Below are 121,896 nucleotides of genomic sequence, written 5' to 3'. Positions count from 1 at the left end.
CACACACAATCATTTTATAAGCTGCTGCTGCTCCTTTTAATTTATCCTGATGCCAAGTCACTTTAGCCCTATACATATTTAATCCTATCATTCCAGTATCCCAGCATATTGTAAATATGGTATTGGCACTGACCCTGTATATACTGTACTTTACTTACTGTACTTTTTCTTGTTCTTATTTCTATTTCTCGTGTATTTTTGTTCTTTTCTTTTTTATTTTATGTTTTATAGTAGTACTGATATTGATTACTGCATTGTTCGCCAGGTCGCAATTGTAAATGAGAACTTGTTCTCAACTTGCTTACCTGGTTAAATAAAGGTGAAATAAAAAATAAATAAATTGTTAGGAAAGAGCAAGCAAGAAAGGCATTTCACTGTATTTGTGCACGTGAAAACAAAAGCCTGAAACTTCCGCAGCTGGCTACCCGCTAATTAATTACAGCGAAACACACACACACACACACACATTTCCCTCAATCTCCCACTCTATCTACCCTGCTCATGAAAACTTGTTGCAGACTATACTTTTTCTCCCTGACACCAGGCAACATTTTGGGATAGGCATACTTTGGAGAGTTCTCAGTTGTCATAAAAATGATTATTTTTCTTCTGGTTGGATTTTTGGAATGGTTTTACTCTTGGTCCCAGTAGTGGAGTTAACTTTCCGGGACAGTTTGTTTCACTTCGTGAGACTCCAGCGATGGTGCGAGGACAGCGGCTAGGCGGAGGGACTCTCCACGCACCCCTCTGACATCCCTCACCGGTTATTTAGGGAATCCGTCAGGTTGGTCTGCTGCTGTGTTTCGTCGCTTCTCAGATACCTCTGTTCATATGATTGATGCGGTATTATCGTGAGGAGGAATCATAGCCCTTTAACGCCGAAATTAGCTGCTATTCTGAGGATGCTATTTATGAGGATCGTGTTATTGCTATTTCAAAATACCGACACAGATGTGTTAATACAATAACGATTGATTAAGATGTGCGTTAAATGACATATTTTGAAAATTAAAAGTGATTTAAAATGTTTTTCATGATAACCTATGATAAACCAGTGCATGTGAAATAAAGTAGACACGGCCATTCATTGAGTTAGCAGGCCTTTGAGAGTGAAAGTTAGGACTTGAACCCTGTAGGTTATAGTCAAGTTCAATTTGATCTTTTGATTCATTGTTTTTAGTTGAGCTTTAAATATGTTTTGGCAAGAAAGACAAAGCAGTCAGTTTGAAAACATGCTGATGTTCAAGCAGTTTAAACTACAACACATTTAGGCTTTTATTTAAAGTTTAATAGGGGAGACAAGGGATGAATGTAACACAAGACAGCTGTAACACATTCAATATCTCCAAGCAGAAACAAGCTAGAGTGAGGTAACTCACTCTGCACATGCATGTCAAGAAGGAAAGTTATAAACCAATGACGGGCAAAAATCTCATAGAAGAGGAAGTTATAGGGATAGTTCTTAAGAGCCTCATATGGAGTGTGAACCATGTGGCTAGTATACTATGTCTAGCCACTGGCTTGAGGCAAGGGCAAGCTATGCCAATAACTGCATTCTTACACTTGATTTGAGTATCTTAGAATAAATTGCTAAACGGATTACAGTGTGAGGTGGAATGTTTCAATATTGCTCCTGCAGAACACTGGTCGTGCTTTGTTCAGCCTTGCTGACCGCTTGCAGTTCACCCGTTGCTCCCCACACCACCCCTCTAATCTTAAAAGGGAAAGAGGGGATTGGGCCAGGCAAACTGACAGGGACAATGAATGGATCCAAAACAATTCAATGTGGTACTGGGTGGACAACAGGAGGGTCAAAGCCACAGGGTTACACCTATCCATGGCAGTCCTACTGGTAATTGGTCCCTGACTGATCTTGATACCACATAATCTCTCAGGTGAACGGAGTAGATAGTGAGGCCACAAGTGAAAGTTGTCAGAAAATAGGCTAACTATAAGCTTTTACAGTAAAGTTGTCTTCTCCGCCTAAGGGCACAGGTAGCTCAGGAATGACTTGTGGTTAAGGCCACATGAGTTTAGAGGACACATGTAGAGACAAACACACATTATAACCATCATGCACTGTGGCTAAGTGTTGACTGACCTTTGTTGGCACACGTTTCAATGTGATTGAAACCGGTGGAGAGGATTTTTAAAAAACTGTGTAAAAGCCTTTCTAGTCTGGTTGAGCCTGCAGGAATCCATGAAGCTGGGATCTAAACTGGGACAATTACGAAAGGATACGAGGAAGGAAACTACAGACATTTCCCAGACCCCCAGAAAAGAAACGGAAGAAGTCATTGTTCATTTTGACAAGACAATTACAACTTGTGTCATCCTAACAGGCCTACGTCCAACTTAATTAAATAGCTATTACTGAAGATTTTCTCCTGAAAAGATACATATGCTGTTTGATATAAGGTATGGGTGTTTGTAGGCCTGCAGGCTTCAGTAGCATTATAGTAACTTGTGTCTTAAACTGGTAGCTTCTCAGAGTTGTTGACTAGCGAGGAAGCATCTAAATGCTGATCATTCTTGTTCTACTCAATAACTTATTTAACCACTGAGATTGAAAAACAAAGACCTAGGATTAAGACCAATCAAAGGCACACCGTAGTGAAAGTGCTCTGTCATCAGCCTGCGACTTCTGATACTGTGAGATGGTTACAGCCCTGGGCATATCTTAGTCAACCCACAGACAGTGACATGGTGTGACACACACGCACGCACGCACGCACACACACACACGTAAGCTCTCTATACACAAAATATGACAGACAGATAGACGTACATATACATGTAGCTCATGAGTCAGTGTGGTTGTTAAAATGGTAACGTAGAAGACAGATCGAAACATTGTATGATGTCATGGTCGATTGTACATAATTATATCAGCGACATGTCAGTGCAACTCATTGCCTAACGACTCAAACAGAACTTTTCCACTGCTCTATCGTTCGCTACATACTTCAGTCTGAGACTGCCATCATTGAAGTCATTTGTGGTGAGGTCAAAATGAGGGGTGTTGTACAAAACGATTGGATCATCTCTAACCAATCAGAGTATCAAAGCCAATGACACATTTTCAAAAAACACCGCTTTACCCACGTGTTTCTGGCTCGGCCCAACCCACAGGTTTATGGGACCGATCAGACGGTCTAAAATGGATTTTCATTCTAGTACTCAGATCCAGACTTATTGTGGAGAAGAAACTAACGGACGTGTGTCTGTTGCGTAGCGGTGACCGTAGCAAGGAGTTTGGGTAGCCAGGCAATGCAACCCAGATGCAACCTCTTAAAAATGCCCAATATAAACCTATAGTGCTTCTAGGTGCTGTACATTGTGATTTATGAATGTATTTGTTGTTTATTTGTCAGGGACTAGACAGCTCATTTATATGCAGAACCACTGACTTACCCTGTAATTACCTGTCAAGGTCATTAACATTTGTGGTTTCCAGGCAGGTCACAAAAGCTCTGATCAACTCAACATTCTATGCAATACCTATAATCTCACTCAGATTGTCAACAGTGTAACTATGTTGAATATAAAATATCCTCTGAAATCCTCTTTGATTGATTTGATCTTAACCAATACTCCTCATCATTTTAATGCTTCTGGTATTTTTGCAAATGACATAAGTGATCACTGTGCTATTGCCTGTGTGAGAGATGGTAAAAATCCTAAGAAATCTCACCGTGTCATTACGAAAAGAAACTGGAAGAGGTTTGATATTCAAGGTTTTTTACATGATGTATCTAGCATTGAATGGAATATAATGGAATTAATCCCTGATGTTGAACTAGCCTTTTCTTACTTCCACAACGCATTCCAGGATGTATGCAATAGGCATGCCCCTTTACAAATCAGGATTAAGGGCAGAGAGAACCCTTGGTTTACTAAGGAACTTACAAAAATCATAAGGGAACAAAATGCTATGTGGGCTAAAGCAAGAGGGACTGGTTTGGCAGATGATTGGATGGCTGTTAAAACGTCTTCGAAATATGGGTGTGGCTATGATCCGTAAATTGAAAGCAGACCACTGCTTGAAATCTACTTCACCTAATTTAAATAATCCACCCAAAATAGGGCAAGTAGTGAAAGGTTTGGAGTGCAAAAAAGATACACAGCTTCCCAAACAATTGTTGGTAGACACAGATTGTAACTGAGAGAACCTTCATTCTGAAAGCCTTGAATCAGCTTTTTATTTAGATGCAGGCAGTTTATTGGAAAAGGTCAAAGGTATAATTGAGCCCCCTATGAATTTACCTGACACCCCTGTGCACTCCTTCACCAGGTTCTTCTTTTCAACCTTCTCTGTTTCAGAAGTGTGTAAAGCCCTGAAAGAAATTGATGGGGAAAAAATCCTCTGGCCCTGATGATCTAGACCTCGCTTCCTACACCTAGCTGCAGACATTATTGCTCCCCCTTAACATGTATTTTTAACCTTACGCTTGATGTTCAGGAAATTCCCAAGTTATGGAAATCTGCTTTTGTACTGCCTCTCCTGAAAGGTGGAGACCCTTCGCTACTTGACAACTATCGGCCCATATCAAAATGATCTGTACTGTCTAAGGTACTGGAGTCCTTAGTTAGTAGGCAGCTAAAGGCCTACTTCCAAAAAACAACATCTTAAATGGAATGCAATCAGCAACATTGAAGGTTTTAAATGACATCCACTGTGCTCTTGATAAGAAGTTACATTGTGTGTCTGTCTTTATTGATTTGTTGAAGGCTTTTGACACTGTGGACCATGCTGTGTTAGTGCAAAGGTTAAAATGTTGTGGAATTACTGGTCATGCTCTAGATTGGTTTATAAATTACCTATCAAATCGTTCACAATGTGTAATGGCGGATGGTTGTAAATCTGAGTCTATAGAGTGCTCAGATGTTCCGCAAGGTTCTATTTTGGGCCCACTCTTGTTCATTTTGTATATCAACAACATTGGGGATCTTATTGAAACAGTAGATGTTCATTTTTATGCAGATGATACTGTTCTTTATTCAAGTGGTAGTAGTTTATCTTTAGCTTTTTCAAATGCCAGGCACGTTACTAATCATGTCATTGCTACATTGACTGGACATACTATAGAGCAAGTTAAAGTGTACAAATAGTTGGGTGTGTGGGTTGATGGTTAGCTGAGCTTCACTGTGCATGTAGAGAACTTGATAAGGAAGCTCAAGCTGAGAATAGGTTTTAATTACCGGCGTAAGGCTTGTTTTTCTTTGGAGGCCGGGAAGGAGCTGGTACGATGTACATTACTGGCGCTTTTAGATTGTAGTGATGTTATATATATGCAGGCCTCAACCACTACCCTGAGAGCACTTGATTCAGTGTATCATGCAGTCAGGTTCATTACAAATCAAAATCATCTAACACATCATTGTGATCTCTACAGCGCTGTTGGCTGGTCGTCATTGACTTTGCTTAGGCTTAAACACTGGTATACACTGATTTATCTCTGTTATTTTTTAGTCAGGTCGGTAAATAAATATCAGTTACGGTCCCATTCTCATTTTCTTCTAACAGTACCAAAAGTTTTAGTTTAAGTTACTTAGCTCCTTGGTCCTGGAATTCTCTCTTGAACATTTTAAAATTTGATGATCTAGTTTTGTTGGTGGAGTTTAAACACTTGATCGATGTATATATCATAGAAGATTGTAATTGTCTTTAGGACAGCTGTTTTTAGTCAAGACTTTAGTGTTTTTTACGTAAAATGTTTTTGTTGTACTGTATGTGTGTTTCAAGTTTTGCTTAATGTTGTGTTAGTGTATGTAAGTTGTTTTGTCTAAAACGTTCCCCCAGCTGCTATTGGACCAGGTCTCTCTTGGAAAATAGATGTTCTCATCTCAATGAGAAAAACCTGTATGAAAAAAAACACAAAAAAAACAAAGAACATTATGATATTACCGTGAAATTAGTACACAATAAATACACTCAATATACTCCCTAACTTTAATAATAACCCTAACTGTAAACCTAACCTCTTACCCTAACCCTAATTATAACCCTAAACTTAAAATATTCTTTGTCCTCATGGAGGAAGACTTTTTCTTGTTTTACTACCTTTGTGGGGACTTGGGGGATTTTAGGTTCCCACAAGCATAGAAGAACCAACCAACCCACCCACACACACGCACACACACACACACACACACACACACACACACACACACACACACACACACACACACACACACACACACACACACAAAATCTAGATGATTTGGTCTAAAGTGTGGTCATGTATTGTGTTGTTCAGCTCTGTGCTGTCTTGTGGAGACTGAGGACAAGCAGAAGCTTGCAAGCTTCCTCTCAAATTGGCCAGATCCTGCGCTCTTTTGGGTTTGGTCAGACCTCGCTGTAGCCTTCTAAGCATTGTCTTTCCCTGTAGCTTTCTTGCAGTTTCTGTGGGAATTGTTTGTCCAATCTGCCCTTGTTAACCTTAGTCACGAGACTGGAATAGTTGTGTCATTTTTCTGTCACACTGATATATGAATCTTATGTTTTTATATTTTCCCCACTCCAAGTTCACTGTCTGTTTTTCATGAGCAGTGTCACAGGCCCCTGCTAAAACCACTTCTGTTCACTGGGAATATTCATAATGGCGCCACCCTGTGGTGAGTGCTGAGCAGTGATCCTGTGCTCTGTGGAGTGAATAGGAGAGACTTGGGTATAGTTGTTCTATCTAGACTTCTGCATTCCTGTATATTGAAACAATGTGGTGTTGGTGGGAGAATGGGAATGGAGAAAGAGAGTTTGTGTGTAATAATACACATGTAAGCGTGGTATTAAAGATATGTCTGTATTTCTCCCCTCAGTGTATGTATAAGTATCTGTAGGTAGTATTGTAGTGTGCTGAGAGTTCATGACAACTGTATCTTATTCTTCAGGATGTGTGTGTGAGGTCTGACGGTATGGGTCCAGCCATGGAGCCAGAGTTGAACTGCAGCTCTCACTGTGACTACGGACTCTGCCTCATCCACCCTGGAGTCAATACACAGGAGGACCTGGAGATACTGCAGAGACTATGTACCCTCAGCACGGTAAAGTAAACATGCACACACATGCACGCAGGTTCAGGGTCAGGTTTTGCATCGTCCCGCAACGAGCCATTGTTTTTAAAGACAGATGGCTCGTTGCAGAAGCTTCCGTAGCCTGGCATCCTTTATCAACTTGGGGGGACCGAGTGGCACAACGGTCTAAATCCGTGACTGGGAGTCTCATAGGGCGGCGCACAATTGGCCCAGCTTCGTCCCGGTTACGAGAGGGTTTGGCCGGGGTAGGCCGTCATTGTAAATAATAATTTCTTCTTAACTGACTTGCCTAGTTAAATAAAGGTAAAACATTTTTTTTTTTAAATAAACCTAAACTATTTGTTTTCAACAAAATAACATTTCCTGCCACCAGAAGCATATCCATTACCTCTAGGAACAATACTTACTATTCATCGGGTTGAACATGTCCTTAAAACACGTTCTTATCCCGGGCCTGCTATTTTCTACCTGCGGCCTGCTATTTTCTACCTGCGGCCTGCTATTTTCTACCTGCGGCCTGCTATTTTCTACCTGCGGCCTGCAATTGTAGTCCATTCTAGACCACGCAGTTACGCTAGAGTAAGCTACCACGTAATCTCTCGTATCAATCAGTAACTTTCCACACACCTAGTTCCTCTTCACCCTTCCTTGACCCCGAACATACATATTCCTTGTACATGTAATCAATATCAGTCCCTCTTTTTTGAATAGTAGCTCCATACTGTTCAAAAGGATATAAACTTTGAAATGACTTATAAATGAACAGAAGAGAAAACATGATTAATATTCTCAATGGATTTGTATGTTTACACCTCCAAGACTTATGGCCTCTGACTATGTAATATTCCTCCATGGCTTAAGGCCCTGGTCTCAAACTTATAATCACACTATACACACTCTTACCCCCCACCCCCCTATCTGCCATTACCCTTCCTGTTGTACAACTGATAATGAATTTCAGCTGGAGCTTGTGACTTTCTCTTCCTCCTTCGGGTTCCTAAGAGAGTTATAGCAAAAGTCTTGAAATGAACAAGAAAACACAAAATATGACAAGTATTAGTAATGCGTTAAGATATGCATAATAATTTATGGCAATAACCAAAGTTTGATAACATGATGATTTCCACTCTCCCTTAGCCTGACTCTAGACCTTTGGGATACTATTCTGCTGGCGTCCACAAAAATGAAGGCTCTATACACCTCCTCATGCTTATAGGCAGACTTTCACCGTCAGGCTGCAGGTTTTCAGGAGGTGTTCCCACGCGATGTCATCCTCACTTCGCCCTCTATTTGCGTGCTATGTGCAGTCGACTAATATAATACTAATACAAACTCTTCCCCCTCCTGAGTCTAGTATCTACAATGAATCTCTGTGGCTAGGCAGGTGGTGTTCGTCCCATCCCGAGTCCTGAACTCCTCACACATCTCCCGGTCTTCTTATCAGTAGGGAGTATACATTCTTGCACCTAGCCTCAGTCCACTGTAAGTTTTCCGGACTCATACACAAAGAGTTATTTGAGAATAAGCAACCCATTCATACTCAAGTGAATATCATGATGCAAAACATAGAGAGAATACAATAATTTAAAACAGGGAAGCTATAAGACCTGTTAAAAGCAATAGTTCACAATCTATAGTATTAGCTCTATCATATGACTCCTATCTCACCCGTATGGAAACATTCTGTCTCAGAGACAGGCCCCCTTTGTACTTTCCTCCGGCCACAAATACATTTGCACATAGATCAATCCATCTAACCCATAACACGTTGATCACTACTGCTATGCCACTTATATAGTTATAAACATACTAAAACGTGCTCAAGTCAATTAGTCAGTTTCCAACAGTCCCTCATCTGGAACAGTGATCACTCCCCTCCATCCCGGCTCTCATTCGTCTGGCGTCTCTTCATTTTCTTCTTTGGATAGCTTTACAGTTCATCCTCCCAATGGCACACATGTAACTCATGCCTGTCAAAGTGGATGGCCCTTGATAATGTCCCCGATTTCAATATCTGGGGAATAATCTGATTTTCCCAAGCAGACAAAGCACACAAATTTCTCACCACCAACCTTTACGGTCCATTTCTGTATTGTCCATTTCTGTCTTGTCCATTTTCCAACCAGCAACATGAGATAAGTTTTGACATGATCTCTCTCCATGCTCACTCCACGTGGATGGTCTCAGGACTCATGCTGCGCTCCAGAGAGAAAAGGCATTGATAGCTTCGACTGGATGCTGTACACCGTTTGCTGGCTCGGACTCATGTCTCAGGTAGAAGTGGTGGAGGACAGGGTCATAGTGAACACCATTGTCGCAATTTCTTCTGCCGGTTAGAGGGGGTAAGGCTCACACTGTTCTCGGTCGAATAATCCCTTCCATGCATCTAGATACGGTCTGGGGTCGCTATTGCCATAACCTTGAGAGAGGACAGACCAAAACAACAGTTTAGGGCATTTCTCATTCAGGAAATCCAGACAAACTATTCACTGCATGACTAATTATTACATTCCAAATATCCTTAATACAAATGTCTAAGACAAATGTCAATGAGAACAACAACACACTGTTGTTAACAACACACTGGCTTATTACTCCCCTATCATCTTGGCGATCTCACCGCAGAGTTACAGGGTCAGGGAGTTAGTGGGGTAACCTTTAGAGAGAATTCCTGACCATACAGCAGACTCAATCTGGTGAGATTTGTGTTGAAGCAAAGACAAAAACAAAACAAACAAAACAACAGCAAATACACTTCTTCATATTTACCAGCATTTACATATTATACTGTACTTAAATCTCAGGGTGATCACGCCTCACCAGAAAGTCAGAACAGAGGTCATTAAGTGAGTCTGTTCTTTCCCTGTATTTCAGACGAATTATATAATATATATAATGTTCAAACATTCTGTGTACCAGGTTTGCATTGGGTTTTTCAGTACGTTTCTAATGTACTCGCCACCGAGTCTAACAATTTACTTCAGTACATGACTGGTCTCTCTTTTACCCCATGATTTTGCGTAACCATCTCACTGCAATGCCCTTCTTGCTCATGAACTAACATTTAAAAGGTCATTTTAGATTTGGTAACCCCAATGCTGGCGCTTAACACAATTGCTTTTTTTTAAACTCTACAATTACAATTGTTTCCAATATTAACGACACTCTAATTTCTCGTGAGGACCCCTCCTCCCTTTTGTCAATTCTGTAAAGCTATTTCAGAATAAGATGGAATTAAGTGTCTCACGAAATTAAAACCCCAATGTTTTTCTGAGCTTGCGAGGACTGTTTGGCCGTGCCAATTGTAATTTGTTATCTTTTATAGTCCATTGCCCTTGCATTTTTCAAAGATTATCCAAACCCAAAATCGGTTCTACCCCAGCTACCATAAAGACTGAGCCCGGTATTGTTACTGGACCCATTGTACACAACATGGGTAGTAATTGCATAGTTTTAGATTCTGTCCCTGTTAATCCACTGAACATAATGGTTTTCCGCCATACATTTAGCCAATTTGAGGACCTCACAGAGGCCAAATAAACCTATGCGTTACTCCCAACTCCGGCCGCTTTCAGGAGTGCTTGTTGTTGCTCACTAGTCAGTGAATAAAATGTCTGCGCAGTCGCACTTACCCTGCAATAGCCGTTTTGATGGTGGGTTTCAACCCTGCCAGCAAAGCGGAGGTACATATTCCCGCATCTTCAAATGATCTGCTAGTGCCAGATTACTGCCCAATACATCTTCCATCCTATCAATGTACTCATGTACCCAGTCCTTTTGATGCTGAGTACATCTGCTAGTTTTGTTTCTATCGGTTTTGCTTTTCTGTTGATAGAACGCTAACATCAAAACGCCAGTTTATTGAGATTTTTATTTTGTATTTTATGTCATTGTGCCAACTCACAATAGCATCTCAGAATTCTTTATTAGATTTAAATTTTCCGTCAACGGGGAAGCTGACCAATTTGATAAATTTGGCAAAAAATGCCCCATATTCAAGCCAAATTGGTAGATTGCTCATGCGTCTCTTTCAGCTCCTCTATGGCTTTGTTAAACTTTTTTTCCGCTAGCCCCCCCTTTAAAGGGAGGATCGGGGCCGTCGGTCGCCATTTCAATAGTTATTATTCTGACGCTGTTATGCGGAGTGGAACAGGGAAACCCAAGAGCAGACTCAGATGAGGAGACTAGGATCAAGTAACCAAGATATTTATTGAAACACAGGGGGAAGATGGAGTGCAGGCCAGGGGAAGCTCGGGCGGGTTGCAGGAAACCAGGTGTGGAGGCTGAGGCTGGAGCGAGAGGTGTTGGGACAGGGTAAGCAGGTCCTGAGGGGAATCCAGGGGAGCAGTAGAGTGGGTAATCCAGGGTAGAGTAGCAGGATGAGGAGACATGAAGATTGGAGACAGGAACCTGAGTCAGAGCGGGCAGAACTGTAGCAGAGCGGAAAACCGTGTCAGGCAAGGAAAACAGGCACAACAGGATAACAGGATCTAAATAGTGACAAACAGCTACAAACGTAGACTGGCTGAGCAGAAATTACGATCTGGCAGTGGAAGTGGCAGGACTGAGTATTTGTAGAGGTCTTGATTATGGAACAGGTTGCAGCTGGTGGGGATCTGCTCTGACGCCAGCACACCTGTCTCCTCCCACACAATCACACACACAGAGGGAGAGGGAGAGGGAGAAGGAGAGGGAGAGAGCACTGGGGGAGTGGCGGCAGGTCAAGGAGACACAGGATGAGCAGTAGAGGGCATGGCAGGAGCAGATGTAACAGACGCTTCTCCCGACGGTGTCTAGGGTGTTTAGATTTCCTCACCCACGGCTCTAATACACAACAATTTAAACTATTTTTCCAGGTAGTGATACCCACTTCCCGGAGAATACTTACAGTATAGGTGCTTAATAATTTGGACACCGAACCTGATACCTTGTTTTAAAAAACGATACTGAAGCATCTGACAATTTACTACTGGAGAATACAGGAGACCTAATGCCTTATACCAGTGTCACGCCTCAAATATCACTGTTGTTGACAACACACGTTACCAAATTTACTCAGTTGTCCTCCTATTTCAACATAATCTGTCACGGTTCCCCGCCCCAGTAAGACCAACACCTCCAAACCAACACCTCTCCTTATTGTTACTGCTAATACACACAAATCACTTTAAAACAACGTTCTAATATCCTTTTGCTTTTCCAACCATGGATGAGGCTACAGGCAACCTTCTATCACCATCCACATTCCCTCTCACTGACAATGTTTCATCTTGAAGCACAGATATCCTCGGATACCTCCTATTCTCCACCGAATGCACTTCCTGCCTTTGTTCTTCTACATGGACTACTTTTCTACAATCTATCGTAATAGTACACAAGCATGCCAATTTCTCCATACACTATGCAGGTAATAACGAAGGATTAAACAGACATGTTTAATGACTGTTGCTCTTTGCCTCCCTCCTTAGGAACATTCATATTCAACAGTAACATATACGAACAGAATATGAACTTTATGCACTTCCCCTTTTCTCACTCAGTAACTTTCCACATCACTCAGTAACTTTCCACATACCTAGTTCCTCTTCACCCTTCCTTGACCCCTAACATACACATTCCTTACACGTGTAAAGTCATCAATAAGTTCTAGTATGGTAACATGAATAAGTATATTTCAAGCTAGAATCCAACAGAATGTTCTTAATGTCTTGTACACTCAGTGTAGGAAGATCTGCTCCTTTAAGAGATGGAGAAGAAAGCTCAAAGTCTTTCAATATGGTGTTGGGAGGAGCCTGTTGATGAAATGAAACTAAACAGCAGAGCTGAATGTTGAGGACCTGAAGACACTTTCTCCTTATACATTTTTCTGAACACTTGCCAGTCCCCTGAACTCACTCTTACTTTGGGATTCAAGAGGGAAAAAAAGATAATTCAACAACACACATCATCTCAGGTAAGAAGAGATAGAGAAAATCTTTGAATTTTTGTATTTTATTGTAGCTTCTCTTCTATGTAGTGTGTTTGACGTTTATTTTTGTAAAAGAGTATGTTTAGAAACGATAGCATTCAAGAATTGAAAAGAATTGAACATACATAAGCATACATAAGCATAATAAATACATAAGCATAATTCTGGTGTGAATGCCAAGATAACACAGATTGTTGATTCATTCAGGAAAGTTGATTTCACTTTCTGTTTGTTCCCAGGCATGGCATCAGCTAACAATCCACAGTCTGAAATGCAGTTAATATGCAGTATCTGTGAGGAGGTGCTCAAGAAACCAGTCACAACCCCATGTGGGCACAACTTCTGCATGGATTGTATCAGAGAATACTGGAAAAACAATGTCCTGTGCCAGTGTCCACAGTGCAAGGAGAAATTCCCTAACATATCTGAGCTACAAGTCAATACTCAATTATCTAAAATGGTTGATGAGTTCTGGAATCCATTTGTGGTAAATAACACAAGCCCCCAGGACCAATGCCTGGACCATCCTAGAGAGGTGTCCCATGATATCTGTGTTGGGAGGGAGGTCAAGGCTGTGAATTCTTCTTTTGAGGCCTCTTACTGTGAGACTCCCCTGGAGCTCAATCAGAGAGTCACAACCTTGAGGAGACAACAGCATGTAGAGAATCCTGAAGAACATATGTGTGAGAGGCATGGGAGATGTCTGGAGTTCAAGACCGACTACAATACCCACAACACTCTCCCTCTTGAAGTGGAAACCAGAAAGAATAATGTACAGTTAGGAAAGGCTGAAGTGCAGCAGATGATTCAGGGCAGACAGCAGAAGGTTATTGAGATCAGAAATAGTCTACAATCTAGCGGAATAAATGCAGAGCAAGAGGTAGAGAACAGTTGTCAGATCTTTAGAGCTTTAATGCGCTCCATTGAAAGAAGCCAGGCTGAACTCATTGAGGTGATTTCGGAAAAGCAAAAGGAAACTAAAAGGCTGGCTGAAGGGCTCATTAAAGAGCTGGAGCAGGAAATCACTGACCTAAAACTCCTCCAGAGCTCACCATCCCTGTGCACCTCTCCACCCACCAAGGACTGGTCTGAGATCAGGATTCAGAGTATTGAGAATGTCGGCATGGTGAGGAAAGCTGTGAAGAGAGCTGGCTCTCAGTTTGAAGACGCACTGAAGAGTGAATTGAAGAGGTTGTGTGAGGCTGAGCTCAAGGTTATTCAGCAGTGGTCAGTGGATGTAACTCTGGACCCTGATACAGCTCATCCCAATCTCACTCTCTCTGAAGATGTGAAACAACTTAGACATCCCGGTAGACGACAAAACTACCCTGGCAATCCAGAGAGGTTCTTCTATATTGCCAGCATCCTGGGAAAGGAAGGCTACTCCTCAGGAAGATTCTACTACGAGGTGCAGGTGAAGGGAAATACTCTCTGGAGTGTAGGAGTGGCCAGAGAGTCCATTAAAAGAACGATTTATGCAGCAAAGCCTGAGAATGGACTCTGGACTATCCAGCAGGGGAAAGGGAATGTCTACAGGGCCTGCACCACTGACCCTACACCCCTCTCCCTGAGTGAGAAGCCCCAGAAGGTGGGGGTCTATGTGGACTATGAAAATGGTGAGGTCTCCTTTTACAATGCCCAGGCCAAGTCTCATATCTACTCATTTACCGATTGTTCCTTCACTGAGAAACTTTACCCGTACTTCAACCTTGGGGTTTGTGGCATTGACAAAATGTCAGCACCGTTGATCATCTCTCATGTGAGCCAATCAGATTGAGATTTAACTCGTATCGATTAAATTCTAAAGTAAACTGAACATTCCATGCAGTGATTTATATTGAATATTTAGAGAGGTATATATTGTATCTTACCAGGAAATCTAGAATCACATTTGCTGGACTGTATTGTGATGTCCTTTACGATTGTATGATGACATACTGAAAATGCAGCTCATTACTAATCCTGCCCCAATATGTCTCTGTATCTAATTTATGTGCATACTTTTTTCAATGGCTTTGGTATTTGGGCAGGTCCTCAAATAATCTTCTGGGCTACAGCACAATAAAAGCTTTGTGAACTCCTACATAATATGAACAGGAAGTGTGAATGTATTAGATACATGGCAACCATAATACATGGTTCAGCTGAGAGAGTCCTGTCATGTGAAGGGTTAATTCAGCCATGTACTGTACCTTTAAAAGCAGCTGCATTTCAGCTTAGCAGTAAGGGACCAGGACAAGCCATGGTAATGTCACCTTCTAAAATGAGACTCGACTAGAGAACTTTGTGTTTTAGCATGACAAAATCCCCTCACAAATCTCTCTACACAGCCCAGTACAAAATAAATCGTCTTTGACTTGCTGTTCTTCTGAAGACAGAGGTGAGTGGAGGTTCTTTTATTTGTGCTGTGTTGTCTGTTGTGTTAGGTTGTTTATTCAAGTTTCAACACGTGTCCCTCCCAGCCCAGTTATAAATATAATCAAGGGGAAGAATACAGTTATATATTTTATTTTATTGTATTGTATTACATTACATGTATTGTGTTATACAGTAGGCTTGATTTGACAGGTGAGGATGTCATCACTGTCTCTTTTAATTTCTTTATCTGTTGGGCTGTATTAGACTTCTCATCATATGTTTATAAATGCATATTTCTGAATGAAATATAAAATCATGTGATTGGTACCATTGGCTACATGTATTGAGAAAGCTATTTGGGTGTCCTGTAACTGCATAGAGCTCGGTGGTCTACTGTAAGCTAGAACAAAACATTCCAGTAAAGAAATTCCAAGGTCGAGAGCCAACTGATTCCATGAAGTCCCATGTGGTTTATTTTTGGATGTCTTCCCAGACCCAGACATGGCTTCCGCCAGCAGCCTGCTGTCCGAGGATCAGTTCCTGTGCCCCATCTGTCTAGACGTGTTCACCAGCCCAATCACCACCCCGTGTGGACACAACTTCTGCAAGGACTGCATACATGGCTACTGGCATATCACCAGCCCGTGCCAGTGTCCCATGTGTAAGCAGAAATTCAGCAGAAGACCTGAGCTCAAAGTCAATACTTTCATAGCTGAGATGGCCGATCAGTTCAGAAGGTCAGTTGAAATTAGGGCTACTGCTACTAGTACACAGTACCAACCCCAAGCAGCCCAACCTGGAGAAGTGCCCTGTGACGTCTGCACTGGGAGGAAAATCAAGGCCTTGAAGTCCTGCCTGGAGTGTCTGGCCTCTTACTGTGAGACTCACCTAGATCCTCACCATATACTGGCCACCTTCAAGAAACACAATCTGATTGAGCCTGTGATTAACATAGAGCACAGAGTGTGTAAGCGGCACCACAAAATTGTGGAGCTGTTCTGTAGAAGTGACCAGACGTACATGTGTCAGGTTTGCACTGAGAAAAGACATAAGAAACACAATGTTGTCCCTTTGGAGGAAGAAAGCAGAGAGAGGAGGGCTCAGCTGGGGAATATGGAAGATGTCATGCAGCAGATGATTCAGGGTCGACTGCAGAAAGTGAAGGAGATCAAACACACAGTACAATCAGGCAAAATAAATGCAGAGAGAGAGATTAGGGAGAGCTTGCAGGTCTTCACTGCTCTGGTGCGCTCCATTCAGAGAAGCCAGGCTGAGCTCATTGAGGTGATTGAAGAGAAGCAGAAGGCAGCAGAGAGTCGGGCTGAAGGGCTCATTAAAGAGCTGGAGCAGGAAATCACAGAGCTAAAGAGGAGAAGCACTGGGGTGAAGCAGCTCTCACTCACTGAGGACCACCTCCACCTCATCCATAGCTTCCCATTCCTGTGCACCCCTCCACCCGCCAAGGACTGGTCCGACATCAGAGTTCAAAGTGTTGTGTACGTAGGAACAGTGAGGAGAGCTGTCAGGAGAGCTGGATCCCAGTTTGAGGAGACACTGAAGAATGAAGTGAAAAGATTATGTGAAACAGAACTTACAAGAACTCAGCAGTGTGCCGTGGATGTGACGCTTGACCCTGATACAGCTCACCCTAAACTTATCCTCTCTGACAACGGTAAACAAGTGGCCCACGGCAATACAGCGCTGAACCTTCCTGACAACCCCGAGAGGTTTTACCCTGGTATCAGTGTCCTGGGGAGGGAGGGCTTCTCCTCAGGGAGGTTCTACTACGAGGTGCAGGTGAAGGGGAAGACAGAGTGGGACATAGGAGTGGGGAGAGAATCTGTCAACAAGAAAGGAGGAAATACCCTAAACCCTGAACATGGCTACTGGACAGTAGGCCTGAGGAACAGGACTGAATACTGGGCTCTGACGACCCCTCCTGTCCCCCTGCCATTGGTCGATAAGCCCCAGAGGGTGGGGGTGTACGTGGACTGGGAAGGGGGGCAGGTGTCCTTTTACGATGTGGATTCCAGATCTCATATCTACTCGTTCACCGGTTACATCTTCGCAGAGAGACTCTATGCATACTTCAACCCCCGAAAGAATAACGGTGGGGTCAACTCAGCGCCGTTGGTGATCTCTCCTGTCAGTGACGTTACCTCCTCACCTTAACCATTCACCTATCACCTCTTCTTAGAATAGGACACTGAGTGTTGTGTCAGTTTTATTTGTTAAAGAAGCTTGTGCCACAATATATTTTCTCTATATCTTGTATTGTGTGGTTGATTTAATAAAGATATAATTCATATTAATAAAGGTTCATAAAAGTTGTCTGTTTCTGTGCCTTGGGCTTGCAAATTAGTATGCAATATATTTATGAGGCGATACAAAAAAAAAGAAGGTTTTGGGCATACTCCAATCATTCCAGAATGCAAATGATAGCAACTGAACCACATACAATACTCTTAACATGATCAACACATACACATAAACACAAAGTTACTGTATTTACTCAAGTGTTTCCCATTAGTGTAGATATTCTAATTGAAATGTGATTGACATCTACTGTAGATGGGAGTGGAGCTGCAGAGGCAGTCTCTCTCCCCGGTGCTCTGTGCAGTGGTCTGGACTATTCTCTCCTGTGGCATCCTGCTGGCATTCTGCTTCCTGCTCTTTACCCTGCGCTTCAAGAACAACAGGTATACACATAAACACACTAAAGTGCCTTCAGAAAGTATTCAACTCCCTTGACTTTTTCCACATTTTGTTGCGTTACAAAGTGTGATTATAATAGATTTAATTGGATTTAACAACTAAAACTATATAAAAAAAAAGCATATGTACATGCTCAAATCGATACACAGACGTGAACATTCTAACTTTTGTGTATGTTCCTCTCTCTGTCTCAGGATAGTGAAGATGTCTAGTCCTAACCTCAATGTGCTGACTCTGTGTGGGAGTGTCCTCACCTACAGCAGTGGATTCCTATTCGCTTTTGAGGAACGCACCCACCTACAAGGGGGAGGAGTGAGAGCTATACTACAGGTAAGAACACACACACATTGGTCTAATGGTGCCGTGCCGTGTGATATTATGGGATGTCCTGATGTTATTGTGGTGTATCCTAGGCCAGGATCTGGATGTTTTGTATCGGCAGCACTCTGGTATTTGGGCCCATCCTGGGGAAAACATGGCGGCTGTACAGAGTATTCACCCAACGCGTGCCTGACAAGAGAGTGGTAAGCAGGCTGCTGCTCTCACTGTCTCTCTGGTTGAAGTGAGTAGTAGAGTGGGTGTGTTGCATGGTGTATTACTGAACTCTGTGTGCATGTTTCAGATCATCAGAGACATCCAGTTGATGGGCTTGGTAGCTCTGTTGATTCTGCTGGACCTGCTGGTTCTGACCGCCTGGAGTCTAACCGACCCGGTTAAATGTGCTCGGTCCATTGGGGCTATGGTCAAGGTGGTGGAGAGAGAATTGTCCTACTCTCTGTCTCAGCTGGACTCCTGCTCCTCTCTCTATTCAGACCTGTGGGTTATCCTCCTCGCTATGATGAAGGTAGAGCATACAACTGGGAGAAAGGCTCAGATAAACATGAGAGCACATTATAGCTGTTTCCTCTGAGTTTGTGTTGGTTTGTCATGGTAAACATGTCATGAACGTTATGTGGTTGTGTTGCGCTCTCTCCAGGGTAGCCTGCTCCTATATGGGACCTACCTGGCCGGTCTGACCAGCAACGTCAGCCTCCCTCCGGTCAACCAGTCCCCCACCATCATGACCGCTGTCAGCCTGGTCACCCTTTCCACGGTGGTTGCAGTCCCAGTGTCGCAGTTCCTGCAGGCCTGGCCTAACGTGGTCTATAGCGTGGTAGCTGGAGCCATCTTCATCTGTACCCTCGCCACCAACTGTATGCTGTTTGTACCTCAGGTGAGAGAGACAGTTGGCACACATCACAAAAAGACAGACAGATCCTGTCATTTATGACAGGCCCAATTCAAGTGGCTACATGAGTGTTTCCCATACCTCACCGTAGTGTGTGCGTGTTAACAAGGCTGTGTGACTCATACAAACACACACATTGATCCATGAGTCAACACGCTACAGCCTCCGCCAACAAGTTAATGACTCCCCGTAAGTAACTGGTGGTGAGCTGATGCTATGATACAGGAATGCATCCTGGACGGAAAGAAAGGAAGTACTTGAACAATGAGCAACACACGCACCTGGAGATTCAAGGGTATGCTCAAAGACTGGCACATTTGTCTGACAGTTATCTGACTATCCATCACAATCCCCTTCTTCCTCTCCCCTCCCTCTTTCCTCTTTCCACCCCTCTTGGTCCCCTCTTCCCAGTTAACCCAGTGGCGTCGGTTTGAGGAGGAGCAAAACAGCCTTAGCCAGATGGCGAAGTACTTCAGCAGCCCCAGTAAGAGTGTCCACTCTGTTTACAGCCAGGATGAAGTCTACTATCTCCTGGGAGAGAACAACTCTATGAAGAGGCTCCTCAATGAGGTAGTCAGTGTGTAGGCTATGTATTACTTTAACCCTCACTCGACCCCTAACGGTTATAAAAGGTAGTGAAATACTCTCCTTACTGACTAAAATGGTCCCTACATGGTCCTGTACTCAGAATAATCTCTGTGACCCCTCAACACTACAGTATATACCTAAACGTGTTTACTTTGTATTCTGAATACCCTTCTACTCATCACCAACTTCACCTATTGCCTTTAACCCGACACCAATCTTTAGGTTAGCCTTTAACCTGACTCTTGTTGTTGATGTTTTTTGTTTTGAAGGGGATTTAAAAGTTTGTTGTTGTCATTTGGCAGAAGAATGCTGTAATTGACAGTCTGCAGGAGCAGGTGAACAACGCCAAAGACAAGCTATTGCGCCTCATGTCCAATACCCACTCTCCCGAGGATCAGGAAATGGACTCTTCCACCACCAACCTCCACTCCTCCTCCACCCAGACCACAGTGGTGCCGTCCGACTGCTTTCCAACTCCCCTGCCACAGAGAGACGTAGCAGAACCTACCCTCTCTTCTCCTCCTTTCTCTCTACCTCATCTCTCTTCTCCTCCCCCTCCTGCCCTCTCTTTTCCCCCAGGGGATTGTGTGAGTGTTAAACCATGCAGTGTAGAGTTTGGCCCATACATCCAGGGTTCAGAGATGGAGACAGAGGCAGGGGGTTGTAAGGTTGAGGGGACTGTGTCCCAGCAGCAGTGTGGAGCGGAAAGGTCTCACCTCCCAGTCTCCCCTCAGCCCTCTGTTTCTTCCAAGACAGGAGTCAGAACACCAGGGGAGATGGGAGGGACACAAACCACACCCTCCTGTCAGTCAAACTATGTCACTTCCTCATCCACTCTCCCCCTGGTGGGTTTGGCCCCTGCTCAGTCGGAACCGTCAGGTTGCCATGGCGATACCACATCTCCGTGGATGGCAGGTGTCAGGCAGGCAGGGTTTGTGAGCAGTGTGCAGCTGCAGGAGATACTCCAGGAACTGAGCGTGGACACTGTTATGGAAACGGCCCTCCGCTCACCAAATCACAGCAGGGGGTTCAGGAGACCCTCTCAGCCCTCCTCGACCAATCCCTCTGTCCTCTCTCCTCTCTCCTTCTGCACTCCTCATTCCCCCAATCACCCTATCCTCTTCCACTACCCCAGTATCTCCCCCTACGTAATGAGGAAACGCAGACCTCCGTTCCATTCCCCCAGAGGGGGGCCTCCGCCCTGTTACTACCCAGGCTCCAAGCCTCCTGGTTGGGGAAGGAGGAGGGGCACGGGGCTCTCTCAACCAGACAAGCACCCCTCAAAAACACAACCTCTGCTCAATCCTGTCGCCACAGAGACTAATCTTCTCCGCCCCGACGACAGTGATGGAGAAGAAGGCATAGAGGCGTGGCATAGGATAAGAAACAGCTGCGGGAGGCGCGGCTCAAGGCGGGAGCACCGGCCACCACCCCTTCGAAAATGCCCTCCAGATGGTGATGGGGGAGGTGAGGGAGGGCCAGACAGAGACCATGGCAGGGACTCGTATGGTTACTGGGACTCAGACTCCAGCAGCTTGGCTGACTACTCCTACTACCATCGTCCCTACTGCGACGCCTGCCTGCAACACGGCTCATACCCCTCCAGCGACAGCTCCTCCTCAGACTCCTCGGACAGTGAGTATGGCGGCTTCACCAGCCTCTGCCGCTCCACACATCCGGTGGTCAACTTCAAGGAGGACCTCAAACCGACCTTCGTATGAGCCTGCCTGGAACCTAGACTGAACCGGTGCTGCGGAAGAATCATTCAAGTCAAACTGTGTTGTAATTTACTTTCAATGGCCAGTTCACGGCAGAACAATTGAGTTTACACACTGTTGTAACACTATTTAGAAGTGGTAAATTGAGCAGGAACTAATGCTAGAAAAGCTTGCCTGATTTTGAATTCAACAATTTATCTTCCTTATGTATGTGTGGAGTACGAGTACCCTAGCAACACATTACCTCACAGCAATCACATTAAAGGCTTTTTAATTGGTTGCAAGTGCTTTAGAAATGGGACCAAGATGGAGAAAGTCAATCAATGGGTTGAGTTTGCTGTATGATGATTGGGATCTGATTTTAATTTATTGACTTTGTCTTTAACTTATTGCACTGACTGCCATTGTCTCTAGGTCATGTTAAAGAACATGTATATTTGTAGCTAAACAAGATACAATATTTAGATCATATAGATTGTTGCATGTTACAAAAAAAACACTGGATTTTATTGATCTGTTACCACCTCTTTTAATCCCCCCTACCTTGAATAGAGCCCACCAGGGATGTATGCAGTCACCATTGTAAAGAATACTATTATAACCATTTTGTCTGAGTTTTTATGATCTTTATGCTTTGGTTTACCTTTTTATACATCAAAACCCCTCAATGCACTACGTTGGTAATGTTATTGATTTGAGTGTTATGTGTGTGTGAGTGCGTGCGTCCGTGCGTGCGTACATGTGTGTGGCGTGCATGTGTGTGTGCACAATGTACTGTATTCATTGCATTTTATTTGGAGGCTCTGCCTCCAATTCTATCAATTGTAATTCTCTGTGAGCTGATTGATTATTAAATTACCTATTGACCTTTGCCTTCCGGTTTCCTCTGGTCCCAATTCACCCAGTCTGCCTGTAGATTACTTCTGTCTCCCTCTTCTGGCTCTCAATGATTCTCATAAGAGGATGCAACTCTATTCATTTTCAGAATGAATGAGTTTACATAATTCCATTTTTCTCTCTGGTGTTAATGATACAGTATGTACCGAAGACGCCGGGAGTCAGGAAGCAGGTGCAGTCGGTGAGTTTAATAGGAACGAACAAAAAGAAGAGTAGCGTCTAAACATGAAAACAAACAATACTGCCTGATGGGTGATACAACGGGGGAGCGGGAGTAGACGTGACACAGTAACTGCATAGTATAAAAGCTGATTTGCTACTGTGTGCTGTACCTTATAGACTTTTCTAAGTGCTCTAAACTCATAAATCGAATGCTAAACAGTGAAAATGCCACCATAAGACTGTTCCCTGTTGGATTATTTGGCACTGAACTAGCTCATTAGACCATTAAGAATTCATAAATAACATTCTTTATGTTGCATAATTCCCTTATAACACCAACCTGAGACAGACAAAAGAGCAAAACATTTTGAGAAGTAGTGCTTTTTCTCTCCCATTCAATCATCTCTCTCTGTTCTTTCCTTAAGGCTCTTTCATCCCAGTTTGTCTTTAATACACTGATTTGTGTGTGTGTGTGTGTGTGTGTGTGTGCGCTCCCGTGCCCCGAGAAGTGTTTGCTTAAAGAGAAAGCAGCATCTCCCATTATTTCTGCACCACTGCCTCTGTTTCTGATGCTGGTCTTCTTTATCCTGCGTCATCACTGCTGAAAGACCACCCCGGGAAAAAATCTCCCTTTGATACAGCATCCTCAGACATAAAATACATAAAAGAGTACAAATAAACAGCACACAAGCCCCTTTAACTTCTTAGACAGTAGATGACTTGGGTAGGGTTCTCCTGTGGAGCAACCATCAAGGATGACTCATTTCTATCCTTCAAGACGGTTTTATGTTCAAGATCACATACTGTGTATAACAGTGTACCAATCACGGTGACCTGGGCTCTACAGCCTTAATGACGATAAGCATAATGTGTGTGTGTGGCTTCACATACTGTAGGCCTACTAATGTAATGCCATTGTAATGACATTACATTACAATGATCCCTTACCCTCCGACTACACACACACACAAACAATGACAAACATCATGTGTGGAAATCAATACCCACAGCTGGAAAATCTGCACACCCAGTCAGAGTGAGATGCAGAGAGGGAGGGAGATACAGTGTGTGTGTGTGTGTGTGTGTGTGTGTGTGTGTGTGTGTGTGTGTGTGTGTGTGTGTGTGTGTGTGTCTGCAGGTGGCCCAGTCAGACACAGAGCAGGTCTAATTGCTGTGTGTGAGTGTTGTCTTTAATTGGCATAATTACTGCTGTTTAATCTTTACTCTGGCTGGCATGCACACGCGCTCACGCACACACACACACACATATTAGATTGCAATTTTCGCCTACCTCATGCTATTGGGTAGATTACAAGAGTTGACATAGCAACAGTGAGGGAGATATTTTACGTTGGCTCAACCCGGCACGTCATCGTGCAAAAACGGGGAGGAAGGAGTGCCCTTCTCAAATCCAACAGTAATCTGCACCTGCTCCGTCATTTTGTCAACAATGCAGCATGGTGCATCCTCCAGAAACATAAAACATGTGTTTTCCATCAAATAATGTTAGCATTTTCTATCTAGTTTTCATTGGGAAGGAAGATAAAGCGCTTTTATCAAAAGCATGGGAAAAGCATGGGAAAACACACAATCCTACTCATTACTTTGCTTGTGCTTCAGCACTTTTGTTTTGACCCGAATTCGCTGTTCGCTCACGCCCGGGAGGTTACAAATAAAATACAATCAACTTTTAACGGTGCACATCTTCTCGGGCGTCTGAGTGAGATTAATCGAATCCCCGCATTGCAACTTTGCTACCGGTGCACTGTCGGTAGCAGCTGTTCAACCATTGGTGCAACTAGTGTGTCCCTGAGTTGGATTGGCTAAGACTGCTATCAATCCCTCTGATTACCCTGCCCATTTCCCCAGTGCCCATAACGCACGGACACGAGCCTCTGAACACCAGGGGCGGTGTCAGGGACATTATGCCATGTGTTTTACAAGAACAGCGTCCTTATTGGTCTACAGTACGGGCTATCTGCCCATCGCCAAGGGATACGCTTCGGATTGGCTGAATCGGCTACCCCAGAATCACCCTTGCGCATGCACAATTCTCAGATTCTCTACAGTGGTTTATTTGCGTAACCCTGTCGCCACGCGCATCTACACATAAAACCAAGGCTCACAATTTACGCAAATAGCGTTACAAAGGTCCGTAGTGACAAAGACAGCGAGCTGAGGAGGAAGGAATAAAGAAGAATTTCAGGCTTGGACTGCCACTTCCCGAAGAACGAAACGCACAGAGTTTCCTCAAGACCCGATACTAGAAGACCCGTATTTGGACGTCGCGGTGTATGGAGTTGGGACAAATTTGAAGGGCCGTAGAAATCGTTCACGTATTGATTGGGCAACTGGCAGATTTTTCCGTTTGAATCGTCCGCAGGGTAGGAGAGCGAGCAGCCATGGCGGTCGGGTCATTGAGTCTTCACATCGGAATATAAAGAGGAACTGCATGGCCCTGCATCTATAGGAATATACAGCAACCATTCCCCATGTCTGACCGTCTCACTTTTGTCATTTTGTGTTCAACTAGAGAAATCAAACCAGCAGTGCAGTGGGTTTATTCGGAGGCCAGCTTCATGATTATTTTATTTGGAAGACGTGTCTCCAAGGCCTAGCAACTGAAGGAAAACGAGGGCTCAAAGGGAAATAGGATGCTTTGAATTACTGTTAGTGGACGAAAAAGGGTGATTGATAGACTAAATAACGGCTGTCAAGGCTCGTGGACAGAGGAGTTGATTTAAAAAAAAGCATATTGTGAATAATCAAACATTCATATTAAGGAACTGTTATTTTTTGGATGCGAAGGTTTAGAAAGATAAACCTACCAAGACATCTACACTCACGTAGTCTACAGTATTTGATTCGGGGATTGGATCATGTCTGGTCGGCCCAGAACCACCTCCTTCGCAGAGAGCTGCAAACCAGTGCCGCAGCCCTCGGCTTTTGGCTCTATGAAAGTCAGCAGTAAGTCTACCATTTTTAATCATCCAACTAACTTCCCAGCCTTTTGAATAAGACCAATTTAAACTAACCTAGCAGTCTCATTGTTAAGCACATTGACTCGATGCTAGGTCTGAAAGGACAGGCAGGCTTTTCCTTCTGTGTGTCCTTGCTGAGATTCTCAGGCATAGAGTGACACCCTGGTTTCTGTGGGGAGGGATCACTGTGATGTGGGGGAGAGGGGCAGGGCTGGCAGTCACCCACACCAGCATTGTGGCAAGTGGGTCAATCTGATTTGCCTCATCATTTGCAGATTTTTCAAAGTGTCTAGTCCATCAGATCACCAGATTTATGCTAACCGATTACTGATCTCTCCAGATCGATCCAGCGCCAGGATAAAGTGACTGAGGGGGCAGTTGAAATTGCAAGGGCGTTTCTAGGATTTGAAGATATTTGGGGCTTAGCCCAAAGCCAGTAGGGGGGTCCGGGGGCAATCTCCCCCGTCAAAAAAATAAAAGGGAATTTCATCAGTAAAATGCATGAATGTGGTGCACTTTGAGATTAACATTGGGAAGAGAAATTACAACAATGAGAGAAGATGTTTTTCAGGTAACTTGCACCTTCCCACCTGCCACAGCAGACACTGCCAGTACTCATTTATAATAGCTACTGTGGATCTCTCTTCTCTGGAACACATACATGTAATACATGTAATACATGTAATATACAGTGTATTACCAAAAACCACTCAACAACTTCAAACAGACTCTGACCTGTCCCTCTGAGCCAAACTGATTAAATAATCCCACCATACCCAAACACCCTCTCTCACACACACTGTGCAGTAATTAGAATCCATAGAGCAGATTTAAGTAATGGTCTACTGTGTGCTCACCCCTCCTCTGTCTCTCTCATCACTTTCTCTGTGTTGTCTGTTGCTGTCTCTTGTCTACCCTCCTCTCTCATCTTGACCTTGTAAAAGTAAATAATTGTTTTAATAGTGATTTCACAGGCCTTTTCACCTCAAATTCTTTGTAATCCATGTTTGATATTTTTACAGTCTGTATTTCACCTGTTATAAATTGTACAAATAAATACAACTAATTTAGAATATATAGAGCAGCTTGAAGTGATAGTCTGTGTCCCGTTCACTCTTCATCTGACCCCCCACTTTTTCTGTGTCTTGGCTGTTGTTGTTTCAGGTTCTTGTTTGCTACTGTCTCCTTTGTCTATCCTCTTGTTTGTTATGGCCTGTTCTGTTCTTCTGGAGTTCCTCCATCATCCTATTCATCTGTTGCGGTCTCTGTCTTGTCTGGTGTCTCTCCATCTACTCTTCTGTTGCTGTGTCTGTGTCTTGTATCTCTTTAGTTTTGCAATCCTAAATGTTCAAGGGGATACTGGGGTAGCTTAACTTGTTTTGGGCCTGTGTCTGGGTCACCTAAATCATCCTCTTCCCTACCAGTTGCCCCTGGCTGATTTTTATTTATTTATTTCACCTTTCTTTAACTTCTTATGGCTGCCATCCCGTTAACGGAATAATTGTCATCAACAACCGCTGAATTGCATAGCGCCACATTCAAATAATATTACAAAAAATATTTATATTCATGAAATCACAAGTGCAGTATAGCAAAACACAGCTTAGCCTTTTGTTAATCCACCTGTCGTGTCAAATTTTGAAAATATGCTTTACAGCGAAAGCAATCCAAGCGTTTGTAAGTTTATCGATCGCTCGACAAAACATTATGTACACCTAGCATCAAGTAGCTTGGTCACGAAAATCAGAAAAGCAATCAAATTAGTCGTTTACCTTTGATCTTCGGATGTTTTCACTCACGAGACTCCCAGTTACACACTAAATGTTCCTTTTGTTCCATAAAGATTATTTTTATATCCAAAATACCTCCGTTTGTTTGGCGTGTTATGTTCAGAAATCCACAGGAAAGAGCGGTCACGCCAACGCAGACAAATTCCAAATAGTATCCGTAATGTCCACAGAAACATGTCAAATGTTTTTTATAATCAATCCTCAGGTTGTTTTTAAAATATATAATCGATAATATATCAACCGCAACTGTCTTTTTCAGTCGGAGAGGGAAAGGCAATGACTGCCCAAACTCTGTTACACATACAAAACGCTGCTGGCACCCGCCCATACAATGACGCGATGTTATCTTTCTCGCTCATTTTTCAAAATAAAAGCCTGAAACTATGTCTGAAGACTGACACCTTGAGGAAGCGATAGGAAAAGGAATCTGGTTGATATCCCTTTAAATTGAGTAAAGGCAGGCTATGGAACATGGCGTTTTCAAAATAGAAGCCACTTCTAGGTTTGATTTTCCTCAGGGTTTTGCCTGCAATATCAGTTCTGTTATACTCACAGACAATATTTTGACAGTTTTGGAAACTTTATATATTTATATATATATATTTTCCTTTATTTAATCTTTATTTAACTTGGCAAGTCAGTTAAGAACACATTCTTATTTTCAATGAAGGCCTAGAAACGGTGGGTTAACTGCCTCGTCCATGGGCAGAATGACAGATTTTCACCTTGTCAGCTTACAGTTAACTAGTCCAACGCAATAACGACCTGCCTCTCTCGTTGCACTCCACAAGGAGACTGCCTGTTACGCAAATGCAGTAAGCCAAGGTAAGTTGCTAGCATTAAACTTCTCTTATAAAAAACAATCAATCATAATCACTAGTTAACTACACATGGTTGATGATATTACTACATATTATCTAGCGTGTCCTGCGTTGCATATAATCTGACTGAGCATACAAGTATCTAAGTATCTGACTGAGCGGTGGTAGGCAGAAGCAGGCGCGTAAACATTCATTCAAACAGCACTCTCGTGCGTTTTGCCAGCAGCTCTTCGTTGTGCGTCAAGCATTGCGCTGTTTATGACTTCAAGCCTATCAACTCCCGAGATGAGGCTGGTGTAACCGAAGTGAAATGGCTGGCTAGTTAGCGCGCGCTAATAGCGTTTCAAACTTCACTCGCTCTGAGCCTTGGGGTGGTTGTTTCCCTTGCTCTGCATGGGTAACGCTGCTTCGATGTGGTGGCTGTTGTCGTTGTGTTGCTGGTTCGAGCCCAGGGAGGAGCGAGGAGAGGGACTGAAGCTATACTGTTACACTAGTGACCATAACAATATCCAATAGTCAACGGTTAATTAAATACAAATGGTATAGAGGGAAATAGTCCTATAATTTCTATAACTACAACCTAAAACTTCTTACCTGGGAATATTGAAAACTCATGTTAAAAGGAACCACCAGCTTTCTTATGTTCTCATGTTCTGAGCAAGGAACTGAAACGTTAGCTTTCTTACATAGCACATATTGCACTTTTACTTTCTTCTCCAACACTTTGTTTTTGCATTATTTAAACCAAATTGAACATATTTCATTATTTACTTGAGGCTAAATTGATTTTTTTAAATGTATTATATTAAGTTAAAATAAGTGTTAATTCAGTATTGTTGTAATTGTCATTATTACAAATACATAAAAATTTTAAAAAAATAATCGGCCAATTAATCGTTATTGGCTTTTTTGGTCCTCCAATAATCGGTATCGGCGTTGAAAAATCATAATAGGTCGACCTCTAATCCAGACACCTAGGTATTTGTAGTTGTCCACATATTCTATGTCAGAACCGTCCAGAGTTGTGATGCTAGTCGGGCGGGCGGGTGCGATCGGTTGAAAAGCATGCATTTAGTTTTACTAGCGTTCAAGAGCAGTTGTAGACCACGTAAGGAGTGTTGTATGGCATTGAAGCTCATTTGGAGGTTTAACACAGTGTCCAAAGAAGGGCCAGATGTATACAGAATGGTGTCGTCTGCGTAGAGGCGGCTCAGGGAATCACCCGCAGCAAGAGCAACATTGTTGATATATACAGAGAAAAGAGTCAGCCTGAGAATTTAACCCTGTGGCACCCCCATAGAGACTGTTAGAGGTCCGGACAACAGGTCCTCCGATTTGACACACTGAACTCTATCCGAGAAGTAGCTGGTGAACCAGACGAGGCAGTCATTTGAGAAACCAAGGCAGTTGAGACTGCCAATAAGAATATGGTGATTGATAGAGTCGAAGTCCTTGGCCAGGTCGATGAAGACGGCTGCACAGTACTGTCTTTTATCAATGGTGGTTATGATATCGTTTAGTACCTTGAGCGTGGCTGAGGTGCACCCGTGACCAGCTCGGAAACCAGATTGCACAGCAGAGAAGGTACGGTGGGATTTGAAATGGTCAGTGATCTGTTTGTTAACTTGGCTTTCAAAGACTTTAGAAAGTTAGGGCAGGATGGATATAGGTACAGTTTGGGTCTAGAGCAGGGGTGTCAAAGTCAAATGGACGGAGGGCCAAATAAAAAAATCAGCTACAAGACGAGGGCCGGACTGTTCGAATGTTCATTGAAAAATTTTTAAATGACGCATATAGTCTAGTGAACCTAATTGAACCTACTGAAAACCTAACAAATATATTACAATATGATCAGATAAATAAAGCAATATTTTCTTATGGCTCTGTCAGTAATCTTTAATTTTCAACAGACACAAAAGACAAATTTCCTTTATATAAATATCCCCATAACATGAACATTAAATGAAAGAAACCGGTATTCAAGGCACCATCAGTAGACTATATTTTCTATTTTAGCAAAAGTGGGCTAAATTTACTTCAAAGAAAAAACAATAATAGCAATTTTCTATCATCCACTCAACTGAAATATTTTTAAAATATAATTGGATTGAAATACAAAAAAATAAAGTGCAAAAATCTATTAATCAAAAACAACACTTTGTTTAAGGAGAAGTAACATGCAGTGAAAACAAATATTAAATTTTAACTTTTAAACTTGAACTGAGTAAAAACTCTAAATATGTGATTGCACAGTAATGTTCACTTGTTTGAGGTTGAGGGTGATACTTGGTGGTGTCCCATCTTTTCCACAAGTTCATCAATGTTCGGGGTAAGGCTCTGAGCTGAAGAAATCCTCAGAATTGAGTGGAGGTGTTCAGCAGTAAGTCGACTTCTGTGTGATGTTTTGTTCAGGTTCATCAAAGAAAACAGTTGTTCACACAGGTATGTGCTGCCAAACATAGACAACGTTTGAGCAGCCTGGATGCGCAGCTGGGGCATTGTGCCGGGAGGAAACGGGCGAACTCCGCAGCACCCACTGCCGCATATTTTGCCCTCAGTGCATCATTGCATTGGAGGTCAATCAACTCCATTTGGAGGTTTGGTGGTGAGCTTTCCACGTCAACAGCAAATGGGTTACCGAGCAGTTCCAACCTGCTTTTTGTGCTTCAAAGTCAGCAAATCGGCGTCGAAAGTCAGCGGCAAGCATACCTATTTTATCAGCCAACTGTGTGCTCGGGAACGCACTGGTAGAGAGCTTCTCTTTCATGGTCTGGCAGCTGGGAAAGTGGCTCAAATTTTCTTTCCGCATCTGCGTCTCCCACAGAGTCAGTTTGGTTTTAAATGCCTTCACTGTACTGTACATATCAGAGATGACACGATCCCGACCCTGCAGCTGCAAGTTTATTGCATTCAGATGACTCGTAATGTCACACAGAAAAGCCATTTCACACAGAAACATTTCGTCTCGGAGTTGTGTTGTGTCTTTCCCTTTGCTGTCCAAGAACAGACAAATCTCCTCACGAAGCTCGAAACATCTTTGAAGCACCTTTCCCTGGCTTAGCCATCGCACCTCTGTGTGATAAGGCAAATCACCATGCTCCGTTTCTAACTCCGTCAGAAATGCCTTGAACTGGCGGTGATTCAAACCTTTGGCTCTGATAAAGTTAACTGTGCGCGTGATGATGCTCATTACATGCTCCATTTTCAAGGCTTTACCGCACAACGCTTCCTGGTGTATGATACAATGATAAGCTGTCAGCTCACCTGTCGCGTTTTCCTCTTGCATCTTTTCCCGTATCTTCGCCACCAGTCCGCTCCTGTGTCCACACATCGCAGGTGCTCCGTCGGTTGTCAAACCCACGAGTTTTTCCCAAGGCAGCTCCATCTCATTTACACATCTTGACACCTCTTCATACAAATCATGCCCCGTAGTTGTGCCATGCATAGGACGTAAAGCCAAAAACTCCTCTGTCACGCTTAGGTTGGAGTCCACTCCGCGGATGAAAATTGACAACTGGGCAATGTCAGAAATGTCGGTGCTCTCATCCACAGCCAAGGAATATGCAATAAAATCTTTTCCCTTTTTCACAAGCTGCTCTTTTAGATTGATGGACAACTGGTCTACTCTCTCGGCAATGGTGTTTCTGCTCAGACTCACATTTAAAAAGAGTTGCCTTTTTCTGGGCAAACTTCGTCACAAACTTTAATCATGCAGTTTTTGATGAAATCCCCTCCGTAAATGGCCGGGCTGATTTAGCGATCTCTTCTGCCAAAATAAAACTGGCCTTGACAGCAGCCTGGCCTTGTGATTTGGCTTTTTTGAACAGAGCCTGTCGAGATTTGAGGCCTCGTTTTAATTCCTCTGCCTTTTGTAGCCTTTGTTCCATGTCCATATTCTTGTTTTTGTCCGCGTGTTTCGTTTCATAATGTCGTCTCAGATTATACTCTTTCAGTACCGCCACACTTTCTCCACACAGAAGACACACAGGTTTTCCAGCTACCTTCGTGAACATATACTCCGACTCCCACCTTGTTTGAAACCCCCGGTTCTCAGTATCCACCTTCCGTTTTGCCATTTTTGATGGGTATCTGAAAGTTAATTTTACTGTGATGCTGACGACTGCTGTGCCAATAAATATTGAAATGAAGCAGCCTACTGCTCGGTGCGTCACCTTTGCATTGTGGGAAATGTAGTATTGGTGCGTGTAAAAGATCTGCGGGCTGCCGGCTTGCTGCGGGCCGGTTCTAATAATAAATCAAGATCATCCCAGGGGCCGTAAAAAACCTTCTTGCGGGCGGATGTGGCCCGCGGGCCTTGACTCTGACATATGTGGTCTAGAGTGTCACCCCCTTTGAAGAGGGGAATGACCGATGCAGCTTTCCAATCTTTAAAAGATCTCAGACGATACTAAAGAGAGGTTGAACAGACTAGTAATAGGGGTTGCAACAATGGCGGCGGATACTTTTAGAAAGAGGGGGTTCAGATTGTCAAGCCCAGCTGATTTGTATGGGCCCAGGTTTTGCAGCTCTTTCAGAACATCTGCTATTTGGGTGAAGGAGAAGCTGGGGAGGCTTCGGCAAGTAGCTGCAGGGGGTAAGGAGCTGTTGGCCGGGGTTGGGGTAGCCAGGAGGAAAGTATGGCCAGCCTTAGAGAAATGCTTCTTGAAATTCTTGATTTATCTTGGATTAATTGGTGGTGACAGTGTTTCCTAGCCTCAGTGCAGTGGGCAGCTGGGAGGAGGTGCTCTTATTCTCAATGGACTTTAGTGTCCCAAACCTTTTTGGAGTTAGAGCTACAGGATGCAAATTTCTGTTTGAAAAAGTTAGCCTTTGCTTTCCTAACTGACTGCGTGTATTGGTTCCTGACTTCCCTGAAAAGTTTAATATCGCGGGACTATTCGATGCTAGTGCATTCCGCCACAGGATGTTTTTGTGCTGTTCAAGGGCAGTCAGGTCTGGAGTGAACCAAGGGCTATATCTGTTCTTAGTGCTACATTTTTTGAAAGAGGCATGCTTATTTAAGATGGTGAGGAAATTACTTTTAAAGAACGACAAGGCATCCTTTACTGACGGGATGAGGTCTATATCCTTCCAGGATACCCGGGCCAGGTTGATTAGAAAGGCCTGCTCGCAGAAGTGTTTTAGGGAGCGTTAGACAATGATGAGGAGTGTTTGTTTGACCGCGGACCCATAGCGGATGCAGGCAATGAGGCAGTGATCGCTGAGATTCTGATTGAAAACAGCAGAGGTATATTTGGAGGGCAAGTTGGTTAGGATAATATCTATGAGGGTGCCCATGTTTAAGGATTTAGGGTTGTACCTGGTGGGTTCCTTGATAATTTGTGTGAGATTGAGGGCATCTAGTTTAGATTGTTGGACTGCCGGGGTGTTAACCATACCCCAGTTTAGGTCACCTAACAGAACGAACTCTGAAGATAGATGGGGGGAAATCAATTCACATATGGTGTCCAGGGCACAGCTGGGAGCTGAGGGGGGTCTATAACAGGCGCTAACAGTGAGAGACTTATTTCTGGAGAGATTAATTTTTTAAATTAGAAGCTCGAACTGTTTGGGAATAGAACTTTGCAGGCTATCTCTGCAGGATATTGCAACTCCTCCCCCTTTGGCAGTTCTATCTTGACGGAAAATGTATTTGGGGATGGAAATCTCCGAATTTTTGGTGGCCTTTCTAAACCAGGATTCAGACACGGCAAGGACTTCAGGGCTGGCGGAGTGTGGTAAAGCAGTGAGTAAAATAAACTTAGGGAGGAGGCTTCTGATGTTACATGCATGAAACCAAGGCTTTTATGGTTACAGAAGTCAACAAATGAGAGCGCCTGGGTACACACAGGGCCTGGGTTAACCTCCACTTCACCCGAGGAACAGAGGAGGAGTAGGATGAGGGTACGGCTAAAGGATATCAAAACTGGTGATCTAAGGCATTGGGGACAGAGAATAAAAGGAGCCGATTTCTGGGCGTGGTAGGATAGATTCAGGGCATAATGTACAGACAGGGTAGGGTGCGGGTACAGTGGAGGTAAACGTAGGCATTGAGTGACGATAAGAGAGGTTGCATCTCTGAACGCACTAGTTATGCTGGGTGAGGTCACTGCATGTGTGGAAGGTGGGACAAAAGAGGTATCTGAGGCATGTTGAGTGGGACTAGGGGTGCCGCAGTGAACTAAAACAATGATAACTATCCTTAACAACAGTATACAAGGCATATTGACATTAGAGACATAAAGCAATCACAGGTGTTGATTGGGAGAGCTAGATAAGACAACGGGTAAGACAACAACAGCTAATCAGCTAAGACAACAACAACAGGTAAAATGGCGATGAATGGGCAGAGAAGGTCAGTTAACTACACACAGGGCCTGAGTTCGAGGCTGGGGCCGACAGATAAACTAAATGGAGTACCGTGATTAATGAACAGTCCAGCGAACAGCAAGAGATGAAACAGGGAAGCCGCTAGGTAGTCGTTACTACGCTAGCAAGCGGGAGACACAGCGTTCAGAATTTGCTGTTCTAAGTGCTCTATTGTCCTGCTGTTCACATGCGGCCTCCTCCTGGCTCATTTTAAAGGTAGCACGTTGGAGGTGCAACATGTCATTAGTTTGTCTTTAATGGGCAACTGCACTTCCTGATATGGCCTCGTTTTAGGTTTGGTTCATTACGAAATGCTAGCGGCCATGACTGACGTGAGTTGGTTTTGGAGTGTGGTTTGATGTGCGTGTCTCGTGTGTGTTCGCAGTTGGGAAGTGTTAGCCAAATGATTTTGCAAATTTCCTTCAGTCTGTTGGCGTGCGACCTGACATTGACTTTGGATAGCCTATCTCTGGGGCTAGTTAGGGACCGTCAATAAATTACACAATGTAAATGAGACAATATTTTCATGTTGCATGCTTTCAATATTTGTATATGAATTTCTACAGTTTATATTTGGTTTGGAGCTATAGTATTTTAACATATTGTCCCATGTACATTGTGTAATTTACAGATGGTCCCTATCCACAGGGATATCCAAAGTCAACACAAATTTACGACACGCATTGCGATCAGGTCGTATGTAGCTGCGCTCCGAATTGATGGTTACTTGTGTTTTGTGGGCAGGATTGACAAGACCAGGGCAAAAATTCAAGTGTCCGTATAACAGCTCAAAACAACTCCAAACATGAGAGATAAGAAGCAACATAACCCCTAGGCTATATGAATATAAAGAGATATGAGGAATAAAATGTACCTGTATAATGGAATAAGTTATTAAACCTCTTCATTTAATCAGTTCTACCAGCTGTGAGATTTTTGGATTACGAAACATTTGAGGACAAATCATTCAGGGCCTATGTATTTTCAATGTTAGTTCACATACAATCTAACCACAAAGCTGGCCATATTTTACCCCTTATTCCTGGCTGCCCTCCCCCTTTCCTGGCTGCCCTGCCCCTTTCCTGACTGCCCTCCCCCTTCCCTTCTAAGTTCAAGTTTGTTTATTTGTCATATAAATGTAGTAAACTGTTTTAATGAAACGCATACTTGCAGGTTAAACTCTCGACAATTCAACAACAATAGAAAAAGTAAGTAGCTAAGTGAATAAAATGATAAAATAAGAGTGTGCAAAGCTGTCATCAAGGCCAAGGGTGGCTACTTGAAAGAATCTCAAATATAAAATATATTTTGATTTGTTTAACACTTTTTTTGTTGGTTACTACATGTTTCCATATGTGTTATTTCATAGTTTTGATATCTTCTATTATTCTACAATGTAGAAAATAATACAAATAAAGAAAAAACCCTTGAATGAGTAGGTGTGTCCAAACTTTTGACTGGTACTATATATATACACACACACACACACACAGTTCTGATTTCAAAATGTCAGCATTCAAAAGAAAAATCCTCTCATCAAGCAAGACCTGTCTCAACCAATAATGCACAGGTGGGCTCTACCATGCTCAGTTTTCTAACCACCCCCCTTACACGCACACACTACCCAAATTAATGGACATGACAGCAAGGCAGAATGGCACATTCCAGACGAGCACTGGGTCATGATACATACAGATGAAGTCGGAAGTTTACATACACTTAGGTTGAAGTCATTAAAACTCATTTTTCTACCACTCTACAAATTTCTTGTTAACAAATTATAGTTTTGGCAAGGCGGTTAGGATCTACTTTGTGCATGACACAAGTGCATGACGCGTTCTGTCTCCTAGAGATGAATGTACTTTGGTGCGAAAAGTGCAAATCAATCCCAGAACAACAGCAAAGGACTTTGTGAAGATGCTGGAGGAAACAGATACAAAAGTATCTATATCCACAGTAAAACGAGTCTTATATCGACATAACCTGAAAGGCCGCTCAGCAAGGAAGAAGCCACTGCTCCAAAACTTCCATAAAAAAGCCAGACTACAGTTTGCAACTGCATATGGGGACAAAGATTGTACTTTTTGGAGAAATGTCCTCTGGTCTGATGAAACAAAAATAGAACTGTTTGGCCATAATAACCATTGTTATGTTTGGAGGAAAAGGGGGGGATGCTTGCAAGCCGAAGAACACCATCCCAACTGTGAAGCACGGGGGGAGGCATCATCATGTTGTGGGGGTGCTTTGCTGCAGGAGGGACTGGTGCACTTCACAAAATAGATGGCGTCATGAGAATGGGAAATGAGGTGGATATTTTGAAGCAACATCTCAAGACATCAAGTTAAAGCTTGGTCGCAAATGGGTCTTCCAAATGGACAGTGACCCCAAGCATACTTCCAAAGTTGTGGCAAAATGTCTTAAGGACACAAAGTCAAGGTATTGGAGTGGCCATCACAAAGCCTTGACGTCAATCCTATAGAAAATTTGTGGGCAGAACTGAAAAAGCGTGTGTGGGCAAGGAGGCCTACAAACCTGACTCAGTTACACTAGCTCTGTCAGAAGGAATGGGCCAGAATTCACCCAACTTATTGTGGGAAGCTTGTGGAAGGCTACCCGAAACGTTTGACAGAAGTTAAACAATTTAAAGGCAATGCTACCAAATACTAATTGAGTGTATGTAAACTTCTGACCCACTTGGAATGTGATGAAAGAAATAAAAACTGAAATAAATGATTCTCTCTACTATTATTCTGGCATTTCACATTCTTAAAATTAAGTGGTGATCCTAACTGACCTAAGACAGGGAATTTGTACAAGGATTAAATCAGGAGTTGTGAAAAACTGAGTTTAAATGTATTTGGCTAAGGTGTATGTAAACTTCCGACTTCAACTGTATTGACCAACATGGTATGTCCATTTTGGTGAATATATAGATTGGCGGAGAAAATAAAGAAACATCATAGCAGTTGCCCCGAGGCAGATCAACACTTTGCCCCTAAACACTGTCCACTAACCTTTTGGCGATGCAGAGGCACAAACTTCCCCGCGTGGGCCTTTGTTGAAGCAGGTAAGGGAGCATTCTTTCCCCTGAACAATGCAGTGGACACTGGGGTTGTATCCAGAACCCCAGCAGTGACACAAGTTCTGTGCTACATCCAGGAACATTTAGCTGTGCAGTCATTTTCTCTCCAAGTCCGGGGAAAGTGTCAGAGCACATCCTCCACAGGCTCCGGAGAGAGCTCGGTCATAATCAATTCAGTGTCAGTCAATGTAACTGTAGGAGGTTTGCACAGATGCGTACAGCCTTGAGCCTCCAGCCAACGAGCTACACTTCCACTACACTTCCTCCCCAGTTACACTAACACACAGGTGTTGGAGCATGCTAGATAGAGGCGACCACCTGTGCTAATTAGTTGTCTTCCATCGCAAACGATGTGTGTTACGAGCCTTGGGGCACTAAACAAAACTCCTACAGCCAGACGATACCTTCATGAAATTACATTTAAGTCATTTAGCAGACGCTCTTATCCAGAGCGACTTACAAATTGGTGCGTTCACCTTAAGACATCCAGTGGAACAGCCACTTTACAATAGTGCATCTAAATCTTTTAAGGGGGGGGTGAGAAGGATTACTTTATCCTATCCTAGGTATTCCTGAAAGAGGTGGGGTTTCAGGTGTCTCCGGAAGGTGGTGATTGACTCCGCTGTCCTGGCGTCGTGAGGGAGTTTGTTCCACCATTGGGGGCCAGAGCAGCGAACAGTTTTGACTGGGCTGCGCGGGAACTGTACTTCCTCAGTGGTAGGGAGGCGAGCAGGCCAGAGGTGGATGATCGCAGTGCCCTTGTTTGGGTGTAGGGCCTGATCAGAGCCTGGAGGTACTGAGGTGCCGTTCCCCTCACAGCTCCGTAGGCAAGCACCATGGTCTTGTAGCGGATGCGAGCTTCAACTGGAAGCCAGTGGAGGAGCAGGGTGACGTGAGAGAACTTGGGAAGGTTGAACACCAGACGGGCTGCGGCGTTCTGGATGACTTGTAGGGGTTTAATGGCACAGGCAGGGAGCCCAGCCAACAGCGAGTTGCAGTAATCCAGACGGGAGATGACAAGTGCCTGGATTAGGACCTGCGCTGCTTCCTGTGTGAGGCAGGGTCGTACTCTGCGGATGTTGTAGAGCATGAACCTACAAGAACGGGCCACCGCCTTGATGTTAGTTGAGAACGACAGGGTGTTGTCCAGGATCACGCCAAGGTTCTTAGCGCTCTGGGAGGAGGACACAATGGAGTTGTCAACCGTGATGGCGAGATCATGGAATGGGCAGTCCTTCCCCGGGAGGAAGAGCAGCTCCGTCTTGCCGAGGTTCAGCTTGAGGTGGTGATCCGTCATCCACACTGATATGTCTGCCAGACATGCAGAGATGCGATTCGCCACCTGGTCATCAGAAGGCGGAAAGGAGAAGATTAATTGTGTGTCGTCTGCATAGCAATGATAGGAGAGACCATGTGAGGTTATGACAGAGCCAAGTGACTTGGTGTATAGCGAGAATAGGAGAGGGCCTAGAACAGAGCCCTGGGGGACGCCAGTGGTGAGAGCGCGTGGTGAGGAGACAGATTCTCGCCACGCCACCTGGTAGGAGCGACCTGTCAGGTAGGACGCAATCCAAGCGTGGGCCGCGCCGGAGATGCCCAACTCGGAGAGGGTGGAGAGGAGGATCTGATGGTTCACAGTATCGAAGGCAGCCGATAGGTCTAGAAGGATGAGAGCAGAGGAGAGAGAGTTAGCTTTAGCAGTGCGGAGGGCCTCCGTGATACAGAGAAGAGCAGTCTCAGTTGAATGACTAGTCTTGAAACCTGACTGATTTGGATCAAGAAGGTCATTCTGAGAGAGATAGCGGGAGAGCTGGCCAAGGACGGCACGTTCAAGAGTTTTGGAGAGAAAAGAAAGAAGGGATACTGGTCTGTAGTTGTTGACATCGGAGGGATCGAGTGTAGGTTTTTTCAGAAGGGGTGCAACTCTCGCTCTCTTGAAGACAGAAGGGACGTATGAAATGACACTAAAGGTAGTTTGCCTCTATGAATGGGCTCAGTTGGAGTAGGCCTATGTGTCACAATGTATAAGACTGAAGATGCTGCGATACATAGTTCAACCCCAGCCTTGCTCTACATACAGTACCATTAGGCCTGTCACCTTCTGCACTTCTGTAAGTCTGTGTGTGGGCAACTCAGAGAGAGGTGGGGGGCTCGTGCTGTTGCAGTGGTGACGGATCTCAGATACTGTTTCACGATGCAAGTTTCCCTTTCACTGGATGATTGACCCTATTAGTGTATGGTTGAGAGCGTGTGTGTGCATGCAGATGGGAGTTGGGATTAGAAAGCATTATTTATCACTTACAGTGTTGCAGAATAATGCCTTTTCCTCCCCTCCCCCCATCTCACGCTCCCTCTTTGTACACCCACACCTGTGTTATAAATAGTGATGTGTGTTGTTGGGGCGAGGCTGCAGGCTGAAATCACCCACCAGACCATCAGGATTACACACAGCCAGACACCAGGCCTCTCTCGCCCCCAGGCACGTGTGCCAGTGTGTGTGACTAACTTGGCCGATGTTCTGAAGCAGCTGTAGCCAGAGTGTATGGTCCTTGAGTGAACGTTGCCCCCCCAGCAGCTGGCCAAGAAAAATGAGCAGCTTGTTTAGCATTTCAAAGCTCTTTCTTTTTCTCTTTCTCATTCTCTCTTACTCTATTTCCTTCGGTCTCAATGAAGACCTGAACAAAATGAACAAATTGAACATGATGTTCAGTTTAAATTGCCGGTTAACATGCAAAAAAGGACAGAGCGTGTTAAACCAACTGAAGAACAAACAGAAAGAAACCGACAGACTTGAGCATCAGAGAGAACTGAGAAGAAAGAGTGAAAGGGAGAGAGGGATGTTAAATATTGGGTCTGAGTTATTACTAATGTAATAGTTATTGCCTACACACTGACAACCCTTCTCCTCCTCCCATTAAGGCCTGTGGTAGGTGATGACTGATTAACATGGTGATATCTAGGGTTGGGCTGATTAATTAAAATGATTAAATCGAATATTGTGATATTTGACATTGATGAAATTTCGTGACGTTCAATATGATATATTGTGAAGACTATTTGAACTTTTACAAATCAAAACGACTCAGTTTTATCAGTTAGGCTGTATCAATATGTTGAAAATTAAGTCAAAATGTATTAACTAAACCTTATTTTTTTTCTCCATACTAAGATTATTTAATGAGAATGTGACTATAATATCGTAAATAAGCACAAAAGTTGCACAGGCTGGATTTATCTAGTCAATAACAGCACAAAATTATTATTTGGGATATCGCGATATTTGGAGTAGCATATCGTAGAAGAGACCCGAGTATTGCCCAACCCTAATTGCCCAACCCTAATTGCCCAACCCTAATTGCCCAACCCTAATTGCCCAACCCTAATTGCCCAACCCTAGTGATACCCAGATGTCAGATGTCTTTGCCTTAGGCCGCAGAGAGAGAGATTTGGATCTCTGCCTCTAAGTACCAAGTCTTAGTGTGAAAGACCAAAATATCATGATCTGATGATCCCATATATCCAGTGGAAACATCATAAAATAACTAAACATTTTTCCTTTGTGCAAAAACAGCTGTCTGTCCCGTGCTCACTGATGCAGGAAACTCTGAGGGCCCAGAATAGGCTAGATACAATGTTACAAGCACACTAGTGACAGCTTCGGGCCGGACCCACACTGAAAATATATATATTGGATTTAATATTGTGTGTTTTAATTAACTACATTTTAATAATATTTATTGTGGGTAATTCAACACTTTCAGACTTTCTACTACTTGTACACAACATTTTCTGCAAGTATATTTATATATTAGTATTAAGTAGTTTGTTGTGCTATGAGGTATAATGGATCATAATGAACGGATATCAAAATTGTCATTCAACGATGAGACCACCCATTCCCACCATCAACAAGGTCACGTGCACAACTGCTCGCAACCCTTAATGCTAGAGGCACATGCAGCATCATACAATGCTTGCAGTTCTACCTCCACTGACTGCTAGTGGAAGGAGCACTGTGTTCAGCAATGCCTGCTAAAGTGGGTTAAAATGGCAAAGAATAGAAGACATATTTTTTTGGGGAACATTAAGACATGATCACACAAAGTAACTGATCAAGGATATTATAATAACAGTTTTGGAATTGATACAATTCAGTTGGATCTAAGCCGTCTTTTAGATTTTGGACTTAATATGTTGTGCTCCAACCCTGTTCCTGGAGACCTTCCGTCCTGTAGGTTTTGGCTCCAACCCGAATCTAGCTCACCTGATTAAAATAATTAGCTGAATCAGGTTAGTTACAACTGGGGTTGGAGTGAAAACCTTCAGGAGGGTAGTTCTCCAGGATCAGGGGTGTAGAGCCCAGTATTACTGTATGTGAAACACAAGTTCCTCTTAAGGAGCCACCCCTTTTTTTTAATTTTCACCTAAAATGACATACCCAAATCTAACTGCTTGTAGCTCAGGACCTGATGCAAGGATATGCATATTCTTGATACCATTTGAAAGGAAACACTTTGAAGTTGGTGGAAATGTGAATGGAATGTAGGAGAATATAACACACCGCCTATGAAGTCTTTATGAAAGAATTGCCTCCACGTTTCTATATTGCCTAGGCTACTTTGAAGCAAGGTAAGGCATGCTTCATAATATGTTTTCAAACAATTAGGCCTAAGTATGTTTTCAAAATGCATAGCTCACATTGTAAAGTGGTGGGTGATGTGCTGATAGACTGCCTATCGTTGCCTTCACTTGAATGGGAGGCGTGCTTCAATTACCAAATAAAAACAGCTATTTTTAATTGTGGCCATCAAAACCGTTTTTCACACTTGATTGCATTTAGAATTGTTGGGCGATGACTGGGCTTATAACAGCACATGTTTCACCCAGCAGCAACCAGCTGAGGAGCTGCAGCAGAAACCCCCCCTCAAAATAGTCTCTGTAGGCCTATGCTGTGTGCGTGGGATAGTTGTATTGGATAAATGATTCATGACGACTAACAAAAATACACATGCCAATTTAATTCCATGGAATTATGCAAATTACCCAGTAGACCGATAAGCATGATGGTCAAACGTATGTGTGATTTGTCTCGTCTGTGTGAAAGCCTTCTCTGTGTAGTCTGTCATTTCCTGCTCTTGAATGTGTGTGTGTGTGTGTGTGTGCTGCACTGTGATCATATTCCTACTTGCCACTAACACTATCTGCATTGATGGAGGTAGTGTGCTGAGTCGTACATTGTCCAAGTGAACGTTGGGTCAACATGGCATCCCTCTTTAGTAGAAATAGGACATATGGGGAAAAGGGAGGATACCTAGTCAGTTGAACAATTGAATGCATTCAACTCAGATGTGTCTTCCGCATTTAACCCAACCCCTCTGAATCAGATAGGTGCGGAGGCTGCCTTAATCAACATCCATGTCATCGGTTACCGGCCCAACGCTCCTACCTGCCAGGCTACCTACCCGCCCCTAAGGGCTAAGGTCATGTGTTTGTGTGGCTGATGTGTACGTTTCTCACGGTTTCAGGAAGTGAAGAGGCATGAAACGATCCTGCTGGATTGTGTAGACAGTTCTATTTTCTCGCTCTCTGAGGGAGGGAGATACAGCGTGCATTAGTGTGTGTTTCTGCAGGTCTAGTTGCTAAGTGTGTGAGACTGCATCAAGGCTGCTGGAATAATTACTGCTGTTTAACCTTTTCTCTGACACACAAACAATTGACCAAGTGAGTGTACTCCTTTTTCAGCATAGCATTCATCCACTGTCTCATTTTGACAGGTTCAGAACCAGCAGGCGTTTGGTATCGAGAGTCTGTCTGTTAGTGTTGGCTCAGCAGCATTAACACACCACAGACTCATCCAGCTGATCTTTTCATTGCCCGCCTGCCTTTCAGCACTGCAGCTACACTTCCCACAGAAGCAGCTGACGGTAGTCAGCAGTAGAGTGAATTCTGCTGTGATAGTTAGAACAACTCTGTCATGTACTGTCTCCCAAGCAGGTTGGACAATGATCCAGACTAATATGGAAGAGTTATTTTTATTTTTTATTTTATTTAATCTTTATTTAACTAGGCAAGTCCGTTAATAACAAATTCTTATTGACAATGACGTCCTATCCCAGCCAAACCCTAACCCGGACGACGCTGGGCCAATTGTGCACCGCCCTATGGGATACAGCCTGGAATCAAACCAGGTTACACATTTAGCAAATGTATAACCTAGTTTCCCTGGGTCTTGTGTAAGGGATGGGTCATGTTAATGGCATCTGACTGTCTGTGAGGGAACTATAGGCTATAGGAACCAAGGGTTTAGGTGGCTAGGGAGTCAATCGGTTTATGGATGTGAGTGGGATCGAGATTCAGTATCTGTGTCATTGTAAGTGTGAGTGAGAGTCAGGAAATTGGACTGATTTTGGATTTTTTACTTAAATGTATTATCTTGGCTTTGACACCCATGGATGATAATAATATGAACAGGTTTCACTCCTAGCTAAATGTGTGCTTGGTTGCAGGGGCTGAGGGTGGTGGTATGGCTACGACACCCACCACAGCACGCGACACACACCACGGCACGCGACACCCACCACGGCACGCTAGGCAGGTCTGGTTATCCTTTAACAAGGAGTTAACACAGACTTTAACCCTGACACACACACACACACACACTCCAGCGCACTTCAGTTTAAACCCACTTAAACAGGAGTAGGCCTCCCAATAATCCCAAGGCAATGGGCTGCTGTGCAATTTACTGTAGAGGAAGGAAAGGGAGGAGAGTTATATGTGAACCTGTCTCTATTCCAGTTTATGGATCCTGACTGTACCAATCGTCTTGAATAATCTAATTCATGGAAGTCACTGGCCGAGATTCAAACCCAGTCCCACGGATGTTTAGTCATGTATGACTGTTAAAATGTGTGTATCATATCTTAGTAATATGATCATGTAATAACGTGTGTGTCAGGCTTAGTAAAATGACCCTAACAGTGTGATCATCTGAGTGTGTCGTAGCTAGTCTCATTTACTGATTTCCCCTACGGTCACTGCACTATCTTTTTTTTGTACCTTTATTTAACTAGGCAAGTCAGTTAAGAACAAATTCTTATTTTCAATGACGGCCTAGGAACAGTGGATTAACTGCCTGTTCAGGGGCAGAATGACAGATTTGTACCTTGTCAGCTCAGGGATTTGAACTTGAAACTTTTCGGTTACTAGTCCAACGCACTAACCACTAGGCTACCCTGCCGCCCCAATCTCACCCCTTCTCTCCCCTCCTCCTCTCTCTGTCCTCCCTCCAGGGGACAAGGATGGCAGTAAGGTGACGACGGTGGTGGCCACCCCAGGCCAAGGGCCCGACAGGCCCCAAGAGGTCAGCTATACAGACACCAAGGTGATTGGGAATGGCTCCTTCGGAGTGGTCTACCAGGCCAAGCTGTGTGACTCTGGAGAACTGCTGGCGATCAAGAAGGTTCTGCAGGACAAGCGGTTTAAGGTGAGCGAAACTGCAGTCACAGACACACACACACAGTTTCTCTGATCTCTCATGAAACTAACATCCTTCAATCATCTTTCAATCTTTTTCTTCTACCTTTTCTTTGTAACGGATGACTTTCATTCAGAGAGTGTGTGAGTGTGTTCATCTGTGAAGCATGACTCCATCCGTTCACACTACTGTTGTCTTGCCTTTTGTGAATGGATCACAGGCACCATGTTAGTAGAGCAGAGCGAGACAAACACACACACTAAGTGTCAGTCAGTTCACCACCACTCTCACTGACTACTACAGAAACAAACTCCTAAATCCAAAGCTGTTCATATCTGCTCAGTTGTATCAGTGAATGCAACGATGGCTGCTCTGTGTGTGTGTGTGTGTGTGTGTGTGTGTGTGTGTGTGTGTGTGTGTGTGTGTGTGTGTGTGAGTTCAGGATTGTCGCCATAGTAACCGGATTTCTCCTGGGCCTCAGGATACCATCACTATCCCCATGTAGGTCTGTGAATAGGATTGACTGATGTGTTGTTGTTGTCCCTTAGAGGAGGGAACATGTCCCAGCTCCTTGTTGTGTTGACAGCCAGGCCTGTTGGTGATGTCACCATTAGAATGCTGGCACTGGCCAGTGTCCTGCTGCTAGCTGAGAGCCTGAGGACAAAGACACAGACAGACAGTCCTAGAGAGAGAGAGAGAGAGAGTCTTCTTTTCTCTATTTACATTAGCATTAGTTACTAGCTTGGGATTTTCATTAATGTCACTAGCTTTGGAGTGTCATTTGTCAGGTCATTAGCTTTGGCTTTGGAGCAGTAGATGTACTGAACAGTTGGACAGAAGTGATATGTTGGTTTGAGGTATTGTCTTTTTCAGAGTTCAACATAGGCTAAGATTAGCAGCCTAGCTAGCAGTCTCTGCCAGACAGGCTAAGATTAGCAGCCTAGCTAGCAGTCTCTGCCAGACAGGCTCGTAAGGCAATAGCAGACTTAGCTTCTAACACATTGTTTCTTACTCTTTAGGTGTTGTTTTCCCTTTATAGCAGCCAACCCCCATCTTTTTCTCTCTCTCCCTATGTAGGGGCTGTTAGGAAGAGTGAACTCGATGACTGTTGAGCGCTAAGTCTCCTCACATGACTGCTACACACACACACACACGCCTTCATTTTTTCCACATTTTGTTAAGTTACAGCCTTAATTCGAAAATGGATTAAGAAAATTTTTATTTAATCAATCTACACATAATACCCCATAATGAAAAAGCAAAAACTGTTTTTTTTTTATGTTTGCTAACTTATTAAAAATAAAAACAACAGAATACCTTAATTACATAAGTATTCAGACCCTTTGCTATGAGACTCGAAATTGAGCCCAGGTGCATCCTGTTTCTATTGCTCATCCTTGATGATTCTACAACTTGATATATGAGTCCACCTGTGGTAAATTCAATTGATTGGACATGATTTGGAAAGGTGCACACTTGTCTATATATGTTCCCACAGCTGACAGACAGTGCATGTCAGAGCAAAACCCAAGCCACGAGGTCGAAGGAATTGTCCTTAGAGCTCCGAGACAGGATTGTGTTGAGGCACAGATCTGGGGAAAGATACAAAAAAATGTCTGCAGCATTGAAGGTCTCCAATAACACAGTGTCCTCCATGATTCTTAAATGGAAGAAGTTTAAAACCACCAAGACTCTTCCTAGCGCTGGCCGCCCGGCCAAACTGAGCAATCGGCGGAGAAGGGCCTTGGTCAGGGAGGTGACTAAGATCCCACTCTGACAGAGCCCCGGAATTCCTTTGTGGAGATGGGAGAACCTTCCAGAAGAACAACCATCTCTGCAGCGCTACCAATCTGGCTTTTATGGTAGAGTGGCCACTCCTCAATAAAATGCACATGACAGCCCGCTTGAAGTTTGCAAAAAGGCTCCTAAAGGACTATCAGACCATGAGAAACACGATTCTTTGGTCTGATGAAACCAAGATTGAACTCTTTGGCCTGAATGCCAAGTGTCACGTCTGGAGGAAACCAGACACCGCTCATCACCTGGCCAATACCATCCCTACGGTGAAGCATGGTGATGGCAGCATCATGCTTTGGGGAAGTTTTTCAGCAGCAGGGACTGGGAGACTAGTAAGGATCAAGGGAAAGATAAACGGAGCAAAGTGCAAAGGGATCCTTGATGAAAACCTGCTCCAGAGCCCTCAGGACCTCAGACTGGGGCGAAGGTTCACCTTCCAACAGGACAACGACCCAAAGCACACAGCCAAGACAACTTAGGAGTGGCTTTCGGACCATAATTTTCACTTGTCTGACCGCTTGCATGATGACAAGTTTCTCACACGACTGGCCTATCTGGGTGATGTTTTTTCTTGCCTGAGTGATCTGAATCTAGGATTACAGGGACTCTCCGCAACTATATTCAATGTGCGGGACAAAATTGAGGCTATGATTAAGAAGTTGGAGCTCTTCTCTGTCTGCATTAACAAGGACAACACACAGGTCTTTCCATCATTGTATGATTTTTTTGTGTGCAAATTAACTCAAGAATATGGACAATGTCAAATGTGATATAGCGAGAAGCACCTGAGTGAATTGGGTGTGCAATTACGCAGGTACTTTCCCAAAACGAACGAAACAAACAACTGGATTCGTTATCCCTTTCATGCCCTGTTTCCAGTCCACTTACCAATATCTGAACAAGAGAGCCTCATCGAAATTGCAACAAGCAGTTCTGTGAAAATTGAATTATTATTATTTGTGCCCTGGTCCTATAAGAGTTCTTTGTCATTTCCCACGAGCAGGGTTGTGACAACTTAAGAATGAGTGTATCGAATAGTGTGTGTATGGCAGGCTTACAATGATGGCAAAAAACAACATTTGAGAGTACGCTGATGCTGGTGCTGTAGGGGTACGCAGCTGGAGGTTGAATGTTTGTGGTGGTGCGGAACTATAAAACGTTTGGGAACCACTGATCTACACTGATTGAAGTGGATTTAACAAGTGACATCAATAAGGGGTCATAGCTTTCAACTGTGTTCACCTGGTCAGTCTGTCATGGAAAGAGATTCATTTTTTGTTCACTCAGTGTATTCTGTCAATAAAAAAACAAGTGCCATTTAAGATACATTTTTTAAACCCGTAATATCAACTGGTTATATTACACCTTGGAACACAATCTTCAAAAAGGCAGTAACCTCAGCAGTGATGCTTGTTTGTAGAAGCCATAGGTGGTGCAATGGCATAGCCTTGTTATGTTAATTTAGCAGACAAGACACTCTAATTTTCTGAGCCCTTATCACAGTCAAGACACACCTATTTTATCTTTTTACATATAAAAAAAACATGACCTATTATAACAGAATAAAATGGAACAAAATATTTTTCAAAATGAAAAAAGTTATCACTGCGAAGTGATGCGCATCTAGCTTCTGGAACAGTTTAATTTAAAACAGGGCTCTGTTAGGCGAGTTGAAAAACCATTTCTTCAGGGTTACAAACCAAAATTTGTTTTCTTTTTGACATACAGTCGTGCAATTTAGTTTATTCTGCCTGTTCTTTGGAATTTTAAACAGATTAACATGAAAACTGTATGTTGATGAATTATTGCGACGACATCTGTCTGGTGAGTAGGCTTAATGATTCTGATGAAAATATGCTCTTTGTCTTTATCAAACTAATGTTGTAGCATTTTTTCAGTGTGGCACCTGTCTACTGTATGCTTAGGGGGGTTATAGCCTAGGCCAGGGATCAGCAAACTTTTCCCAAATTATGTCTGGGTTTAGATTATATATTGGTTACAATGGTTCATGGAGGTTATTTGGTCTGGGAGAAAACGTTATGTGTAATTCCCCTTTAATTGTGCTACTGGCCCTTTTAATTGTGCATTTAGCGAGTGAGGAATATGCCATCTAATGTGCTGGTCTAGCAATGGTTCTGTACTGTTGCTGCTCATTTCATGGCGAAGTTAGCAAATAAAATATACAAATATACTTACTCAAGATATACTTCTGCCAGGTAAGCCTACTTTGCAGTTAACATTTGATTGAGAAGGTTTTGGGGAAAGTATTTCTGTCAACCCACAAGATGGTTATCACATCAACTGGCTACACATGGAGCGATAGAGAAACGTGCGCACCACACAGACAGGGGCAATGTTACTATAAATGAATTGACAGATATTGTTAGGTTTGGCTTAAGCCAATAGTGGCTAACCAGGGGTGGTATAATGTCAATGTTGCTTACATTAGATCATAGCCGGGAGCTTGCGGTGTCTGATACTGTGAGATGTGTTGATGACAGTTTGCGGTGGAACACGTGAAAAGTTTGGTGAGCCACTCATAGGTGGGCTGCGAGCTACTGGTAGATCACGATCGACCTGTTGGAGACGCCTGGCACTAGCAGTTGGCAAAGTAGCTTAAAGGGATACTTTGGGATTTTGGCAGTGGGGCCCTTTATCTACTTCCCCAGAGTCAGGATAACTCGTGGATACCATTTTTATGTCTGCATCCAGTATGAAGGAAGTTAGAGGTAGTTTCGCGAGCCAATGCTAACTAGCTTGCAGATACCCATAGACTTCCAGTCATTGCGCCAGTGCTAGTTAGCAATTGTGTTAGCGCTAGTTAGCAACTTCCTTAAAAATGCACGCAAAGACATACAAATGTTATCCACGAGTTCATCTGACTCTGGGGAAGTAGATAAAGGGCCTCATTGCCAAAATCTCTAAGTATCCCTTTAAGCAGAAAATAGACAGGATGCAATTATTCCAAAACTGCAGCTCATTGTTGGAACACATTTTTTCCTACTTCAATCAACCAGTCCATTTTGAATGTGTGATAAAACTGTTTTTATTTGTAGCTTGGTGTATCACATCAGTTAGTTAGGTTTTTTGAATAGGCATTTATTTCTGTAGGCCTATGGGAGCTTGCGTGCACACTCAGCAGCATGCGTGTATAGAGGGAGTGGTCGGAACACAAATAAGTGAGACATGAAAGGGAATTTAGGTCGAAGAACTGTGATGCTTGGCTTGGTTTCTTTTTTGTTGTGCCCTGCCAATGTACATGTACAAATGGAACACTCGAGTCAAAACAAATGAATGTTGTCTTCAAGGTATTTCAGTTGCCCGTTCGGGCAGGCACAAAGCACATTCCACCAAATAGTTTTACAGTATTTGAAAATGTTTTTATCTCTGGATAAAGATCGAGTTTTGACGTCCGTTCAAGTACTTGATTACTCATGCCCATCCCTAGTGCGTGTGTTTGTAGGATGTTCTGATGTGTGTGTACTCTGCTTTACCATCCTGTTAGTGTCACTGTCTGTATGACAACTTCCATGTTGGTTGTGTGTCATGATGTCACTGTGGTTTACCAGTCTCTGTCTCTATCCTCACCATGTCTCTGTCCCAGTGCAGTATATGACAGGTCAGCAGTAATGACTGCAGTGCCATCTTCTGCTCTGCTCTGCTCCATATGGCACTACCGTCCTTTCCTCTCCCTGGCGCTGGGAAAGAGGGCGTTGCCTGTTTGCAATGCATGCTTGTCTGCTGGCCTGTCTCTGTCTGTGAGAAACAGGAAACCACATTGGAGGATGGCGATGATGTCACTGGCTAGTTGAGGGGGTGTCTCAATGGTAGATGAGATTAAAGTAGTAGGCTAACATTGCTCATACGTGTCTATCCATACAGTACTCTATGTACCATATGCACCGTATGTACAATATGCACCATATGTACCATATGTATCATATGCGCCCTATGCACCCAGTGTACCATATGCTTCCTATGTACCCTATGCACTCTATGCAGGTAGTTTGTGTTTGTCAGAATATAAGATGGTTTTGTGTCTGTCAGTGTACTGCCCTCTCAGTGGTCCTGTTCTTCCTTAGTTACAGGATTACATCCAAGTCATTCCCAACCTCCATTCCCAGTCACCCTCAAATGTCTGCGTATCCCAGGGACATTTCTGTAGTTCTGTTGAACACTTCTGTCTTTTCCGCTTTCTCCCTCTCTGCATTCCACTGTGGATCAGAGGTGTGGCTACTCATCCTCTGTGGGTGGCTACTCCTTCTTTTGGCCTGTTTGACCTGGAGTTCTCCAGATTGAGGGCCAGTAATTATCGTATATTGATGGGAGTCAAATCTCTGCTGTGTTTCTGTAGTCTAACCTGACTCTCTATCTGCTGTAGACCTCGGTGTTGTACTTCTCATGCTGTATCCTGTTGAAACAGTAAGGTAGTATTGACTGACATCTGTCTGTCTCTCTCCCCGTCAGAACCGCGAGCTGCAGATCATGAGGAAGCTGGACCACTGCAACATCGTTCGCCTGCGCTACTTCTTCTACTCCAGCGGAGACAAGGTCCCTCTGCCTGTCTGTGTCCCTCTGCCTGTCTGGGTCCCTCTCTGTCTGTCTGTGTCCCTCTGTCTGTCTGTGTCCCTCTGCCTGTCTGTGTCCCTCTGCCTGTCTGTGTCCCTCTGCCTGTCTGTGTCCCTCTGCCTGTCTGTGTCCCTCTGCCTGTCTGTGTCCCTCTGTCTGTCTGTGTCCCTCTGTCTGTCTGTGTCCCTCTGTCTGTCTGTCTGTCTGTCTGTGTCTGTCTGTGTGTCCCTCTGTCTGTCTGTGTCTGTCTGTGTCCCTCTGTCTGTCTGTGTGTCTGTGTCTGTCTGTGTCCCTCTGTCTGTCTGTGTGTCTGTGTCTGTCTGTGTCTGTCTGTCTGTGTGTCTGTGTCTGTCTGTGTCCCTCTGTCTGTCTGTGTGTGTCTGTCTGTGTCCCTCTGTCTGTCTGTGTCCCTCTGTCTGTCTGTGTCCCTCTGTCCGTCTGCGTCCCTCTCTGTCCGTCTGCGTCTCTCTCTGTCCGTCTGTGTCCCTCTCTGTCCGTCTGTGTCTGTCTGTGTCCCTCTGTGTCTGTCTGTATCACTGTCTGTTTATCCGTATGGCTGAATGTCCTGTTCCTTCTGAGTATTCCTTCTCTGAGTATTCATAACCCATGAATGGTTGAGTTCGTATAAACTGTCATTCACATGGTGATAGGGAGAGCACTGACAAATATAGACCACACTTGTGTGTCCAATCTGTCAGGGTGCACATATGCAGCACTCACAGAATCAGGTCCATGACAATGGGGTAATGGATCCTCCCACCTAGGAAATCTAGTCTGGACTGGAGTTGGGGTGCCCATGCGTGAGGATTAGGGAGAGATGCTGGGATAGAGGGGAGAATGCACGGAGCAGGGGGGTTGCCTGACTAAAGGCCACCTGCTAATTTTAGGAAACACCAGCTGCTAGGGGCCCTCTTGTGAGCCTCACTCTTCTCGTCTCTCTTCTCCATCTCCTCTCATTTCCTCCTACCCCCTTATTCCTCTCTGTTCTAATTGTGGATATCTGGCATAGGGTGATTCGGTTGGGGATTACAACTTTCTCTACATTACATTTTATGGATGGGATACCCGATACAAATCTTACTTACTGTTAGGTTTACAGTTAAAATCCTCCCTCACATTTATGCTTTATAGGAATTTAATCCAGTCCATTCTAAGTCAATTTTTAATAAGTTTAGAATTCAACCCCAAACTAATGAATAAAGATTACTGACCTTATCTTGCAGCTGAGAATTCAATGTAGGTTGGATCTTGGCACCGCCTCTGTCGTGTACCAGTTCGCCACCGGCCTGAAATGGACCCTCAATTTCAGAGGTCAGGTCTTTATCTTACGGATCTCTGATCCGCCCGTGCACTGTTTTCAGCAGTTCCTTGGGATGACAGAGGCAGGTATTGAGATCTGGCTCAAAGGACCAAGTTGTCATGAGAATTGTTATCCCAATGTTCTAACATAACTATTTTATAGCTTTGACCAATTCCCCAGAGGTTGTAAGGCCCTGGTTAATAGAAGAATTTGACAAAGTCTCAGAATTCTGCAAAAGGTTAGTTCTTTATTCAGAGAGTACTCTGAAGTCAAAAATGCAAACAGTAATTTTATAACTCCCACCTACACACACACAGTTTATCACTTTTCTACCAGCCTGGCAGTTTCTAGCCATTCCTCTCCTCCCTAGATTAGAGGGGCCTTGGAAGGGCCCTCTTTCCTGTTGTCACAAGTCGACAGTTCAGTTGGCCTTGAATGTCTCAACTCTACCCAGCTCATATTGCAAAATAGTAACACAATGGTCTAGTCACACACATTATTAAATTATGACTCTAACACATTTCATATAATTATATGATTTCAGGGTGGAATTCTTTAATCATTACTTTAAACATATACATTCCTTTATCAGTTAGCAGTAGCATAGCGCAAGCAGTAGATATAGTGTTAGCAGTAGCAATAGTGTTAGTAACAGCAGTAGCATTAGCTGTTAGCAGTAGTATTAGTAGTAGCAGTAACTTTAGCTGTTAGCAGTAGTATTAGTAGCAGCAGTATAGTTTTATTTAACATTTATCTAGGCAAGTCAGTTAAAAACAAATTCTTATTTACAATGACGGCCTACTGGGGAATAGTGGGTTAACTGCCTTGTTCAGGTTGCAAAACGACATTTTTAGCTCAGGGATTCAATCCAGCAACCTTTCGGTTACTTGCCCAACACTCTAACCACTAGGCTACCTGCCTCCCCACTAGCTGTAGAAATAGTATTAGTAGCAGCGGTAGTGTTAGTAGAAGCAGTAGTAGGAACAGTAGAGTTAGCTGTTAGCAGTAGTTTTAGTAGTAGCAGTAGCGCTAGCTTTAGCAATAGTAATTAGTAGCAGCAGTAGTGTTAGTAGCAGCAGTAGTATTAATAGCAGCAGTAGTGCTAGCTGTAGCACTAGTATTAGTAGCTGAACTAGTGTTAGGAGTAGTTGTATTAATAGCAGCAGTACAATTAATAGTATTAGTAGTATTAATAGCAGCAGTAGTATTAGTAGCAGCAGTAGCACTAGATGTAGCAGTAGTGTTAGTAGCAGCAGTAGTGTTAGTAGTAGCAGCAGTAGTATTAATAGCAGCAGTAGTATTAGTAGCAGCAGTAGTGTTAGTAGCAGCAGTAGCACTAGATGTAGCAGTAGTGTTAGTAGTAGCAGCAGTAGTATTAGTAGCAGTAGTGTTAGTCGTAGCAGCAGTAGTATTAATAGCAGCAGTAGTGTTAGTAGCAGCAGTAGCACTAGATGTAGCAGTAGTGTTAGTAGTAGCAGCAGTAGTATTAGTAGCAGTAGTGTTAGTAGTAGCAGCAGTAGTATTAATAGCAGCAGTAGTATTAGTAGCAGCAGTAGCACTAGATGTAGTGTTAGTAGCAGCAGTAGTGTTAAAGCAGCAGTAGCATTTGCTGTTAGCAGTAGCACTGTTAGCAGTAGTGTTAGTAGTAGCAGCAGTAGTATTAGTAGCAGCAGTAGTGTTAAAGCAGCAGTAGCATTTGCTGTTAGCAGTAGCACTGTTAGCAGTAGCACTGTTAGCAGTAGTGTTAGGATTATTTGGGGTTATGCAAGGTCTGGAATCTGGACTGATTGAACACTTCTCTGGTTCACTCACGTACACAACACACCTCAAACACAGTTCAAGGGCTCTATTTTTGGCTGGCGTTAAGGTGGCGTTAGTGTCAAACGCACGTTAGTTTGCAATTTCATCATGTAAAAACTGCCGCACTGGCATTTTCCAGCCATAACGCCAGGTTCCTCAATTTCACTGTTTATAATATCAGCAAGCTTGTGCTCAGATGGGAGGGGTGGATATATTTGAAGTGTATCCTTAAAAACATGAGCCAAAGTGCTAATTTCAGGCAGCGCTGGCAGGGGTATTTAAACCAACCAAAGCAGATTTTAGCAGTAACGCAGTTGGTAATGGCATGAATTTTGACAGCGGAAATGTGTGACGCACACTGCCCATATGCGCATGGAACAAGATGTGGTTTCGGTGCCTGTATACTTCATGAAACATTTAATGTTTTTTCCCCATTTTGCTTTATTTGATTAAAAACCAAGCATAGCCTTGTCTGCTTGGGGATTTGATCCAGAAACCTTTCGGTTACTGGCCCAACGCTCTAATCACTAGCGTGTTTGGCTTGTGATACCGCTTGGAAATAATTGTTAATCCCCAAAGTTGTATTAAAAGATCAAGTTTGAGAGGAGCAAAACAGTGAGCTGACGTTCCCCTTTTTATGTATTGTAGGCGGGCCTGCATTATTTTAGCCATGCCTTGTACGTACATAACTCCTCCATTATGTAGGTTACATCTCTCCATGAGAACCTTGGTGAACCTCGCTTTTAGAAGTTATTTTCCTGTAATAAATGTTTGTTTTCCATTTCATATTTTTAAAACCCAAGCCCCTTGTAGGCTACTCTTACACTAGGCCTACTATAACGAAGGTTGATTCAACAGCAATGCCTCATGTTTTGTTTTTTTCCCCGGTGATTTTATACAGTGCCTTGCGAAAGTATTCGGCCCCCTTGAACTTTGCGACCTTTTGCCACATTTCAGGCTTCAAACATAAAGATATAAAACTGTATTTTTTTGTGAAGAATCAACAACAAGTGGAACACAATCATGAAGTGGAACGACATTTATTGGATATTTCAAACTTTTTTAACAAATCAAAAACGGAAAAATTGGGCGTGCAAAATTATTCAGCCCCTTTACTTTCAGTGCAGCAAACTCTCTCCAGAAGTTCAGTGAGGATCTCTGAATAATCCAATGTTGACCTAAATGACTAATGATGATAAATACAATCCACCTGTGTGTAATCAAGTCTCTGTATAAATGCACCTGCACTGTGATAGTCTCAGAGGTCCGTTAAAAGCGCAGAGAGCATCATGAAGAACAAGGAACACACCAGGCAGGTCCGAGATACTGTTGTGAAGAAGTTTAAAGCCGGATTTGGATACAAAAAGATTTCCCAAGCTTTAAACATCTCAAGGAGCACTGTGCAAGCGATAATATTGAAATGGAAGGAGTATCAGACCACTGCAAATCTACCAAGACCTGGCCGTCCCTCTAAACTTTCAGCTCATACAAGGAGAAGAATGATCAGAGATGCAGCCAAGAGGCCCATGATCACTCTGGATGAACTGCAGTGATCTACAGCTGAGGTGGGAGACACTGTCCATAGGACAACAATCAGTCGTATATTGCACAAATCTGGCCTTTATGGAAGAGTGGCAAGAAGAAAGCCATTTCTTAAAGATATCCATAAAAAGTGTTGTTTAAAGTTTGCCACAAGCCACCTGGGAGACACACCAAACATGTGGAAGAAGGTGCTCTGGTCAGATGAAACCAAAATTGAACTTTTTGGCAACAATGCAAAACGTTATGTTTGGCGTAAAAGCAACACAGCACATCACCCTGAACACACCATCCCCACTGTCAAACATGGTGGTGGCAGCATCATGGTTTGGGCCTGCTTTTCTTCAGCAGGGACAGGGAAGATGGTTAAAATTGATGGGAAGATGGATGGAGCCAAATACAGGACCATTCTGGAAGAAAACCTGATGGAGTCTGCAAAAGACCTGAGACTGGGACGGAGATTTGTCTTCCAACAAGACAATGATCCAAAACATAAAGCAAAATCTACAATGGAATGGTTCAAAAATAAACATATCCAGGTGTTAGAATGGCCAAGTCAAAGTCCAGACCTGAATCCAATCGAGAATCTGTGGAAAAAACTGAACTGCTGTTCACAAATGCTCTCCATCCAACCTCACTGAGCTCGAGCTGTTTTGCAAGGAGGAATGGGAAAAAATTTCAGTCTCTCGATGTGCAAAACTGATAGAGACATACCCCAAGCGACTTACAGCTGTAATCGCAGCAAAAGGTGGCGGCGCTACAAAGTATTAACTTAAGGGGGCTGAATAATTTTGCACGCCCAATTTTTCAGTTTTTGATTTGTTAAAAAAGTTTGAAATATCCAATAAATGTCCGTCCACTTCATGATTTTGTCCCACTTGTTGTTGATTCTTCACAAAAAAATACAGTTTTATATCTTTATGTTTGAAGCCTGAAATGTGGCAAAAGGTCGCAAAGTTCAAGGGGGCCGAATACTTTCGCAAGGCACTGTATCATTACATTTTACATGTATTTATTGTTGTTGGAAATAAAACAGTGCTTGTTTTTCATTTAATTTTAATTAAAGCAAATTTAGTAGAATAATTCACTGGTTTTATGGTGAGAACGGCCGTGGCGCGCATGCAATGCCAGTGTGGATGCGATCTGTAGATGGTTCCAATATGCCTATAAAATATTATATTTGGGAGCAGTATAAGGGTGAGTAGACATTCTCCCTTTCTCTTTATATTGGTTCTTTGTCCAGCTACTGTGAAAAGTTTGGATGTGTGTAAAACCCTCCATAGTCTGCATTGTTTTAATATGATGTACCCGCAGGGAGAAAGGATGGTGCCTGTAAGTGTATTTACACATATAGCCTGATTAGAATTTCATTAGAATTATTCACTCTTTTTTTAGGCCTTATCAATAATGAATTGAATCTTGCATATTGACAACGTTTGGGATGTCCATGCTCAGCCATAATGCAATTTACAGTAGGCCTAGCCCCTACATCAGTGTTAATGCTATGTATATATTTCCACATTGAAGCCATGAAATGACTTAGAACAATGTGGACTGCACAACAGGTTCATGTTAACATATTTAGCAAAGATGGGATAGGTCTACATTTAGTTATTTTGTGTCTGTAAGCTGTTTAACAAACTATAATGGACTAACATTGGAGTTGATTCCAAGGCAGTACATAAAACACTGTAAATACACAATTTGAAGCAACCACATATTTAGCCATGGCGCACGTTCTGATTGGCCAATGAGGGGCCAAGCCTTGACACACCCACAACTTATTTGTTCATCTACACTACCGGTCAAAAGTTTTAGAACACCTACTCATTCAAGGGCTTTTATTTATTTGTACTATTTTACTTGTAGATAATAGTGAAGACATCAACACGATGAAATAACACATTGAATCATTTAGTAACCAAAAAAGTGTTACACACATCAAAATATACTTTATATTGGTCACGTCTGCTCCTCCCCTCCGGCGTACGATTATGCACACCTGGCACTCATCATTACGCGCACCTGTTAGTCATTATGATTCACACCGGGACCCCATTACCATAATCATTTCCTCCCCTTTATATGTCACTCTCCCAGGTTCACTCAGCAGTTGGTATTGTTCTTGTGTACCGGGGTACTGCCTTATGTTAATGTTGTGGTCTTGGTTTTGTTGTTTTATTAAAATGTTTCCTCTGCACCTGCTTCCTACTCACTGCCCCAACATTACAATATTTGAGATTCTTCATAGTAGCCACCTTTGCCTTGATGACAGCTTTGCACAACCTTGGCATTCTCTCAACCAGTATTCTCTCAACCAGGAGTTCCCACATATGCTGAGCACTTGTTGGCTGCTTTTCCCTCGCTCTGCAAACCCGATTCATCCCAAACCATCTCAATTTGGTTGAGATCAGGGGATTGTGGAGGCCAGGTCATCTGATGCAGCACTCCATCACTCTTGGTCAAATAGCCCTTACACAGCCTGGAGGTGTGTTGGTTCATTGTCCTGTTGAAAACAAATTATAGTCCCACTAAGCCCAAACCAGATGGCAATGCTAATATCTTTATATGTCTTTGACAGGATGCCAGGCTCATGCTTTTTAACAGTGCTCAAGTCTTCCTAGTTGAATATGTACAGACTTGTAGTGTGAATTATTCTGAAATGAGTGCTAGTGCTCCCTCTCTCTCTCTGGGCTCTCTCTGTGCTATGTCTTTCACTCTCTTTCTCTCTGTAAATCCTTTTCTCTCTGTAAATTATGTTGAGGTGTGAGCACCATCACCTTAGCCTGTAAAAAACATTTATTGTCAGACTGGATGCCATGTCTTGGGGGGGTGTGGGTGTGTGCGTGCGTGCGACTGTATGTGTGTCTACGGTATGTGTGAGAAAGAGAAAAGGGTCTGTCCAGACAGAACCATTCTAGTAGACATAATTGTGTCAGATTGGCAGTCTCTTCAGACTCCATGATAACACTAGCTCACATGAACAGCCAGCTACACCTGCATTGCTTGCTGTTTGGGGTTTTAGGCTGGGTTTCTGTACAGCACTTTGAGATATCAGCTGATGTACGAAGGGCTATATAAATACATTTGATTTGATTTGAGCTAGCTTCTCACGCTACAATCTGTCTCCTCTGGTTAGTTTGCTGACTGGATCTGCTAACAGATGGAACAGGGAGAGGAGTCTAGTAGGTGAGAGAGAGAGGAAGCGGGAGAAAGTAGTGGAGGAGTGGAAGATGAGTGAAGTGGAAAGTTGAGTTGGGTTACATGGTACTCATAGACCTGCCGCTTCGCTCCGCCCTCCTTCTGGACACCTTCAGGGGCAGTATGGGATGAAGTCTGAGATCAGAGATGAGGAACGGCTGGCATGGGACCTCACGGCAGACTGTTGACCTCCACCAATCAGATCAGAGGAAGAGGGATTGAGTGGTAGGCTTGCTATAGGGGTGGGGTGCAGCGCCCATCCCCCTGGTGCCCTCGGCAGGAAATGACATCACTGTCTGCAGCAGTGAACGAGAGAGAGCGTCACTGATAGTCAAACAATAGTTACATTGTGCGTGTGTGTTGCCTAACCCCCCTCTCTGTTACAGAAGGATGAGGTGTATCTGAACCTGGTACTGGACTATGTTCCTGAGACGGTCTACAGAGTGGCCAGACACTACAGCCGAGCCAAACAGACCCTACCCATGGTCTATGTCAAGGTACCTGTGTGTGTGTGTGTGTGTGCGCGAGTGCACACTGTTTCCATCAAATGTGTCCTTGTCCTCTGCTCTCCATTTCTAATGTGTGCATGTTCTCCTGTGTGTGTGTTGTAGTTATATATGTACCAGTTGTTCAGGAGTCTGGCCTACATCCACTCGTTTGGGATCTGCCATCGGGACATCAAACCCCAGAACCTGCTGCTGGACCCCGAGACGGCCGTGCTCAAACTCTGTGACTTCGGCAGGTCAGTTTAAACTATGTGAAAGAATCTGCAGTTCTCAATAGCTTTGATTGGCTTTGATGATGATGATTATGACAGTGATGGTCATAACATGGTGACGATATTGATGAGTATGATGATGAAGAGTGTGTGACTGACAGTATGTTGTGCTGATGTTCTGTCTCCAGCGCTAAGCAGCTGGTACGCGGAGAGCCCAACGTGTCCTACATCTGCTCTCGCTACTACAGAGCCCCCGAGCTCATCTTTGGTGCCACCGACTACACCTCTAGCATAGGTAGGCTAACTGCTAAACCCCCATTTAAATTAATATAATTACACCTCTAGCATAGCAAGGCTAACTGCTAAACCCCCATTTAAATTAATATAATTACACCTCTAGCATAGGTAGGCTAACTGCTAAACCCCCATTTAAATTAATTACACCTCTAGCATAGGTAGGCTAACTGCTAAACCCCCTTATTTTATTTTTTGTAACCTTTATTTAACTAGGCAAGTCAGTTAAGAACAAATTCTTATTTTCAATGACGGCCTAGGAACTGTGGGTTAACTGCCTGTTCAGGGGCAGAACGACAGATTTGTACCTTGTTAGCGCGGGAGTTTGAACTTGCAACCTTCCGGTTACTAGTACAACGCTCTAACCACTAGGCTACCCTGCCGCCCCTGCTAAACTCCCATTTAAATTAATATAATTACACCTCTAGAGCCTCTAGAGCAAGTATGCAAATCACAACATCTTCCTGTTTATGCTCCGCCCCCTCTACAGATGTGTGGTCAGCTGGTTGTGTGCTAGCAGAGCTGTTGCTAGGGCAACCAATCTTCCCCGGCGACAGTGGAGTGGATCAGCTGGTGGAGATCATCAAGGTACTGAAACCTGCCTGTCAGTTCTGGTGTTTGCCACCAAATTCTCTCTCTTTCATCGAATGAAAGTTGTCTCTCTCGCTCTCTCCCTGTTGTTCGCAATTGACCCTCTCTACACGGCTCACGCTCTCTGTCATCTTCTCTCCCTCCCTTGTCTCTTCCTCCCCCTGTCTCCACCTCACCCTCTTCTCCTCTGCTGTCTCTGTGCTATAGGTTCTGGGGACCCCTACACGGGAGCAGATCCGAGAGATGAACCCCAACTACACTGAGTTCAAGTTCCCCCAGATTAAGGCACACGCATGGACTAAGGTGAGTCAACAGGTACAGGAACTATTTTACTACTCTACAATCCACTCCCTCCCCTAGCATCATTTCTCTGTGCTCGCCTCGTCAGCCTGCCAGGCATTCATCTCTGCCATCCCATTAAATCTGTATCCCCCAATTATGAAAATCAATTCACCTAGGAACTTCATGATGGGCCCCACCTAGATCTGTAAGGATTGGATAGGTGTAAGCAATATGGTAACAACTCCATCTATCCAGTAGGCTAGCTGGGGTTTCTACCTAATTGCTTACAACCATCAGGTTCTTTCTAATCTGCAAGGGCACATGAAGAAGTCATCGGGGCCCGGTTTCCCAAAAGCATCTTAAGGCTAAGTTCATCGTTAGAACCTTCGTAGGAGCATCGTTAAATCTCAGAGCTGTTTACCAAAACCACTGTTATTAACGTTGCACTTGAAAACGATCGTAATCTAACGCATGCCTCAGACCACTCGTAGAACAGCTAAGTGTGTTGTTAGATGCTTTTTGCCCTCCCGCATCACTTTACACACAGAAGATCTCTGCTAAACATAGAATCACATGGTTTATCGTCTCTCCGTGGCCACCGATAACTGCAGAACAAAGTTGATTACGAATACAAAGTTACCAATGTCTTTGCAATTGATACAAACAAGCAACGTATAAAAAGATGCTTCAAATGAATGACTGCATTCAAATATAAACAGTAGGCTATAGGCCTATTTCAATCATATTGAAATAATGTACAATTCATGCTCAATTCATTGCTATGTGTAGGTTACTGTCTGTAATTTATCTTAATATATTTCATGATGTGTAGCCTAAGGTGGGCACTGATGTGCCGATTTGGTGCATTTTTATTGGGTAAGCATTAGAATAAGCTGTCTTCGATTTGCAGCCGTAGGTTTTAATATCTCTCTATGAGCTGATTCGTCGTCAGTATTGTGAAATATTTATAATGTTAAAGAATGATTTAAATGTAAAAACTGATCCGAGTGCAGCGCCTCATTTCTTTCGATCCTACAGTATCGACATATGCTCCAACAACGTACTTAGCGATCGTTCTCTATGCGTGGTGTTTTGGGAAACGCATGTTACATCTTCATCTGTTGTAGGAAAGATGCATCTTTAAAACACTTGTGAGCCAAGTTCCATCACTATTGGGAAAACGGGCCCTGGTCAGGTCAGTGATAAATTCAACAAAGGGAGTTAGGAAAGAGGACATTGTACAGTATTTGAACAGGGCCCAGCCCTGCCCACTGCTCCAGCATTGGATAACCCCTTAGCCAATAAGCAGGCAGTGTTGTAGAGCAGGTCCTCATGGTGGCGTTCCAGACTCCACCTTGTGGTTGTTCTGTAGTACTGCAGCCCCCTAGCCACCCAGTCTCAAATCAAATTGTATTAGTCACGTGCCGAATACAACAGGCGTAGACCTTACAGTGAAATGCTTACTTACAAGCCCTTAACCAACAATGCAGTTTTAAGAAAATACCTAAAAAAAAGTCAGAGATAAAAATAACAAATAATTTAAGAGCAGCAGTAAAATAACAGTAGCGGGGCTATATACATGGGGTACAATGTCAATGTGCGGGGGGCACTGATGTCGAGGTAATTGAGGTAATATGTACATGTAGGCAGAGTTATTAAAGTGACTATGCATAGATACTAACAGAGAGTAGCAGCAGCGTAGAAGAGGGGGGCAACGGAATTAGTCTGGGTAGCCATTTGATTAGACGTTCAGGAGTCTTATGGCTTCGGGGTAGAAGCTGTCTCTGTGCTGATCTAGAGTCTCCTACCCTGCCGCTGTAGGGCTGGGCCCTTTACACTTGAACTGGAAAAATATAAAGGACAATTTATGGACAAACTATTTCGATATAATTTATCCAAGCTTACTAACCCCAATAGTTAAGTTTATACTATATTTATGTATACCACCCTCACCTTTGTGATGACCTCAGTCAGTTAAGATAATATCTGTAAGATAGGAAGTAATAATGACATTCTCCATTTCATATCAATAAGCAGAAATGTATAAATTGATAACTGAAATCCATAGTCTTCACACCTCTCTCACATCTGCTATCATGACAACATACATCTTTGTGTGCATGATACTATCTTTCAATTGAGTGGTTAACTGATTCCAGTCTTGTCTTTGTGATTGGCTCCTTGACTCTTGTCCTTGCGTGTGATTGGTTGCTAGGTGTTCCGGCCCCGTACGCCACCGGAGGCCATCGCCCTGTGTTCTCGGCTGCTGGAGTACACGCCCACCTCGCGCTTCACCCCCCTGGAGGCGTGTGCACACTCCTTCTTCGACGAGCTGAGGGACCCCAACGTCAAGCTGCCCAACGGGCGAGAAAAACCCTCCCTCTTCAACTTCACCACGCATGGTACTGCACTGTTTTTTTTACCTTTCTTTCCTCCCAGTTTCATTGGTACAGAGAGACTTGTTTTAGTGTTTGAGTTGACTGAAAGACACTTCTCCTTTATGTATAATGATGAGGTCTCTGTACTAATGTTACCTGCTGTCATCTGTGTGTGTGTGTGTGTGTGTGTGTCACCTGTGCTTGAGGTGTGTTTTGATGTATTAACCTGTGGTGGGTGTAATCTGCTGTGATCTGGTGTTTCCTGTCTCTCTCACAGAGCTGTCCAGTAATCCCTCGCTGGCCAACATCCTAATCCCCGCCCACGCCCGCACTCAGGCCGCCGCCTCCACCCCATCCAACGCCAACGCCACCACAGGTCAGACCCACACTTCTTCATTCCTCCATCCCTCTCCATCTTCCCTTTATTTTTTTCTCTCTCAGGAACATTTCTTATTAAAACACCTGTTTTATCATTGATAAACATATAAATGGATGTGTAAATTAGTGAACAATCTTTGTCTCTCCTGTCCTCATCCCTAGATGGTAACAGCACAGATCGCAGCCCTAACACAATTACTGCCTCCGCCTCCAACTCCACCTCCTGAACCCCCCCGCCCCAGCCAGGGGTGATGCCAGTGGAGGGATGATGACATGGCAGGGTTTAAAGCAGATGACAACTACAACAACAACTCCAAGTCCCCCATCTAGGTGTTTGATTTCTGCAACCTACTCCACTGTGGACATCTTTGTCTGTTAGAAGGAAGGAGTGGTGGGGGACAGGGGAGGCTGATGAAATATAAGAGTATTCATATATAAACGTACCCTATATACACAATACTAGCCTGCTAATGTTTCCAAGAGGACAATCCTACGTATCAAAGTAGTTAGCTGACCCCACACCCTCCTCTTCCCTGTCCACAATGAAGCCCACCCCACACACACACACACACACGCACATTAACACGAGGGATCAGTCCCTTCCTCATGCCCTCTCCATAACCCACCCCTTCATGTTCTCATCACTTACCTCTGACCCCCTGCTTGGGATGTCTACCCTGGCTCCTCCTGTAGTGCATGGCCTGAGTAAGGTTAGGAGTGCCTAGAGTGACCTTTCACCTTTTACCGCTGCATTGACCTCCATACTTCTGCTAATTAGGCATAAGACACACACACTTAACATTCTTACAAACACACCCCATGCATGAAGGTCCTGATATATGTGGACACGGATGTCAGAGGTTTGCTCTGGGTTATTTTGAAACGGTTAGCGAACAGTTCTATTCTGTTTTTATTTTTGTTTTATATTCTCTGGGCTCGGGTTGGGTGGGATCATTTAGATTGATATGCGTGACATGTCTGGTTCTGTGTGCTTGTGTTATATATATATATATATACACACAGTTTATATATTATGTTGCATTATGTACAAAAATATATATAGATATATGAAACTTCAATGGCTCAGAATCCATAACGGTAAGTTGTTGGCTCACAGAGCAGGGGCAATATTTGCTGCTGCCTAAAGACATGAAGAGGCAAGGTGGTGGTATCTCTATTGCTGGAAAAATACTCTTTTTTTCAGCAGTCCCTTTACTATTTCCCTGTGTGTCATCCTTGGTATGTTAAGGCTGTAGACCGGACTACGTGTTGCTCTATTCCTTAACTTTCTCTCTCCATTGACGTTGTCACTGTGTAGTAGTGCTGTCAGTTTCTAGGGGATGCCTCCCCCACACCTGCTCTGTCTTTACATGAAGACATTTTAAAGTCATGTATACTTTTCCTTCAACTCATGTGCCAAACTCCAGATCAACAGCTAGCGTCTACCCTCTAGGCACTTGATTTGGAATTTCAGACATGGTTTCTGGCTAGATTGCGAGAAGTGTTCTTATCTAGGCCTCTGTCACTCCTGGCTCTCTCTTATTGTGACCACTGACTCAGTGTTTGTCTAATATTAATCTGTTGGTCCAACGTTAATTTAACGTTAGTCTAGCGTTCATCTCTTTCTCTGCATCTCTCCACCTGGACCACACAACCACCTCACTGGTACAGGCTCTGAGTCGAGCGTCTTACTTACCCAGACATATTCACACAGGTTCAATATGACAACACAACTACACAATGTGTATATGTACAGTTCATATGCTCCTCACCAAATCCTGATTTATGTATATTGTATTTTATGTTGTGATCGTGGTATGTGTGTATATATGCAGACCCATGTACTGTTTATGAGCAAAAACAAAGATATGGGGGAGAAAAGAAATGAAAATAAGAAAAAATCAGGGCAATATGTTGGAGATTGTAGATGATAATGATGCTATATCTAGCCGTATAGTTCAACCTTTACCTGTACAGTACAGTAGATAACAAGTGTATTATTGTAACAATAACTAGTCATGTATAGTGTATCTATAGTTTGGAGTGCCTTTGCTTTCATACACCTTCGCCTTGCCCCCTCACCTCCTACCCCCTTCCACAACATGACCTTGCATCCCTCTTTAGGTGCCGTTTAATGACTTGCTGCCCCCCTCTGAGCTCAGTTTCAGTCTAGCGTTGTACCAATGTTAGATCAACTTTAGCATTTTCTCTTTCTCTGTATGTACACATTCTCCTTGGTGTCAACATGTCTTATTCATCCTCTGTTTTCCCTATGTTAAGGTTATGACAAATCTGTAAAAACACATATATTGTTTGAGATTATTGACCTGATTTGAAGCAAAGTTTGCTTGAGTTCAATGTTTTTTTAATGATTTCACTAGGATGCACAAATATTTTACACACACGCACACTGTATCCAGGGTTTAAGTATGGGTATGAGGATTGCCTTTTTAGGTCAACAGTGTCATATACATTAGAGTACAGTATGTATTCAGTCAAAATGTTGCTTCTGGTATCAAAGCCATTAAGCCAATTGATGATATAGATTTTGTGACAAGCCATTCTCAGAGGAAATGCAGTACATTCTCTTTTCCTTACCTCCTTCCCTCCGTCTGAGAGATATTCAGTATCACCCAAGGGGTTTGTCATGCCTCACACCCGTCCCGCTTGCTGTAATATTTGCTTTCATTGACGCGTTGCTATCTATCCCATCACCAGGTCTGTGACCACTCCCCCAACTCCAGAGTGAACCATGTCAAATCACACCAAAACATTTTCAAACAGTTGCCAAAAAAAGAACAAGGATAGTGGACTATAAAATATACAGACTATGGCTTCGCACACACTCTTGTGGCAGAAGAATATGCTATCTGGATTTAAAGAAAAAATAAAAGATAAAAGCCCTGTATAACAATACTACTAGTACTACTCGAATGCCTCTGTTTGTGACTGACATTTTTATTTCATTTTGAAATGTTTGTTTTTATTCTGTGAAGGTATGCTAAATGTTCACCCCTGTAAATACTTTCCCTTGCGTGCCCTGAGGAATAGTTCCCTGGTACTGTCATTTGCATTAAATAAAGAGTAGGATAGCCTGGAAATGAACTAGTCTTTGCCTCTGTCCGTTTGTTCTCTCACTGTGTGTGTTTGATCCAGTGGCAATGCCCTGTTGTGATGTCTGGTATAGAAACAAGTATGTTCAGTAGAACAGCAGGCTATAATGACCAACAGCCCAGTACATGACTTCCCATCCACTTGATCCAGCCACACATTCTACACTTCTGAGATAGTCAAATTTGGTCTTTATTTGAGGGTTAGATACAATAGAGCATTTTAGGTTATGACAATTTAAATGTAAAATTCATTTTTGGTCACATTTGTTTGACAGATAACAGCTTTCCAACAAAAGAGCGTAAGGCTAAGGCCACACAGACATTCAAACGCAAATGCATTTTTGTCGGTCAAAAGTTCTACTCGTCTCAACTGTTTTCCAGACATCTTGTGTGTTTTTTGACAGATACTCATCTGGGTTGTCCATCATCTACTAACGGATGACTTTCATTGAAAAATGGTCACAATCAGTACATTTCAGACAGAGTCAAATCTCTGTGTTACTATACCCGAATAGAAGGACAGCCTGAGGAACTGTAGAGCAGAGGTTATTGGTAGGCAGTGCTGGTCACAAGGCGGAGGTCCAAGGTGGTGAGTGCTGGCCATGAGTGTGACTGCAGCCCTGTGTCTGCTAGTGTTACACCACACAGGAAGATAAACATTTATGACAGAAAACAACATTGCCCCAACACTCACAAAGCCAAACACATGTCCATGTACTGTTCTTGTCAAGAAAACACAACCCAACCATCACAGAATACATGTCCATGTACTGTTCTTGTCAAGAAAACACAACCCAACCGTCACAGAATACATGTCCATGTACTGTTCTTGTCAAGAAAACACAACCCAACCTTCACAGAATACATGTCCATGTACTGTTCTTGTCAAGAAAACACAACCCAACCTTCACAGAATACATGTCCATGTACTGTTCTTGTCAAGAAAACACAACCCAACCTTCACAGAATACATGTCCATGTACTGTTCTTGTCAAGAAAACACAACCCAACCTTCACAGAATACATGTACCTACATTTGTAACATTCTTCATCACATAAGATTTTCTATTACACTTTGATTCTAATTGTTATTTTCACACACACAGTTCTGCAATGAGGGTCAATTGATATGGACTAGATCAGGGGTAGACAACCCTGTTCCTGGGATGCCGCAGGTACTTCAGGACTTTGTCTACGTACCACACCAGACCAACTGAGCTCATTGATCAGTTCAATGATTGACTAAATTCAACACACCTGGTCTTCCACGTTGGTTAAATGAAAAACATGAAGTGTATGCAGCACTCCGGGTCCAGCGTTGCCTACCCCTGGACTAGACTGATGATTTTATCTCACATTTAACACTGGAATCCATAGTGGTGAAACTGCCACGTCCATTTCGCAATATTACAACAACAAATACGTTACTTCAAACAACAAGGTTTTTTCCATGTAATATTTTTTTTTTTACTATGATACTGGATGCTCATTTCTTCAAAACAAAAACACTAGTGCCACGGGTGGCCAGTGGCGATGTTTCGCCTATCGCGGATCTCATCTTTCAGGAGGCACTTGACCAGATTTAAGGAACGAGATTACAGCAGCCAATTAGTGTTTTTCACAGTAAACAAAATCACTCCTTAAATTCTGTAGGAACAGGGCACAGATAAATCCCTTTGAATACACATCATGTACTGAACAATGTCCTTTGTGCATTCCTGTATAAGAGGATTTTGGATTAGTGCTTTAAAAACAAGTATGAGCCTTTGACAATTGTTTTGAATTGGCAAAATGCATACCAGTAATTGAATTATTGCTAATAGAAAAATTGAAAAAACATACAAGCATGCACACAATGAATATGAAACGCATAGCTCTTTTTTTCGGGCATTTTCACAAACAGTCATATATTTGAATTAAATAAAAGCTTAATTCTTGCCACATAGGCAGTTTTACAGATCTTTGGATCCTTGGTTAGATGTCTCTGTTGATCCCTGTTACATTTATTTGGGCATCCATCCTATATCAGTCTGAGGATGGAGGATTTAGTTAGCTGTCAAAGTGATTTAGGCATCCCTGCTGATGCCTGTCTGTGTGCGGCTGACTCAGGGGTCCTTGCTGACCACCTGCAGGATGATTGGGTCAAATGAGTTGTCTGGCTGGATGTCCAGAATCTGCAGGACCTGGTTGGTATACTCCTCATTCACAGTCCTCATATCCGTCAGACACACCAGAATGTTAGGGTACAGCAGGCTAGGGGAACAGGAGGTCACTATGAAGACATAGCATCACTACCCACTGGTCACAGACGTCAATTCAATGCCTATACCATGTGGGTTCAACATCATTTTATTGAAATGAAGTGGAAAAAACGTTGATTCAACCAGTGGGTAGGCGCGTTATCCAACGGAATACTTTACGACACATGACTCTATCTCAAGTCTCAAGGAAATCCAATATTTCAAATGAGACTCACTGTTTCTCAGGCTTGGGCCTCTTAGAGTCGATGTGGACCTTCAGCACGATAGCCAGCTTCCCCTGCAGTCAATCAATCACATTGTGATCGATCACACCCAGACGATCTGCCAATCAGGACACAGCATTTTCAACCACATAAGCATTTAGGGAGCAAACTACTACTGTCTCAGAAAGTCCTTTATAATTTAAACTAATTTCACTGTCTTTCTTCACTAGTTTGGATGTACTTAAATATATTGAAAGCAGGAAGAACAAAGCAAAGTCAGATTATAGTAATGAGTGTGTGTGTGGCTTAATGTTTCCTGGAGAGGAGGAAGATGAGAACACTCCTGCCGCTGTTGGTTCCTCAGTGTGTAGTGGAACCGCATTAAAAGATCCAACAGGTGGCGCTGAAACCCAGCTACAACAGAGAAAGGGGGACGAGGGGAGGAAGAGAGCAAGGGAGGGAGGGAGGGAGAGAAGGGGGGAGGAGAGGAAGAGGGAGATTTGGGAAGGGTGGGAGTGGAGAAAAGGGGGGAGAAAGAAAGCGAAAAAGGGTTCAGAGGGAAGCGGTACAGAGAATTGAGAGGATGGGGTGTGTAAGATGATGGAGAAAATTGAAATAATAGACAAGAAAGAGAAAGTGTGGGAATGGGGTAAAAAAAAGAGAGACATGCAAGAGACAGGGTATTAAATGACCTACAGTCATGTGATGTGATAAAGAAGCTACGTCAATCTAATAACCCTCACTATGGGCTAGATTCAATCTGCGCTATAGCGTGATTGACATTTAAATTCAATGCTTCTACATTCGCGTAGACTGCAATCACATGAAAGGCTGCATGTTGGTTTAATCTGAAATGACTTTTACATTTCAACCACGTTACAATAGAGATCTTCCAGGCTTTGGATTGAACCGAGGAAAAACAAAAAGGAACACATCCATGAAATCCTGAGTCAAGCACTTGGCTACATGGTACACCAGAAACATCCGTGAATAACAGGGACAACACGCTGAAACGACACTTGGCTACATGGTACACCAGAAACATCCGTGAATAACAGGGACAACACGCTGAAACGACACTTGGCTCTACATCTACCTTGATTACATCTACCTTGACTCTACTTGTTTGTTTACCTGAGAAATCTTCATCACATTATCCTGATACTCTGACAGTTAAAAGGGGTCAGTGATTGGCCAATTATTTATTTTCAAGTGGAAACCACTTTTTCAGATTGGAAAACATCAGACAGCCTACAGCTGTCTCTTAGCTGGCCTCTTAGATTAGGGTAGTCAAACTCATTTTGCCCCGGGGCCGCATTCAGTCTTCAGCAAGGTCAGGTGGGCTGCACAGATTTTAAAAATATATATTTCCTCGCTGTCAAAATGTGCAAAAATGTTTAAATGTCAGTACTCCCTGGCTGTCTAGCTTTCATTTAGGTGATTATTAGCGAGCTGGTCACAGTCAAGAAACTGCATGAATGTAGGTCTATTATCATTTCTACACAATTTCGTAACTCATCCATGCCTTCATCTTCTCTCAGATCGACTATGGCAATGCACTGTTTGATGGCCTCCCAGCCACATCACTATATAGGCTCCAACTTATCCAGAACAGTGCTGCCAGGTTCCTGGCCAGGACCAAGAAGTCAGACCACATCACCCCGATCCTGGCCCAACTCCACTGGCTACAAGATCGGCTACAAAATCCTCCTGCTTGTATTTAAAGCCTTGAATGGATTTAGCTCCACCTACATCAGCGACCTCATCTCAATCAGCAAGCAACCTAGCACTCTCTGCTCAAGCCACTCTTTACTGCTTCAAGACCCCAAAATAAGCCTTCTGAATATGGAGGACCGAGCCTTGTGCTCCTTGCCAATCACCTATTGAATGCTCTCCCTGACCATCTGAGAGCTCACTCTGAACTTTTAAAACGGGCCTTAAAACCCACTTCCACAGAATGTATTTTTTATAGTGATAGTCCCAATATAAAATGTATTTAGCACCTAGCCCAGTATTGCTATTTTATCTGCCTTGATTCTAAATGTGTTTTTTTTTTTGCCAAAGGCAACGGTAACCAGGAGGCTGTTGTCCTCATCAGAGCCATCTATAACCTCATGATGAGCAGCCCAATTCTGATCGTTTGCCACTAATTGGTCTTTTGACCGATCAGATCAAATCTTATGCCAATAATTGGGCAAAATATCAGAATTGGGCTGTCTGTGTAAACGCAGTCATGGAGACGTAAACAAACAGATTGCCTGTTGGAAGGGGAGGGGATCATTAAAGTCACCCTAAGGCTTAGTTAAATGAAAACATATGGCTCTGTGTCATGTCCTTATGATATTCTTATTACTAGCTTCTCCTATTAGTGACGGCAATATATTTGCAAGAGCAATGAGGCTGCTAGTCAGGTGAGTAAAGATCTGTCTCCATGTACCTTCGCCAGTCTTAGACCTCTGACTAGTCTGCATGGAACAATGACTACCTGTGCTGGTTAACTGTGGTGTGGGTTGGCCGGTCAGGCTAATGATAAACACATACTGTACAGTGCAGTCGGAATGTATTCAGAACCCTTGACTTTTTCCACATTTTGTTACGTTACAGCCTTATTTTAAAATGTATTAAATTAAATAAAAACAAAGAAATCTACACACAATACCCCATAATGACAAAGCAAAAACAGGTTTTTAGAAATTCTTTCTAATTTATTACAATAAAAAGTCATCAGGCACTTTGCTATGAGACTCGAAATTGAGCTCAGGTGCCTCCTGTTTCCATGCATCATCCTTGAGATGTTTCTACAACTTGATTAGAGTCTGTAGTAAACCCATCTGTGATAAATGAAATTGATTGGACATGATTTGGAAAGGCACACACCTGTCTATATAAGGTCTCACAGTTGACAGTGCATGTCAGAGCAAAAACCAAGCCATGAGGACGAAGGAATTGTCCATAGAGCTCAGAGACAGGATTGTGTTGAGTCACAGATCTGGTGAAGGGTATCAAAAAATGTCTGATGCATTGAATGTCCCCAAGGACACAGTGGACTCCATCATTCTTAAATGGAAGACCTTTGGAACCACCAAGCTCTTCCTAGAGCAGGCCGCCCGACCAAACTGAGCAATCGGGGGAGAAAGGCCTTGGTCAGGGAGGGGACCAAGAACCCGATGGTCACTCTGACAGAGCTCTAGAGTTCCTCTGTGGAGATGGGAGAACCTTCCAGAAGGACATACACTCCACCAATCAGGCCTTTATGGTAGAGTGGCCAGACAGAAGCCACTCCTCAGTAAAAGACACATGACAGCACACTTGGAGTTTGCCAAGGCACCTAAAGACTCTCAGAACATGAGAAACAAGATTCTCTGGTCTGATGAAACCAACATCGAACTCTTTGGCCTGAATGCCAAGCGTCACATCTGAAGGAAACCTTGCACCATCCCTACGGTGAAGCATGGTGGTGGCAGCATCATGCTGTGGGGATGTTTTTCAGCAGCAGGGACTGGGAGACCAGTTAGGATTGAGGGAAAAATGAACAGAGCAAAGTACAGAGAGAACCTTGATGAAAACCTGCTCCATTAGCGCTCAGAAACTTCCAACACTACAACGACCCTAAGCAAACAGCCAAGACAACGCAGGAGTCGCTTCGGGACAAGTTTCTGAATGTTCTTGAGTGGCCCAGCCAGAGCCTGGACTTGAACCCGATCGAACATCTCTGGAGAGACCTGAAAATAGTTGTGCATCGATGCTCCCCATCCAACCTAATAGAGCTTGAGAGGATCTCTAGAGAAGATTGGGAAAATCTCCACAAATACAGGTGTGCCAAGCTTGTAGCGTCATACCCAAGAAGACTCAATGCTGTAATCGCTGCCAAATGTGCTTCAACAAAGTACTGAGTAAAGTGTCTGAATACTTATGTAAATTTGATATTTCAGTTTTTTATTTTTTATAACTTAGCAAAAATCTTCATAAACCTGTTTTTGCTTCATCATTATGGGGTATTGTTATAAGATTGATGAGGGAAAGGGGGCAGATTTCTGTAAACTATATTCTTCCCTCCATCAGTCCTCCTCCTCTTCATCCTCCTGCTCCTCCTCCACCCCTTCAAAAGAACAGGAGGAAGAGGAGGTAGTGGTAGAAATGGAGTGAGAGGACAACAAGTTATTTATTCCAATAATATGGATTTGGTTCCCTTTTAGCTGCTTTAACAGACACCACTCTTCTGGGAAGTCTTTCCACTAGATGTTGGAACATTGCTGCGTGGACTTGTGGTCACGGATGTTGGGCAATTAGGCCTGGCTCACAGTCGGTGTTCCAATTGATCCCAAAGGTGTACGATGGGATTGAGGTCAGGGCTCTGTGCAGGCCAGTCAAGTTCTTCCACACCGATCTTGACAAACCATTTCTGTATGAACAGGGGTATTGTCATGCTGAAACAGGAAAGGGCCTTCCCCGAACTGTTGCCACAAAGTTGGAAGCAGAGAATCGTCTAGAATGTCATTGTATGCTGTAGTGTTAAGATTTCCCTTCACTGTAACTAAGGGGCCTAGCCCGAACCATGAAAAACAGCCCGCAACCATTATTCCTCCTCCACCAAACTTTGCAGTTGGCACTATGCATTGGAGCAGGTAGCATTATCCTGGCATCTGCCAAATCCAGACTGCCAGATGGTGAAAAGTGATACATTACTTCAGAGAACCCGTTTCCACTGCTCCGGAGTCCGACAGTGGCAAGCTTTACACAACTCTAGCCAACTCTTGGCATTACGCATGGTGACCTTAGGCTTGTGCGCGGCTGCTCGGCTGTGAAAACCCATTTCATGAAGCTCCCGACTAACAGTTCTTGTGCTGACATTTTGTGTGGCCTACCACTTCGCAGTAAATATACTGTTGTGGAAATTCTTACACAGGGACACTCGAAGTCAATCTTAAATGAATCATTGTTTATCGTCAGCGTGCTGGAGAGGTTCCAACCAACTCAATGCACCATAGTACACATGTCAATCAGGAGCTCTGCCTGGGCAGTCCCAGCAGTTGTCATATATATGGCTATACACAGACAAGTTATATTTGCATGATTTAGCATAATTCATTAATCATTATAATTTTGTTTCATTCATGTGACAGACCAATACTAGTTCTTAACATGTGACAGACCAATACCTCACGAGGCTTCTTTTCCCTAAGCTGAGACCTTGAAACTGACATATCTTTTGTTCTCTCTCAAAACAAGGTCTGGGCGTACTGCCAAATTGTAGCTAGTGATAGTGAGGATTTGCACAATTAGCCACTTGCATGAACACAGAAATTGGTTTATAGAACAGCACATGAATAGAACACAGAAATTAGTTATAAGAAAAGCACAAACATTAAAATTCCATTACAGTACTATATGTGGAAGAGGTGACTTTCATAACCACAGCTTATAAACATGTTTATATTTATTAATGTTAACCATGCTTTTTCAGAAAATACATGTGTGTGTGTATAACAGAGAAAGATGTGTGTGTGCGTGTGTTTTTTAACAAGGTAAATTGACACCAATGGATCCCACTGATGGACATGCTCCTAACCTATTTACTACTAATGAGTACCTGGAGCATAGAGACAATAGAGCTCAGGTAGCCTATAGAGCGCTATTCTCTGTCTTTAACCTGCAACATAGCGCGATCAAGTCGACCAGAAAAAAAGAGAGATCATATGATTGTCACTAGAATACAGAGTAGTAGTATTTAGTGAAGAAATTCCTCTTTCTTCAACAATCTCTCTTTCTTCCTGACTCCCCCATCTGGCTCATTAGGTAAAGTAAACAAGCCAATATTGACAGTTTGTTGTCATGTTTCTCCTTAACACCCACAACACAGATGTCTACTGCTCTCACCTGTGAGCACCTACTGGCCACAAAGTATTAACTGCTACATTTGTAAAACACAATCCGTCTCATACACTCAGTTCCTAGATCATGCTAACACTGTACTGAATGCTTCTGTGTGTGGGTTTATCTCACCTGAAGAAGCCCTTGCAGCCTCCCCGTCAGGGCATGTAGCCTCTCCACACCTGATAAACTTTGGGCTCCCCATCATCTTCCTCCTCTTCGTCCTCCTCCTCCTCCCCTGCAGAGGTCTGGGAGGGCGGGCAGTCGCTGAGGTCTTTTTTACTCATTCTGACCTGATGGAGGTGCTATAACGGAGCCTGTAGCACTGTTACTAATGAGAATGGAATAGATTTGATACACTACTGCTAACAAATCCTATACAATCTATTCCAAATCAGACCAACAACTAACTGATCAATTTGACATAACATTTTTATTTATTTAGATAAATATTTGTCAAATATTCAATTTAAGATAAACATCACAGTGTGATCAGATCAAAACAGGTTAAAGATTTATATCAGACATCGTTCGTATGTGTTTTCCTTGTTTTAGTGTTGGTCAGGACGTGAGCTGGGTGGGCATTCTATGTTGTGTGTCTGGTTTGTCTATTTCTATGTTTGGCCTGATATGGTTCTCAATCAGAGGCAGGTGTTAGTCATTGTCTCTGATTGGGAACCATATTTAGGTAGCCTGTTTTGTGTTGCGTTTTGTGGGTGATTGTTCCTGTCTCTGTGTTTTGCACCAGATAGGACTGTTTTAGGTTTTCGCAACGTTTGTTGTTTTGTTAGTTTATTCGTGTACAGTTTCTTTATTAAATTACAATGAATAATAACCACTCTGCATTTTGGTCCGCCTTTACTTCACCTAAAGAAAACTGTTACACAGACATGTACAAAAGGAGTCTTTTGTTTTACCTCCCCCACCCCATCACCAGGAATAGAGCTAAAAATGAGTTTCCTTCAGGAAATCTGTTCCAAAGTACGTCCATGAATAAAAAAGAGACCCACAGTGCCAACAGAAAGAATGATTTTAATAAAAATGTCAAATGATGAAATAAAAAATGATATATTATGCAAATTAGTCATACATAATTACAGTAATTTAAGCACAATCATTTAAGGAAGGGGGGTCGTATTATTAACAAATCATGCTTTATGCAAAGCAGGGTTTGTAACAGTTCATGAAATTAGAATACCACTTTTGTATACTTTATGCAAATGTATTACTTAATCCACACACAACACAAAGCAACCCCACCAAAACAATCAGACACAGCACCCCCACCAAAACACTCACACACAGCACCCCCACCAACATACACAGCACCCCTACCAACACACACACTCACACACAGCACCCCCAGCAACATACATACTCACACAAAGCACCTCCACCAACATACACAGCATCCCCCACCAACACAATCACACACAGCACCCCCACCAACACAATCACACAGAGCACCCCCACCAACACAATCACACATCACCCCCCACCAACACAATCACAAAGAGCACCCCCACCAACATACATAGCACCCCCACCAACACAATCACACACAGCACCCCCACAAACACAATCACACAGAGCACCCCCACCAACATACACAACACCCCCACCAACACAATCACACAGAGCACCTCCACCAACACACACAGCACCCCCACAAACACAATCACACACCTCACCCCCACCAACACAATCACACAGAGCACCCCCACCAACATACACAGCACCCCATACCAACACACACACAGCAGCCTCACCAACACACACAGCCCCACCAACACATACGCCACATCATAAATAGCCTAACACAGACACACACAGCCTAACACAAATACACACTTCTCACTAAGTCTGAACTGTAACACAGAAGGCTGCTAGTCTAATACAGCTTACTTCTAAGATAGGCCTACACCGGAGTTGGATGACATTGGAATGTTATTTTTGGTGTTGTTAAGTTACTCTGGTGATCGGAGGATAAACTGCAGCAAATAATAAGCTTAGGCACAGAAGAGACAGAGTGAGCTGCCTGCTAGTGTTGTGGAAAATGTTTAATCAAATACTTCTCAGATACCGGAGTTTGTAAATTCAATTAGACTTTTATTACAAAAGTAACAGAAGCCGAGCAGGTCCATGGAAGAACTGCCTCCTAATTCTTAGTGCTTGGCTTTTATACAGTTTTACCCTTACACCCCGTTTTACGAATCTTGTTTTGTTAGATAGCTTCCATTCTCTTATTGGCTCAGATATTGGGGCATAGATTCTATTGGTGGCATGACATGCATACCCCTTAGGTAATGTTCCTGTCCAAAGGTCTTTACAAGTTCAGGCTGAGGTTATCTATGTATGACTATTCATGTGTGTGTCCAGTAGCCTTCACCAGATCAGATATGGCCCAGACCAGTCACGTCTTATTAGTTTACCTTGCCTCATCTACACAGATTCTGCTTACATTCTGTTTTTTACATGTCCAATGGTCAATTCGATGATGATCTAGCTTTGTACAATCACATGGGCTTCAGACTTCATTCTGCTTACACATGTCTAATATTATAAACTTATATTGATTATTCTTTCTACTTCAAAGAGAACAGTATAGTACATGCTACCACACTAGCCAGCTGCACAGACTTCTTTAGGTTTTTACTTGATAGAATAATACCATCAATCCCAAATTAAATTCGCCACTGGTACAATACAGCCAATGCTGTGCAGCGCTGCCTCTTGCCCGGCTCGTTGCCTCAGCGAACGGAATCAGGCACCCCGACACAGCTAGCAAGCCAGCACTCATCATTGAAATGGGAATTTGTACCAATCCCTGAAAACCCATACATCAAAACGTAGCTATAGAGTACCACAGTATGAATCATAATACCCATAAAACCTAGCAGTCAAAATGGTTCCAATCAATAAAAGTCACCTTGTCCTACACGGTTATCAAAATGTCACGCCAGGGTAAGCCTACACGAAACACAGCCCTTATTTTAAGAGTTTCTAAAATCCCCTATGGGAAAAATAAATGGTGGAAAAACAATTGGAACCATTTCGTTGCCAGCAGCAACACAAATGAGGAAAAAGTCAGTGGTTGTATTCGGTAAAATTCTTTATTTCAACACCCTGCGGAAGGACCGCAGTTGAACAGGACAAACATACAGGTAAGCGTTTTCAGAATTTACATTTTTACAAGTAGGCTATGGACTAACGTTTCAGGAAACTAGGCGCATGTCACACGTCACTACTTCACAGGAGAGGCATTTGAGCATAAACATTTATTTTAATTTTATCCAAATGTGTTTTTTGGCATAAAATGCCTTCTGGAACATGTGAACATTCATGTGACTTAATAACAAACTTAAATACGGATAAAATTGTTAAATTACGAGTCTAGTTGGTTTAGCCACAGAAAGACAGGAACCTTCACACTAGCCATGATTAGCTGAGATAATGAATGGGCTGGACATGCCAGTAAATGAGTTTGGATTGGTCTCCCATATACAGTGCCTTGCGAAAGTATTCGGCCCCCTTGAACTTTGCGGCCTTTTGCCACATTTCAGGCTTCAAACATAAAGATATAAAACTGTATTTTTTTTGTGAAGAATCAACAACAAGTGGGACACAATCATGAAGTAGAACGACATTTATTGGATATTTCAAACTTTTTTAACAAATCAAAAACTGAAAAATTGGGCGTGCAAAATTATTCAGCCCCTTTACTTTCAGTGCAGCAAACTCTCTCCAGAAGTTCAGTGAGGATCTCTGAATGATCCAATGTTGACCTAAATGACTAATGATGATAAATACAATCCACCTGTGTGTAATCAAGTCTCCGTATAAATGCACCTGCACTGTGATAGTCTCAGAGGTTCGTTAAAAGCGCAGAGAGCATCATGAAGAACAAGGAACACACCAGGCAGGTCCGAGATACTGTTGTGAAGAAGTTTAAAGCCGGATTTGGATACAAAAAGATTTCCCAAGCTTTAAACATCCCAAGGAGCACTGTGCAAGCGATAATATTGAAATGGAAGGAGTATCAGACCACTGCAAATCTACCAAGACCTGGCCGTCCCTCTAAACTTTCAGCTCATACAAGGAGAAGACTGATCAGAGATGCAGCCAAGAGGCCCATGATCACTCTGGATGAACTGCAGAGATCTACAGCTGAGGTGGGAGACTCTGTCCATAGGACAACAATCAGTCGTATATTGCACAAATCTGGCCTTTATGGAAGGGTGGCAAGAAGAAAGCCATATCTTAAAGATATCCGTAAAAAGTGTAGTTTAAAGTTTGCCACAAGCCACCTGGGAGACACACCAAACATGTGGAAGAAGGTGCTCTGGTCAGATGAAACCAAAATTGAACTTTTTGGCAACAATGCAAAACGTTATGTTTGGCGTAAAAGCAACACAGCACATCACCCTGAACACACCATCCCCACTGTCAAACATGGTGGTGGCAGCATCATGGTTTGGGCCTGCTTTTCTTCAGCAGGGACAGGGAAGATGGTTAAAATTGATGGGAAGATGGATGGAGCCAAATACAGAACCATTCTGGAAGAAAACCTGATGGAGTCTGCAAAAGACCTGAGACTGGGACGGAGATTTGTCTTCCAACAAGACAATGATCCAAAACATAAAGCAAAATCTACAATGGAATGGTTCAAAAATAAACATATCCAGGTGTTAGAATGGCCAAGTCAAAGTCCAGACCTGAATCCAATCTAGAATCTGTGGAAAGAACTGAAAACTGCTGTTCACAAATGCTCTCCATCCAACCTCACTGAGCTCGAGCTGTTTTGCAAGGAGGAATGGGAACAAATTTCAGTCTCTCGATGTGCAAAACTGATAGAGACATACCCCAAGCGACTTACAGCTGTAATCGCAGCAAAAGGTGGCGCTACAAAGTATTAACTTAAGGGGGCTGAATAATTTTGCACGCCCAATTTTTCCGTTTTTGATTTGTTAAAAAAGTTTGAAATATCCAATAAATGTCGTTCCACTTCATGATTGTGTCCCACTTGTTGTTGATTCTTCACAAAAAATACAGTTTTATATCTTTATGTTTGAAGCCTGAAATGTGGCAAAAGGTCGCAAAGTTCAAGGGGGCCGAATACTTTCGCAAAGCACTGTAGTATGCTTCTGTCTATAACGTGAGCTGTTCAGTATGTGTTGATAGTCCTTTCCACCTAACTTTAGCCATCAAGAACAACATTTTTGCTACTTTTCTCAACAACATTGATGCCCGGAATTTAGCAGGTGCTATCGACAGATCAGTTGGAAAAAGTAATGGGCTACTTTCTGAACACGCCATGGTCAGTGTGAACCAGTGACTTTACACAATGCTGTCCAAACAAGACGTGGCTACAAACAAAACTGAGTTAAACGGTTCCAGTTTTTTGGTCTTTACGGTTAGGCATAAGCTTATGGGTAAGGTTAAGTTTAGGTTTCACATTTTATGAAGATAAATTGTAGAAATAGGTGGGGTTCATGACTTTGTGGCTGTGGTAACCAGTGACAACCACAGCCTCCTCCACACTATACTCATGGGACGACATGTTTTGTAGACAGTAGCCTGTAGTAAGAGCCTTTAGTAACATGACCCATACAATACATATATTTGATCTAGTCAACTTCTGACCCAATGACCCATGAAAAAATATCTTAGACTCAGCTTTTTCAAAATTCTTAGCAACTCACTTTATCAAGCACAGCATGTAAGAACAAGACAAACACAATGATAATTCAATAAAATCTCAGTTTTATTTGAGCAAAAGCATGACACTGAACTCTTTGGAGATGCATTGCTTGAAGAAACACCAAGTGTTTTCTCTACTGTTGAGAAATTAATCTATTCTCAGCTGGTTCTTTTCTGCTCTGCCTCTCCCACCTCCCTGCGCTCCTCCTCTCCCCTGCCTGCTCCCTCCAGCTTCTGCTCGACATGGGTTAGCATCTCCTCCAGGAGCTGGCTGGAGGCCCTGTCCGAGGGCGAGGGGGGGCGCTGGGCCCCAGGGGAGCCAGGAGGAGGGGCCACTGAGCTCTCTTCACCCCCGTGGATGATCTGGTGAGCCGCCTGGAGGTGCCTGCGCTGGCTCTGACGCACTGGAGGAAGGAAGGGGAGGGAGAGAGAGAGAAAGAGAGGGGGAAAAGGAGAGAGAGAGAAAGGTGGATGAAGAGATAGAGAGAAAGACAGAAGAGACTAAAGTATTATTATGTAATTATTATTGTGTTACTACGCTATCATGTATTATCAGCATGTGATGGTACTGGGTGCTTTGGGAATAAACGGCCTACCTCTGTCTCTGACGTTGATCTTCTGTACCTCAGGGATCAGGAAGCTGTACACCAGCTCAGCTACAATCTCCTCTGACTGCAGGCTGCTCCGACTACACACACACACACACACACACACACACACAGCTTTTACAATGTGCAATACAAAGATACAGAGATACAGTGTGTATAGGTGCTAGATGGCGTGTGTGTCAGGGTTTCAGATAGGATAATGTGGCTCCGGACAATTGAGAAATCCGCCGGACCCATATGCAGTGGGTGCATAACCTGATTAGGGTGTCTACCCACAGCGCTCAGAATGACAGAAATCACATTTAGATTATAGTCATTCATATTAACAGAACATGCAAGTCGAGGATGCAACGATATGCAGTCCTTCTTACAGAATTCAGATGTGCACTTTGAAGATGTTAGAATAACTGTCCACATTTACTTTTTCTCAGACAACAAGACCAGTAACCAACAGCAACATCACCAGCCTGTTAATCTACTATCCCCAGAGGAGAAAGGTTTACATATTCTATTGGTCAGCTTGTCGAGAAATAAATAGCCTATTCAAACAGACTATGGGACAATAAAAAGCAATGAGCCTGTGCAATAGATCAGAATGTTTTGCTTCAAATGTTGATAAAGTATTATTTCTTCACATCATAAGCGATGCGCACAAGGCAGTACTCTACGTGCGAATGTTCATTCCATAATGCAATTAGCTGGAAAACACTGTTGTCTAAAGAGCACCGCACATGCGAGTTGTTTCATGTAACAGATGAAAATATCCGTTAGAAATGTAGAATGAGAGGAGATCTAACAGGCAACTTTGAAGCAAGGTAAGACATGCCTCATAATATGTATTAAAATGTTCAGGTTTCAAACAATTAAGTATGTTTCCAAAATGCATAGCTGACTGCAAGGTGGTGTGTCATGAACTGATGAAGCTTGCCTTCCGTTGCCATTTGAGATGCTGACACAGCAGCTCTCATGCTGTCTGACAGATTTTCCGCTCAAAGGCTCTGTATCTGTACGCTGTATTCGTGTGATAAATAAGATACACAACAAATATACTGTAGCCTACACACACCAATTTAATTCCACTAAATTATGCAAATTGCCCTATAGACCAATAAGTATGACCAGTCAAATGTATTTACATTGACTGGTATTTCCATCAATGAATAGGCTAAAAAGCACAATGGTGATATTCTTCTGGACAATTGGCTAGCGCCAATTTTAGTTATCAGCTTTTCTATGTTTTTATAGGCCAAAAGCCAGCTATTAACGGCTAACGGAAACCCTGGTGTGTGTGTGTGTGTGTCGTACGTCTCCTCCATGGCGTAGGCGATGTTGTTGACCTCCTCTGCCACTCTGCGTATCTCCTGTCTGGCCTGTTGGTCTGCTGTCTGGTCCAGAGTCCCCAGGATGATGTCCTCCAGGTACAGATCTACTGTCTCCTGATGAACCCTCATCACCTACAGGACAGTACAGGCATTACACACATGACACACACACAGGCATGCGCATGCAGGCAGACGCACGCACGTACACACACACACAAACACCTGTTTGAAGATCTCATCCTCCTCTCTACGTCTCCTCTCTTCCATCTGTCTCCGCCCACTCTCCTCGGCCTCTCGGAGGCGCCTATCTCTCTCGGCCAATAAGGTGAACGCATGGATCCTGCGTTCCTCCTGTAGGCGAATCAGCTCCTTCGATAGGAAGTCCAGCATGTCCACAAGCTCCGCCCCTGCCACAGCTGCCTTGTACCCCTCCACCAAGGATGCCTGGGACAGGAAGATGGGAGAGTGAGGGATGGGGGAAGAAAGAGGTGTCTGTACCTGTCTGTGTGTGTGTGTGTTTTCTCTCTCACCTTGTGTGTGTGTTGCTCTCTCTGTCTCTGCAGAGCCAGCGTGAGCTGTGTGTCTGCTCTTTGGAGCTCCTGCTCCTCTCTCTGCAGGGCATGAGTGGTTCTCAGCTCCTGGATCAGCTCTAGACGCTTCTCCTTCCCCTCAAACATCTGACACACACACGTACAGATAGACAGCAGCGCACAGAGATGGCATCCCATAACATCAGACACACACAGAGAAAGGTTGGTTTATCATAGAGCTTATCATTCTCTTCATAAAAACACACCTGGTTCTGAATGCTTCTTCCCCTGAGCAGCTTCTGCAAGTAGATGACAGCCAACTCTCTCTCCTCATCCCCCTGGAAAAACACCGGAATGACAGGGTGAAGAGAGAATGAAGAGATGTGCTACAGACCACATAGTGAGTGAGGGGGGATAGTGTACATCTCCAGACAGTGTGTTGAGACGGACTGTACTGTACCTCAGGGGGCTCGTCCACCACAGGGGTCTGTGGTCGAGGAACAGATTTCTCTGTCTTAAAGAGGAAGCGCAGGGTCTTCTTCTCCTCCACACGAGTCTTCTCCTCCTTCAGAGCCTGCAGATGGAGGGACAAAAATAGTGTTATACATCTTTTGAGTGTGTGTGTGTGTGTGTGTGTGTGTGTGTGTGTGTTTTTTGTGACCTGGTGTGTCTTCATGAGCTCAATCTCTCTGCGGGCAGAGCGTTTGACGAAGCCCTTGCTGACTTTGGGTACAGGGGCTTTGATACATGGCTCTGTCACTGAGACCGGAAGTCCCGCCTCCAGCTCCAGCAGACCTGTGATTGACAGATAGGAAGAGAGCTCACTAACCTCTACCTTAGCAATTTTGATGATCTGGCATTATTAAAACACCATCACTTTGAGATTCAGGGCCTGTATTCATTTTTCTCAGAGTAGGAGTGCTGACCTAAGATCAGGGCCCCCATGTCCATGTAATCTTATTCATAATGATATTGAAATATCAAACTGATCCTAGATTAGCACACTCAAACCTTCATAGGTATCAAGGTAGCGGCTCTTGACCATGTTGCGTTGGGAGTGGCGGTCAGGGAACAGGCCGATGCGGGACAGAGGGGCGTACGTCTGAGATGAGTAGTTAGAGTAGTCCTTGATGATGTCACGGCGTTTTAGCTTTCCCTCCACATTTTTTCTTTTCGCTGTCAGCTTCCTCATTGCTGGGAAAGGAGAGAGAGGGAGGGAAAAGAGAGAAAGGGGGAAGGAGAGAGTGAGAAAGAGTGGAATAGAAGGAGAACGATAGAGAGACAGTTAATCTTTAAACCCTACTGTTCTCATCGTATTAAATCAAAGTTAAAGGGAAGGTTAGAGGTGTTTGAACACTTATCAACACTTATCACAGTGATTTATGAAATGCAAAATGTAAATACGCAGAATTTCTATGCATCATTGCCTGAGACAAAAGTCAAGACATTGGGTGTTCCTCAAAATGCATTCTACCGTCATCCGGGCACATAAATTAGACCAAGGGAGGGTTGGAGTATGAGTCCAAATCAAAGTATGCTAAACGGAGCAGGGAGGGCACTTGTCGAATGCGTACTCCGTTTGTACATATTTTTAAGCATACAACGATGCAGGATTCAAAGGAAAGTATACAAAGAAATATGACACAACCACGTAAAAAATTACGCAAAATGTATTGAAATCACTGGTAGTCATTATTTGAGCTGAAGCGAGAGAAAATACACTTCAACTTCAGAATGAAATGTTGCCTATTCACATCTCATATGTTGCCTGACTACAATATTTTATATTGATATGTTAATAAATACATGCTGTATTAATTTTGGCATATTTACCTGCCTACGTACTGTAGATCGCAAGTAAGTCAATAAGGGTAACTGGCTAGCTACTACTCTTTGAGTATATCTTGTTTTGTCTCCATTGCCATTGTCCTAGCTGGAAGACGGTTAAGTGAATGAGTAAGTCCCAAGTCCATATTAAGTCAATAGGGTTAACTGGATAGCTATCTAGCCACGAAGAATTGGTAGCTAACCACATAACATTAGTTTTAGGTTATTTTTGCACTGTTTAACGAGCTGGCTAGCTAGATTATTACGATGTACATATCTAGCTGATAATTATGAAGTAAAATGTTTGCTTTGCGTATATCTTGTTTTGTCTATTGTTGCCATTGTCGTGGCTGGAAGAAGGTTCAGTGAATGGGGAGGTGCAGCGTGAGTTAATACAGTAGGGGGAGTGCGTGTGCTCCTCATATGTAATATTTGATACATTCTCCACACTCTCATCCTCACAAGAACGTACTCAAAAGAAAGTCGTCGGAGAATGCACTAGGAGCACGAGAGTGTGGAGCACGGCAGAATGCATATTGAGAAACACCCATTGACTTACAGATGATGTAGTCATTGCGTATCTTGCTCAGCTTGCTCTTCTCGTCTCTCTGGTGCTGGGAGTACTTGAGGTCCAGCCTGTCCACCGTGGCCTCTTGCTGAACCTCCTCCCTCTGCCTCAGTATACCCATCAGCAAGGCCAGGCGGGCCTCCTGCAGCCTGGGGTAGAGGGGGGAGAATGACAGTGGGGCAAGGGGAGGGAGAGCAGGGATGGGTGGACAAGGGCAGGAGGGAAAGAATTTTAAAAAGATGGTGAAGCTGCTTGTGTGGTGCATTCCTTCCTTTATTCTCTCGTTCCCTCACTTCTGGATCTCGTCCTCCCTGAAGGCCCACTCCTTCCTCTCCATCTCATCCATCATCCTCTTCCTCTTGTCCAGTTGACTCAGGTCGTCCATGGGGGGCAGGGTGGCCTCCCACGCCCGCTTCACCCTGGTTCGCTCAATCATCTCCACCTCCGCCAGACCCGCCGGAAGACCACGACCTGGGGGGGGGTAGAGGGAGAGAGATAGGGTCAGAGGAGTCAAGGTGATGAGGCTGGGGTGAAGGGAGTTGTGTAGTGTTGGAACATGTGTGAGGATGGGTCAGAATGGCCTGTCCTGCAGTATAAGTATTGTAGAGGTGCAACAGGAGGTGAAGCGGTAGGGTCTCTGAAGCTCGTATGTACCCCATGTCAGTGTGGCCAGTGTCAACAGCTCTGGGCGGGCCGTCCCGGGCCGTACCACGTATTCGGGGGTGTAGGGGTCCGTCTGGGCCTCACTGTCCCTGTAGTCAGTCTGCACTCCCATGGTGCGCTGGAATGGAGTGGGCAGCTGCTCACTACCCCCCTCCACTGTAGAGTATGGGTTAGCTCTGAGTGGAGGGAGGAAGGGAGAGAGAGTGATAGAGAAGAGAGGGGTTCCCAATATGTTTACAGCATTTTTCAGGGGACTTTGGCAGCATGACTTACTTGGGCAATGCAAAGACCACATCGGGGGGAACCTGCTGTGCAAAGGGGATCAGGGGGCTGAGGGAGGGAAAGGAATACAAAAAACATAATCAGAAACAATCAATGTTTTACTTTAATATGGGATAAGGCTTCAACACTACACACTCAAACAGAGTCAAATCCATCTGAACTGATACAAAAATCATAATGCTGGTTTTAATTAGTTCTATTTTTTACAGAGAAAGATCTGCTGGTCTGCTGACATTCTATCCAGTGACCATGCCGCTGGTGCTACAGTGAGGATAATGACGGTTGTGTGATTTGACTCTCATGATACAAATGACCTCTGATACTGTCATGACTTGATGCCTGAGTCTTCCTTCAGGCCCTGGTGTCCTCTCTGACACCATTCATTCTTTAACCCTTGATCCCACAATGTCCTGCTGCCGCATTACGGGTATGTGCTCTCTCTCACCACTTGAAAAACTTCCAACGATCAATGCCTGAAACACTGCTGTCTTTGCACCCTCTGACCTGAAACAGAGCACCAGGAACGACCCTAACAAAGAAAAAAACAACAAGACAAACATGGGCCTTAATAATCAAGTAAATCAAGTATATGAAATACAGTACATTACCAAAAGTATGTGGACACCTGCTCTTAAAAATCTCATTCAAAAATCATGGGCATTAATATGGAGTTAATCTCTTCTTTGCTGCTATAACAGTTGTTGGAACATTGCTGCAGTGACTTGCTTTCATTCAGCCACAAGAGCATTAGTGAGGTTGGGTACTGATGTTGGGCGATTAGGCCTGGCTCGCAGTCGGCATTCCAATTCATCCCAAAGGTGTTCGATGGGGTTGAGGTCAGAGCTCTGTGCAGGCCAGTCAAGTTCTTCCACACCGATCTCGACAAACCTTTTCTGTATGGACCACGCTTTTTGCAGGGAAGCACAGAATTGTCTAGAATGTCATTGTATGCTGCAGTGTTAAGGTTTCCCTTCACTGTAACTAAGGGGCCTAGCCCAACCCATAAAAAACAGCCCACAATCATTATTAGTCATCCACCAAACTTTACAGTTGGCACTATGCATTGGGGCAGGTAGCGTTCTCCTGGCATCTGCCAAACCCAGATTTGTCTGTCGGACTGCCAGATGGTGAAGCGTGATTCATCACTCCAGAGAATGAGTTTCTACTGCTCCAAAGTCCAATGGCAGCAAGATTTACACCACTCCAGCTGATGCTTGGCATTGAGTATGGTGAGCTTAGGCTTGTGTGCGGCTGCTCGGCCATGGAAACCTATTTCATGAAGCTCCCGATTAAAAGTTATTGTGCTGACCTTGCTTCCAGAGGCAGTTTGGAACTTGGTAGTGAGTGTTGCAGCAGAGGCGATTTTTACGCGCTACGCGCTTCAGCACTCGGCAGTCCCGTCCTGTGAGTTTGTGTGACCTACCACTTCACGGCTGAGCTGTTGTTGTTCCTACAAGTTTACAATTCACAATAACAACACTTACAGTTGGCCGGGGCAGCTCTAGCAGGGCAGAAATTTCACAAAGATACTTTTTGGAAAGGTGGCATCCTATGACGGTGCCACGTTAAAAGTCATTGAGCTCTTCAGTAAGGCTATTCTACTGCCAGTGTTTGTCTATGGAGATTGTATGGCTGTGTGCTCAATTTTATACACCTGTCAGCAACAGGTGTGGCTGAAATAGCCAAACCCACTAATATGAAGGGGTGTCCACATAAATTCATATACTATATATACACACAAATGTAACTTGAATCTATCTACTTCAGTATCCAAAGATTTCTCCTCTGTAGGGATAGCATGTGTGTGTCTGTGTATGTGTTACCTTGCCAGCTGCTGAACTGCCTCTCTGCGCTGCTCTGTGTACCCTCGCCAGCGGCGGTCAATAAAAGTGGGCACAGGGTCAGTGGTGTCCAGACGCAAGACGTAACGCGGGTGGTGAGGTAGGTGACTGAACATGGACCCATACTCTGGAACCTTCCTCTGAGCAGGGGGACATGGAGAGAGGTCTTTCACAGGGTTAGGGCTGTTACGGTGACCGTATTTGGGTTACAGGGTTACTGTCAAATTATTGGGTTAATAATATTAACATTATTTCACCAAGTGTGAATTGAATTTCTTCTCAAAATAAATCCTTGCAGTTATGCATGATATGAAAAACTGTCATGGGTAAGGGAGGTCTGGAAAAGTCCTAGGTATTGCATTAGAGTCATGGACACATGTGACATTACTGACGAATGAAGACAGCGATAAGCATTGATTGTGAATCTGTAATCACATGAAAGGTCATTTGAAAGTAAGTGTTTAGTTCGAGGTTGCTATGCTAGCTAGCTAACGTTGATTAACTTACCACCCGGTCCACGGATGCATGTGCCTTGAAGCTGGCCCTTGCATGGTCCATTTCCCCGGACACAGTATATATGGGGTCTGTAATGCAACATCCACAACAAAAACAGTTCATGTTCGCTTGCAAACTGTCTAGATAATTATTGCAAACAAGCTAACTTACCTAGCTAACGCTAACGTTAGCTAACTCACCATATAGATAGTCGTGTACCCGCTGTTGTGTAAAACCTTTGTTGCTTTCATTTTGCTTATCAAATGTTCGAGTTACTGATATACTCATTTTTGCACCGGTTTAAAACCACTTCATCTAAAAAATAAACAGTAAGAGGATAGATAGAAAGCTATCATGCAAGGTAGCTAGCTACTGTAGGCAGCTGTCAAACTTCAAGAGCTGGGGCACATCGTAACCATGGAGATTGTAAACTGCCCTTCCTCGAGACGCTAATCATTTTTGCCAGCTTGGGGGCAGTATTACACATAATTGCAGGCTTGTGTTTTAGCCACCATTTCATCACTCTTGGTTAATCATCATTAATTTAAAATCAGATGCGGCGGAATTGTATATATATTTTAAATTATATTATATTATTGAATAGGCTTCTCTTCAATCGTTTATTCCTTTACATCTGATGTCAGAAGAAGCCTACATGATAGAAGAAAACCATACTTGAAGACATTTATATCATTACCAAAAGAAACAAATGAAAACAACCTATCTTGATATTTTCCTTTCCATAAAGAAACAGTTCTGGACTGTTTGGGTCATGGTGCCTTTGTCTTTCCCACAGTTTGGCTAAAGTAATCAGGAAAGAAAAGCTGTCAGTGCAAAGAAAAAGGAAGCGGAGTGGCAACCAAATGGAAAACATGACTAATTAGGGTTTATGCATCTCTGCAACACCACATATGGCCTTTGTGGCTCATGTGTTTGAAAAGAACAACACACACAACCACCTACTCACCCACCCGCACAAAGACACAGACACACCATATGTTCTACTATCCTTCTGGGGACCTAACATTGATTTCTACTTACAACTCTTCCCCTAATTCTAACCCTAGGCCTAAACCTAACCCCTAAGCTTAAAACAGTTTGTGGGGGAGTGGGAAATGTCCCCACGATGGAACATTTTCAATGTTTTACTGTCCTTGTAGGGACTTTTGGGAATTTCTGGTACGAGGATAGTAATACAAGCCGACACACATTTTTCCACTAACACTTTACCAACAAACGCTATGCAATTACTGTAAATGACAACACATAGTGGTGATCGCAATCAGGGACATCAGGATAGAATTTGCATAGCCTGTCCACAAGGCCGCGGTCGGAAGTCATCGTTTTGACAGTTTGCTGCGTCTTATTTTATTTTTCAGACGTTATAGGTGCTTGTGATAGTTGATTTCAGTCCACCGTATATGTTAGCTCCTTGGGGACTCTCCCCATGTCCATGCAGTTGTATTGTCACTATGGTTTTTGTGATTGTCATGGCAGACTCCACTCAAGGCACTGTGTCAGTTCTGGGAATGGACTGTGACTCTGCCTAACTGACAGGAAACTGCCAAGCTCTATCAGAGAAGAGCAGAGAGCATCCACACACACACACGCATGCACACATGTACCCAAATGAATGCGAGCAGTGGTCATCGTGAATGAGAATGTGTTTACAGCACTGTTTGGTCCTTTATAGATCAGTCTGGACCTGTCTCAACACAGACTTGAAACCCTAAAAGAGAACTGAGTGTCAATACATACGAAACATGATGTTTGAAACCTGCTGATTCTAAGACATTGGTTTGAAAAGTGGTCAGCAAGAACAAAAATGAAAGCCAAGTTTACTCTAATGAAATGATTATCTTCATCTGGTTCTGTTGGTCATTGCCTGTATGCATAGAGGATCAAACGATACCAAAAGTACAGCCAAGGAAAGGGCTTAGGACTATATAGTAATGGACTGACGTGTTGGTGGGTATGTGTGCGGTCTACTACAGAAACATTTCCACAAGCCAAATTACATTGATCAGTTCAGCCACAACAACATTAACCCCACAAAATCAAACCACAAGGTCAGGAGAGTCATCTCTGTAATCACATGGACACACACCAACCGGACAAACAGTTTATGTGAGTGAATGACGTGTGTGTGTGTGTGTGTGTGTGTGTGTGTGTGTGTGTGTGTGTGTGTGTGTGTGTGTTGTGTGCCATGAGTCAATCAGAGGAGCTATAGGAGGACGGGCTCATTGTAATGGCTGGAATGGAATCTATGGAACGGAGTCCAACATGTGGTTTCCATATGTTTGATCTGTTTGATACCGTTCCATTAATTCCATTCCAGCCATTACAATGAGCCTGTCCTCCTATAGCTCCTCCCACCAGTCTCCTCCGGAGTCAATATACCATATAACACAATACATTACATGGAATTGAAGTGATATCAGTGTGAGGATAGTGCCTTTATTGTTTTAATTTGATATGCCTATCTAATTTATTTTCAAGCTACTGTACTGCAGATAATAGCCCTTAACATCACTGAGACTATGCACAGCAAATTCTTGTGTAAAAAAAAATAAGTGTGTTAGACAGAGTGTTAAATCAACACTGAAAGTGTTGAGTCTGTGGACTCACACCGGAACAGTGTTAAACTAACACACTGCTTAGTCGCAGAACTCTCCAACCCTGTTCCTGGAGAGCTAACATCCTGTACATTTTCACTCCAACCCTAATCTAGCACACCTTATTCTAATACTTAGCTGGTTTATCAGCTAATGGGTTAGTGTAAAGCCTTAAAGTTGCCTATAAGACAGACTATAGAACAGCCATATTTGAAGATGTCAGAGGATTCACCAGCAATTTTAGTGGACACAGACTGTTCTCTATCTGAAGCTCTTTTCCATCACACCTTGATCCCACCGTTACTTTTTAAACCTGGTCATGATACTTCTCAATTTCAGGGCAATGGAAACATACTATAACCAAACACAGGGAATCAATTATTATATCATTTATTTTATCCATTTGCAGGCTAGTTTAATATATACATGGTCTGTCTGTGTACCTTTTTATCATATGTTAATGTTTCCTATTTTTAACATTGTGTCAGTATAAAGTGTCGATAATAAGGGGACTTTTTATTTACTTTTACCCCTCAGAACTACAGCTGTGGATCTCTAGGTCCGTATCCACAAAGCATATCCGAGTGGGAATGCTGATCTAGAATCAGTTTTGCCTTTTTTAAATCAGAGTGAATAAGATTATGTGGACAGATCCTGGATCAGCACTCATACTCTGATGTTTTGTGGATATGGGCCCTAATCTCCACAGGTTAGCATTGCGTTGAAGAACTGATTGATTAGTTGGTCTAGCCTGTTATGATGAACTGTATAAACCTCAGATTTGTTGATATTACATGTTAAATGTATTTTACTGGTATTTCAAGATGGGCAATATAAACCAGTGACTTGTCACTGCCTCATGTTTCTACATGTGTAAATATGTATTCTAAAGGATATGTGTTTTCTTATTGTCAAGAAATATAATTTGGAAGTTTGATGTAAGTGTTTGTAGTAAATTCAAAAATTGAAAAAAGTTTGTGATTATTTTGACTTATGTCATTTGCCTGCGGCATACCACCCTTGCCCTGTGTAGGGTGCAGTCTTGGATGTTAAATGGATGTCCTGACTCCCATGTCATTTAAAAATGGCACTTATCTTAAGAGTAGAGATGTTAACCCTGGTGTCCTGGCTAAATTCCCAACCTAGCCCCATTTCATCAAGGCCACCTAATCATCCCCCTCATTTCTAATTGGTATATCACTGTGGTGGTGAGCGTTGCGGCATAAAAATGGTCACTATGCACCACCCTGGGGCATCACCCAGGTGGATGGTGCACGTTGGAGGTGGGCGAGGTGATTGTTTTTTTCCTCGTACTATATGAAGTGCTCAGTTGGTAGAAAAGAGTTATGCAAATCTAATTCAAATATCTCCCAGAGTGCCTTGCCTTTTGAGTAAACAGTACAGTTATCGCCCATGACTGTAGCTGTTAGTGACAGAGACATTCTTGTTGCATTCATCCAATTCCAGTTCTATTGACTTCACCAAGTGCAATTCTAAGTGAATATGTTATGAATAATAATATAACAATATTACCTACGTCATAAGGCCTTATTTAACCTCTCTGCGCACCGAACCCGGTAGCGGGATGAAATTCGACAACATACGGTGATCGCTACATAAATAGTCATATTAAACATTCATGAAAATACAAGTGTCTCACATGTTTCGAAAGCCTAGAATCTTGCTAATCCAACTGCGTTGTCAGATTTAAAAAAGGATTTACTGCGAAAGAATACGATGTGATTATCTGAGGATAGAGCCCCATAAAAAACAACTATTTCAACCAGCACAGGCGTAACAAAAACATAAACTTCAATAAAATAAATAGTTTACCTTTGACGATCTTCCTCTGTTTGCAATCCAAATGCTCATTGTTACACAAGGAATGGTCTTTTGTCTGATAAAATCCATTTTTATAGCCTAACACGAAACATTTTGTGAACCGCTTGTGTCGTGAATTCCGTCTCATTCCATTTTCGACGACACATTCGAGGTAAATACACACACAAAACGTGACTTTTCCAGTCATGTTTGGTTTCATTGCAATCAACTGGTTTGTTTGTTACACAACCAAACCTGATGGTTCATTTCGCGGGACGTATTGACTGAAAGAAACCGATTTGAAGACAACAAGTAATGACATCATTGTGCACCAATGATATGACCGCTGTTTCGTTGATTGACTGTATTTTAACCCAATGACGACTGATCGTCTTGAAATCTAGCTGGGTAGATAGCCAATGAGCTGAGGTAAAAGGCAATATGTAATGTTTATGTGTTGGAAGACCAACCCATGTAGTAAACTCCGGCGTAAAGAGGTTCATTCGCCATTGACGATTCATACCGGAAGGAGCCACGCATGTTGCGCACAGCATTGTTTTGGTAAAGCGCATATTCAGCTGTTTATATATCAATCAGTATGGCGACTAAGTCAGGGAAAGCTAAATCTAAGTCTAGATATACAGATGTACACACAATTTTAGAAGAAATTGATCGAGGATGGTTCATTTAGCGATTCCCAAATGGAGGAATATTTTTTAAACGGAGAGGACATCGTTTTGGACTGGTAAGTTCTTCTCATGCTAATGCCGTTGTTTGAAATTAATAATATAAAATATTATTTGTGAAATTAAATAGCCTATTTGAGGCTATTGAGGGGAGGGCAGGCCCACAACAATGGTCAAAGTGAAATGGAGACTGTAGATACAGCTGGTCTGTTGTAATATAATAAAGACAGTAGATCCAGCTGGTCTGTCATAATATAATAGAGACAGTAGATCTAGCTGAAATGTCATAATATAAATGAGACAGTAGATCTAGCAGGTCTATAATAATATATTCAACCCTTTTGTTCCCTGTACTCTATATACAGTATATCTGTTTATTATACCTGTTGATACAGGGCTCATATGTGAAACTATTCTAACTGAACATTTTCTTTCACAGTGACACTGACTCCGAATGGGAGCCCCCAGTACCAAGGTGTCCATCCCCCACTGAAGCTGGTTAATCCAGCTCCTGCCACAAGTGGTGTTCATCTGCCCAAATGTATTTCTGCAGGCATGGATGTGCCTCAGGGCCAAAAGGGCACAGCATGGAGGCGTCGCTGTGTTCTTTGCAAAATGAAGCCCCCCATCACCTGCACCACATGCTTGGTGACCCTCTGCTTTACAGCAGAAAGAGACTGCTTTGGCACCTGGCATCAGCAGCACAATATTGTGTAGAGGACTGAGGGTCTTCCATATATTGAAAGTGTTATTTTGTAAATGTATATATTTTTTTTCATGTTTTTTCTAAAAAAAATTGGGGGGGGTGTGTTAGAATACCATTTTGGTATTTTGTATATAGTTATTCCATTCAAAATGTATAACTTCACCAATTTGGCCACTTGGGTACATTTGGGCTACTTGTGTGGGACACCTGGGTGACTTCATGATAAATGTCATGTAGCACACTCATTTTGGAAGTTATCATTCTGAAACTTTGCACAAGTACTGATGCCCTCTTATGTTTTTCACTGAAATTGTCCCCATCATCCTATCTGAATGTTTGTTTTATCTTGTTCATTTTAAAGATGATGATACAACAATAAAAAAAAAAACGTATGTTTTTTTCATTGTATTATCTAAACCAGATCTATTGTGTTATATTCTCCTACATTCAATTCACATTTACACAAACTTCAGAGTGTTTTCTTTCAAATGGTACCAAGAATATGCATATCCTTGGTTCTGTGCCTGAGCTACAGGCAGTAGATTTGGGTATGTCTTCAGGTAGCTCTAAGAGTTAAGGGCCTAGTTTTACCCTAATACAGGGTCCTGAAACTGATACACATCACTTTGAACCAAAACCATTCCCATCATTACCATATTTTCCAGCATGCAACCCTTACTGAGATGTTTGTTACAGTTTAAATGACTTAGATAGTCTAAGTCTTCCCACAATGTTCCTAACCCTGTTCCTAACCCCTAACCCTAACTCTGAGGGTGATAAACACAATGTCGTTCGTGAACTGCAGCCCCCCCAAACGCTGCGTTTTCGAGTTTGGGTTTGTTGAGCAGAAGCAGTATATGTTTTGGTTCTACCAAGCTGTGTCCACCATACCATTCAATAATCAATTAATTTAATTTACTATTGCACCATGCAATCAATTATCAGTTCTAAACACATTTTTTTCTCTATGCTCATGATCTATTTCCCTGCCCGCATATAACCGCATATGGTGGTGGTCAGAGGCTGGGCACATGTCTCTGGAGCCGCTGAGCCAGTAGTGGCATGTATTCGTGGATGCCAAGGGAAGCCAGGCTAACCTCAAAAAATGACCAAGAAAAAAATATACAAAATAATTGTGTTTCTGAATGTAGCTCACCAGAGCAAGCATCCAAGCGAACGAAACAGCGCCCCTCTGTCTCTGTATGTCTATGCAGTCTGGTCTGAAACAGTAAAACATTGTTGTCGCCAAAGTGAACTGAGCTCAGCTGTGAATGGTTCTGGCACACCAAAAAAAGGTTAAAGGGATGCCAGTTTGGATTTGGCTTCACACCAATCCCGTCACATTAGAAACCAAACGTCACTGACAGAAAACATTAATTTTGCGTCTCATTGTGTGTCCTCCAGTGGCTAGCTAGCTAGCTAGAAGTGTCCCTTTCCTAAATTAGCCCTGGATGGAGATAGGGATTTGGACTTGTGGTTTTACTTAAATCTCCGTACTGCCAATGATTATAATGGCAATTCTGATCCAGCCATAAATTTATAAATTTGGCCTGAGAGGATGGAAGTTCAACATGTAGCTTGATGTAGTTGGCTGGCTAATGTTAACTAGCTGGCCTGGCACATCGTTGTCCATGAAAGCAAGTTAGGCTAGTGAACTAGCATTTTAGCCATGTAGCCTAGGACAACAAAAATGTCAAGCGTATGACAGAGTCAGTATGACAGAGTCAGTAATTAAGCTAGTAAGTCCTATTGAAATCCTGCCAGTGTGGGGATATCCAACTTTGGAATTTGAATCAACTGCAACCTGTATTCAGAATGACTGCTAGGGTTGGGAAAACTATTACTGCGTTTACACAGGCAGCCCAATTCTGATATTTTTCCCAATAATTGTTTTTTTGCGTAATCACTTCAGATCTTTTTCAGATGTGATCTGAATTGGGCTGCCTGTGTAAATGCAGCCTTAGCTATGTGACTTTAAACAGCTTAAGCCTATATGGCGAAAAGCATCTAAACTGGAAAAAAAAACATTTCAGTAACCGGTGCAATAAGTCCAAGTAACATATTGGATCAGTTTAGAAAATGTTTGTAATTTATATTTGAGTAGCATAAGATTAATTAATTAATCAATCAATGTACATGCACACACATACAGTTGAAGTCGTAAGTTTACATACACCTTAGCCAAATACATTTAAACTACATTTTTCACAATTCCTGACATTTAATCCTAGTTAACATTCCCTGTTTTAGGTCAGTTAGGATCACCACTTTATTTTAAGAATGTGAAATGTCAGAATAATACTAGAGAGAAAGATTTATTTCAGGTTTTATTTCATTCATCACATTCCCAGTGGGTCAGAAGTTTACATATACTCAATTAGTATTTGGTAGCATTGCCTTTAAATTGTTTAACTTGGGTCAAGCATTTTGTGTAGCCTTCCACAAACTTCCCACAATAAGTTGGGTGAATTTTGCCCTTTCCTCCTGACAGAGCTGGTGTAACTCAGTCAGGTTTGTAGGCCTCCTTGCTCACACACGCTTTTTTCAGTTCTGTCCACAACCTTTCTATAGAATTGAGGTTAGGGCTTTGTGATGGCCACGCCAATACCTTGACTTTGTTGTCCTTAAGCTATTTTGCCACAACTTTGGAAGTATGCATTTGGAAGACCCATTTGCGACCAAGCTTTAACTTCCTGACTGATGTCTTGAGATGTTGCTTCAATATTTCCACATCATTTTCCATCCTCATGATGCCATCTATTTTGGGAATAGGCCCTAAACATATATATTTTGATAACATATTTGTTTAGGATCTCACTTGGTGAAGTCAATTGATAAATGCAACAACCATGTTCCTGTCACTTACAATACAGTCTTAGGTAGTAACTACAATTTAGTCAAAAGGCATTCTGGGAAATATTTGAATAAGGCTTTACACTAAGCAATGTGTTAAATTAACAATGTTCCTTCCAGTGTCTATATGGGTCCATAGACTGAACACTCTCAGTGTTCTGTTTATTTTTAATACTGGAGGGTTTGCTGTGTGGGCAAAAAAATGACTTCCTCTAGGTTGCCAACTCACCCTCGTCTGATCTACAGCTATGACCAAATCTTGTCATAGCAAGACTCATTTTAATCCACTGAAACAAATCAGGAAGATAAAAACAGACAATAGTTGGATTATTAGTTGCAGTAGCTCTTCACAATGTGGCTGTCATGTAGTAAAAAAGCAGGCAGGTGACATTTTGTGAAGTGCTTAAAACAAAATTCAGGGCTGCCAACTTTTCAAGAAAGCTTGGAGTGAGATTTGCTATGTGATATTCATTGCTACCTGGCAAAACCCCTAGAGGGGGTTCTGGGGGTCCTCCCCCAGGAAAATGTGACTGTTTTAGAGCTATTTTCCTGCAATTTGACATATTGTGACATGGCTTAGACCTATGACCAAAGTGGAATGTAAATGTAAACCACAGGTCAGGGCCCGGTTTCCCAAAAGCATCTTAATGCTACGTTTATCATTAAAATCATATCATTAAAATCTCAGAGCTGTTCCCAAAACAATCTTTACTGTAATTGCTCTTTAAATGTTTGTTTTTTAACAACTGTCTCAGACCACTCATAGAACAGCTAAGTACGTCATTAGATGCTTTTTTCCCCTTCCTTATCACTTTATACACAGAAGCTCTCCGCTAAAAACAAAATAAAGATGTTTATCTGTCTGTTGACTGGTGATAACTTCAGAACAAATGTGACAGTGACTACAAATACAAAGTTTTCCATTTCTTTGCATAACAAGCAAAGGGTATAAAGACTCTTCAAATGGAAACCAAGATTACTGTATTAAAAAATAAATAGTTTAGGCTACATAGACCTATATATGAATGATATTGAAATATATTTAATGTTAATTCAATTGAGTTTTATTTAGCTATTTGTACGCCACTGTCTGTACATTTTTCTTCTATATATTTGAAGAGGTGTAACGTGCGAAATTATGTGCCAAATCTTGATTTAGTGCATTATTATAATGTTAAGGTAAGATGGAAAGGGATTAACGCTGATCCGAGAGAATTGTTTCCTTTCTTTCCATCCTATCAGTTTCGACACATGCCTGAATGACGCACTTAACAAATATTTTCTCTGCATGGTGTTTTGGGAAACACATGTTGTATCTTCGGCCGTTGTAAGAAAGATGCATCGTTAACACTCGAAAGCCCTAAGTTCCATCGCTGTCGGGAAGCTAGGCCCAACTGTATTCAGGATGCTTTGAACATTAAATGAACACTCAAAATTCAATGACTTTGTTACTTTTAGATTTTGGGGGGGGATTACATTTGAAGTATGCTAATATTTTGTAGGTGGTTTGACACTTTATAGACAGCAATGAAATGGGGAGACAGGCAAATGGGAGAAACAGTGGGAAGGTTGGAAGCAGAGATTGATCCCTGTTCTCAGGTGGAAGGTTGTATGTGACACATGTTACCACTACACCAAGGCTCCGCACAGGAAATACTAATATTATTGGTGTATGGCAGTGGGTAGCCAAATCATAGATTGCAGTCCATAGACTGCTTACAAGGTAAGGACACAAACATTTTGTATTTTGTAATTTGGTAAACTATCTCTTTAAAATATGACTGGAAGAAAATCCTGTTTCCTCTCCAGGAGTGTTGTGCCCCTGATCTATGTTTCCCAAGTGCTGGGTGTTTGAAAATGTTTTTGTTTCAACAAGTAATTTCTCAACCATCAAGAAACATCTAATGAATATCAACATTCAGGTGGTTTATGCCTACAAGTCCATACCATCAACGTACTCTACATAGACAAAATAGGATGCATTTATGTGAACTTGTATTTGAGGGCCGGAGCATTTCCTATCCAATGCATTACTGTCAATGAATGGCTGCAAAAATACATAACCTCATATAATTCATTTTCAAAGACCCAAGTAGGCATATCAGACTTCAAATATGTGATTACACTGGAAAAATAATCAAGAAGTGGAATACTAAAATAAGTGTGGGGAATAACAGTGGTGTTCTTGCTGACAAGCATAGTAATTACCCTGTATTTTAACACTCATTGTTAATCGTGAGAATTGTTCCACTGATCAGACTAATTAAAGTAAATAGATAATAAAAATCTCCTGAAGACAATATTACATAAATCTGCCCCTACACACGACGCAAATTAATTTTCGATTTATTGTCCCCCCCTCTAGAATCAAGTTTGCACTTTTTGGTTTACAATCTGTTTGGCAAAATTATTTTCATTGTTAAAAATCCGTTTACCCTACCAAACATCCCTGCTTAAACATACAGTATGTCTGCCTTTGAGTTGTCACATACTAAATGCCAATCACCAAACGAGGAAACTAATGCATTTGTGGATTACATCGAACTTTATTCTGTCAAAGGCTGCATTCTGCAATACGGACGGGAGTTACAGCAACCTACATTTGTTGACATCCTTGTACATACAGCCCAGCCTCACATTCAATTCGCGCATATATGTACAAAATGTATTTCAGCAGATTTCGTGCGTTTTTGTGCATTTTTGTGTAAAACAGCGCTACGGTGCTGCTGTTTTTTACGGTTTAATAAACTCAGCAGAGAATGTTCTCTCTCCATTTAGCTCCAGTCTTCTCGAGGAGCGTTTATTTAAAACGCGCATTCAATCCCCTTGATCTCTTACACAACTAGCCCAATCATATGCTTCAATGTGCCGCGATTCACAGGGCTTTGGCAGGACATGACAATGACAGAGAACGCTCGTGATGTTAAATTGCAGGCGCAGATGCTCCGATTTCAAAACGATTTGGAGCACAGTTGAAAAGTTAACACATTAACTATACAATGGACTAATTAGTCAAATAAAAACAGTAATTTTCAATGCTTGAGTGATACGCGGTGTGGCGTGTGAGCGTGAGAAGATGGTCAAATGCGTGTCTCACCGCCAAAGTGTGAGAGTTGGTAGCTCTGCTGCTTTGACATCTGTGCCATCTGATCGATATGCACTATATTACTGTAATGTACTCAATCTTAAATCATGTACGTGTATTTATTTCTAAAACATTTGTACATTAAGTATCCGTTTTGAACACAGTGCCACAAGGCATATTATTGATATACAACTTTAATCCTACCTATACCCATCCTTAGTTAGAACACAAGGCGTTGTTGAACATTAGTTCACATACACATATAGTATTCGAATTGAGTGGCCATAGTATTCAGCTTTTGATCAACTTTAGATTAATTCATTATCATCAGCTCTTTTTTCTGGTCCTTTTTTGCTAGCTTGCACATAATTAAGTTTCCAAAGAACATAGAGATACGGAAACCAATGCCCCCCCCCCCACATCCTACTCATCTCTCCCCTCTGTGGTTCAGAAAAAAAGTAACTGATGTCAACAGGATTGCAAGGGGTAAAAGGTAATGGGTTGTTGTTCTGCTAGACTACATCACACCCTGAATGTGCTAAATGTTTGTTCATGTCAGTTGATCTCCCATTTGAAAAGCTCAATGTGATGAAGGAGTCATCAACATCTCCCCCACTCTTATGTTGAGTGTGATGGCATCTCCGCAGAGCGAGATCCTTACAGTCATATGGAGAGTGTTTGTTCAACACAAACACGTATAGCACATAATACAGACCATCTAAACATCTATTAGCTGGTAATGAGTGCTCACTCTGAGACGATTAGTAATTATAAAGCCGTACCAATAATTATGTTTCAACATGAAACTAGGAACATTTTGACTTAAAGTAATGTAAGGACCTCAAAGACCTGTTGGCTGTTCTGCCACCCGCACAGCACATTATCCAGTGTTAAATCAACACCGAACGGCTAGTCCAGTGTCCATACTGATCCACACTTTTCAATGTTACATTAACACACTGCTTATTTCCCACAGTGCCTTACCTTTTGAGTAAATTGTAGAGGTACCACACATGACTGTATTTCTTAGTGGCAGAGACATGGTTGTTACATTCACCCATTTTTAGTCCTGTGGCCTTCATCAAGTGAGTTCCTCAGCAAATAGGCTATCATTCAAATTCAATTCTTAAACACAATACAGGTTTTAAAAAGGTATTACTTCGAGGGCCTAGTTTTATCCTAATACAGTAGCATGAAACGGATGGTTTTCAGGCCGGCAAGTCACATTATGATGGCTTGCAAAGTGATGTGTAATTACTATTGGAATCCAACCAGCGTGGGAATGTGCAACATTTGGAATTTTTACTCACCTGCATTCAGAATGACTGCCGGGTTTGGAAGAATAAGAAATGAGACTAAACTGGAACAACCATTTCAGTAATTGGTGCAATAAGTCCAAGTAAAGATTGGATTAGTTTAGAAAAATCTATGTTATTTATATTTGAGTAGCATAAGATGAATTAGTCAATGAATATACTGTACATGCAAAAACATAGATATTGAAACAAACACAAATAAACCTGTAATAGAGCGTACTGGGAAAATGATGATGGTCATGGTTTTGGTTTAACACTGGTTTTTAATGCAAGCACTGGGGTTCTTTTAAATCAATGAGTGTTAATTTAACACTTACAGAGTTCATTTAACACATAAATGTTACACTGAAAAATCAACATTAGGTAACCCTAGACAATTTGCTGTATGTGGTTTTTGAGTTTACAATCTGATAATTTCTATTACATAATATTAATATTTAATTACGAATATAATTATTGTGGGGATGATAGCACTTTAAAAAAAAATTACTTAAAAGAAAGAAGAGCTACCTGTTAGGATTCATTGGACAAATTAAAATCAGTGACTTGGAACAGAATGACAGTAAGAAGTATGATAACCAGTGTTTTTTAGAGTTTTGGCAGGGCACCTGCAGTTATTGCTGTTTCAGAGACTTTAAAGGCTGTGTGGAACTCTGTGGTCATGTGACAGGCGGGAGAGGAAACAGGCGTCTGAGTCAACAACCGTCACCGTGTGTGGGAGAATGAGAGCGAGAGATGTACAGAGGAAGTAGGGGAAGAGAGAGGGAGGGATTATTTAGTTTATTTAGGGGCTTGTTACAGTAACATCAGGAGTCAAATGTGTAGATCAGGACGGAGACAGAGAGCAGATATCAACTCAGATTTAGAGATTGTAGGAAAGAGAAGAGAGCATTGAGACAGTTTAAACAGTACAGTTATAACACATTGAGACAAGAGGAGACAGAATGGAACAATAATACAGCCAGTTTTAGGGTTCAGGGATAACGGTATCGTGTCCAAGGGGGAGTTTAGGATTTTGTTTTTTTGGGGGGGGGACAGGTGGAACGAGCAGCAGTGTCTTGAGGAGTACAGGAGTATTGTCAGGAGCCATATAGAACAACCAGAGAGATGGGGAAGACATGGATTATAGGAGTCATCTCTCTCCTGGCTGTTTCTGCAACCTGGAGCTTAGAAACAGGTTTGAGAATCTCATCACTTCATTTTGTTTATCTGGCTGGTTTTGGTTCATTTTGAGTACCGTGTAAAGCAGTGGTCACCAACCTTTTCTGAGTCAAGGTCACTTTCTGAATCAAAATGCAAACCGCTCTGTTTAAAAAAAAATCATGACTTAATAAAAGTAAGCCTATTCAACATTAACCAAATAAATACAGTTCTGTAGCAACAATATATTACCACTGCATATTGGCTATGCTTGAATTGCCCTGCCAATGTTATTCTTCTCAGACCGTTTTGAAATTATATAAAAAAAATGTAAGGCATATGATCACTCTGGTAATATATAATTTGTTGTATTATTATTATTATATATATATATATTTTTTTTACTGAACTAATGGCCTTGCTCTAATGGTCAGTCTGAGGGGAGGGAGCAGCAGTGTGGCTGCCTGTCACCTGACCCACCGTCCCTCTGCTCTCCCTCCGCTGAGAAAAAGGGACACAGTCTTCAAACTGATGGCAAAACTGAAGTCACACTGCATTATGTCTGCATCACGCACCAATTCATGTTGTTACTCCTATGACCAGAGAAAGTGAAATATTCCTCGATATTAAACAGACACAAGCTGCTAATAATAACAATGCAAGCTTATTAGATTTTTTTTTTTATACTCCTTCATTGTAGCTGCAGTGCTGGTTGTAGCGTGAGTGGAAATAGGGAGAACATGCATGTTATGGCTTAAATTGTTGACAATGCTGAATAACAACTTAAACATGAACTTACTCATAAAAACAGCAGTCTCTCTCTAGTCATGGTTTTAGTATTTAAAAAAAAAAAATCTCACAGTATCAACTTTGCTGTGCATCCAATGATTCTTTTTACAGTCTATGGCTCAAGGAAACTGTGCAGACACAGTGATCTGAGCTATCTAATTGGCCAGTGGTAGGCCTGTAGGTGCACTTAATATACTCTCCACCTACCGCCAACAGTGCAATTTTTTATTCCTTTTTTAAATCGGAAGTCAATTATTTGCTCTGGGTTTTTTACAAAAATGTTTAGTGATCGACTAGGAAGGCTTTGGAGATCAGTTAGTGACCACTGGGGTAAAGGGTTATATTATTCATAAAACATTCAAAGCATTTATCTATAGATACCCTAAATAGATATGTTTATATCATACAGTCAAAATGTTTATTTTATGACCAAAAAATACAGATCAAAAATAGATGTTTTATATTTTCCTACTGCTCTGACTAAGGAGTCCCCCGTTCTAAATTGTATACTCCGTTGGCTGCTGGTAGAATCCCCAAGGTCTCTAGATTTCTATGACATGTGTATCGAGAGTTCTGTTCTGACTACTCTGTTGTGGTCAAACTGAAGACAAAGTCAGTGGAACAGATTTGGGTGATTATATAAAGATGTTTTAAACAAAAGGTTCCATTGTTTTCTACCACGGGAAGGAACATGCAGTGTATCACACGCTAGAGACTCGTGTGTGTTGGTGTGGCATGGTTTACTGATTAACTAACATATTTTCCCCTGTATTTGAGAGGAAATTGATTTGAGGCACATTAGGGGGTAAGTGACATTACTAATCAGGCAGTGTATGGGGGGTCCTGTGGGCTTCTGGAACCACCACAGAAGTTACTTACTTGTCTAAAGTAAACATCAACAAGCATGAAAGAGCAGTGTGGGACCCAGAAAATATCCCACTTCAGAAACTTCAGTAACCTAGCAGTCAGCCTCCCATGATATCACATCTTATGTATAACACTGGGAGCTGTTTTAAGAGCGGAACGCTTTATGTGCTGCAATTGTTTTTAAAGTAAAAGACTTAACTAACAAACTGAACTTTATAATAACGACTATACACCTCCAATTGTTCAACTATCACTCGTTTGTAAGACAGACACATTTTATAAGACATCGGCTTTCATATTACTGACAACCCACTTTTCTTCCTCAAGACTGTTTTGCTGATCAACTAAGACATGCTTTTCTATTGATTGAACTTACACTTGATGAAATCCTGTTTAACTGATGATGTTGAATGCTTAACATTTTGCTAACATGATCTGCCACTAACATGCACTTTGATCATTCTCTCAGGATATAACCACAACATTTCTGTGATCTCTCACACTTCCCCTTTCCTCACCTCCACTGTGCCTCTGGGCCTACAACACGGAGTCATTGGTAAAACATATATATATTTTTTAAAACCAAACCTGTTTAATCGCCACTATGAGCCTGCATTAGCATGTTGCCACATTTTTGGTCAGAGAGAGAGATAGGGCTTTATGTTTTAGGAGAGGAGAAAGAGGAAACGAGTCATAAAAGTTTCCTGTTCCTTGGAATGAGGCCTGATAGTCTGCATGACTCTGAGAGATAGGTCTGAATATCCGACATAACCACATCAAGCTCTTCTATATATTGTATGTGTTGTAAAAAGATAATGATACATATACGTAGGCCTATAATAATACTCCTACAACTGTATCACACATGCATTTGATATGAAACCATTTATTCATTTACCGTCCATTTATCCAAAAGTCATTTTTTATTTAAATAAGTACAATTCTTTGAAGTAGTTATTTTAATACTATTTCTTTAGCTGCCAGGAGTGAACTTTTCCACCTGGGGAATAATGCCATCTTAAAGTGCAGCAATAAGACTTGGAGTGAGATGATCTACACCATCTGGAAAATACAACTGGGTGGAATGAAGTGTCAAATATCATCTAGTAATGATAACCAAAATCTGAACACATGCAATGATGGAAAAGCAATGCTCAACACATCCAGGGGTGAATCCTACCTGCAGATTCCAGGGTTCTCAAAGACAGATGAAGGAATCTACCACTGTGAGTCGGTGTACAAAGCAGGAAGCTACGCCTCAAACATTGATGTATCACTAATAGGTAAGAAACCTTCATATATCTGTGCAGTTTAGCATGACTTCTGTGTGCTTTCATTTCTCTATATTGCCAAATACAAAATACATGTGTTGTTCTCAATATACCTATTTCCCCCCTCTTCCCCCTGTGTACAGCCCCTCCCAATGTGTTTGCCTGGCTAGAGTGGGAGGGCAGTAGGCAGGTGGCTGTGTGTTTGGCTGAAGGGGGGAAACCAGCTGCCTCCATCTCCTGGAGTGAAAACTGGAACTCTACTTCAACCACCACATTGAACCTAGATGGCTTCAACAAAGTAGAGAGTCGATTGGTCCTGCCTGAGGGGATTGCTACGGGCAACCTGACTTGTGCTGTCATACATCCCTCCTGGGAAGAGGTGCATATGGTGACACCAGGTACAGAATTACTATTTAGAATTTAGAAGGACACTGTATTTAGAAGGACACTATGACTAATATCTCACTCTTTTAGAATAGGAGTGAACATAGCTTTTTTAGTGAATAAAATCCTTCAGGGTCTATTGACAAAGTTTACTAGATTGAATGTAAATGAAATAGGATGGGATGATGGTAACCCACTGGGCACAAGCTGGTTGAATCAACGTTGTTTCAGAGTAATTTGTCAACGTATTGTGACGTGGAATCTACATGGCAAATACATTGGATTTGAAAAAAGTAATCAACTTGTTTTGAGGGTGAAATTTCAACCAAAGAATCCCCAAGGGCTCTCGTCATCATTGTAACCAATTTTCAACATAAACAAACATTGTATAAAATATGTTGAATATGTACCTTTGAAACAATGTCAGATCTTCAATGTTATGTCCACTATCAGAAAAAAAACTAAAGGCTGGGAAGCACCTGCTGCAGAGTTGATCTATCTGACAACTCCATTGTGTCCTCCTCCCAGAGCGCTAAGAACCTTGGCGTGATCCTGGACAACACCCTGTCGTTCTCAAATAACATCAAGGCGGTGGCCCGTTCCTGTAGGTTCATGCTCTACAACATCCGCAGAGTACGACCCTGCCTCACACAGGAAGCGGCGCAGGTCCTAATCCAGGCACTTGTCATCTCCCGTCTGGATTACTGCAACTCGCTGTTGGCTGGGCTCCCTGCCTGTGCCATTAAACCCCTACAGCTCATCCAGAACGCCGCAGCCCGTCTGGTGTTCAACCTTCCCAAGTTCTCTCACGTCACCCCGCTCCTCCGCTCTCTCCACTGGCTTCCAGTTGAAGCTCGCATCCGCTACAAGACCATGGTGCTTGCCTACGGAGCTGTGAGGGGAATGGCACCTCAGTACCTCCAGGCTCTGATCAGGCCCTACACCCAAACAAGGGCACTGCGTTCATCCACCTCTGGCCTGCTCGCCTCCCTACCACTGAGGAAGTACAGTTCCCGCTCAGCCCAGTCAAAACTGTTCGCTGCTCTGGCCCCCAATGGTGGAACAAACTCCCTCACGACGCCAGGACAGCGGAGTCAATCACCACCTTCCGGAGACACCTGAAACCCCACCTCTTTAAGGAATACCTAGGATAGGATAAAGTAATCCTTCCCCCCCCCCCCCCCCTTTAAAGATTTAGATGCACTATTGTAAAGTGGCAGTTCCACTGGATGTCATAAGGTGAACGCACCAATTTGTAAGTCGCTCTGGATAAGAGCGTCTGCTAAATGACTTAAATGTAATGTAAATGTAATCTAACGTCTATTCATTTTGTCTCCCATCCAGGGTTTTAACCAAACCCAGGCCTGCTTAAGCTATGATATTTGCCATTGACTACTACCAATGTCCTTCTGTGAGAATGAATATAAGGAGATCTCTTAATAACTAAATATTTTCATTGTTGATATCAAAGTCATTCCAAAGGATAGGTGTGACAAAGCAAATGAAATGTAACCATACTTTATAAGTCATACACTGTATCATAAAAAATTAGATTTAGGCCTTATATATATTGTATAGCATTTGCAAAGTCATCAACAGCTATTGTTTCAATGCAACCCAGCGGTCAACGGAAAAGAGACAATACATATAGGACTAGGGTTTCAATCTGGGGTTGACTTCAAGTTGAATCATTAATGTGTTGGATTCACATCTCCTTCTCAACCAAAAATCAAAGTTAAAGAATATGACTATATCAAATGAAACTTTAAGTGCACTTTCAATAAAGTTTGATTAGATTTAGTCCTATTCTTTAACTTCGATTCCTGTTTGAGTTGAGATGGAGACATGAACCCAACATATCAATTATACATTTGTAGACCTACAAAAAATAAAAAATAAAAAGTAACAAATAATTAAAGAGCAGTAAAATAACAATAGCGAGGCTATATACTGTATAGGGGGTACCGGTACAGAGTCGGGGGGGCACCGGTAAGTCGAGGTAATTCGAGGTAATTGAGGTAGTATGTACATGTAGGTAGAGTTATTAAAATAACTATGCATAGATAATACCAGAGAGTTGCATTGTAAAAGAGGGGGGGCAATGCAAATAGCAGAATGAATGGCTGGAGTCTTTGACAATTTTTAGGGCCTTCCTCTGACACCGCCTGGTATAGAGGTCTTGGATGGCAGGAAGCTTGGTCCCAAATCAAATCAAATCAAATGTTATTTGTCACATACACATGGTTAGCAGACTAGCAACTACCTTATACACACAAGTGTAAAGGACTGAATAAGAATATGTACATTAAAATATGAATGAGCAATGGCTGAACGGCATATGCAAGATGCAGTAGATGGTATAGAGTACATTATATACATATGAGATGAGTAATGTAGGGGGTATGTAAACATTATATAAAGTGGCATTGTTTAAAGTGGCTAGTGATACATTTATTACATACATTTTTTCATTATTAAAGTGGCTAGAGATGAGTCAGTATGTTGGCAGCAGCCACTCAATGTTAGTGATGGCTGTTTAACAGTCTGAAGGCCTTGAGATAGAAGCTGTTTTTCAGTCTCTCGGTCCCGCTTTGATGTACCTGTACTGACCTCGCCTTCTGGATGATAGCGGGGTGAACAGGCAGTGGCTCGGGGGGTTGTTGTCCTTGCTAATCTTTTTGGCCTTCCTGTGACATCGGGTGGTGTAGATGTCCTGAAGGGCTGGTAGTTTGTCCCCGGTGATGCGTTGTGCAGACCTCACTACCCTCTGGAGAGCCTTATAGGTGGCTGCTCCCTCTGCTGTTTCCTGAAGTCCACGACCATCTACTTTGTTTTGTTGACATTGAGTGTGAGTTTATTTTCCTGACACCAGACTCAGAGGGCCCTCACCTCCTCCCTGTAGGCCGTCTCATCGTTGTTGGTAATCAAGAGGGCCACCATTGTTCCTGTTTCCAAGAAAGCGAAGGTAACTGAGCGAAATGACTATGTACTGGGCCATACTCACTACCCTCTGTAGTGCCTTGCGTTCAGAGGCTGAGCAGGTGCTATGCCAGGCAGTGATGAAACCAGTCAGGATGCTCTTGATGGTGCAGCTGTAGAACATTTTGAGGATCTGAGGACCCATGCCAAAACTTGTCAGTCTCCTGAGGGGAAATTTGTTTTGTCATGCTCTCTTCACAACTGTCTTGGTGTGCTTGGACCATGTTAGTTTGTTGGTGATGTGGACGCCAAGGAATTTGAAGCTTTCAACCTGCTCCACTACAGCCCCGTCGATGAGAATTGGGGCGTGCTCGGTCCTCCTTTTCCTGTAGTCCACAATCATCTTGCTTGTCTTGATCACGTTGATGGAGAGGTTGTTATCCTTGCACCACATGGTCAGGTCTCTGACCTCCTCCCTATATGCTGTTTCATCGTTGCCGGTGATCATGCCTACCACTGTTGTGTCATTGGCAAACTGAATGAGGGTGTTGGAGGCGTGCCTGGCCGTACAGTCATGAGTGAACAGGGAATACAGGAGGGGACTGAGCATACACCCCTGAGGGGCCCCCGTGTTGAGGATCAGCATGGCGTGGATTTGTTGTTACCTACCCTTACCACCTGGCCCATCAGGAAGTCCAGGATCCAGTTGCAGAGGGAGGTGTTTAGTCCCAGGGTCCTTAGCTTAGTGATGAGCTTTGAGTGCACTATGGTGTTGAACGCTGAGCTGTAGTCCATGAATAGCATTCTCACATAGGTGTTCCTTTTGTCCAGGTGGAAACGGGCAGTGCAGAGTGCAATAGCGATTGCATCATCTGTGGATCTGATGGGGTGGTATGCAAATTGGAGTGAGTCTAGGGTTTCTGGGATAATGATGTTGATGTGAGCCATGACCAGCCTTTCAAAGCAATTCAAGGGCTACAGACGTGAGTGCTACAGGTCGGTAGTCATTTAGGCAGGTTACTTTCGTGTTCTTGGGCACAGGTACTATGGTGGTCTGCTTGAAACATGTTGGTATTACAGACTCAGACAGGGAGAGGTTGAAAATGTCAGTGAAGACACCTGCCAGTTGGTCAGCGCATACTTGGAGTATACATCCTGGTAATCCACCAGGCCCTGCGGCCTTGTGAATGTTGTCCTGTTCAAAGGTCTTACTCACATCAGCTTCAGAGAACGTGATCACATAGTCGTCCGGAACAGCTGATGCTCTCATGCGTGCTTTAGTGTTACTTGCCTAGAAGCGAGCAAAGACGTAATTTAGTTTGTCTGGTAGGCTTGTGGCACTGGGCAGCTCTTGGCTGTGCTTCCCTTTGTAGTCTCTAATAGTTTGCAAGCCCTGCCAGGTGTAGTATGACTCGATCTTAGTCCTGTATTGTGGCTTTGCCTGTTTGATGGTTCGTTGGAGGGCATAGGAGGATTTCTTATAAGCTTCCGGGTTAGAGTCCTGCTCCTTGAAAGTGGCAGCTCTACCCTTTAGCTCAGTGCAGATGTTGCCTGTAGTCCATGGCTTCTGGTTGGGGTATGTACATACAGTCACTGTAGGGATGATGTCATCGATGCACTTATTGACAAAGCCAGTGACTGATGTGATGTATTCCTCAATGCCATCTGAAGTCCTGGAACATATTCCAGTCTGTGCTTGCAAAAGAGTCCTGTAGCTTAGCATCTGCTTCATCTAATCACTTTTTATTGACCAAGTCAATGATGCTTCCTGCTTTAATTTTTTCTTGTTAGCAGGAATCAGGAGGATAGTATTATGGTCAGATTTGCCAAATGGAGGTCGAGGGAGAGCTTTGTAAGTGTCTCTGTGTGTGGAGTAAAAGTGGTCTAGAGTTGTTTTCCCTCTGGTTGCACATTTAACATGCTGATTTATGTTTAAAGTCCCCTGCCACTAGGAGCGCCTCTGGATGAGTGATTTCCTGTTTGCTTATGGCCGTACACAGCTCCTTGAGTGCGGTCTTAGTGCCAGCATCGGTTTTTGGTGGTAAATAGACAGCTATGAAAAATATAGATGAAAACTCTCCAGGTAGATATTGTTGTCTACAGCTTATCATGGGATACTCTACCTCAGGCGAGCAAAACCTCTACTTCCTTAGATATCGTGCACCAGCTGTTGTTTACAAATATACATAGACCGCCACCCCTTGTCTTACCAGAGGCTGCTGTTCTATCCTGCCGATACAGTGTATAACAGTGTATTACGGTTTTTAATGTCCCGTTGGTAGGATATACATGCTTGTAGTTCCTCCACTTTATTATCGAGCGATTGTACATTGGCTAATAGTACCGATGGCAAAGGCAGATTAGCAACTTGTCGCCGGATCCTCACAAGGCACCCCGATCTCTTTCTGCGAAACCTCCGTCTCTTTCTCCTGAGAATGACGGGTATGAGGGCCTGTTCGGGTGTCTGGAGTAAATCCCTCCCGTCCGCCTCATTAACCTTTCTAGGTTAGGGGGCAGTATTTTGACGTCCAGGAAGTGGCATTCTTTTGAATTGAGTGGTTTTCCATTGAAAGCCTATCCACCATATAAATGGATGGGACCTAGATTGCAGTTCCTATCGCTTCCACTAGATGTCAACAGTCTTTAGACATTGTTTCAGGATTTTTTTCAGAAAAATTTGTAAGAATGAAACCATTTTCTGAGTGGTCGCTCGAATGAACAAGAGCTTTTTGCGCGTGCAACCGGGAGTGCGCCTCCCGTTCTTTTTCCTTTGTATTGAATACGCTATTGTCCGGTTGAAATATTATTGATTATAAAGACAATAGATACCCTGAGGATTAATAAAAAACATAGTTTGACATGTTTCGACAAACTTTACCGGTACTATTTGGATCTATTCGTCTGCCTTTTGTGACCGCCATTGAGCCAGTGGATTACTGAACAAAACGCACCAACAAAACAGAGTTTTTTGTATATAAAGAGGGACTTTACCGAACAAAACAAACATTTATTGTGTAACATGGAGTCTTGTGAGTGCAACCATAAGAAGATCATCAAAGGTAAGTGATTCATTTTATTGATATTTCAAACTTTTGTGACTAATCTACTTGGCTGGAAAATGTTTGTATGCTTTTGTAAGCAGGGCGCTGTCCTCAGATAATTGCATGGTATGCTTTCGCCGTAAAGCCTTTTTGAAATCTGACACAGCGGCTGGATTAACAAGAAGTTCATCTTTAAGCCGATGTATAACACTTGTATATTTTATGAATGTTTATCATGATTATTTCTGTACTTTGAATTTGGCACTCTTCAATTTCACCGGATGTTGGCCAGGTGGGATGCTAGCGTGGTTGCGTTGTCAATCAAACACTATTCAATGTAACTATACAGTAAATACATAGCATACAGTTTAAGGCTGTCTTACAAACTAATGTAGTTCTAACAGTATTTATTCAACCTTAAAATGAGTAGTACTTCCATTGCCTACTGTAGCCTAACTATAAATATATTCTTACGTAATCATAGAACTCATGCATGATCGAGATAGCATGCAAAGATTACAGGTCTGTGGAGATCTTCCCAATTGCTATAATAATCTGGGCAGAATCTCAAACAGCAATAATCACTTGCACTGTGTACTTTTGTATAAATACAAAATATCTGACATTGTATTCCGATTTAAATGGTTGAAAGCGCAGTGATAACACATTTAGATGACAACTAAACCAAAAAGTAGACATTGTTTTTCCATTGTAATTTAGTTGTGCTTTTAGATGGTTAAAAGCAGAGTGATAACACATTGGGTATTCATCAAATTTATGGCTGTCTTTTTGAGTAGGTGATTATTTGTTGAAATCTCATTGATCAACGTCTCAACCAAATATTACCCAAATGTCCATGTTGAAATTACGTGGTGTGCCCAGTGGGACATTTATTCTGATTCTGATTATTTATAATTTTCTCTCCCTGTCAGAAATCGTCATACCCTGGCGATTAGTCATAATCTCTGTGGGAACTATAAGCTTCATCATGGCTATTTTGGGGTGTTTATACTTCACACGAAAACACCCCTGCAGAATTAGGTATGAATATTCATTATTCTAATGATTTTGATCTTTTATGATAGAAATGATTTGGTTCAATGTTATTGCTTGTATAATAAAGAGCTTTATCTATGTATTCACAGCCCCAAGGCTCCTCAGGTATGTATGAGCTATATCCTACGTTGTGTTACGTTACATTACCTTAATACCTGTATGTTTTGCGTAGATAGCAGTTTACTGTAAATAGTGATGAGTCTCTGTTTCTCTCCCAGTCACAGGACTATGTGGAGGAAGTAGAACCCTACGCCAGCTATATACAAAGTGCCAATTTAATCTACAACTCCTCTGCAGGACTGTTCACATAACACACACACCTCTGTACGCCACGCTGCAAACTTTGAGGTTGAAGAAAATGATCCAGTAAACAGGGGAATGATGGAGGACATGACACACGGCTTCTGTTACAAAAGGAAAACCTCACAGATCTGATCACTCCTGACTGACGTGAGAAAATGGCAAAAAACAGACATTTCTACAACCGAAGAGATGTGGGCAGATGAGAGATGATCTTTCCAGTTTAGCATTTTCACAATTTGCACAATGAGAACTATGACTTGCTGTGTAGTCAGCACAACTGTATACCACTGCTGTCATAACACACGTTTGACTGTTCCCACACTCCTGCCATCTGAAAATCATGGGGAAGAGTGCAATTTTGATTTTAATCAAAATCTCAATTTATATAATACTGATGTGTAATTACAGTGTTTTTGTTGAGTTTATATTTATGATTGAATTTAAATATCAAGTTTGTTATATAATAAAAACAGATTCTTTACATTTGAAACCTACATCCAGAGTTAATGGGGAAATGATTTGAAGCACACACAACATTCTCTGTGGTTACATTCATGAGACAAGAGTTTGACTCTGAGAACTAAGATAACAACTAAACTTTTGAATTTAATCAATTGCTTTTGAGTCGGAAAACGTTTGTTTGCAGTGGTGGAAGTACTCAAATGTAGTAAAACTAAAGAGTAAAACTAAAGATACCTTAATAGAAAACGACTCAAGTAAAAGTGAAAGCCACCAAGTAAAATACTACTTGAGTAAAAGTCTAAAATAATTTGGTAATTTGGACTTAAGTATCAAAAGTAAAAGTAAAAGTATTAATAATTTCAAATTGCTTATATTATGCAAACCAGGGGCACACTCCAACAATCAGACATTCATTTACAAACAAAGCATTTTTGTTTAGCGAGTCCACTAGATCAGTGGCAGTAGGGTGTCAGGGAAAATGTACGGAGTAAAAAGTGCATCATTTTCTTTAGGGATGTAGTGAAGTAAAGGTTGTCAAAAATATAAATAGTAAAGTAAAGTACAGATACCCCCCAAAACTACTTAAGCAGTACTTTAAAGTATTTTTTACTTAAGTACTTTACACTACTGTATGTTTGTTTGTATTGGTCAATTTCATAGGATGTGACATCAAATCAAATCAAATCAAATGTATTTATATAGCCCTTCGTACATCAGCTGATATCTCAAAGTGCTGTACAGAAACCCAGCCTAAAACCCCAAACAGCAAACAATGCAGGTGTAAAAGCACGGTGGCTAGGAAAAACTCCCTAGAAAGGCCAAAACCTAGGAAGAAACCTAGAGAGGAACCAGGCTATGTGGGGTGGCCAGTCCCCTTCTGGCTGTGCCGGGTAGAGATTATAACAGAACATGACCAAGATGTTCAAATGTTCATAAATGACCAGCATGGTCGAATAATAATAAGGCAGAACAGTTGAAACTGGAGCAGCAGCACAGTCAGGTGGACTGGGGACAGCAAGGAGTCATCATGTCAGGTAGTCCTGGGGCACGGTCCTAGGGCTCAGGTCCTCCGAGAGAGAGAGAAAGAAAGAGAGAATTAGAGAGAGCATATGTGGGGTGGCCAGTCCTCTTCTGGCTGTGCCGGGTGGAGATTATAACAGAACGTGGCCAAGATGTTCAAATGTTCATAAATGACCAGCATGGTTGAATAATAGTAAGGCAGAACAGTTGAAACTGGAGCAGCAGCATGGCCAGGTGGACTGGGGACAGCAAGGAGTCATCATGTCAGGTAGTCCTGGGACATGGTCCTAGGGCTCAGGTCCTCCGAGAGAGAAAGAAAGAGAGAAGGAGAGAATTAGAGAACGCACACTTAGATTCACACAGGACACCGAATAGGACAGGAGAAGTACTCCAGATATAACAAACTGACCCTAGCCCCCCGACACATAAACTAATGCAGCATAAATACTGGAGGCTGAGACATGATACAGTATACCCACAGACAGAATGGGGTACCCCAGACACAACATAGGGGCTATAAATCTGAAACATCTGTCTAGAAAGTTTTCTCATCACCAAATATGTGAGTGAGAGAAAGTCCAGTCACGGATTGTGAGGGCGGTTGGAACTAGCTGAAACTGGGCCGACATACTGCAAATGTTCTCATTGATGAAACATCTTTCTGTTCCTAAAACTAGAATATGTTATGAACACAGTGCACTAAGTTTAATAGACTTGACGTTTGTCAAAGTTTTTTAAAAATTGCGTTGTTTTAAAGGAGTGCTGGGTCGAATTGGGTTTGCACCCACGCACACTTCACAATGGAGGCATTCCCTAATGGAAATATGCAAATACATGCTACAATGCACCAGTAGGATCTCGCTAGCTCGTGCATGACTTTGTCCACCTCATTGCTTGTTCTGCCCTCTATGTATCATTTGCTCCCACTGTAAACAACACAGATTAACTATCTTGGGTTAGTTATCAATATCGTTGGCATACTGTTGAGTGCTTTCCATAAAGCAGGGGATGTACACCCTCTGCTGGAGAATATAGGTGAACTAATTTTATGAGAAAGAGGGTATGTTAAGGGCTGCATTCCAAATTCAAAGTAGACAGCCCTCAGCCCTTGAATTAAGTTTTACATCTTCACATCCGATTGTACCTTAAATGTCTCTTGCCCAAGTGACACGGAGTGATGATCGGAGAAACAACGTCCATGGTGGAAATCTTGAAATTGAGCATAAATCAAATCAAATCCAATCAAATGTATTTATATAGCCCTTCGTACATCAGCTGATATCTCAAAGTGCTGTACAGAAACCCAGCCTAAAACCCCAAACAGCAAACAATGCAGGTGTAAAAGCACGGTGTAAAAAACAACCAACCTAAAACTATTAATGTACCTAGCAAGCTAACTTAGCTAGCTAGCACTCCTGTCAGCTAGTTGGCTAGCTAATTTTACAGTAATTTATTCTAATAGTTTTCAGAATTCCCCAAAATCCGTTTATGAAGGTAGCAACGTTTTACAGGGTCCTCACTAGGAGACAAAGCCAATTTGCGAACACAAAAATCAATGTAATCTATACATTTCTTTTGCAAGCTATCTAAATTTGACACTTCGCAGCTACCGCAGTATGACATGTTTTTATACATTTTATAAATGTTATTTAATTTATTTTATTATATAATTTATTTAACCTTTATTTAACTAGGCAAGTCAGTTAAGAACAAATTCTTATTTACAATGACGGCCTACCAAAATGCCTCCTGCGGGGACGGGGGCCAGGGATTAAAAATAAAAAATAAATACAATATAAATATAGGAAAAAACACACATCACAACAAGAGAGACAACACAACACTACATAAAGAGAGATCTAAGACAACAACATAGCAAGGCAGCAACACATGACAACACAGTATGGTATCAACACAACATAACAACATGTGACTACAGTTATCATTAAAATGTAGGTCATGGCAACCCCACAAGCGATCAAAGTTCTTCACTCGCTACCTCAAGCTAAATCAAGGGTTCGAGGGGACTGCATCCAGATTCCCCAAAGCGAAAGTAGCTAGCGCAAGGGCTGAGTGTTTAAAAATTACGTGCTTGGACTGCAGCTTAGATTTCCTTTCCACAAAGACGTTTTCTATGAGTTCACCTCTTTCCTAACCACAAATCTCAAAGAAGAAGGACATAGGAATACAATAATGTGAAAACTCATGGTGGACTTTCCTCCATCTTGCTTTCACAAAGTTTGTGATGTTAGAAACCCAGTTATGACAGATCAAGGGAGTAGTGTAGGAGACTAGTAAAGGAAGTCCAGTATAAGTAGGCTTAGTGATACAGAGTGACAAAGCAACATATAGGTTGAATCTATAGTGTGGCTCACCTAGGATTTGAAACAATCACCTGCTGATTATCAGTCCATACGATCCATTTTGATGAGCATGGACCTTGAATTGAAACATGTTTTGGTTAACATACTTAAGCTGTAGGCTATTATGTGATTTGTGATTAATGCTGACTAAAGAGGGAGCTAAATTGATCTATTTTGACAGAGGTTCTATTTTTTACCTGCTAAGGATCCACATTATTGGCTATTTACGTCTTTGACAGTTACTCTTTGTCTTCCGCTCTTTATTATTAAAGAAGCCCCAAAATATTAATTGATTCAATCTTGAAGTTGCAGAAAAATGTCTGCCGTTGATTGTTGCCATTGATGTTATAAACGTAAGGATACAAAAGTTCTAACGATGTTGATTTAATCCATCTTTGCATCCATCATTGATAGGATACGACAGTTCCTGGTGATTTTGAGAAACAGCTAAGACCGGTTCACAAAACAACAGTATCTCCAATCCCGCTCTCACCTTACTGTATCTCATTCAAATAGATTTGTGCAAAGAAAATATTTTGCATAAAATTCAAACACGTAATTCTATCGCAAACCATAAACATCTCATCTCTCCCAGGGTGTGTGTGTGTGGTGTGGTTGGTAGTTGTATCTCAGGGGTCAGTATGATAGCTATAGCCTTTGAATCTCTGGCCTGTATGTTCCCTCTGTCAAGAGGCCAAATAAACCACATAGAAAGTTTGAACTAAAGCATCCGTTTCTCTTAGGGAAAAAAATGTAAACATTAACATAAGCATAATGTGACTGTAAAACATAATTAAACACAACTATAGAAGAACATAATTCCTGCAACCACACTGCATCAAGAAAAGTTCCATTTGTGGGTGCTATCATAGTCACATCTAGGGTCTTTTGGTCCAGGAAGGTGCTGTCCAGCTTGCCCCAGGCCTATGTCCACCTTGCATCTCCATTTGCCTTAGCCCCCCCCCCCCCCCCACACACACACACACACACACATTGTACATGAGGTCAGCCCATGAAGACCTAGTCATCTGCACAGTCTTCTTTAATTAACGACTGGTGGGCGAGGCAAGTTGGAGGTTTAACAATGGCGTAGTCACAGTCATTAGCGTGAGAATCTATTATGACACCTGTTGTCTTGGTGTTGCTATGGTCAATGGTGGCGTATGTCACATCCTCTTCCTGTCACAAAATGGAAACAATGAGGTGAAACAAAAGTTATGTTGTAATTGTCTTAAATAAGCTTCCTTTCCTTGTATCTTTTCCTTTATGATAAGGGCCAGGAATTATCCCTGACCACGTGACCTGATCAGGAAAAACTTTTTGGCTAAAATAGAATATACATTTTTAAAATAACTCCTCTCCCCCATGACCACTGATCTAGTGAGAATGTATCACAGGTGAATTGGAGAATTTTAGACTGATAAGGAAGCTTCTGTACTTGTTGAATATGTAGCACACAGACACACATTATCTGTGTATATCAGACAGATGGTTTTTGAACCATGAATACAGCCTTTTATACTACAGAATCCACCTCTCACCTGACAAGCAAAACAAACATACTGTGAACTTTATCTAACATACTTATTATAAATCATCCATATCTCTTACAACTGTCGCTACTTGTTTGAAGAGCCCAAAAAAGTCATTTTCTAACTGTGATCCAGCGAGAGACAGAATTATACACACACGCACACATGCATGTATTATTGAAAAGCATTGAAAATAATTGGAATTTCAGTGTACTTCTTGAATTTAAATGAAATTGACCCTAACCCAGTACTCAACTCAGTGTTATATCATCCATGTGTTTGGACATGCCAAATATTGTTTGTACTTCATACCTTCTTTTCTGTGTCTGGGCTGCTATGATCATCACTGTCATCTCCTGAAGAGAATCATACACGTAGCCATGTTTTTATTTCATTTTAACAAATAATTTAAAGCATAACAATAAAATGTACATACTTTTATAAAAGAAGTAGAAGTATTACCATCTTTATTTTTATTCTTCCTGAAAAAAGGAAACAGAGGACATTCACTACTCACTCTAACAACAGAGAAGAGTGTAAATTGGATTGGTCACCCAACAGAAATGGGAGAGAGAGCTGTCACAATGTGTGCACTTCAAATGAAAACATATTGCTATTAAAGAGTTTTAATGAGTATTCACTGCAAAGTTATTGTTAAAAATAACTTCCTGGAAGATGCTGCTAGACAGGCCCTACTCAACACTATTGCTGCAACAGGAAGCTCTGTACAAATGCTTGTATACGTACTCAGACAGAGGCCATATGCCCTGTCAGCTACAGGCCATCATCTCTCTGAGACCAACAAGAAAGTCATGTACACTTACAGCCACTTTTTCAAAATAGATCAACTACAGCAAGACAGTTTTGAAAGAAGCAGAACACACTAACAAGAACAAACCAAATGTGTGCGTGTTTGGTGTGTGAGTGCATGTTCCTCAGGGAGTGCTCACCTCAGTGTACCACATATATAGTTTCCCATGGTGAGTCAGCTGATCCGGGGTGCCCGGGTTGGAGGGCGCTCAGAACATGCCAGGTGTCGAGGTCGTGGTGCCACGACAACTCTGCTCTGTCGCCGTTAACTATTAACTGACACAAGATAGAGTGTGGAAGAACACACATCAGTCAGAGAGAGAGAAGGAGAGCAACAACGGTATGTTTGATATACTGATTTCCTGTGCTCTGTGGTTTACAGCAGCACTCCACACACACACACACACACACACACACACACACACACACACACACACACACACACACACACACACACACACACACACACACACACACAGACACACACACACACACACACACACACACACACACACACACACACGGTAAGATAGCATGTTTTTATTTAACTAGGCAAGTCAGTTAAGAAAAAAGTCTTATTTACAATGATGGCCTAGGAACAGGGGTTTTAACTGCCTTGTTCAGGGGCAGTATGACAGATTTTTACCTTGGGAAAATCAAGTCTACAATTTCAAAGTGGAATTTACAAACTTCAGAAGCCTTTTTAAACATTAAATACACTACACGTTTTAGGGAAAGTTATCCTGCAACAGGAGGATCAACTTAAGATCCTACATCTGTGAGTAGAGACCATGACTTACCTGCAAATGGAGGTCAATTAGAAATAATAGGTTGAATATTATCATAGTCCTTTGGTATCAGTAACAACATGTATAGCTATTATACAGTAGGTGTCATATAATTCACATTTTACTGCATGTGTAGTGCCATGAAAAAAACTCACCATGAATGTTACTGTAGTGTCAATATATCAAATCAAATCAAATTGTATTTGTCACGTGTCGAATACAACAGGTGTAAACCTTACAGTGAAATGCTTACTTACAAGACCTTAACCAACAATGCAGTTAAGAAAGTATTTACTAAATTAAACTGAAGTAAAAAATTGAATATGTATTTCAAAGCATATCAACAGTTCTGTGGGCGTATGTTCAATACTCACATGCAAACTTCAACTGAACCACCAATGTCGTAGTTTGTGATGGTGTCATCATGTTCACACACACACACACACACACACACACACACACACACACACACACACACACACACACACACACACACACACACACACACACACACACACACACACACACACACACACACACACACACAACTAACCACTTCTGACTAAGGCAAAACAGTTGCCAGTACAATACTCACATGCAAACTTTAACTGAACCAACAATGTTGTAGTTTGAGATGGTGTTATCATCCATGTTCCAAAAAGTCTTAGGTCTTTGCAACTGGGTGTGTACACCATGCAAACTGCAAACCGTAACTGTCACAGTCATAAATCAAAATGGATTGGTCGTGTAAA

The 121,896-nt window shown here is 42.5% G+C and overlaps 5 protein-coding genes and 1 long non-coding RNA gene across 8 annotated transcripts; 4 read left to right on the top strand and 2 right to left on the bottom strand.

The window, feature by feature from the left end:
- The first annotated feature begins 479 nt into the window (after window positions 1–479).
- gpr156 (G protein-coupled receptor 156) lies at window positions 480–22,481 on the top strand. Its single transcript, XM_029657910.2, has 9 exons — window positions 480–784; window positions 6,892–7,044; window positions 17,933–18,060; window positions 18,271–18,406; window positions 18,490–18,600; window positions 18,699–18,920; window positions 19,053–19,289; window positions 19,716–19,874; window positions 20,195–22,481. Exons 2-9 carry the CDS (start codon window positions 6,916–6,918, stop codon window positions 21,611–21,613), a joined length of 2,541 nt encoding a protein of 846 aa, XP_029513770.2. The 5' UTR covers window positions 480–784; window positions 6,892–6,915; the 3' UTR covers window positions 21,614–22,481.
- Window positions 8,103–12,992, bottom strand: LOC115128248 (uncharacterized). Its single transcript, XR_010463781.1, has 2 exons — window positions 10,668–12,992; window positions 8,103–9,454 (listed from the first exon to the last, which is right to left on the bottom strand). It is a non-coding gene; the product is annotated as an uncharacterized LOC115128248 (long non-coding RNA).
- On the top strand, window positions 12,747–17,691 carry LOC115128240 (zinc-binding protein A33-like). The gene is made up of 3 exons (XM_029657922.2): window positions 12,747–12,988; window positions 13,243–15,383; window positions 15,855–17,691. Exon 3 carries the CDS (start codon window positions 15,863–15,865, stop codon window positions 17,531–17,533), a length of 1,671 nt encoding a protein of 556 aa, XP_029513782.1. The 5' UTR covers window positions 12,747–12,988; window positions 13,243–15,383; window positions 15,855–15,862; the 3' UTR covers window positions 17,534–17,691.
- A 2,310-nt stretch (window positions 22,482–24,791) lies between the features above and the next one.
- On the top strand, window positions 24,792–67,138 carry LOC115128222 (glycogen synthase kinase-3 beta-like). 2 transcript variants are annotated; one of them, XM_029657891.2, is made up of 11 exons: window positions 24,792–25,636; window positions 45,002–45,195; window positions 51,451–51,534; window positions 59,779–59,889; window positions 60,004–60,134; window positions 60,299–60,405; window positions 60,895–60,992; window positions 61,203–61,310; window positions 63,493–63,679; window positions 63,933–64,031; window positions 64,196–67,138. In XM_029657891.2, exons 1-11 carry the CDS (start codon window positions 25,549–25,551, stop codon window positions 64,258–64,260), a joined length of 1,272 nt encoding a protein of 423 aa, XP_029513751.1. In that variant the 5' UTR covers window positions 24,792–25,548; the 3' UTR covers window positions 64,261–67,138. The 2 variants fall into 2 exon arrangements, with proteins under 2 accessions (XP_029513751.1, XP_029513760.1); XM_029657900.2 differs by having other exon boundaries at window positions 24,794–25,636; window positions 61,203–61,298.
- Window positions 67,139–81,227: 14,089 nt separating this feature from the next.
- On the bottom strand, window positions 81,228–89,741 carry cfap91 (cilia and flagella associated protein 91). The gene is made up of 17 exons (XM_029657877.2): window positions 89,518–89,741; window positions 89,330–89,406; window positions 88,805–88,962; window positions 87,427–87,510; window positions 86,973–87,029; window positions 86,691–86,875; window positions 86,330–86,507; window positions 86,028–86,185; window positions 84,653–84,835; window positions 84,303–84,436; window positions 84,102–84,215; window positions 83,908–83,979; window positions 83,642–83,788; window positions 83,334–83,555; window positions 83,095–83,243; window positions 81,778–81,869; window positions 81,228–81,585 (listed from the first exon to the last, which is right to left on the bottom strand). Exons 1-17 carry the CDS (start codon window positions 89,603–89,605, stop codon window positions 81,341–81,343), a joined length of 2,343 nt encoding a protein of 780 aa, XP_029513737.1. The 5' UTR covers window positions 89,606–89,741; the 3' UTR covers window positions 81,228–81,340.
- Window positions 89,742–103,174: 13,433 nt separating this feature from the next.
- Window positions 103,175–114,663, top strand: LOC115128205 (cell surface glycoprotein CD200 receptor 1-A-like). 2 transcript variants are annotated; one of them, XM_029657856.2, is made up of 7 exons: window positions 103,175–103,576; window positions 105,665–105,751; window positions 106,173–106,478; window positions 106,610–106,864; window positions 113,743–113,851; window positions 113,956–113,971; window positions 114,085–114,663. In XM_029657856.2, exons 1-7 carry the CDS (start codon window positions 103,507–103,509, stop codon window positions 114,175–114,177), a joined length of 936 nt encoding a protein of 311 aa, XP_029513716.2. In that variant the 5' UTR covers window positions 103,175–103,506; the 3' UTR covers window positions 114,178–114,663. The 2 variants fall into 2 exon arrangements, with proteins under 2 accessions (XP_029513716.2, XP_029513725.2); XM_029657865.2 differs by lacking the exon at window positions 105,665–105,751 and having other exon boundaries at window positions 103,177–103,576.
- Window positions 114,664–121,896: the final 7,233 nt, after the last annotated feature.

The sequence above is a fragment of the Oncorhynchus nerka genome, linkage group LG1, assembly GCF_034236695.1.
Source record: "Oncorhynchus nerka isolate Pitt River linkage group LG1, Oner_Uvic_2.0, whole genome shotgun sequence".
In the NCBI taxonomy this organism is placed as follows: Eukaryota; Metazoa; Chordata; class Actinopteri; order Salmoniformes; family Salmonidae; genus Oncorhynchus; species Oncorhynchus nerka.
This window is presented reverse-complemented; position numbering and strand designations above follow the sequence as displayed.

Excerpts from the sequence above, each read along its gene's own strand:
- LOC115128240 (XM_029657922.2), top strand. The coding sequence starts at position 15,863 with ATGGCTTCCGCCAGCAGCCTGCTGTCCGAGGATCAGTTCCTGTGCCCC.
- LOC115128222 (XM_029657891.2), top strand. The coding sequence starts at position 25,549 with ATGTCTGGTCGGCCCAGAACCACCTCCTTCGCAGAGAGCTGCAAACCA. Across the intron at positions 45,196-51,450 it reads TGCAGGACAAGCGGTTTAAG|AACCGCGAGCTGCAGATCAT; the intron begins GTGAGCGAAACT and ends TCTCCCCGTCAG. Across the intron at positions 60,993-61,202 it reads AGCTGGTGGAGATCATCAAG|GTTCTGGGGACCCCTACACG; the intron begins GTACTGAAACCT and ends TCTGTGCTATAG.
- LOC115128205 (XM_029657856.2), top strand. The coding sequence starts at position 103,507 with ATGGGGAAGACATGGATTATAGGAGTCATCTCTCTCCTGGCTGTTTCT. Across the intron at positions 106,479-106,609 it reads CATTGATGTATCACTAATAG|CCCCTCCCAATGTGTTTGCC; the intron begins GTAAGAAACCTT and ends CCCTGTGTACAG. Across the intron at positions 106,865-113,742 it reads GGTGCATATGGTGACACCAG|AAATCGTCATACCCTGGCGA; the intron begins GTACAGAATTAC and ends TCTCCCTGTCAG.
- gpr156 (XM_029657910.2), top strand. The coding sequence starts at position 6,916 with ATGGGTCCAGCCATGGAGCCAGAGTTGAACTGCAGCTCTCACTGTGAC. Across the intron at positions 18,407-18,489 it reads GAGTGAGAGCTATACTACAG|GCCAGGATCTGGATGTTTTG; the intron begins GTAAGAACACAC and ends GGTGTATCCTAG. Across the intron at positions 19,875-20,194 it reads TGAAGAGGCTCCTCAATGAG|AAGAATGCTGTAATTGACAG; the intron begins GTAGTCAGTGTG and ends GTCATTTGGCAG.
- cfap91 (XM_029657877.2), bottom strand. The coding sequence starts at position 89,605 with ATGAGTATATCAGTAACTCGAACATTTGATAAGCAAAATGAAAGCAAC. Across the intron at positions 87,511-88,804 it reads GCAGTTCAGCAGCTGGCAAG|GGTCGTTCCTGGTGCTCTGT; the intron begins GTAACACATACA and ends TTTCTTTGTTAG. Across the intron at positions 81,586-81,777 it reads GATCAACGTCAGAGACAGAG|TGCGTCAGAGCCAGCGCAGG; the intron begins GTAGGCCGTTTA and ends TCCTTCCTCCAG.